The sequence below is a fragment of the Atractosteus spatula genome, chromosome 7 (assembly GCF_055471065.1).
Source record: "Atractosteus spatula isolate fAtrSpa1 chromosome 7, fAtrSpa1.hap1, whole genome shotgun sequence".
Classification (NCBI taxonomy): Eukaryota; Metazoa; Chordata; class Actinopteri; order Semionotiformes; family Lepisosteidae; genus Atractosteus; species Atractosteus spatula.
In genome coordinates this window covers 10,874,962-11,019,140 of record NC_142712.1, presented here as the reverse complement: position 1 = coordinate 11,019,140, position 144,179 = coordinate 10,874,962, and the positions used below count along the sequence as shown (strand labels likewise).

At 36.0% G+C, this 144,179-nt stretch overlaps 3 protein-coding genes across 4 annotated transcripts; 2 read left to right on the top strand and 1 right to left on the bottom strand.

Annotated features, from left to right (window-relative positions):
- The first annotated feature begins 39,556 nt into the window (after nucleotides 1-39,556).
- Nucleotides 39,557-124,999, top strand: LOC148830456 (glutamate receptor 4). The gene is made up of 16 exons (XM_088921302.1): nucleotides 39,557-39,659; nucleotides 40,674-40,832; nucleotides 77,091-77,330; nucleotides 83,932-84,116; nucleotides 85,900-85,953; nucleotides 87,015-87,173; nucleotides 92,239-92,406; nucleotides 93,311-93,415; nucleotides 95,120-95,230; nucleotides 100,788-100,994; nucleotides 101,894-102,267; nucleotides 114,397-114,595; nucleotides 115,532-115,779; nucleotides 120,081-120,195; nucleotides 121,903-122,037; nucleotides 123,120-124,999. The coding sequence occupies exons 1-16, from the start codon at nucleotides 39,572-39,574 to the stop codon at nucleotides 123,282-123,284; spliced, it is 2,712 nt and encodes a 903-aa protein (XP_088777428.1). The 5' UTR covers nucleotides 39,557-39,571; the 3' UTR covers nucleotides 123,285-124,999.
- A 4,524-nt stretch (nucleotides 125,000-129,523) lies between these two features.
- On the bottom strand, nucleotides 129,524-133,899 carry msantd4 (Myb/SANT-like DNA-binding domain containing 4 with coiled-coils). Its single transcript, XM_088921128.1, has 3 exons — nucleotides 133,849-133,899; nucleotides 132,074-132,681; nucleotides 129,524-131,412 (listed from the first exon to the last, which is right to left on the bottom strand). The coding sequence occupies exons 2-3, from the start codon at nucleotides 132,533-132,535 to the stop codon at nucleotides 130,762-130,764; spliced, it is 1,113 nt and encodes a 370-aa protein (XP_088777254.1). The 5' UTR covers nucleotides 132,536-132,681; nucleotides 133,849-133,899; the 3' UTR covers nucleotides 129,524-130,761.
- A 144-nt stretch (nucleotides 133,900-134,043) lies between these two features.
- On the top strand, nucleotides 134,044-141,926 carry aasdhppt (aminoadipate-semialdehyde dehydrogenase-phosphopantetheinyl transferase). Of its 2 annotated transcripts, XM_088921255.1 has the most exons (6): nucleotides 134,044-134,592; nucleotides 135,427-135,652; nucleotides 136,675-136,796; nucleotides 137,828-137,989; nucleotides 140,582-140,659; nucleotides 140,982-141,926. In XM_088921255.1, exons 1-6 carry the CDS (start codon nucleotides 134,359-134,361, stop codon nucleotides 141,147-141,149), a joined length of 990 nt encoding a protein of 329 aa, XP_088777381.1. In that variant the 5' UTR covers nucleotides 134,044-134,358; the 3' UTR covers nucleotides 141,150-141,926. The 2 variants fall into 2 exon arrangements, with proteins under 2 accessions (XP_088777381.1, XP_088777380.1); XM_088921254.1 differs by lacking the exon at nucleotides 140,582-140,659 and having other exon boundaries at nucleotides 134,064-134,592.
- Nucleotides 141,927-144,179: the final 2,253 nt, after the last annotated feature.

Genomic DNA, 144,179 nt, shown 5'->3' with positions numbered 1-144,179 from the left:
AATCCACTTGAAATGTGTGTCTTCAGCATTGTTTTCCTGTATTACTATACACCTTTCTAAAAGTTAAGCATCAGAAATGCTTGATAACAGTATATGAAATTGACAGATCAACTCATCCTGTGTGGTTTGTCTTATGGAGCAACCTAGTTAAATTATCTGTCACTGTTTTAGGGATTATTAGTTTCCATTATTCCTAAAAGATGTGAATTTTCCCTTTTTTGCAGATAAAACCTTGCGCTAATAAAATAATGCTTTTGCAATATATTGTTTTTAAAGTACAGCTAGCTATGACATACTATCATTTGTTTGAAATGAAACATTTACTGCTGTGCAGTGCTCAGCATTTTATTTGCAAAGATCAAATTACTACATAAAAATAGGTTTTTCAATTTAATGTCAAATGTAATAAAAAAAGTTATCTCATAAACAAAATACTTTTAGATATAGTTTACGTGTCATAAAAAATATCCCCAGTCTGTGAAGATACAGTTGCAATCTTAAACTTATCTAAATACAGAATGAGTAGAAAATAGTTTTTGTCTAATTACTATGTTGAAAAAAGCAACACTCAATTTATTTAATAGTGTATGATTGTTGAACCTTCTTCTCTTAAAAGAAAACATTTCAGTATTGCTTTGGATTTGTGCAATATGGAGTTTGTAAACAAATTCAAGGAGGAGGTTGAATTTGTAACTGTTCCCACTTTCCCTTTCCTAAATATAAATCTCCCATGCTTCTATCATGCATCCACTCTCCACCTTCTCTTCACCCTTGTAGCAGCTCCCTGGCTCATTCCTCATGAAGAGCATCGCGATAAGTTGGAATTGGATTTTGACTGAACTACTGTAATTCCTCATTATACAAGTTTGATTCATTTCTTGAAAACTGCTTACAAGGTGAAAATTTGTCTCATAGAACTTGAATTCCTATTACTTCTCATGTTCTAATGTCTAAGTTACAGAAGTCTAAAATGTTCCCTAAACCACCCACATGTCAGGTTAATACAACACAGAACAATACCTTAATATGAAGACAATAACATGTCTAGATAATTATTCAGGTAGCATGCTTAAAAACATTAACCATAATGTAAACTATGTAGGAAAACAATAACACTTCTGCTCATTTATGGTACAATACTGCATACTATAATGATACTACATCATTACAGTGATTAGCAAATGCATAGACATTAGGTAATATTCTGTACCATATGCACTTGTAACATATAATCCTTCATTATAAAAAGTTAAAATTGAATAAATAAAAAATACATTCTTTAATTTCTTGAAAAAAAACCTACAAAACTTAATGATTAATCTTCGCAATACTTTACAAGAGCTTAGGTTATAAAAGCAAAAACCTCCTTATTAAATGAAAAAAACTGAAAGGAATTAGACCATCTCGTATAAATGACAACACCTGTTTTCAAGAGTGTGCTGAAATACAGTTTAATTTAAAAAAAAGATTAGACTCTAACATTTGTATTAGGAGTCCTACACTGTTAGGAGAAGAATTTGGGACATAAAAATGCAATTAAAAAATAATCTGTGGAACACTAAATCAACTGGATTTAATAAGGCAGGTGGTTGTCTAATTTGTTTTAAACTTTAACTGTGTATACCTGTGTGTATGGTATGTTTTATGTATGGTGGAATAGGTGTGTGGGGTCATGTAATCAGCACTTGATCTGCAGTTCAGTTAATGAGAAACCAGAAAGGAAAGGGAGTACAGAATCTGGCTGTGTTCTTTCCATCATACTGGATATATACTGTATACTATACACTATACTACAGTATGTATACAGGAATGGCCACCCTTTTAGGTTGGTCACAATCCTACTGGAAAGCAAAGCCTTTTTTATATAGATCAAATTAAAATATATGTAACATATAGAGTACAGATGTATACACATTGTACTGTATAAAGTATATGCTAGATACTGTGTATTAGAAACTTACACAATCAAGTTAGTAATACATGCATTGGAAAACCCCTGTGACATTAAGCTACAAGTCAATTTTCATATTTACTCTCCCTTACAATTCAATTTTTAGTCTGAGTAAAGCCTTTCAGTAAATGTTTAGCCACCATATTTCAAGAAACCACAGGGAAAAGATTTTGTTTTGAAAGTAGCTTTTTACAAATGAATTATCATTTTCTTTGTGTTGAATGATAAATAAATGTAAAAGCCTTAACTAACCATATTAACACCCATGAGATTTGAGTTGTTGATTTTATCTGTTATCTGAACAAATTATCTGATGTTAATTCACACAATATCAAATGAATGTTAACACAAACCATTCAAATAGTAAGTCCTTTTCTTAATATTAGGATTTCCCAGAAAGAAACTCCATGATTTCTTTCAGTCAATACATTTCATGACTGATTATTGTGATTGAACTTATATTTATCCACGACGACTGATATATACTATCGAAATGAGATTTCATTAGGCTAAGTTTGACAATTTACTGTTATAACCTTCATAAAAATTATTACCCACTTCAAGTGAATGTTTATAAAAGCAACTGATCTATTTAAAGGCCTTAAATGTTAATTATTAGGCTCTGAAAATGAAAATGCTTGAACCTATACAGTTCTAATATAAAGACTGGAATACGGTATTTCTAGTGCCTAGCTGAACTTAGTTTTTCCAAAGTGCTTTCACTCACTGTCAGCCAAATGCAGCTGCTGCCCCCTGTATGCTATGACATGATGTCTATGGCACTTCTATAGGCCTTATAACTTTGACACTGTTTTAGGGACTACTTTCACAGTGCTTATTATTAAGACACACAGCATAGCAGAGAAGTTGCCTGCAGCTAATTCTTTGTCTCCTCTAACCTACAGTATAGGTTGTCCCCTGTTGACAATTGTGTCAGACCCATTGACAGTGAAACCAGCTGCTCTCTACAAAGACTGGGGAAAAGACTTTTACCCTGGTTTTAAACTTGCATTTAGCACATAATCATTACTGCTAAAGCTATGTACAGTATGTGTTCTGCAGTCTACAGCATAGAACTCTTTGTAGCCAGCCTGCATTAATGTTATGTGTCACTTGTAGTGAAATCAAAATCCATCCAAAGGACTCATTATTGAATTGCTCCACATTTAGTAGGAGACAGTCATGGAACGTTTTTACGCAAATGGTCCATTTTTCTACATGATTTTTCAATTAAAGAGAACATATTGTCAAGTGTTTCATTTTTCGGAATGCTGGATCCATCATCTTCTTTCCACTGATGGCATATGACAGAAGATGAATTTCACAATTCCTGAAAGTTTTTTTTTTGTTCCTGTCCATATACTTTATACTGTATGTATATCTGATGATTACATGCATGAATATTCTCCCGCATGTTGAATGTATGGTTGAGTGGCTCCACCTTCAAGCAATAAAATACATACGTACAGTACTATAGTATTGGAACGAGGCAGGAGTGACAGCGTAAGGAGTTTTGATAGTTAAAAGTCCATTTTGGATACCAAAATAATTGTAATTTTATTTTCCATTGGTTCAATATTCCTGCAATGCATAATTTTGAAAGCATATGCGGTTTCCTAGTTCATAGGATAATAGAACAATCCTAGTATCAATCCTGAGGTCTGGGCCATTGAATTCATTGGTGTCTACTGAGCTCCACAGCTCTTTAAGAGAGCTGAATGGTCACATGTTTTCTCTACTGCAGCAGCCCTTGTTATGTATCACTAGAGCTTTGCTTTCCTGAAGCAACATCCCATTCAGCTCTTACATGGCAGTGTAACATCACAAGAGAGCTCTTGCAGGAATGTCTGATAGTGCTGGAGAACCCCCCAGCTGTGAAGCGTACAGTATGTGCCCCCAGTGCTTTCGAAACATCCCTCAAACTCTAAGACGAGAATACAGTATGTCAAGGCATACTTTATGCAATGCAGCATTGACACTAAGACCTGCTTATCATTTCACATTCACTTAGGAATATCCCTGCTTACAGCTAGTAAGCTTTGAATGACAAAGTAATTCAGTACCTCCCTGTTCTAAAACACAATGTGCTTGCAAACACTGGTCCACTCAGCGTGGTCTTTAAATTTCCACGCTTTTTTCCATTCCATTGTCTTTTTCAGACTCTGATTTAGTGCGTTACGGTATCGATATTCATAAGTGATACTGGTTTTTACATTGTCTCGAATGGTAGTAATTCATTCACAATTATAATACTTGTACTTAATAATTGTTCACGTGTTATCTGTTAATGTTTTACAGTATTTGTGTCTTGCAAAAGCTGCAGTTCACTGCAATATTTGCTTTCCCTGGGAACTGCAGCAATTTATTATCTTGTTTTACATGATTTTTCTTGTTGTTTAGTACAAGGAACCCTATAATACTCTGTCTGCACAGACAAATGCATCTGTCAAATAAAAGTGGTGCAGTAGTCATAATCATGATAATGTAGACAGCCTGGTTCAATGTAACACATGTATTCTATCCACAAGGGCACTGGCATCACTAACATTTTACTCTTAGTTATTGTTCATTTGCTGATGAGATTTAACTCTCTCATAAAAGAGCCCAGTAGCAACAACAACCTGCAGTTCCCCTTGCGGAAAGGTGAAAAAAAATTCCACTGTGAAGGGAAGCTAACTTAATTTCATCACTTTTTTTATTGCAAAGGAACAGGAAAAGGTTCATTCCACGCTGAAAGGTAAAGAAAAGGAAAGAAACACTGCATTTTGCCTGTGTAGCCGCATTTAGGTGCAAGGTAGAGGGGGAAAGTAATTCCCAGTCTCACAATTGCATTTCATTGGTGCTTCCCTAACACACTTTCACTTCCCATCAATGACAACTTTCCCATCTTACACGATGACCCTTCCACTAGAACCATCATCCCTGACCACCTCCCATTATCTCATGTCGCCAACCACCTCATTTGCACAGTCTAATTGTCCGCAGCTCCATGACCCATCCACAACAAAGTACTGTATCCACACCAGGCACTTTCCCCCCGAGACAGAATCTGCTGCATCACCTGCAAATGTACACCCAACACAGTGCACATTCAACGGCCGATTCATGTCATGCAGCTTACAATATGCAGAAAAGACCCGGCCATTTACAGTACATTGGTGAGACGGGAAGAAGACTGGCAGACTGTTTCAGGGAACATGTAAAAGCAGTGAGGATCAAAGATCTCTCCAAACGGATAGTTCCCCATTTCACCTCTAAAGGCCAAGATCTTTCTGATCTCTCCTTTTTCATCCTCGCACAGGGGTTTCGGAACTCCTGTTGCAGAAAGGCATCCAAAACTACAATTATCCTTAAACTTAGATCTCACCTTCCCCCTTCTCTCATCGACAGACTCATATCCTTCTAAATCCTCTACATTCATTTCCAGATTTTGGCTTTTGGAACCTCTCCTCCTGTTCCCCCTCTGTTTGGAAACTCATTCACTGCTTTACGCCCATTTCCCACCTGCTCTCTTTTTTATTTTGCTACGTTCCCTCCCTTCCTTACACCTGAAAAAAGCTCCACAGTTGAAATGTATTTTTTTTCCTGATTCTTTACCTTTCAGCATGGAATGAACCTGTACTTCTATTTTTACATTTCTAAATTACATCACTGCTATGTAAAATCTGAAATTAAACCTTGGTAAAAAAGACATTAACCTGACCACATCAAAATAACCTCTGGATACAAAATAGCACTAAAATAAAATCTGGGGATTTTATATACAGTACTATGTTTAAATCAAATTATTACATAGAATATTTTTTTTTTATTATTCCTTGCAGGCATTTGAAATTTCAGGCTCATACATAAAGAACAGGTTTCATGTTCAAGTCTTTATTTATTTACATTTTTAATAGCTGACTAAAGGCATTGTATCTGTGAAGAAGTCAATTTGTGTATTAGCTGTGGGCTTTCTATTAATTTGGCTGACATTCAGAATCAATCTAACTAGAATGATGCATGGCTAATCAAGGTCTTAGAATCAGGATGTTTGACTGCTGATATAATGGAGATGGGGAAAAAATGGTTCTCCTTTCTTAGGAATTAGTGTGATTTTCATAGTACTTGGGCTCCTCTCTTTGTTGCAGAGCAAATTTTGTTGTCCTTTTTATATTGTTTAAGTGTAATTTAATTTATGGCAAATAAAAATTCTCCTGTATTCTAATGCTGAGCACCAAAATTGTACCAGGTCAATTATCAAATGGAGTCCTGCATTAGAGACTATAAAATATACAGTAGTATTGACAGGTTTAATAAAGAAAGGAGACAGTTCAGGATGTAATCAATCTGAAATAGACAAGCTTGTTGTCATGTTCTCATTTATGATTTTTTTTCTTTTAACAACTCCCAGTACATTATCAACTAAGTGCATGTCACACTATAATCCAGGAATATTATAATACAGAAATTACAATTGTATAAAAAAATATAACATACTTGGGTAAAGGGATTTCAAATATTAAATATTGGTTTTAATCCACTCTATTTAATAAGATGTGAAAAAGATTTTTTCTTTGATATAAATAGGTTTACTCTCTAGAGAACCCAATATGTTAATTTAATTTACTCTCTCCCCAAAGGGTTAAGCCCTGAAATGCAATTTTCAAGGCTGAAACATTTTGAATTAGTGCAGCCTGTGCTGTGATACCACAACGATGGCCGGAAAACATTATTAATTCTATGGGTTTCAAACACTTAGGCACTTCTGCTGTACCAATTACATTGTTCCATTTTTTTTCTTAATGATTTGTTTTTGACCTACAGCACGATAATATTTTCACTGTGTGAGTCACCCAATTGTCATATGAATTACAGAAGAGGCTCTCTGATTTGGTGATTATTTTTTCCCCAATATTGTTTTGTGGGTGAGGCAAACTTCTTTTTTTAAATTATTTTTGGCTAATGAGTTTCCGTATTTTGCCAACGTCTTCACAATAGATTTTTCACATACATCCAAACTTGTTAAAGTGCATTTTCCACCGTAAATAAGAAATGTGTTCTGTTCTTTTGTAACCATCCACGTGTACATTTAATGGCAGTTGACAACCTTAATTAAAGGGCTTCAAACTGCAACAATATCCACAGCCTTCAACAACCAAACAAAATAAAGATGCCTGGAATATGGTGATACTAGCTCTGGGATGATACTCTGGCAATACAAAACTGCCCTTAATCCTGCCCCAACACCGTTATCCAGCTTATCCATTCAAGCATGGAAAGAGCAAAATTAAAGTTGGGGGAAAAAAACTAGGAGAAATACCTTCAATTCAAAAGTACTTAAGTCTTTATTTCCCACTCCATGGTATTTCCAAATGGATTACACTGCACTCTGTAAAACTAATTAACACACAGAATTTCACAACTAGGACAGAAGGTTGATTGCTGAGTGACATACAGCTACAGTATTTTTAGTTGTTTGTTTTGTCTGTCTCTTTCTAGGGTGCTGTATCATTTTGTGTGATTTTTCTTGCTAAAACTCCCATGATGGGTTATCAATGACATTTATTTGTATTGCACATACTACAATTGGCTGTAAAAGGAAAAATGAACTGTGCTGGGTTTGTTTAGGAAGAGAATTTATCGGAGGCAGATAAGACTTACAGTATTTTGAATTGCACTGAGAGCATTGTTGGTTACTCCACTGATGTTCTGTAAAGTTAAACGAATATGGATAAAATGAACAAAAGAGGCATAATAACATTCATTTTTACAGTAACTTATTTTAGTTTATATGGACCAGGAAGTTGATTAATTTAGGCAAATTTGATTAAATAGAGGTAAAAGTGGCTAACTGATACAAATGTACAGGTATTAGTAAAAAGCTTTTCAATTTGATTCCATTGATAAAATTGCCACTGTGAATAGAATTTACCTTCTGGTATTTTGTCCTACAAATATTTCTCTTATGTGAATACCTCAAAACCTATGTATTGCTGAATTCACCCTATTCTGTGATGGCAGTTCCCATATTTACTTTATTTACTGTTTGAATTGTTTTTTTAATAAATTTGAAAAGTCTCTCAAGAAAGAGGAAGAAAATTTGGACTGTAGTGTTGTTCATCATATTGGATTGGAGGGTTAATTTTGAACATTTGTATTGAATCATATGGAAAACAAAGTATTTATTTCAAGTAAAATACAGTAAATACATTTATGGAACTGATCTGACAAAACCTTGGAAATAAATATTAATACAGATCAGATCTCTGAAAAAGAGTTTAAACCCAATAAGGTAAATGTATGTTTTTAATAGTAACATCATCTATTAAGTTGTAAGTAAAATTAACTCCGTAATTTCACGAGGAAAGGAGCAGAATGTTTAGGCTTGCGATGTAAAGAGTAGTGCCTTCCCAACACTAACAGCAAAAAAAGGTGAAACACATTCTTATTTCATTTTATTCACTTTCCCATGGTACATTCTTTTATTCTACAGCCCTGTTCCAGACTCCATTCTATCAGTGGACCTGACACTGATCTAAACAGGCTGCTGACCTACAGAGAATTGTGGAGAGGCACACGCTTCAGTATTCTACCACTCAGGCTCTCGATGCCCTGGATTTACTTGTGCCGCTGCAATGCAAAAGATGCAGCAGCACACCAGAGACTAAACTAGGGTTATGCAACTCCTTTACCTTGTGACATTTTAAGGATTCTGCTTGGCTTCACAAGAGATAAATGTTGGATCTTAAACCTGCCCGAGTCAGAGATAAACTTAAATTTCATGTTGGGGGGGAGATGAAAGGTGAGTACAAGAAGTAGAAGACTTTTTCTGTGTGGTCTGAATCTGTTTACAAGGCAAACTAGAAATAAATATGAAGTGACTGGAATCCAACCCTGCGCAATAGTACAGCGCACGTGCCCTTGCCTTTAATTTCTTGAGGTCTCCTCAGTTGTGAAAATGTTTTGCTTTTATCTTGTTCTCGGCTGAGAACAAAAAGAACAACAACATTTGGGCTGCAGAGGAACAATCCTTTCGAGCTAATGATCCAGATAAAGAGGGTTCTGAATTGTGCAAGGGAGAGATAAGGAATTTTCAACTTGAAAACCAAGGTGTAAGGCTCTGCGGTTCTGTCAGGAGCTGACAGTTCATAAGAGCAGACAGATTTGAGCAGTCATCAAACATCCATCCATTAAAGGAAAGCTTCTTTTTCCTGGCTGCAGCCCCAGTGCCAGTCCTGGAAGAACTGTATATTGAGTGAAGTTGTACTGTAATCTGTGCAGGTTGCCAGTTCATCCAGGTTGCCCACGCACAGTTTAGACACCAGTTAACCTACCCAGCATGTTTCTAGAAGGATGCAGAAAACTCGGAAACTTCAACAATAAACATGGAATAGATCCACCTCATCCTGGAACCAAAGTTCTTTACTAAAATCAAGATGATATCGAGTCGTTCCTGAGCTATAACATTTGTTTTGGAAGCAAGTGATTGTTAATAAATGATTTAGCATTTTCTTACTGAATTAAAAGCATAATGGGTATGGACTCATTCTTATTTTCCATTTTCCTTCATTCAATTCATTTTGAATGTCTCCTTAAACCAAATAGACTTTTTGTTGCTGAAAGACTCATAGAAGTCAGTGTCCTTTTCCAAAGAAAATTAATTATAGAATATAATTATCTATATCTGAAGAACAAAGCTGGCTAGAGTAGGTGTCAACAGTTGCATTTATGTAGTTCTCATAATTTCACATAATTATACTCTAAAGGTGTTACTGCAGTAATTTTTATAAACTATTTGTATCCACCAGATACATGACTTAGAGTGTGAAGTATATTTAATTGAAGAAGCAGGATCTAATGTGTCTGAACAGGCAAAGTGAGAAATACAACAAATTTGCAAATGTATTTTATGGAGAGTATCAGGCCAATGTGTGAGATTGTATCCAATGCAGCAAGAGAAAGCTTTTACATTTTTTGTACATATACAAAAAGACATAGATGTTGCCTTGCATTTTGCAGATTTTTGTGGTGCTAGAAAGTATGACTGATATTGACTGATATTGTTAAAAAATACCTGGGAGGAATGTCTCACATTATACAGTGTTCTGGCAATCTCTGCAGTACGTAGTCTTATTTACGTATTTTATCCATCGTCGGATAGCAGGTAAACTAGTGAGAGACCTGTTAAATGGTCTTTTTTGCAGAATGGCATCTTGCCTTTTCCTTCATTTTCAAGTCCGTGCGATTTCAGTGCCAACTATCATGAAAAGCACATTCTGACGATCACAGAACTACTTGACAGCTCATTTTTTATCATTTTGATCTAAACTGATTGAGTACATGTGATGATTTGTTTAACATTATGATAACTTGTAGTCAGCTATTTATTTTATAGCAGTGACATTCAATTCACACAATAGCATCAAACAAACACAAATGGGGGCAGTTACCAATCACATTTACTGGAAGAAAACAATGATTATATAATTATTCCTGTCAAAACACTTTTCCCTTTGCCATTGTGCTATATTGAGAGCAATGCATAGATGGAAAGAGATGAAAAAGGCATTAAAGCCTTTATTGTAACTTTGTTATTGTAATTGTCAAGTCTTTAACAGATTCCCTTCCATTTTAAGTGATATCTGACAAGGTAAAATATAGGTGGAATTAGTTGGAATTCTCTTTGAAGTAGCCTTTAAGAGCTGTCACAGTACACAACAAGCAGTGAAAAATATTGAAAGAAGATTTAAAGGAGTTACTGTATAAGTGACAAGCTTATATTTTTAATGGAAATGTTGTTTGTTGATTAACCTTTAATATGCATTTGCCATCATCGCATTTTCGAGAGTCAACTAACAGTATAAGAAGTAATTAAAAAGAATAGTTACCTGCTCTTTAACATTGTGAAATTTAACACTTCATATTTAATAAATTGTATTTGACAAGGAGATGTATTCAGTTGACATCAAGCTCTATTCATAGTTGAGTCGGGATTTGCATGTTATACTGTATGTACACGCTGAAATATGTGTGATAGAAAAGGAACACTTTGTCTAACGGACATTTTCATACTGTAGTATCTCTAAATATTATTGGACAAAATAAAGGAAGAGTGAAACAAAAATCAATTCAGGAAAGGGTAGAAACCAGCACATTACTCTTTTATGCTCTTAAATTTCATGTTTCCTGTTCATTTATTTGATTCGAATCAAAGAATCTTTGGCATACAGTTTATTTCCATTAACAGATTTAAGAAGAACAAAAATGCGTCACTAGATTGGAGTAAATCCCAGAGACATTTATATGTGAAACCTTTTTGACTTGTGGCTTATGGATTTAAGAGAGCTCAGTTTCAGTGTGTCTCTTGTGGGATTTGTAGTCATAACCGCTGTGCTACACAGTTGTGCAGGAAGTCAAGCAAGGAGAGCTCATTTAGGAAACAGAAAGGCCAAGCAAGAAAGTCTGAACCACACTGGGAAATAGGAAAAATCAAAAAGTATGACATAGCCTTGAGTGATCTGGACAGGAGAGCAAAATCATAACCAAGGCTCAGTCATACAGTAGATGGTGATTATGAAAAATGACCTCATAAGGATACTCTTAAGGCCAACATAGGTTATTATATTTTACCCATAGCACATCTGTACATCTGAGCTCAGTAGTGGTTTCAATTATATACTTGGCAGATTATGGTGTTTCAATCGAATTACTATAGTTGAGGTGATGATTATGTAATAAATTATCACTTCTACTATCATATTCTTGTATTTGATATAGAACGTCTCATCCCTAAAGGATCCCAAAATGCTTTACACTTATACTGTAGGAAGGGACTCACTTCATCCCACTGTTTGATGCAGCAGGGCCATTATACACCAGCAGCACCCCTTCACAGCAGGTCAGATGGAGAACGGAAAAGTGCACAAGGCCAGTTTGGAATTTGGCCAGGCCATTGGGGTAATACCCCTACTGTTACAAGCAGTGTCTTGGGATCTATAATGACCATATAGTTAGGACCTTGGACTAATGTCTCATCCAAAGGTCAGCACCTCCCACAGCAGTGTTTCAGAACAGCATATAGAGGCATTGGATTGGAAGTTGTGGTCCACTGGAAATAGCTCAACCTTTGCTTACCTTCTAAGAATGACCAAGATCAGGCAAGAGGTGGTAAGTAACTCTGTTTATGGAAAACTATGATGAACTAGATGTATGAACTAGATATAAATTTGTTCTGACCATTTCACAAAGTAGAAGCAGAGCTGAAATTTCATAATCATAGCGAAGCACTGAAAACTATATCCATATATAGATATCCATTTATGAAATGAAATCATAAACAAGATAATCACAGTGGAATCACAGTGATTTAAGCAGTGGAATTTAAGACACTGCTCTTATCATTGGGACAATTTTCAACTCCAGTGATTTTTTTCTGTCAATTGGCAGTAAAGAACATGTCACAGCTAAATTGATATTGCTGATAAATTGATATTGCTATTTTATGTTTCAGATTATTTCTAACACTTTGGATAGGCTGATCCTTCTTATTTTTAATAATTTATGCTAATAAGCTGTTGCTTTTCCCTTAATGTGTAAAATGTGTTTATAATCAAACATATGGGAGCTTCCAGAAAGCACTTTAGAAATACTTCTATTTAAAATTATATGAAAAATAAAAGGGGCCCCAATAAAACAGAAAATGAAATATTTTTCTTACTCTTTTTTCGAAGTATTTTTCACACTATTTAGAAAATGCATTCATAATGCTACAGTTACTAAGCAACCCTTAGTTTAGTGTAAAAAATAGAAGCAACATTTTAACTACTTGTTTGAATTGCTTTGATTAAAAATGCATGAATTACCAGCAGAGTTAAACAACATGACTAGCACATTACAGTTTCTATGGTTAGCCTCCCAGATTTCATTAATATTTATAGAACTCAAAATGTTTTTTTCATTCCGTGGGCACTGCATTGGTATTGTCAAAATACAGTATACATCTCTATACTATATTGGCTGACCATTTGAGTTCAAAGTATTTAGCTCACCAGATGTGAGTTTGTCTTCCATCGGTGTTCATTTCTTGTGGAGAACTAGAAATGCCTTTGCATGAATAGCTGCTTCGATCTAGGTGGTCTGGCAAATTTATCAAGAGTTTTCCATTTCGTGTGTTAAATCTGGCAGTTTTCCATTTGCAGTTTAGCATTATAAATACCTTATGAAATGTTGCTGTGATGATTTTCCCTTTGTTTTCCATTAGTGTGCTGTGGTCATACTTCATTGTATCTCTCTGTTTTATCATGACTTCACTGGGGTTTATTTGTCTGGTGTGTGTGTGTGGGGGGGGGGTGTTTCCATTACAGAATGGAGTCTAACTTGTTTAGAATCAGTTAAGTAAAAATGTTTCTCCTGTCCCATTAACACATCTTAATCAGACTACTTAAATTTTAGCAATAAACCTAAAAGTAAGGATGAACTGAAATGAAACACAAGGATCATTTGTGCCATGAGAGTGGACAGTTTGCAGGGGGTTGATGTTTATATGTTAGCATCATGTAATGCAATTTAATGTAATTAGTAAGTAGTGTGGCACTAACTCAGTGTCAGTGCCAGACAATAGTTGTAAATTAAAATTGAAATCTACCTGAGCAGGTTCCTCACTACATGTAGTTTATAGCAACTGCAAATGGATTTTCAGAAATAAGGCTAAATGCATTGCCATTGCAGAAAATATACTGTAAGATGCAAGAAATTCCTTAAGTAGGTACACTGTATTACATTTTGTCATCAATTTCTGCCATCTGACATCAAAAACGTCAGCAAATGCAGATCATGCAACTTAATATATCTTCAAAATACAAGCTATACAGCAGTACTTGTAAAGTATGTGTTTCTATTTAGTATGTATTGCTTTAGATCCTCTCTGGTTCTGAATAAATGATGATATATTGCATAAAAGCACCAAGGCCTACAGTTCTCAGGTGGAAAGATATTACAGTAGGAGCTCACAAAAAGACACTGCATCATAATACTATACATACATAGGCAGGCTTTTGCATAATCACCAGTAAAACAACTTTGAAAAAACAAAGAATAGTTAATGCTCAGAAATGCTAAGAAATACTTCACAGGAATGCAAATCCGTCCATTGAATTTGAAGTCAAAGTAAAATTTTAATTAGGATGGAATTTGTGCAGTGTTGTTACAATTTGTTATTGTATAAAAATGTATTCTATAAATAACATTTTCTTGTATTCTTTTTAATTTGCCCACATAAATGTATACAGAACCAATTTGAGGTGCTGATCTTAATATTTTTTTTAACATACAGCCTTATGCCGCCATTTGAGCATTTAGTAGATTTTCATTTTGTCCAGGGAAACTAAAGTACTAGAGGTCTTCTTGTCTTAAAAAGCCATAATGCAGAAATCGAAGTCAAGATGCATTCTGCTCGTATTTTGCTGAATCCTGGCTCTGCATGCTGATGATGTCATTTTCAGTTGTGAAGGTTACTAGGAAGTGCAGTGTTCAGCTATAGTGCGTGTCAGAGTCCTTGGGGATCAGAGAAAGGTCTTATTTGATGTCCAGTTAATTTACAGAGACTAGAAAGAAAGCAAATAACATCTATTGCAAAAAAAAATAAAGAATAGAAAATGCCTCTGTGTAAAATGTAGTCAAAGGCACAAAACACGGTTTTGAGTGTCCAGTACATCTCTCTGTCTAGTGCAAGGAGCAGTATTTCATTTAGGCTACATAATGACTCTGTGCTGTGCTAGTGATGTGTAACAATTTCTGTAGCAATCAATCCGAACAGCATGCCCCTAAAACCTGTAAATCTGTTAAAGTCTAGACAGCAGCTATCAGGGAATATATTTGTCTATAAATTTTCAGCTCAGATTCATAGAAATTAGACCTTATATATGTTACAATTTCTCACAAATGCTTATGTTTTGAGAGCCAGTTACCCTGTATTACATGAGTCAATGCCCTTTGAAATGATTTTGACCTTGAACAACAATATCTCTTATTTGGTGCAGGGAAACCCATGCTTTCAGATGTGTTTGCGTCGCAGCTCTTAGGAGCAGCTGTACACTACTGTATATTTTTTGTGGACTTCTTTTGATTGTCTCATCCTTGTAGCCCAATATATTTCTGCTACAGTTGTTAACCTACATTCTATGCTCCTGGGCTTTCTAAATAATGGACTGTCTAGTCCATTTAGTGTTACAACCTACTGTATGCCTCAATTATGTTACAGAATTAATTATTTGTCATATAATTAAAAAGCAGGTACTGTAGTACATAAAATGCTGTCATGGACTGAAAAGGAAAGATCTTTCCTTTATCAAGGAAGCTGGGCAGTATTTTCAAGTCAGGAGATTGCAAGTGGATTGAACTAAGACCTGAAGTGAGACATGCCAGATTTTTTTAGAAAGTAAATCATTGAAAACACAAATTACTTTGACGATTTTTGATAAGGGGTGCAAGCAGGATTCAGGCTGCAGTGAGGGTTTGGAACCAATGATCTAAACAGACTTCAAATTTCACTTATACCTAAAACATATAAAGTAACAGACAGACACAGACAGCTGTCTTGCTCCTCTTGGGGCTCATTATGATTTGAACTGCTTCTAGTTCTGCTTAGATTTATTTTACACTGATTCTTATAAAGACAAAAGAACAGTAAGTGACAGGAAGTAAGTTTGTAATGTTTAAGCAAAAACATGAAGGATGCACTAATTACAACAATAGGACAAACTACAAATACTGTATGTTCAGTACTTTTTAGCAATGTTGTTCTTCCCATCATACTCAATGATGTGATCGTGATAAGAAAGTCTAAGGGAATTTGTGTGTGGGCATACTGTAGGTGAAGTGTCAGATAGGGGCAAGCACTTTTTCACAAAAGTTTTTATTTTCAGTAAGCATAACATGGAAATTGACATTGACATTTAAAAATATTCATCATGTCTATAGTCCCACTATTTTGTCTATTTTCCTTCAGCAGAAATCATTTTCAAATCAATAAAAGTGAATACAATCTATGCCAATAAAAGTTTTGAGGGATGCTTTCAACTAAAGTCCTCTGCATAATGTTTTAAATTGAAAGTTAACAATAGATTTCAATTTAGTGCTAAAAATACAAAATAATAACTTTTTAGTATGTGAATTATGGGAAATTTGACTTAAAAAACAATTTTATTATGTTTTTACTCAGTCTATTTTTATTTTGCTACAGAAAATCATACAGAAATGTCTAGAAAAATAATACCATAGGATTAAGAGTATTTGGGGTACAAAATTAAACATCATTGTAAGCGCTGAAGATACTGTACAACCGCATTTCATTTTAGCAATCTCAGGAGGTGTGTCATTGCAGTGTAATTTGTGGAGGCACTGCAGTGCCTCCTGATTTTTCTTGTTTGTGCACAGTCTATTCTGAACATTTTGCTTGCGTTGCAATCTATACTCACCTGAGATAATAGCGTAAGTTTGTTAAAGAGGTGCGAGTTTTGGAACTGGACATGCAGTAAAATAATGAGACTACATAAGACAGAAATTCAATTGAGAATCCAATTAACGAACAAAAAGCCATTACGTTCAATAGAAAACTGGTTTCCACTAAATCTGAAACCAATCATGGACATCCCCTGTCCTTGAGGACCACTGGGCTCACTGGGTCTCAATCCACTTATAATTTTAATTACCAAATTAAACAAACTGTTTAGTCAAGTAACCTGTTTTTATTTAGATTTTAATCAGTTAATTGAAAAAATTGCTGAACTCTTCCTTTTAAGACTGGAGTTTCATATCCCTTGCTTAAACTATATGACAATGGATGGTCCTACAGTATATAGGTTTGTGTCTTCAGGTTTACTTCCCTGCATAGGAATTCCTGATTCTTGGTGCTCAGCTCAGCAGCTAATTACTTTGTGATTAAGTCACATTAGTGTAGCCTTTTATTGACAATTGTCCAAAAGAACAGCCAATAGGACCTGACACCATTTTCAGTTCAAAGATCAGATGATTCTCCTACCTGAAAATTAACTTGATAGTACAGTAGCACTGAAAGAAAGTAATGCTGTAGCTTCCCAGCTTACTGTAGTGTTGAAAATGCAAATGTTTAAGAGTTAGGTTCAATACAATTTGAAGTTAAGCTTGACAATGTTGGTTACTTCACTGCAGATTTGTCAGTAGCCATCATATTGTAGGAATGCCATTACTGAATCCCTCTAAATTGTAAAACCATTTACTGTTAAAAAAATCTTATTAGTGGATTAGTGGAACAGGATTTCCAAGTTGTGACCTTAAAACTTAATAGACCTGCACTAGTTTGATGTCACTTTGGCCATTCTAATATTACAATGTAAATTAGCAAAAGTTTTCTCTGCCTTTGGATTGAAAAGCTTTTGCATGCATTATCCCTTGGTACATTATGTACATATGGGAGGTTTGTCCCCTTAGATGTGCTTTAATCAGCTGTCTATCTGAGCTAGCAAATTCAACTTCTGAAGGCTGCAGCAGCATCTGATTAAGCATACACAGCAGGCTTGGCTGAGGTGTCCCACTATGTCCTATTAAAACTTGATTTAATTATTAATTTTGAAACCTAAACAAATTCTATAAAATATGCTAACTCTGCAGTGTTCCCAAAAACTCGGTGTAGACATTTATTCTATTTCTTTTAAACTTAGTTAACATTTCAGTCTTTCATCAGTTACTACACAGAAAATTAGTTGTCTGTAAACATGATAATTAGTTAACAGATAAACTAGTTCAATAAGTAAAAATACATGTACAAATCTGTTGTTTCATGATGCACTATGTAGACATTATGATGTTAGCAGAGGATACATAGAAATAAAAAAAAGTGTTCTCTAGCTCTTTACAACCAAAACATGGACAGGACATACTTATCTGAAATAATATTTCTGTTTTAATACTAAACACAGACTAAACATAACTAATATGCTTCCTACTTTGTTGGTGAATGTGCATAATGTTTCATAATCAAGCAAGGAATATGAATAGATATCTATTGAATACAAATGGAGCTGTATGTGTGTGTATAAATTATTGAGCAAACTTGGTTGCATGCAGTGATATCGCTCAAGTTTATGAGATCTCATCTCCATAGCACGTTGTATATAATATATATATATACTGTATAACAAAGAGATGTTATATGTATGTTGAAACTGTCACCCAGATTCTAAAATCTTCAACTTGCGCAAAAGTTTCCTAAACTTCATATCTGACTTAATCATAAAATGATATGAGAAAACCATGTATATTTATTTTCATGCAGTATTTTCCTTGTGAAACAATAAAGCATTGGTATTTGAAAGATGTATTTAATAAAATTGGATACAATTTAATTAAACTGGATGAAATTAAATACACTTTAATTGGTACTTCATCAAATCGTAATACATTATGAAATAGTGAACTGTGTCACCTACTTTTAATTTACAAGGCAAGCTATGTTTTCTTCTTAAGGATATGTGGCTGGATTACTGAATGGCCACTGATCAATCCAGTCACGACTCAGTTCAAAACAGACCAAAGAGCTGGAGCTCTGTGGTGGTGGTACAGCAGAAGGACATATACTGTACACGAAATACCCGTCTTGGAGATGGAGGTACTGTATGAATTGGCATTGACTTACTGTGTGCAAAAGATGTCTTTATATAGTAAGGGGGGATAAAAGGAATAGTCCGTCCAGACTCTAGTTCTTGGTAACAGAGATTTGACCATAATAATCCTCTGTCTTGACTCTTGACAACAAAATCAGCTTCACAATACGACCTAGTGCCAACTTTTACTGGCCAGACTTGCAGAGCTCTGGGCCTTTTCCTTGAAAGACAATATTGCCAGTCTATTGAGATGTTACCAAGAGGGAGTGTGGTCTTTAATTTGTGGAGGTGTTGATTTCTTTTTTGTTATCCACTAGGCAAAGGCAACCTCTTTTTGTGGTATTTTATTTGGCATGGGGATAAAGGTTCCCTCTGGTTTAGCCTCAGCTTAGAGACAGGTTTTGTCCTGTATAAGGCCTCTTATTTTATAAGAATGACTTTACAGTACCTTCCTAATGCTGACTTTACATGTTTTTTTGGATGTATGTTTTGCACTTTTAGAAATGGATGTTTATGTGAAGTTGTTGCGTGTTCTTTTACTAAACACTGTGCCAGAAACAAAGAAGCCACATGACCACTGTCATCATTCCCTACCTGGTGGGCTGTTTTATTATTTAAATTACATTAATTTGCTTGCAAACCAAGCTGGTGTCACCCTTAAACTCTTTATAATTTGCAATTGGGTGCTGAACATGACTGAAACTGCACCAGCGCTTTATACTCGTTTGCAATACTATCATTATTATGTCATTAGCACACAGCCTTATCCAGAGAGATTTAATATGCAAGCGATTTACAGTACAAATGATGTACCTGCAATATGGTAGCAAAATGAACATAAGGCCAGCATTATTTGGAAGTGCAGTGCAAGCTCTGGTACAAGCACTGCCCAGACAGAGTGGACATCGATCCAACATAGACAGCCCTGTGACATGCACTCCATGGCTGTAATGAGAAAAGGCAAAAAGCAAACTGCACAGCCAATACGCTGTTTAAAATACAGCAGGTACGAATTCCTCATACAACCATCTGGGCACTACTGCTTTACTTTCTTTGTTCCAGACTCCATGTCCTATCCTCATCACTGAACCCAGTGTGCTCTCCGATCAGTCCTAAGGTCAGATGTAATGGTACCACAAACTGCATGTCTAGTCACAACCTAAGCTATGCAGAAGGCACAAAAAATATCTTTTGTTGTAAATATTTATGAACCTCAAATTCCTATTGACGACAGTTAAACATTTAAAAAATGCACTGCTTTGTGGAGGGCAAAATATATTCTCGGATATTAAAAGATTTTCTCCTTTGTAATTAACATGCTTTGAACTAATTATTTAATTGTGTGTATCTAGCATGAAAGTAACACATAAATTACCATAATACCCTTTGTTGTTCAGAGATTGATTAAACAGACTCATGCAGGAACGATTTCACAGCAAAGAAAACCATATACTGTATTGATGTGAATACATTTTTGAAAATCAAAAGAGAAATCTGCATTAAATCAACATTTTTTTCTAGTTCAAAACCATAAACATCAAGAAAGATCAAGAATAACTACTTCACAGATCTTCTGTGTGAAGAATTATGATTCTCAGAGGTACAGTCAGCTTCCATGCTCAGTGACCTGGAATCCTTATCGGGCTTCTTTCCTGAGCTGAGTCTGAACACTCTACAAAGCTCAGACTAACAGTTTGACTATGGTTGTCTTTCTGAATGCATCTGAAAGAATTCAGATCGTCTTCACATGATTTTTTAAAATGTTTTATGATATTACATTTCCAAGATTAGATCTTTCAATTAAAGGTGAAATCTTTCAGCTTATAACAGCCTAGCTCTGTGTGATGAATCTATCAAGGGCAATGTACAAAAAGCACACATTCAAGACTCTAGTGCTTTTCTCTGTCTCTCTACAGGGTTTTTTTTTTTTGCCTGTATGCATGAGATGCTTTCATACTGATAGTTTCTACCATTTTAGAGGGTTAAATGCAGGCTAATGGATTAAGATTAAAAGAAGATGAAAAGAAATGCTTATTTCTTTTGTATTACTGTCAACGGTACCCTTTTTTTTCTAAAACACGTAATGCAAAGAGAATACTGAGACCAGAATTAAAAAAATAAGGATCCTGAATATTGATCTCTCTATTAACATTTTCAGGAGCTTGTTTGTTTCCTCCTTTCCTCTGTATTCTAACTTTTAGTGGCCATAACAGATGCTGCAGTGCTATCACTTTGATTGAATCTGTCCCTGAGGTAGGGGTTTTGTTGCGGTATGCTTCGTTGTAGTGGGTTTTTTTAAAGAAATGCACACATGCAGCTGTAAGATGAAGATGAAGCTAGCCTTTACCAGCTTCAGTGGTAACAAACACAGAGAGAGACAAACTGGCATGGTGTGTGACAAGGTGCTTCTCTTTCCCTATTTGGGATTTTAAGTATATGCTCAAAGGAAAGAAAGGAGCACGTCTACTGTATTGGTTATGTTGCATTTTTCTCTGCTCTTTATTTACTGTAGGGATTGAAGGGCAGCTCATTGGGGTGGTATGGAAGTCAGTGAGCACCAGATGTTTCTGTTCAATAAACGTTTCTTCCAGCTGTTCTGCCCTTTCTACAGTTTTTTTTAAATTAGAATCTTCATGCAAAGCTTCATCCTACTGACACCTGCTAAAAAAAGCTGGCTTTGCATTTTCTTCACTGCCTTGTCGGGCAGTTCTCATATGAGTTAACTGGTATGGATGATTGTGTTTTCATGCTGATAATTTGATGAAGCTTTGGTTTGCTTTTGCTCTAAGGATGATTTGGCATTCATGCTACATCGCAATAAAGTTTTCAATTACTGTACATTGCGTCTTTTGAATTACAGACTTTCATTATGTTGTTAAAAAACAATGTGATCCTTGAAGTATTTATTGTTTCTCTTTCAGGTTTTAAAAATATTTACAGTACTAACACTAAAATGTTCATTAATGAAAATGTTATATATGAGAATAGACAATGCTTTAATATAAGGCAAATTCATGTATAGTTTTGCTTTGTAATCTATAATACCCAAACAATGTACTGCTGATAACCTAGTGGAAAGTGTTGCTTAGAAATGATTAATTCCACAGGTAATGTATTAACTAAATGCAACCATGCTTGTTATACACTTCATTAAAAAGAATGAAACTATAAAAATCACAAACTAAAAACAGTACTTACTACAGTGCACAGTAGTAAGAAATGTATCAAAAACTATCTTGCTGAACAAAATAATTCAACACCTGTTAGAATCCTTTCATGCAATGTTTTTCTTCTTTATGTCCTTCAAAAATGACTCTGTGTCTATGGCTTACTGCGATTTTAGCCATTTTGTTTGAAGATGACTTAATCCATTTCGATCTGTAATAGTTTTGTACAGTAGTACAAAAATAGCCTTTTTATCTTTATGAATGTGTAGAGAGACAAATTATGCAAATGAGGAAGCATACCTGACAATGAGGTAACTAGATTGATTAGTAAATGTGATGGATTAGCTACTATGATACTTCATGTTGACTGCTCATGTATAGTTTACTTGTAATTCACATAAATCAGATTTTTAAAGACTGTGATCAATGAGAATTAAAGACTGATAAATGACAAATTTGATTCTTTCTTACCCAAGCTAAGCTATATTAATAACAATCAAAATATCATAACAGTAGCAAACACTAGTGCAGTACTAGATTAATATATACACTGTCTATAACATGCATGTAAGTATTGTAACACATATGTACTGTCTAAAGCTTTTGCACAGCAGTATATGTACAGAAGTTCCATAAAAGCAAACAAGTAAGAAAGGGATTTTAGCTCGAGACCGTAACTGCAGGGACGTTTTAAAGAGAGAAACAGACAAATCAAGCAAGATAAAAAATCTATTAGCAGGAAAATACAAATCTTTGCATGCTGGTGGAATGGTGATGCGTGAATGTTTTTGAAAAACCTTACCTCAGTTTAATGGAATATTAATGCAATACATTAACATTTCCTTTTTCAGCCCAAAATAAAGGAGGCATAAGTAAAAGAGTGTGTCACATTGTCTTGTATTTCAGAGTATCTACAGTCTCTTTGATTTGGAAGAGGCCCGAAATAGAAATGTGTTACGGTAAATCTTGACAGTGCAGTTTTTTCAAGCCATGGTCTTCCAAAGGTTGCATTATGCTTTATTACAACTTTCTATACTTTACTGTGTTTATAACTTAACTTCATAATGCCTTTCTGTGTTGTAATATGTTTACCGTGTTATACTACAGGTATAATAAACTTTCATTATGGCACAGTACATGAACCAAGTAGAATATGTGTGGCAGATTTGAGCTAGTCCAATATACCAAATAAGATATCCTTATTATGACTTAAAATAATTATTTTTATTTTATTTGCGTCTTGTAATTACAAAGTCCAGTGCGGTTGAATTTCGATGTACTGAAGTAAACATTTGTTCAAAATGTTTGTCAGGCACAAAACAACATCTTTCAAAAGCACACTCTCAGGGTACACATCCCAGTTACTCTTACACACATGAGGAAAAACTACTGACTCTAACCCAGCTTGATGTGAGCACCAAACTAGGAAATGTGTAGAGACAAAGACGGACTGTTTCTTTCACTGCTGGATGCATGCTGCACCACTCAAGGGCTGATTCCATCTAAAAATATAGTTCTTGAAGTGAGTCACCTAACCCCAGAAAAACATTCTGAGATGGTAGGTGTCCTGGAAGTGAAATGTTTTTCCAAGGAAATGTCAAATTGTGTACATAAAGGATAGTTGATCTGCATCATTCTGTCACTATTTAGGACATGAAAAGAGAGACAAAATAATTATTCTGTCTCAATAATAAACAAATCTGAGAGATTGTCACTATGGAATGCCCTTCCAATTGTATAATGTCATTTTTAATTATCTGACTAAATATGATGGTTTCCTGTAATTATATGTAATTAAAGAATATTTATAACGTTTCCGTAATACCCCCTACATAAGCTACAGTACATAGTGTATGCTGTGATTTAATTGTGCACACTCTAGAACAGTTTGTAATTAGCTCACCTCGGTGACTGATATGTCTTCAGTTGGGTCCGAGTCTCAGCTCAAACATTAATTGCAAAGAAATGCCCTGTCTAATATCATGGAGAGTTTCTATGTCAATAAAAAAATGACACCATTTCTTTACAGCTGTTCTGCTCTTAGTTCTGAAAACCTCTACAGATAAGGCTGTAAGTCATTTCTACACTCTCCCGATTTGGGTAGTTACAAATATTACTTAACTATATAAAGTATCTAACAAGGTGTTAAAATAATGTGCGTTTTCTGCAGTCGAGCTGTCATTTCCTTCTGAATTATTCAGAGCACATTCTGTCTGTACCTCCACCCCCTCTTCCAAGCCCCATGGCCTTGAGTGACAAACCTGTCTTTTACACTTGTGCTGCAGTCATCAAGACTGAAGCAGCAGCACTGTTTTTTTTTCCATAAGGACAAACTCCTTCAATAGTTTCTAGATGACGAAGAAAAGAGCTTCCTTTTGAAAATGCCCCGTTGTTCATTAGCAATCCAAATTAATTATTTTGCGGCTTAGTGTCCTGACCCTATCAGGGGTTAAAGTTATATAAAGCAAGGTTTTAAAAAATCAATTTAGTTTTCACTATAATTAGCTCCTAGCACCTTCATGTTGACCTCTTATTATCATTTTACTCCCAAGTGTTTATGGAAGGAGGTGTAGAAGTTTCAGGTGATCTCACTCTTTTCACCAAAACACACACACTTGCACACTATAAATGCTCAAATACAGAGGCGTCCTTTGCTCTGTGATCCACAATTTTTTTACCACTGGATACCCTCCCAACTAACAGCATTTGGTCTTCCAGAATGAGGAAGCTATTAAGCTACAGTAAAAAAAAAAGAGAAAGGCATCCGATTGTGTGTTCTTCCACTTGCTCACATCATCTGTTTGTTTAGCACTGTTAATCCCTTGGCCCCTAAGGAAAATATTGGCAACTCTCTGCTGATTTTAACTCAGCCTGACACCACCAGGTATTACTCTACTGATTTCATATTCCTCATAAAGAAAAAGAGAAAACTTGATGGATGAACTAGCCTGAGCTCACACACAGCACAGATTAATAGTGTGGTGTCTAATGAATACCTATGTTCTTCAGGTTCTGTGCAACATGCAAAAGACTTAATAATAATTCAACCTTAGGGTTTTTTTTTGTATCATGCATTTTAATGTGGATTGAATGACACAACACAGGGACAGTGGGAGCTCAGGGAATCTTACAATTTGCAAAGCTTTGTTTTTGTATTGTTTGGTATCAGCTTGTTAGAAAAGTTGTTGTTTTTCTGTAAAGCTCACAAAGATTACCACTTGATGTTCAGTATACAATGTTATTGAAGAAATTACCCAATAACTAATGCAGGAAAGCTTAGAAATCTTAGAAAGTGTAACACAGAAACAAAAATTCTTAACAAAGCTTGCTGTAAGCACGTATACTGTGGAAAAAATTTAAATGTATTTACTGTAGTTCTTGGTTGACTGGAGTGTACTGTGTCTTTAGAATATTAACTTTCTGTTTGCTTTTAATTCCGTACAAATCCAGAACCCATACGATCCCATTACGTACATTTTAACAACACTCTCTCTTAGGATCTTGAAGTTAACGGTATGGACATCAGGAGATCCCAGAGGGATGAAATAAGATACGCTGTGCATTATTTTCTAAATAATCAAACGGCACATTTGATATACGATTTTTTTCAAAAGTGACAACATAGATGCACATACAGTATTGACAACATAAGAACTGGAAAACAATTGCCCCTTTTTTTTTGGGGGGGGAAGACTTTTAGAATTTATTTCTGCACGTGTATTGGACTTTTCTTAGGCAAAAAATGTATATTTTGATTTGCAGTCTGCATTGTTTTCTAAAACACGGAAATGGAAGGGAAGCAAAAAGAAAAATGCTGAAAGTAAAAGTCTGACAAATGTGGCACAGGAAGCTCTCCCAAGTATCAGACTGCTGTATTATCCATCCTGTCACTTTAGAAGAGAAGAGCTTTTAAGGACAGTGACTAAATTGTTTTAAAAGCTGCCTACTGTGACAGTGATCACTTGCCTCTTGTTTTATTTGGAAAACATTGGCATTTACAAAGTCATAGAAATTAATTAGCCTTGGAATCAAAAACATTGAATAATAATAATAAACAACTTATTTCATAAAACTTGTCAGAATTTGTATTTATGGCACTATAGTAAAAAAAAGCCCTGAGGGTATTGATGCTTCTATTTTGGATAAAATAACACCTGTGAAATATTACCGTTTGTTTCGATTTTTTCTGCTCCTTTTTTTTGTCAGTGGAGCCTGAAGTACGTTGCAAACATATATCAGACATTAAGGATGTAAAGCTCAAAAAAAGTAAATGAGCAAAATCTATCCAAAAATGCCCATTGTGCCAATATTGAAAATGTCTGGAAAACTAGGAATATTATCCAATATTGTTACCTAAATATAAACACATTTTTGTAATTTGAATCTATAAGCGGCTCACCAGCTTTATTACAATACCTCAATGAGACACTGCTATGTAATGATTTCTTACACATCCTGTACAACTGTTACAAATTGCATGCTTAACTACTTCAAGAATTACTTAATTGACAAAACAGGGCCAATAATACTACAGGTGATGTTTGAGGCATTAGTAATATGAATTATACTATGCGTCCGATTTGCCCCTATAACCTCAAATCCACAGCACACAAGCTACAGGCCTTGTGAAATATGAAGTGTCCAGACACCTTATAGCTGAGAACAGGAAAGCAGATGATCTCCTTGCTCCATAGGAAAGCCATCTGTAACAAACCCAAGTCAGTTACACCAAATAGGAATCCTGGGTTTCCTTGTCTCGACTGAGTGGTATTAGCATGCAAAAGCAGGAGTACAACACTTGCTGTTCAGATTTCTTCTCGCGAAAGGGAGAGTAGCCAGTACCTAGGACACACTCCCCTCTGATAGAACCACAAAGAGATGAGAAGAGTCTTGGGTAGCAGGCATACTCTTCCGTCACAGCTGTATGTACTGGCACTTGCTGAAAAGCCACAACTCTTTCCGCCCTGGAAAGGATATCAACAGAAAGTGTTTGTTTTCATCTGTAGCTCCTCACTGCGATCACTCTTTTCTTTTGTTTGGGGTGGGGGACAGCTGGATATCTTGGCTATGCTGTGGCAGTTTATATAGTCCAATAATTCATTCTTGACTGAAACGGATATCATTCATCTTCCTTTTATAAACAAATGAGGATAATTATTGACTTTACTAAGGTGATGGAAGGACTTTTACTGGGGAAACCTGGATTCTAAAGTGCACAACTAAACACGCAGTTCTTTAAAGTCGAGTGAGGATATCATTTTGAACCTGGAAGGGATGAGTTTTATGTTCGTTTCAGAACCCCATCTTGATTATGCATACTTTTTTCAAACCACTTGCCCTGTTGAGGTTCTTGGCCCATCATCATTGAACAACTGTGCTGCCTTTGTATGAAGCTGGCCTTTGCTACTGTATGTTGTCAGTGGCCTAAAAGTAGTATAGGCTGTTCTTGTATTATTATCTAACCCTGCATTTGATCTAACCCCACAGTTTCTAGTCTTCTTATGTTGTTCTGACGACAATATAGTATGAAAACACGAAGATGGGCCCACTCAGCTTGTAACAGTTATTGCAAGACTGCTGTTTTTGCAGATTTTGCAGATTTGTCAGGCTTTGCATTCAATGTGAAAGCTGGAGAAATTTTAGTAAATTGAAAGGAAAAAAAAATAACAGGAAAAAGTTAACAGATTAATTCTGTGTTATTTTGCACCTCTGCTTATTTCATTCTTGTTAATTGCTGACTTGTTTATTTAGGTGTTAAAGGCCATCTTTATGAACATTATATTTTATTTTACTGTAGTTTGTGAAACATTTCATACGCCCATGAAGCAGCAAAGCGTCTAATATCTCTCTCTCTCTGTCCGGAAAATAGGTCATTTGTTGGCTATGGACTCTGAAAATTGAGTGACATTACATTGTTGTTGACATTGTTATTTTCGGTTTTAAACAAATTCTTTTCAAGCAATATTGGCAATGACACCATTGCTCTCTGGTGCTGCTAACTACAGTGCTACCACTACTGTACAATATTATTATGCTAGTTATTGAAAAACACAGATAAGGTACAAGTATGTGTCTATCTGGCTGCCTACATGGTTGTCTGTTAGTCACTCAGTCATGATTAGATCATGAGTTTCTTATGGGAAAAGTATTCACGCAAGATTTTCCTGGGTTGCATGTTTGTTTTGCAGCAGAAAACCTGAAAGGTTAGATCTTGTTTATATAGTACACACCACCTGGAAGGCACTTTCAGTCTCATTCATTATGTTTATTCTCTTTCCATTTACAAGCGCACAGGCTGGTGTGTGGAGCCTGGGGTTATTGTGTTCATTGTGGAATTTACACTAATTTTAAGTAACTGTGGAGTTATGTATGTTATATATTGGACAGGCTGTCAGCTTTCCTTCCAGACTAGGTACAGTGAATACCTGTCCACCGAGCACAATTATCTTTATTACAAAAAAGTTCACAAGGAGAGACCTCAAAGAGCAGCTACTGCCTTGAATATTAGACAGTAAATTAAAGATGCCCCCAGGAGACCTGTGAGAATTTAGTTTTAGACATGAGATGGCAGATAAGGGTCCTTTAGGACCATGCTTTTGATCCATTTTCCTTCTGAATGTCACTGCAAATTAGCAAAAAAGCAAACCAGCCCTTTTCCTGCATGTATATTAATGCTAAGCAACTGCATCAAATTCATTTGAACTTTAGCAGCTATGTATCACTGCATATTAAATCACTGCTCAGAATGTATAATGCAGGCTTTTAGTGTTGTTCTTTATTATGACTGATTATATATTTTTAATGTCAACATAGTCATTCTTTACTAAAAGCATATCATTTTCGCACACAATGCACTTAAGGTAGATATCCATTTTAAAAATAAATGTATAAAAATAAAATCGTTCATCAGTAGACAGGTTTCTTAATACCATTCAAATCTCCGTAATATAATCTAATCAATACTGTATGATAGTTTAACTTTAGAATTTCCCTGATACAGACTGATTATGAAACATGGTGATCATTCATGTATTAACATCTGCTTACCACATTTAACAGAGCTAAAAACCATTTTAAAAAACATAATGATATTGTGTTATTTTTTATCTATACTGTACAGTATATGTCTATTATAGAAACACGTGTGATGCTACATATTCTTCTAAATAGTCATTTAGGAAGGGGCAGAGAGTAGGAACACATGGACACTGGGCTATTTACAGTATGTCATGCTGAGTGTGCTCATTTTAGGAGAATGATTTGTCATACAGTACAGTAAGTTGTATGGTGATGTGTTACTGTTGGGTAGTCAGAAAGAATGACATTGCAAAATACAGTATTTCAGCTGGAGGACACTGTTTCAGTATAATCTGATGTTAATGTGATTAGATTTTGGCATTACCTTAAGCTAAACTCTTTAAAAAAAGATTGTTCTCTGTGCTGTGAATAATAACATTTTAATATCCCGTAATTATATTTCTTAATCAGAATCACTTATGATTTTTCGGTCTGTTTTGTTAGGTTTATGCTTTTAGAAAAAAGGTTATACTTCAGTATACCGTACTGTATGTGTATGTGTCTTTTTCATGTGTAAATATTTTTTTGTTTCATAAGAGAAGAAAAAACACAAATAAAGGACATACTGTACTGTATTTACATTTTCACATCTTTAACTTTCCAGGACAGCGCGTGTTAAAATGTATCAAGCCATACTCTTGTGAATAGTGTCAATTTACCATGAGAACTGTTTTCTTTTTCTGGACTGCAGGACTCTGTGCAAGCTGACCTACAGTAGTCTAATTCATGCACCGTCCTTGCCAAACTCAAGAGGGTTTGTATGGAGCATGAACAGTCCCTGAGGATATAAAGACATAGGTGAGTGAAAAGGTCAATAGTGTATAAAGCTCACATTGTGGGCAGTGCTGGACAGCCATAAGAGACCTACAGCTGCACATGAAAATCCTGGTATTTCTCATTGGAAAACTCAGATGTCACAAAACACACATTTGATTTCCATTTAACATTTGCTTCAGTCAGAAGATAATGCATATGAGTTAATTAATATACTATTTTGAAGTTGAAATGCTGAGCTATACAAATGTCAGAGGAAAGCATGGAGGAATTGCAAAGTTGTGCCTGAAAATGTAAATGAATCACATGATTAAATATTTAACAAATAAATTGGCCCTTTATCATTCCTAAATTACGTGTGGATAATTGGCTGAAACTTAAAATATTACTAGGAATTACAAAATTCTCATAGTACTCATTGTGAAATTGTCCATCAGCATGCTGACCGAGGCCTCTCTGATATTCCAGTTTTCTCATTTGTATGCCTGCAATAGCCTATGATTAGCACAACCTCACGCTTACTGACAAATTACAACAGGAAATTAGAGAACAACCAATAGGAACCACCAAAATGTATGAAATGAAGCTTGAATGGGTATTGCTTTAGGCTGTGAAAAGCAAAAATAGACTGGCTGTAATGGCTTAGTTTTCAGTTCAGAAAACATGACTGTGTGTGTTGGAGTGGGGGAGGTTAGTTGCCATTTATTCTATTTCAAACCATGTTTTCCTCATAGAAGGACAAACATTCATAGGAATAGTTTTGAAAACACTGACCCAGAGATGTAGCATGAAATAGCCTTGAAAAATAAATGTAACAACAATCATGTTTTAATGAGCCACCTCTTTTTCTATTAAGTGGATTACAATATGGTGTTATCAAGAAGGTGCATTTTAAAGAAGGAAACTTTTGAATTTGTTATCATTTGAAAAAAAAAATAGCCGTGAAAGTATGTTACATTTAAAATGGATTTAATTTAAAAAAATCATATTCTTTACCTGAAATCTGTATATACTGTAATTAATAAAGCAGTTACATGTAGAACGTGTATGGATGGATAATGATGACATATGCATGAAATTATAATATTTAGGTTTAGTGTGCAAATAATCATTAAGATGTCATAAAACAACTTCTATATGAAGATATTTTATTTGTTTTTGCAGTTGTTCAGTCACTGTTGTTTATACTTCTACCTCTCTTTAGATATCATCTTGTTATGCACAAATTTTATAATATGACTGCATTGCCTCCATACGAACCATTCTGTTTGACTACAACATAAGAACATAGAAAAAAGGTTACAAGGTTTGATTCATCTAGTCTGTTGGGTAGTAAGGGTTTGCTACTTAGTTTCCACTTGCAACTTCTAGTTTTTGTTTCACTGCTGATACTGAAGAGCTACTCTGGGTTGACTTTGTCAAAGCCTTTGATTGTCAGCTTTTGAACATAGAATACAGAGATGCAGTTTGCATAAAACATGTCATAACAACAGAATACTATATTATGCAAATTTTATTTCCAACTTTTTTCAAGCATGTGAGATTTGAAGTAGCAAACCACAGTGACTTACTATTATTTGTTTAAATGACTGCACGTATTTGAAGAACATTGTTTGCAAACGGGTTCCTGAATTGTTTGGAGGGGGTTGAGCCCAAACTCCGTTAATCAATAAATAAGTTACTCTTTTATTTCTGTACCTTTCGATGACAATATATGATAATACTGCTCAAAATATTCACCTCTCACAAGAACGCCCCGGTTAAGCTCAGAAGATGCTGCCAAGAAGACATAATTCACAAGACTTTCATTTAGTTTGAAATTCCCAGGGGCTGATTGCATGCTGGTCAGTGCTCCAAATGATTCACTCTTCTGGGAACCATTCTATAGCTTCAAGTGATGCTGCTGAGGACTTAGGCATTGCTAATGTAGCATTCATAATGAGAGTTTTCACTTTATCACATGTGCTTGAGTGGTGCCCTAAGGATTTTACCCCAATATTTTTTTTTCTCAGGGGAAATAGCTTTTCTGCAGTAATCTTTTCACAAATAATAGCTTTGATTAGCCCTCCAGCTGATAACACCGGTCTAACATACAGACTGATAGGTGCAATATTGAAGTGCTGTCAATTATGAGAAAGATCACCACAGCGTTGAGGGGAGATATGGTTTTGCCTGCATCTTAAACACGCTAACGTGTCTCCATTTAAATAACCAAGGATTTGAAACTGTTTTTGAGAAATTCTAAAAAAAAAAGTTGTGTTTTTTTAAATCTGTGATGACAAAAATGGTTTCTAATCCTTATCTCTAAGATTTAAGAAACTTAGTGAATGAGTTGTGTCCTTTATATCTCATGGTGTACTAAAATGAAGGAGATTCAGTGAGGAATTCATGACTGGGATATTTCTATAATTCGCCTGACCTCCTTCCTGGCCCTCTTGCTCTGTCATCTCCAGCATTAACATATCATTTAGAAACATCTGAATTCACAGATGTTGTATGTTTGTTTGGCAGCCTTGCAGCTATTCCACATTTTAGGATTCTTGCCCTCCCCTGATTGAGTTTTGGATAGTCATTAGCCCTCAAGAGAACATTTTTTCCTATGACATTATAGAATCTATTTTTCAGGATTAATGAATTAAAATTAAATATAGGTACCTATAATTGTAAAAAAAATCAGATCTGAATATTTTCATTGTGATAACAAGTAACTTTCCTCTACTGTTGTTGCACTACAGTATATACAATATACAGTAAATCTACAAATATTTGTTTTTGTCAAATTGTATTAAGTATATATGTAATAAAATACAATTTGTGACCCCCAATACCTCAGTATAAAGCTTAATTCTGGTGATGGATAATGACTTTTACCCACATGGAAAACACCATCTACTTAACTGATGGCCAACAATGTAGGAGTTGTCGAGCTGTCAATAAAAAAGGTTTTATGTTGTTTTATTTAATTTTCGCATGAATGAAGCTACACTGTCTGACATGATAATTTTATCAATTCTGATTTAATGTGCTGTTGTGTCAGGGAACAATTGTAGTGAAATCTGGCAGCAAATTTAATTTCGAATGGTAACGTTGGTGCTGTACAAATCAACTTGACTGATGCAGTGAAGTTTGTTGTCTTCTAAGATAAGGATTTATCAAATCTTGCAACCCAGTTTTGTCATCCCTCACCTTTCAATTCCAAAATCATTATTCCTCTGTTACTGGGCATGATGCAAGACAAAGGCTTCATCATAACAGACGAAACAACTTTAGAATGTTATCGAAAGCCGGACAGAGAAGCAAAGAGCTAAGCCTGGCGGAACATTCTTGCAGAATTGCCCTGTATTTCCTTCCTACTGGAACATAGCTTTAAAGTTTGGGATTGCATTCTGGGAGAAACCTGCCAAGTGTTGGCAATGCTTATAAGAGATTTTTCTTTTACATTGCTTTCAGTGATAGCAGTTGCCACCACAAATAAGGCTAAGTGTTACTGATACACAATTACTTTTGTGTTATGCTTTAGTTTCGTAAGCAGTTAGCAATAGGTGGATAGAAAGATGATCAGTTTCATAATATTGCCCATACAATACTTGTAACTAAAGGATATGTCTTTGATGACCCTTTCACGATAAGTCTCTAAAATTGTATGAGTCTGTTGTAAAATGATATTTCTTCTTTGTACTGTATACTGTTAGGCATTTTGGTGCCAGTTTATGGGTGACCTGTACCCGTCCTCTTTGTTTACCTCTAGATCAGACTCTCATGGTACTTTGTCTGATGGTGCCATACAGTCTGCTTCTGTGATTCATACCAGTTCATTTTTCTATTTCTATTTTGGGGTGAAAATATATATGGTTCCTATTAATGATCATTTCTGTCCAGACTTCATTTTAGCAGTTTTTTAAACATGAAAAGTTGTGGACATCTGAAACAAGCTACCTAGCTGTACCGCAGATGAGTCTGATATCCTGGCTTCTTTCAAGAAAGAACTGGATGAATTCCTGGGATCCATTACTTTCTTGTAACCAAATGATCAGAAAAAAACATACTAATTCAATTTTTTTCAGCACAATAAGACAATAGTAGACCTGAAGAGCACCTCTTCTTCTTTAATATGCAGTGATCATCATTAAGGCATAGCACTATATTACTGTAATGTACCGTTCCAGTAAGTACTTTCATTCACAGATTTTCCCTCTGTGAATGACCAGTTCAATATCTTAAAATATTCACAGTCTTGAGCTGATAATATTATCTTAGGGGGAGGAATAGAGTGTAACCACTTTGTAGCATGAATGGAATAAAAACAAATGTAAGTGAAACAGTTCTTGTACATATTTAATAGTGCTAGATTTTAAATATAGATGCTCAAATTCCTCAAGAACCCACACTCACGGACATACTGTCTGTTGGTAAAGAGAAAAATCAGACCTTTTCTAATACATTATAAGAAATAAATCTATATTTTTTTTAAAAAAGGGAAACTTTGAAAATGATTGAATAATGAGATCTCTGCAACCTACATGTTTGTGTTCCTAAGAGATTTCAGTTATACAACCACCATTGCTTCTATTTTGATGTGCAGTATCACAAACTGTGGATCTGTTTTTATCTCTGCTTTCTAAAGAGCGACATAAATAAAGAATGAGGGCCACAGACAAAAGACAGACTACCTTGTAAATTTTCAATAAGGGGCATTTAAATTTTAGTGGTTTAACATGTAGTAGAAGGTAGATTTTTTATTCCCTAAATGTGAATTGTCACTGTAGGTGAAAAGCAATATTATGTGCAGTCATTTAGTGTGTACTTCTTAATGAAGTACACACTGCTTAACTCTTTAACTTAATTCTGCTTAAATTTTTGCAAGTTACACCACCACTTCTGTATGGAAAACTTTATACTGTATGTTATTTTAACTCACTTGTAATTTCATTAAAAATGTGGTTTGTTGTTAGCTTAATGACATTTAGGAAATCTAGAAATAACATCATTGTTTTGTTTTTGTTAAAAATTATTGAGAAATAAAAAAATCAAACAAAAACAAATTGCATTATGAATAGCAAAGAGGTAACGTTTTTATATTTTATCTGTCTTACTAATTCTAAAAGTTTCATTCTTAGTTTGACTTTCCATTTGGACTTTTTTATCTTGACAAATACATTTAAAAAGGAATAAAATACACAAGAATCATGTTATCATCATGTGTTAAGCAAATAGTTAAATGCACTGCAATAAGGACTACAAAATTATTTTATAAGATAAACATCTTTATAAGTAAGAATGAGTTTCTGGTTATTTGTTTTAGACAAAGATCTAGACTTCTTTATCCTTTTATGAATTTATACAGTACTGTATGTGCACACATCATTACACATCTGGTTGTCAACAATGTACAGTATATACAGTACTGGGCATTAAAAAGGAACATCATTCTGTTCACACATTCAGTACCATGCATTTTTAATTTTTTATATTGATTAGATGATTTTGGAGTCATTTGGGTTAATTGATCATTTGTCATTGACTGTGATGTAGTCCAGTGACTTTTATTGTTGCATAAGCACTAGGGTATAACACCTTACTAGTGAGAAAGCTGATTGGGCACAGGTAATGAGGTGATTTAATCTGTTGAATGTCAGGCCTTCTAAAAGTTGTATATAATTACATTTATGAGATGAACCGGGATGATGTCTGGCATCTAGGGCTCATACACCAGTGAAATGGCATGAGGCTAACCTGGTTATATACTGTAAGAAGAAAGGGACAGAAGACACAAGACAGCATTGCAATCAAGTGCAAAACATGCACTACAGAAGCCCGTTTTGCTTCAAAAGGTGTTCACACATGTTACTATCCTGAAACATTCACAGTGGACTTCTTGTTGATCATAGTTTACCTGTCATGCCTGTGCAAAAATTAAATCCATCAGCTACTGTACAACATCAAAGCCCTGTAGTTTCATTTGATAATGACTTTGTGCTTTTGTTGCAGCTACAAATGATTAGTTTCTTTTGATGCTTGATATAGAGGAGGTGGACAAAATAATGGAACAAATATTTCTTAATAGAGTTGGGCTGCTCTTCACATTCGGAACAGCTTCAGTCCTTCTTGGAATACTGTTGTACAAGTTTTGAACTTTATGTACGGGAATGCTGGACTAGTCTTCAAGAAGGACAGCCTCCGGTTCTTAGAGAGATGAAAGAGGTGGAAATCTATTTTGCACTCTGCCATCCAGGACTTCTCATAAAGATTCAATGATGTTCATATATGAACCATATATAGACCATTGGAAGGTGTTTGAATTCATGAAACCTCTCTGGAATCTCTAGAGCATCTGGTTATTAGGGGTTTTTCATCTTGGAATATGGGAATATCTTGAAGAAACAATGTTTGTCCTGTCGGGTGCACCTAGTCACCTAAAACGGCTTTGTATTCCTTGGACATACAGTACTTTTACCATGTAGAGTAATAAACAAACCCAATGACTCCCATGAGATGGTTAACCATGCCATAACAGAACCACCATGATGTTTAGCAGTTGGAAAAAGGCAGTGTGAAACGTTTCATTTGGCTTCCTCCAAACATAAACCCGTCCAGACGGAGGAAAAAGAGTAAAAGATGACTCATTAGACAATATTACTTTCTTCCACTGCACAGGACTCCAGGTTTTGTGCTCATTACACCAAGTTATGTGTTGCTGCCAATTGGCCTTGGATACAAGTAGTTTCCGAATGGCAGCCCTACCATAAATATCAGCTTTGTGAAGCTCACGACATACAATTTTTGTTGAGACTGGGTCACAGAGGTGTCAATTCATTTGTGTGGGAATTTTTGAGGATGTTGTTGTGTGGTTTTTACCAGCTATCTTGTTAAGTGTCCATTACCGACAGCACCCCTGTCAGTAATCTTCAACATGCAACCGCAGTTTCTCTTTCCTGATGCTTTTTTCTTTTTATTTGACTTCCCCTTGACACATTAAATAGTTTTGCCATTTCTGTGACTGATGCACTTTCAAATCGGGCATCAGCAATTCAACCTCTTTTAAAACCTGTTTAGATCTCTAGAAACTCATGTTAACATCTTGATTTTAAAAAAAAGCATTTTACAGCAGAAACATGGATAATATGAAACAAAATTAAGAAAAACATGTATAATCTGTTTTAATTGTGAGTCAGTTATTTGTGAATCCTTTTTCATTAGGTGTTTCATTACTTTGTCCATCCCCTGCATATTGAATTGACAGAACTAATGCAGATAAGAAAATTGTGCAGTAAAGAGATTAGGAGGTCTCAAATCTAACAAATATCTGGGACCAGATGGGATTTACTGTAGTTAGCTCAGGGATATGAGGCACATTTTATAAAAAATATCCATAGAATGTCAAAGCTCAAGGAATCCCTTGAGATAGCAGAGGATCCCAAATGAAAACAGAGATATGAGATAATGAACCTAAATTTAAAGGATGACAAGACAGATGAAAGTAATAACACAACTATCAACCTTGGACTAATCATATGGAAAGACAATCTATATGGCATCATTGACATGAGTTATTCCACGTAGCTTTAAAAAGCTTTTTTTTTTTACTAATTAAAACTCAAAAACAAACTGTATTATGAGATACAGTAAATATACCAAATGAGACAAAATACTCTTTCCTGTGATTCCTCAGCATAGCATTTCAAATAAGCCTACTTCTAATTACTGGGTAAATGAAGGCTAATATCTCCAAATAGAGAAACATTTATCCCAAATTTATTTTTTTAACTGATGGTATTTGTTGTAGGGGGCGACTGTGTCTAGGGCACTGCTGGAATCAACTTTGAGACATCTGTTGTGCATCAGTGAGGATAATTTATGTCTTGAGGTTATGAGAAATATTGTAAAGGGGAAATGACAGCTGACACAGACTAAGCAGTCTAAATAATTCAAAGGTGCAGAAGCCTATAACCTTGCCAATGTGATTAGGTTACACTGCTATATCTGTATCTTCTAGTACAGACATAATCACAGAATGCCTTTTGTCTCTGCTACACATTTCGAAATCTGAATTCTGCATTGGCCTGCATTCCACTTTTAATGGTTGCAGTACAGTATATACTGTATTGTAATGCCTTATCTATATATTAATCTTTGAGGTGTATCATACCTTGTTTCATCTTGTAAACAACTGCAGTCATCTTAGTTATTTTATTATCAACCTAATAATCTTTCTTCACTGTTCTCTAAAAAGGTAGCATCTGTATTGAATCTTACAGTATATGATCTTCTTATTAAGCCCTGGATTTTACTTCCATTTGACCCATGTTTTTGTTCATGCCCCACTTGCACAGAGCTTTCCTATACAAAATAAATTAAAAATAAAAGTTTGTGCATTTCTTGAGACCAGTTCATAAATGGAGTTCTAGACTTTATGGTTGGTGAGTGCAAAGAGAAGTTAAACTTAGGCAATTTTTTCTTCCCACAAAAATATATTTTTCAAGTTGTCAAATTCAGAGATTTAAAGTCTTTTTCCAGAGACCAGTACCAAAAATAGTGCTTATTGTTTCTAATACCTATAGTCGATAGGCATGTGCGGACTGCTAAAGAAAGAATCGGATTCTTCAAGTCCAAATCTAATATGAATATCAGAGAACATGTGTACCACTAACAGATGATGTACAGTATGTAATATCTGGTGCATGACCAGTTTAAACTGTTATCTAGAAGTTCTGAACCTAGTGCTCACATGTATTTCAGCTGACAGTTGTTGGTCTAGATTTTTAGGACCTTGGACAGTGGTTGGACTACAGCTTTTTCTCCACCCACAGATCATTATTCCGCATATTTATCAGTTTAAAAAATGAAAATCTCTAAATGAGTGAAAAAGAGCACAAGTGATGCAAGACCATTGTGTCATGTGGGTTCCCAAAGATTATGTTGCTCATGTGCTTTGGAGCTACATGTGTGAAATTTCCATGCAGAGAGATGTGGGGAATTAGACTTAATTAGATTAATTGCATAATCATACTTTTCAATTTCGTTATACAGTACGTGAAACCGTACTGTATAGGTTATGGGAGTTGTTCAGTGTCTACTTAAAGAAAATATCATGCATGACTTTTGGTTATCGGGTGTCACAACTCATTAAAGACGATAAACCTTGTATTAAAATGAATGCCATTTAAATTGCCTGAATGTCTGTAATATGCTGTATATAAATGATAAACAATTGCAGGATCTCCTTAGAGGACAATAACTGTGGTTCGGGTTCATGAGACAGCACCGCAGATTATATTTCATGAGTTTTTTTTATTTAATATATTCAGCACTACAGCATCTTCAGGCTTTTTTACCAGCTACTGTAGCTTTGCTTCTATTGTAAAGGAACTGGAGCGTTTCGCATGCGTTAGTGTAGTTGCCGTACGGTACTTTCGGATGTGTTTGATTCGAGTCCTGGAGACCTCAGGCTGTACATGGTTGTTTTTAAGATGTACGAAATTGGATGGAGCACTCTATTAGATTGATAATTCCATCAGAGTGCAACCAAGCGAATTTAAGTAACATCGAACAGTACAGCTGTCACTACCACATCAGCGCTTGACGTTACTCGTCATTGTCGCAGCAAAGAGAAGATTCTTTTTGCGTGCGCTAAGCACCGTGGGTCCTGCTTAACAGCACTGAGCGAAGGCTACAGATGACTGCTGGAGTCTTAGAAGGGAGGTTCGGAAGAAAAAGCAAGAGAGAGATAGAGTCTGGAAGAGAGAGAGGGTCGAGAGAAAGCGCATGTCTCATCTTTCCATGCAGCCACTAGACGCTCCCCACCACTACCAGCGAGTCTCCCCCATCTTGCATGTGCAACATTTATTGCCGGACAGACCCTCTTGTAAGGCTGTGGACACTGCGGGGAAAAACACCCAGAATGGATTGCTAAAACTCGGTTTTCTTTTTTCTTCTTCCGTGTGTCATCATCCTCAATGTCTCTCAACAGTTTTTAACTAAACAAGATGAGGATTACTTGCAGACAGCTTCTCTTGCTATTTTCCAGCTTTTGGGGGCTAACAATGGGAGCATTCCCGAGCAGTGTTCAAATTGGTAAGTAATAATGGCAATAATACAATACGACAGCCGTACCTCACGTTTTGTGAAATGTTTCGTAACTGGAGGTGGGAAAAAAAAATTGGGGTAAATATTGAAAATAGATATAGAGTGCGTGCTGCATTTTCTAAAAAAATCTTGTTCTAATCATTTTATGTCGTGTTCACCCCAAAAATAAAAATGCAATTGGCAGAGGCTAATTATTCTTGAGTGAAAGTTAATGCTCCGTTGAACATTGATGTACGATGCACTTTCATCTCCCATTTTGTTTATTTTTTATTGGTGTCCTACACTCATAAATGTTTCAGTGTGCTTTGTTCTTTCCTGTTACAAAGCAGCACTGCAGCAATCACAGCCTCAGCCTGTGATGGGATGCTCTTCGTTTACGATACTATCTGATAATTGACTGGCTCTGTTAAAAGTTTCCCATTACACACGGTCGCTTCTATCTACTGCTTTAATTTACATTTTTTTTGTACTCTGTTTCCCCCCTCATTTTTTCTTCTTAACGGGAGGTGGTTTAATTTATTCCAGTACTGCATCATTTATTGTGAAGTACTGAAGACGTTTGCTAATAAGATGCTAGTAGCTGACTCTGCCTTTCATGTTTCACGGGGTTGCTGATAAACTTGATATGTCAAATGCTGTTTGCTGTATTTATACAAATCGTTTACTTGGTGTGAAATATTATTTGCGATTTACCGCAATGCACAAATTATGGAAAACATTTTTTTTCAGTTGTAACACATATGCAAAGTGAAGAAAAACAAGTGGACACGAAACGTTTGTCTGAAGATCATATACAGTATAACCTATCTGAGTTTTTAAGAATTGGCTTTGGTGCAGATTGTGAATTCTGTTTAATCCAATATATGAGAGTATTATGTTAGATAGCTAATATCAGGAATTAAGCTTTTATACAGATAATGCATATATAAATATATCTTCATGAACAATAAAGATGTAGAAAATAAGTCCCATTGTTCGTTACGTGTTTATGTTTCTTTACAGGAGGTCTCTTCATCAGAAACACAGATCAGGAATACACCGCATTTCGCTTAGCAATCTTTTTACACAACACCAGCCCCAACGCAACTGAAGCGCCTTTTAATCTGGTTCCTCATGTGGACAACATTGAAACAGCTAACAGCTTTGCTGTAACTAATGCCTGTAAGTAAATCTGGTGACTAATTTCAGTAATTTAATTAGTTGAATTAAAAAAAGAAGGGTACAGTGTGGGGTCACTATCCAGACATGTCCATCAAACTGCTGACTGTGGTGTTGAGTTGGAGCAGACAGGTCAAGAACTATGGCTATAAGGTTAGCCGGCTTTTATCCTTCTAAAGTTACTGCTTCATAAGGTACTCTTAGGGTCAGTCTTAACCAGTATTGGCTTCTGGTTGTGTCATTTAGTCACACTGGGTTGATGCATTGACTGGATTTTCCTACCTTCCTACTGTACAGTACATGCGTATTCATAGTGCTTGACAAAAACAAAAGATTATGTGTGTTATAGCCATCTGTCACAAACCACTGTGTGTTCCTGGCCAGGTTTCTAAGCGATACTGGTTAATTCATGCATTCCCATTGAAGCAATTGCCCATTGTTTTCTGTTTTGGCATTTGAAGTAAAAATAGTAGGCTGAGTGACAGAATGGAATTTAATCTGCTTAAGGCGGTCTTGATGTAACTCTAGTTTAATGACGCCACGATACGACTGCCCTCCTCTTGTGTTTGTGGTTTTGTCTGCTTCCATCACTTCATCAATGCACCTCTCTGAGGTCAGCAGTCTTCTGCATGTTTCATATTTCAATATGACAGGAGTTCACATCATGCAAAGGTTTATTTTAAATGCTTCCAAGGCTACAATAGTGTGCAGACCTATTTGTACTACAGCTTAACCTTACTTTGTACTTGCCATTGATGTTAACTGTATCTGCTTATCATTAATTTATCTGAGGTGTTTCATTCCTCATTAGAAGAAATACTGCAGTGGTTAGCTGATCCATGAACTCATTTGTTTGTTCCAATGGCTCTTCTTCCAGAGGCAATAAATAAGTTGCATAGCAATTGCTCAGAATTGTCTGGTGTGAAAATCAATAGAAAATTAAGAGCAGAAAGGATTTTTCAGAGACATTTCAAACATTTCAGGATACCGTGACCTTGAGGATTCCTTTGTAGGATGTGAATACCAAAGAATATCAAGATAATCAAATAACTGTATAACAGATTTTAAGAACAGTTATACATATTATTTTCATCGTTAGAGCTTTAATTTAGGAGTACAATTTGAAACACGGTGCTGATGCCCAGTAGATATGAAGCATTTTTGTTTTTTTATCTAAATATTTTTCTGTATATTCTATGCATAGACATGTATCTCAGCATTAAAATTATTTAGCCCCTTGGTTTATATTTCATTAACTTATATTAAATAATTAAACTGTTTTGTTGTTATTGACATGCGTTATATGTAATCCCTGCATGAATGATGCAGAGGAGCAGTGGGTCATTAACACCAGCACAGCCGTTTATTTCCCATACTATCTTCAGTGACAGTTTTCTGCTAATGTCTTTTGCGACTCAAGATGTAAGATGTGGAAGGAGAGCGATGATTCTGTGCTTCGTGACAGCATTTGAATATTCTGCTGTAAAATGATGCAAAGATATTTAATTCCTTTACCTAATTCTGGCATTTGCTAGCTGTTGATACCAGATTAAGCCAAATGGTATTACTGCTTGAGGTGATGTAATGTTCAGGATTCCTCCTGCAGTCGGGGCGTTTATGTTTAAAGCCATTTGCTTTAAAAGCACATGGTACATTTGCGAAACAAGCGGTTTGGTAAACGCTTTTCACACTTACTGTAGAATTAATTTGCTAAGGAAGAGACGCATTTTCTTTTGTGCTTCTCTGATTTATGATAGCATTTGAGTATTCTGCTGTTGAAGTGTTATGGAAAAAAGCAGACACACTCCCTAATGAAGCACAAGCAAAGTAAGTGACAAATGAATGAACATATTGCATGTCCCTTAAGCTAAATCAGAGCAGAATCCACGAAAATCAATTGTCTGATAGCTGGAGGACACCAGCAGCCATGTGATTGAATCTGATGTACTGACAGGAGCTCCCATAGCATGGATGTGTGCAAATTTCCACCCTAATTAAAGAACGAAAAAAATGTGATATACACCACCAACCTGAAAAGTAAAGTACTATATCTATCTGCCAGGTATAGATCTAGAATGAGCATCGGTGTCACATCCTTTTACTCACTACATTTACATACAGTGCACGTGCCACTGCATGGTTCATAGCTCCTGGAGGTGCTGGACTAAAATGAATATTCATGGGAGGTCAACTTTAAACATATAAGACGTGACCAGTAAGTCTCAACGCCAGATTTTTTTTCTGCTGCAGAGGTTATAGTTAGAACTGGAATAGTGCCCAATGACAGAGAACAGCTCCATGTTTAGTATGGTGTTACTGTATGTACATAATGTATCATGAAGGTAAACGTGATGTAACTAAAGTTCTTTTTATTGAAACTTACCCCTCATAATGTACTGAATATGTTCCAGTACACTTTTATTTCCCTCTTCTAATTTCAAGAAACACGCAGCCTGTCCTGTATCAGATCACGCGTCATACAATTGAAGAGCAAACACTATTGAGTCAGATCAGGTCATTCTGTTATTGCAGCCCTGCCATGGGTCAGCATTGTATCTTTCCGCTCAATAGGGGTTGGAAGTAAATGTAAAAGGAGTTCCAGATTTTTTTTTCATGTACCCATTATCAATTGAGAAACAAGATCTAGAGATTATAATTTGCATTTAAAAATGACCCCATTTTCTGGGCACTTCTTAAGGTTAGCAACTAAATAAAATATCATTTCCAGCAATTCTTCACATTTGTGATGGAGGTGAATAGCTACTGCTTTTAACACTCAATTGAATATACTGTATATATTTTACTGAAAGGTTTTTAGTTTGGATGTGGGAAATCATTTTGCACATACAGCATCTGTGTTTGTTGTTGTTGGTATCACCAGGGAGTGCATTATAGATTGATTTTGGATGGACTGCATCAGGACAAACCCAGTTTCCAAAGCTGCACCAGTTATTTAAAACAATTAACACCACAGAAACAGAGGCAGATATACAGATAGGCCAATTCTAACATCTACACTGAGAATTTGTTATCATATTACAGATAAATTATATATACGAGAAGATGTATAAGTAAATGATCAAAATAGCTTTTGGGGGGCTTAAAAATACAAACGTAATCTGAGCATGCAATTTCTCTTTACACTCTTTTCCGCAATAGAACAGCACAGTCCTTTCAGACCACTTCAGATAAATTCAGTTTACCAGTATATAACAGTGAGGTTCCATTCACAGTCTTGTATGAAAGCCCATTCTTTTAAACTGATTTGGCTATCTAGGCCAATTAAATAGAACTGCCTTTGCCGAATACATGCCCAGTGTTCATGTAGACAAGCTGGCAGGCAGTGCAGTCTGTCCGAGCCAGCACTTCATTCAGACCACGCTTTTGCCTTCCCCTGGCCACCGGTGCAACTTGGTTTCATTCCAGCTATGCCTTCCCTGTGGAAAAGGAGGGAAAAAAAACATCGGATAAGACCCCCATTTGTATGAGTAAATTAATTAACATTTTTTTTAGCTGTCATAAAACAAGGTTTATTTTTTATGCTTATAGCTCTCCGCATCTCTGCATCACCTACATGAGTGACAAAAAAAGAGCCTTTTAATGCGTAGCATAAGCAACTCAGGACTGCATGACTCTGAGTGTGTGCAGTGATAAATCATTTGTTATAGTTTACTGTGCAGTGCTTTCCATAGCATGTAGCACCTTTTAACCTGGAACGGTTCTGTGAAATGATTGTAACATTATAACACAGAAATTGGGCACAGTGAGGTTGGCTATGTGAGTACTACAAAGCAGATTAGGAAATGAGTTTTCTTTCGGTTGCAGAATATTCAGAAAGTGAAATGTATCTTTTCAATTTCAGCTCTCCATTACTTTATTCATTGAACTGAAATTGGCTAGTTTCTGCATCTCTCCCAAACCCCCCCACTAGCATTGTGAGATTTTTCCAGAGATAAATTGAAGATTGAAACACTGTGCATACAGCAGGGCATTTTCTGAGGCTCAGCTTAACTGTTTAACAGTTTCACTTGGCAGACAGTACCATGCATTTAAGACTGCTTCTGTATATTGAGCTTCTGAAGTTAATGAAAAGCCAGAGACACAGAATATCATTCGTACTAATAAAGGATTACAGCATTACTGCAGCCAAGAGAATTGGTAGTCAAAGGGTAGCAGTTTGTACTGGTGTTTTGAGAGAAGGTGATGTGAAGCTATTACTTCTGTTGGTTCAAGTTAAAACTTGGCTTTGTAGAACTGAACACAATGGAGTCTAAAAGGCATTTAGAATCCTAAAGGACTACAGATAGTAAACAAGAAAAAAAAAACTAATTGAAGGAGAGTTTAATGCACCAGCTGAACCTTCCAAATATGATTCTGAATTAAAGAAGAACTTGTGTATAAATGTGCCCCTCTTTGCAGATGTAATGTATGCTATTGTCTTTGTCATTTTGAAAACAGTCTGCAACATATTTTGGCTCTTCTCACGAGTCGAGTAGACTAACTGGAACATACAGTAATATGTCTATAGGACATAATAAGTCTATTGTAACTTATTGTGGTTAGGAGTTTACTAAACACATACTGTAACAAGAACCAGAGCTTGTTTGCTCATGTACTGGACGTGCTTTCAGATTATGTGAAAACATTTAAAATACAAATGTCTAATTTGAGGCCATGAAACAATTATCCATTTCCCTTATGATTTCAGATGACCTTACAAAAAATCTAAAAACATGGATGGGAAAGTAGAATGGCAATTAGTGTTTCTGGGCCCTTGGTTTGATGCTGGATTGGGGGCTTTTTCAGTACAGAATTTGCACTTTGGTTTGCTCATTGTTCCCATGTTCATGTACTGTAGGTTTGCATCATGTGCACTGATTACCTTTGATCTCTAAAGATGTGCTAGATTGGTCAGTTGTTGTGTTTAGATTGCCCCTGTGTGCTTGTGTATATGTGTGCCCTGCGTTAGACTGCCATCTCGCCTCATGTCCTGTGCTTCTGAGAAACGGTTGAGGTTGCTGTGTACTCTTCCAGGAATCTGTAGCGTTCTCATCACGGATGGAGAGAAAAACTCATGTTCTAGCCTTATAGACCATATTTGCTTTTCTAAGTGTTTTGAATTACTTTAACAGATGAAAAATCAATTACTATGCCTGTTATTAAATCTAAGCATTAAGGTTCATGTCAGAATACAGGTAAAATATATACAAATAAAATATGATTTGCAGAATATGCTGTGTCTGCTCTTCAAAATGTGAGACAAATATTTGTGCTGCCAAATAGTGGTGTGTGACAAATGCTATAAGCTTATGAAAGGGCAACACTGAAACAACTGATGTACAAGATGACGTTTGTCATCCATTTAGCACACATGTAATGATACGGTGTTTTGTCAATTCCTAACCATGCCATCTATTCACTGCCCCTGCAGGTGGTGTAGCTTTTTTATGCAAGGACATACAGATAACCTTAGTTAGTAAAAAGCACAAACTGCAGAGTACAGAAAAAATCCAAACCTAGCACATGCAACAGGATCTGTGACTGATAGCTCTTCAACTATGTTGTGTTGACCTTGTCATAAGCATGATGTGATTAGAAGGTTTCATTTTAAGGTTCTGTCCTGCATGTCTCCCAGAGTATTTTCTTGTCAACAGTTCTGGAACAAGGAGTTATTTGAATAGCATGCTATTCCTTTGATTTGCTTTATTCTAATAGCTTGGGCCACAGTTTGCATACAGTAAAAAGTGAGTTTTGCATATTGTAGCGTGTCTGCGTTTTTTTTAATTGAAAGCACAATGCCTTGTCCATGGTGCTGAATTTGCTGACACAAATGATACTGTTCCAAGACACATTAGGATAGGGAAAGGAGATAGGGAAAGCCTTTGTACAACTGAAGAACCAACTTGAAGTCCTTGCTTTCTATAAACAGTTCAGTTTTGTGTAATTGTTTTATTTTTTGTTTTGCGTATTAATCTCCAGTTGAAAAGTACAGTATAATGCGTTTTCATTCAAGGGATCTTCTGAAGCAGTGCATACAGAAACATCGAATGTTTTTATTCCGTCTTTGTCTAGAATTTAATAAATCTTTTTCTTCTTCTGGAAATGTGCGAACATTGATTAAATAATAAAAACCATCATTCAGTTTATATTTATGGCCTTAAAGGAAACAAAAAAATCTTTGAACAAATTTCATATCAAACATGGGAGCAAATACATTTCCAGCTAGGTGTTAAATTTCTTCCATTTTGTACTCATCAATGGCATCTTTCATTAATATTTGCATTATCCATTTGGTGAGAATTCTGTTTAATTTCCCGGTACAAGTGAAAACAACATTGCACACTAAAATAAATTCATTAATATATTGTATTATTGTAATTATTAAAGGATATAATTAAATGAATTATTGTCTTTTGTCCCAATCTATATATTACAAAAGTAAGTTCATGAGGGTAAATTTAATGAAAAAAGCAAAACTAGCTGTCATTAGACTGATGAGCGTATACAGTACGAATTTACTAATAGAATTATTGTTTTTTTTTCCATTCACAGTTTTGCTGTGTATATTTATAGTCTAAAGCATAGAATGGAATCAGGCTTTAAATGAGTCTTCTTCTCTAATCATATTTTGGTATTGTTTTGCAAAATTCAGTGTTTTCAAATTGATAAAAAACTTAAAGACAAATTATTCTTATTTTAAACTATCTCATTTCACTTAATTTTAATAATTTTTGAAACAGTAAGAAATGTATTTTATCTTTTTCCATTCAGGTTCCATTTTATTTTCTGCAGGGTAAAGGATTTCAGGTTTGTAGTGGTGTTTTGGGTCTATGCTACTATTTGTTAGTTTTCACGGCGCTGTCAGTAGTGTATAACACTTCTCTCTTAATAATATACTGTATATACAGTAGATAGACCTGGTTTTCTAGTCAAATGTCAAATGTCCAGGATTGTGCTGTACTATATAAGCTAAAATTAGCTGCTTTCCTTCACAAAAAATAATTGTGAAATGCAAAAAGGAATGACATACTCTCGCTGAAATGAATGATAATTTTTATAGCTGAATGTAATTAAACAAGAAGGTACTGCTAGTAGTGCAAAGAGGATTATTTTAAAAATGTAATACAAGTGAAAAAACAAGGGTTATTTCTGTAGCAAAACCTCTTTTATGGTTTCCCTCTTCAAAGCGAGTTTGTCATCATTATGGCCTTGTAAATTTAACTTTAAACCAAAGCCTCAGTTAATAATTATGGCCACTGATTCTGTGCATTTGTAAAAATCATGTAGACTCTGACCTTTTACAGTCCTGGCTCGTATCTCAGACCATAAATAATCTCTCAGAAATCCGCTGGGACCGTTCTTAGCTGTAAATATTCAGTTAAAAAAGAGCTTTTGTCCAGTGTGGCCACTGCTCAGCTTTGCCTTTCATTCCTCATAGTGGAATTGCTTGATTCATCTGCTTGTGCTGCATGTCTGCACCAATTCAGCAGCATGGTATAAAACAGCAGTGTACTTTGTGTTAACAACATGGCTGATATGAGAAATTTGTTCAGCTCTGTCTCAGCTCTGAATAGACAAAGTATTTACTATACTGTACCTTTCAATTCTCAAGTGCAGTTTATTTTTTAAATGTTGTTCCTTCATATTGTATTGATGTTTTGTGAGTTATATTCATATGGTACTGTATATCCAGAAATTATGAATACTTGTAATGAGGTCTTGTTAAAGCCTAGCAGTGTTACTGTACTTATAAGATACTGTAGTGGCCATAAAGAAATGTTATACTATTACAACATATTTGTCTCTAGCCAGCTAGATATTGTGTAAATATTGCACGTACAGCATGTCTTTTAAATAACCAGTGCTTTCTTGATGCTTATTGTAATGGCTCCTGTTAAGATGAGTCAATACTCACCAGGTGTTAGAACAATATTACTGTGCAAATATAAGAAATCACACGAGTGTCTGCATTCTTGAATTTATCTATTAGTGCTGCTTTTTATTAGTAAACCCCAATCTTCAATGTGTTGCCTAAACAAAATGCCTAAAAATAGCTACAGTACCAAAAACAAATATGTTGTTCTCTTGTTTTATTGAGGATACAAACTTTGATAGCAGGAAGACATTCCATTTCCATTTCATTATAAACATCTTTCAATGCAATTACTGTAACTCGTTTTGTCTTATAAGATGCTATTATTTCTCATTAGCACCCTGAGATCCCAGCTAGCAGTCCTTCACATGCCTTAAGAGATACTTTTACTGATTTGGACTCACAGATTAGCTAAAACTGCAGAAGGACATGAAAATGTGTAATGTCCATCAGTTCCTTTTCAGGCAAATAGAATTGCTTGAATATTTTGCCTTCTTTTCTAGTAACACTTATGACCTGCCTAGAAATTCTGGTATACTTCTGGTATATGGATGGTTCCACCTAATGAACCTGGTTGAACTGTTCAGGTTCTGTAGCTTTTTCAACTTTCAGGTTATGCTTTGAATTTCAAAGGTGCAAGTACTTTCCAGTCGTCAGTGTTCAGCATTATCTTTTGAGTCACCGTGTTAAGCGATTATAGGATAATGTCTGTCTTTTTAAGACCTCCTGTTCCACTCAATACAGAATCATGTCCTGGCACTGTCTTGGAGACTTATAGACATGATTTGCTAATGCATTATTACTGTTGCAAATATAAAATGGAATTTAATTTGAGGTTTTGGAGTGAGTTTTACAATGAATACCATAAGTATGTTTTGGTAACTCCCAGTCCCCTGAAATTGAGTTGCTAAGAAGCCTCTGGCGGGGGTGTTATTCTCTGATGTGATTACAATAGTGTTTTATTGAATTTACTAGATTATTTAGTACATATATTCATTAATTTTAGACAAAGGCATTTGTTTAACAAGATCTACTGTATGGTTGGTTATCATTAACAAGCACTTCATGTTAGATTTCACAATCCTTATGAAGCGCTGTTTCCATGGATGTTTTTTTTTTTTTGGGCACACAGTGCAAAACAATTCTGCTGTGACATTTTCCTGTTGTGACGCTGTTTGCAGTAACACAATGGAGCAGTAGAAGGGTGGTAAAAGTACTGAAAATATTCATTTTTTTTTCCTTTGGGGACTGGAGAGGTAAAAGAAATCTGTCATTTAAATTACCCTTTTGAGTTAAAGTGCTTTTTGGATGTTCGCATTTTAACAGTCTAACACCATTTGCATTGTCAGATTCTGGTAAGATTTGTTCCTCCCACCTACTTCAATCATCCATCTGTAGTGCAACCACAAGGTGTTTTTTTGTAATATATATGAAGGTAGTCTTTTTTGTGTATTCCTGGCAGTACCTATACTGTAGGTGTTTTTACTTTCTTTCATTCTGTAAGGTGAAAAACAAAGAGCACTTGAATTCTGACATCTAGGATTAATTTAGCCATTATGGGCCATGAATCAGACCTCAGCAGGACAGATACTGCCTGCAAGCCACCTGTTGGGTACCACTGATTTAGATGAAGCGTTCAAAGAAATACAGGTATAAAACTATTGATTCTATGTTGAACTCTCAAAAGGGCCTGCTATACTGTATGTGAGATATATCTGCATGAGTGAAAACTCTCCATAGCTTCTTTTTAAGCACCTCTTATGTTAAATAAAATCAGTCACTCCCAGTGAAACATAACAAAGAAGGCAATTTTAAACAGCTGCTTTTCAAAGAATAAAGTCAGGATGATGTTCTGACAAACCATGTATACATTTACTATCTATGATGTGTTAAGAGCTAGTATGCTAGCGTACTAATCATTCTAGTAAGAGAAGTATGTCATTAAGAAATGAAATAAAAAGAACTGACGATTTGCACTTTTAACTAGTTGTTAAAAATATGGCCTGTGTTACCAAATTAGAACATCTTTGACTTTGGCATCTTATAATCTTTAACTATAACTTCACATTACTAACATGAAGCTTGAATCTGAGCAATAAAAGAAAGTCAATTTAAAATTATGAAAGTGGTGAACAACTGTAGCATATAACGTAAGACATATATAAACTTTAATCATTTTAACACAAGCAGTACGAATAGACAAAGACTTTTCCTGAAAAATAAGAGCTTCAAATTAAAAAAGAACACTGCCTTCATGAAATTTCCCTGCAAGATACCAGAGTGGTCTGAACATCACCGAAGAAGCTCTGCACTGTCTCTTAAGGGATATCTGCAGGTTGGGTAATGAAGCATACATACCAGCTGATGGTTTCTGGCTAAGTGTTTTCAACTCTAGTGGTTATCCGGAGATCTGGCAGGCTGTTCCTTAGAAAAAGGCTGCAGATTTTGATCTAATTCGAGAAGTAAGAGCTAACAGTGCCCAGACAGTACTGGATTATCTGTGCCATTGTGATAGAAATAACTACTTTCCATGGTCACTAATTTACCGTAGCACCTTATTGTTGGAAATACATGAAAACATCAATGTGGAATGAAATGCTTTCTCTGAAAGCAGTAGTGCATGGCGGGTTATACACAATAGCTGCAGTTTTCCGCAGCTGTGTTGAATTTTACACTATAAGGTTAATACTCTGGTTAAACTTCGGTACATATCTTTATATAACTCATATTCAGCGCTATCTGGATAGTTATTCATGGTGAATCAAACTTTCTAAATGTTCAATAAACAACAAAAAAATAAAATTAACTCAGTACGGTGCACATATGGATTATACTTTTTAAATATTTATGCTTCTTGCTCAGAAATGCAGTAAACATTAAAAATAATATTTAATTTATTTAGAGAGTACAAAAACATGGTTAGTTGAAACCAAATTGGAGACTTTATTTGATTATAGATGCATAAAACGCACTATTTATCCTTTTTTTTATTAGGTTACATCTGAGAAAACATTTAATGTCTCTTCTGATGATTAAACTAAAAAATGGCCCATTAACTACAAGACATTATCAATTGCTTTTGCTTTGGATACTTAGCACTGGTAGAAGTCGACTGTTCTAAACACACTTTCAGTTTTTTTTAAGTTGTAGTAGCCATTTAAACCATTACGTTGTGTGGGAACTAAAAATAGTTAACAACAATGTATTTTAAACAAAAATAGTGGATTTAAAAAATATTCACATTTGAGGACTGTTCTACAGTTACTGTATGTATTCAGCATTTTATGTGCATAAAAAAAAATTTCTTACAATACTAAAGATCATAAACTTTTTGAAGATAATACCGTAGATTGATCCTAGTACACATTTCACCCATGTGCTCTCCTTTATCGGTCTGACATTCCCTGTACTTTAGATGTAGCTCAGAATGGTGAGCTAGAAATAGTGTACAGTCTTAAGGTATCTTAACATTATATGATAAAATCAATTGTGTGTTATAGCTGTATTAACTACAGTATAGTCATTTTTTCTTGAAGCATTTTACTTTAATAATGTTTCTGCAGGTTACTTGATTCTTAGAGATTAAATACTAATTTTTAAAAACAATGTTCAAACAGCACTAAAGTTAAGAGCAGATATTGAATAAAACAATGAATCGGATTATTCATCCCTCAGTTATTCTTCCTACATCACACATTACTCAGAAAGCTTGACTTTGGCTGCCCTTTGTTTGGCTATCTGTGAGACCAAGGGCTAAAACAGAGTGCATGTATTGTAACATGTGCATTTTAGCAGTGCTGTGTGAGTCATGTTCCTCTCAGATATTTGTGATATTTCATTTCTTCTTTGTCACATGAATGTTCTTCACTGCATCATTTACATTTTCTGTTGAACTACTGAAATTTCCATCTTCTAGCTCTGCCATCTTCAGCAATATAATGGGGGAAGTAGTTTGGATTGCAGAGTGTTAGATTGTCTATTTTCATGGGGGTTTGGATGCTTTTGAAATTTGATAGCCTATCAGGATGCTTATCCCAGGAAGCACAATTATAATGGCGAGGTAAATGGAGAAATAAACTATCACAACATAATTTAACTGTCGGTTGTGCTTTGGGCTAGCAGATTGTAATTCTAAATTGTTTTGTGTGTATTGGCTGTTTCCAAGGTGATGTGGTTGATAAATGACAGACTACCAAAGAGAATTGTTTTAGTTAGTCATCAGCCACAAGCGAGAAATGGGTATTTACCTGGGTGTTCATAAGGAAATTGGGTCATGTCTGTGGCAGGCATTTGAAAATGTAGCCTAGTTGCCTGAGGTGCAGTAGATCTCTGTGTGTGAGGGTATGAATGTGTTATTTTGTTGGCTGCTTTTACAGAAGATTCATTTTGCTAGTCCAGTTAGACAAGTCATGGTGGTTTCCTAACTGGATTTTCAGGTGGCGTAATACAGTGAGGGAGCATCTTCCAGTTTGACTGTCGTATGATTTAGACGGAAGCCATGTTATGGTGAGTTCAGTCAAGATAAAAAAGAGTTGGCAGGCTAGAAGTGAAGCAGGGTTTAATTAGCATTGGAAAGGATGCTAGCGCAGGCATTACTGGATCCAGGTTTGGACAGGTTGAAAAAGATAAGGACAAGAACTATGCTCCACTTTCATCCTGCATTGTCTCTGATGCTTATAATTCTTTAAAAGGTCCTTCTCCTAACAAAGCCTCATAGCTGTCTCCAGTGGGAGGGATCTGTCTTCCAATGGCTTCTGCTGGCCTGATTGATGTGTTGAACCAGGATGTGAGGGTCTTCTACAAGTATGGTACAGAAAGTCTGTCTGTAAATATTTCTTCTCATGCTGTTTTAGAGAAGTCGATCATTTCACTTTTATTCTGTGCTGATCCGATTGCTAATGAGATATTTTTATAATCTTTGAAGCTAAAGAGCAGATACATAAACAGGGTACCAGTGACTTTCTTTAGATCTTTATGGAATAGATGTTTATGGAAATGATTAATGAGACATCTTAAAGTCTGAAAAAATTTCACAAGCAACACTACTCTTTCAATTGTTGCTTTTAATTGTAAATATGTGTGCACGAAAGTAAGCAAATTGTTTCCAGTTTTAAATACTGTAGGTTATTGTTAGATGTATATGTCTCCGGCAAGCAAGGTAATAAAATCACTACCTAGAAAAAAGGGAGAAATTCCTACTGAATACATTGTGATTTACTTATTACATTATTCTTATTATATATTTTGCCTAAATTCTGCAGTAGCTCAAAACTGCGGATACTTTTGTTTCATATTTTGTGAGAGGCCGAACAAGTTTATTTTTTGCTAACTAAAAGTTAGTGAATTTAGCTGTTTTTTGGGTGAGAAATGGAAGGATGGATTAGTCCAATTGCCTGGCTCATTTAGCATGGCAGGTATACAGTACAGTGTCTTTTGAATGCTTGAGTTTATTGGAGCAGTTCCTTCTTACTTGCTGTATATAAAAAAACTTGTACTGTAGGTAATACTGTATGTCGACAGATCATTTTCCTCCTCTAGGCAGAATGTTAGGGTATAGAGTTAAAAGTATAGAATTTTAAGAGAGAGGCGATGTTAAAATTGCACAATGCATTAGTAAGACCTCTTTTAAAATATTTTCCGCAGTTTTAGTCCCCACATTACAAAACAGATATAACAGCTGGGGAATCAATCCAAAGGAGTGACGAGGTACATTCTCAGACGTACAGTAAAGGGAGTGTCCTAAATTGGAGAGTGTCTGGTACAGGGAGAGGTAGTCTAGATCTTGGAGGGAAGGGCTGCTGTGTCTGTGGGTTTTCATTCCAACTCAACACATAAATGACTTAAATCAGTGTATTAGTGGCTTCATGAAACCGAAGCCCCTTAAGTCTTTTCAGGTGCTGGTGCTTTTAAGAGACGTAGAAAACCTGCAGACACACTGTCCCCCCAGGACCCCAACTGCCCAAAGATCTGAATATTTTTGCCCTATACAGAGAAGGCCACAAGGCATTTCAGGTATTCAAAACCCTTAAGAGTCAAAGTCAAACCACGAGACACAAGTGGAAACAAGTATTTAACATTAAGAAAAACAGGCAGCATTTCTGGGAGTCTGAAACAAGTTAACCAGCTGATAGCCTGGCTTCTTTAAAGAAGCAGACACATGAGATCCTCAAAGCAATTAGCTAATGGCATCCAAATGAGCTAAATGGGACAAATGACCTCCTCATTTTTGCAAAGTCTGAGTTCTTATGTTCCAAGATGATTTGTCCCTTCGCATTAGCTCTGATTCAGTCTTCTTGTGCAGAATGCCATTTCTTTTGAAAGTGAGTCGAATACAAGGTTGGCCCCAAGTGTTCCCATGGTGATTTGAAGGTAGGCCAGCTGAGATATAGCACAACTTACAGCAAGTGAAGTCGTCCACACAGGATGTGGGCAGTTTGAAATCAGGCCAGCAATTCTTCATAATAACAGTTATGTAGAAACACCTGTCTGAAAACAGTTTAATACAGTAGTTTAGCTGAATTTTTCCTAGATTCAAAATCTGTACATGAACCTGAACAGCAAGGAATCTTGGCTTTTGTCATGTGAGATCAGGACTGTGCCCTCAGCTTTGTTTTTGATCTGATTAATTTAGAGATTACAATTATAACATTAATTTAGTAATTATCAGTGTTATTTTGGCACCAAATAAACTTTGATAGGAAATAAGACTTCAGATAAAAAATCTTAAAGTCTCAAAAGCAATTCTATATATTTTGGAATTATTGTCAATAGAAACAGTAATATACATACTGTATACTGTACTTATATGAAATACATGTATTAAATGTACAGGTATATTGTAGATGTACTGTAAGCCCTTATAATAAAATATCCATGTCCCCCTCTTCCCACATAGAAGAGATTCATGAAAAAAATTATATTTTAGTTATGTTACTGTATATCTAAGTATATACATTATATTTAATATTTTTCTATTCCTTATTGAACTACTGATCCCGATCAGTTTTTTGATCCATATGAAAATTAAAATATTTATTACGTCTGTGTTAGAAAGATGAATACAATTTATATTTTTACATTCGTGTGAATACAAATTACACTGAACTTCCCATATCCGATAAATGAGCTTTATAAATAATGTGAAACTTACCGCATAGGCAGGCAAAGCAAAGCCATATACATTACATAGTGCAACCTTTCTAAATATGGATACAAAGGAAATTGTCTGCGACTGATACAGTTCTCTAGGTTCTTCATATTTTGAAAAATAGCTCTTTTCCACTTTTAGATGGAGGCTAAAAAATATTTTGAATTGCATTTATCTCAAATGGGGTCCAATAGTAATGAAACATAATGTATCATTGGTAGGATGAACTTTTCAGGTAGTTTAGTTTCTTATCCGCCTTTAAATGTTCTTTGTCGTAGGGTGTGAACTCACAAGTGGGAATTCCTCATGAAAGAAATGGATATTGATGTACAGTAACTCCATCCATTAATAAGATGTGTATAGACACTCCTTTTTGAAACTTACCAATTAAAACAGTTTAGTAAATACTAAGTTCTAAAATTAAATAATTGTGGTAACCACATTACAAAAAAATAATCTGTAATAAGCCCAGATAAGAACAACAAGATATATTTTTGTGCTGAAAAGGATAGCCATTACTGATTAAAAGAGATACATGTTCTTAGTCTTAAACAGAGAAGGTTACAAGGTGACCTGATTCAAGTTCTAAATCCTAAAACGTATTAACAAAATCAACCTATCGAATTTCTTTAGAATCAATACTGAAGCAAGAACCAGAGAACAGAAATAGAAACAAATAGTAGGTTTATTTATAACTGAGAACTTAATACCAAGTTCTGTGGGAACCTGCAGCAAGCTGCCCAACGTTATGATGGATGTTTAAAGAAACTTTGTCCTGTAACAAAACTGAGGAGTGTACTGTATACCCACCAATGTCTGCTTTAAAATGTGCAAAATCTTTCAAATGGAGAGCAACCAGAACATTACCAAGAACTACAGAATGATTAAAGAAATGGTAGTGTGTTGACTATTGACCATTTTCCGTAGTATTCCAAACACTCATTAAGTAACCAGTGCAAGAGTCAGAGATGAAATAATATTTTCTATTAACCTTCAAGTCATCACCACAAGTACTTTGAAGAGGACTAAGAAAGACTTGCTGTTTTAGTCTAGCCAAGAGTTGTTGCTAGAATGAGTCACGTTGTGGAAATTTGTGAGCCATACAGAGTTATTTTTGTTGCATACTGGTCAGTTTTTTAAAAAGCAGGACTTTTTGTACTTTAGTAAGCATTGTAAGATTTGGACTATCTTAAGCCTAAAATAATCTGTACCATTTTACCTTACAGCTGTGAATATTCATTCTGTTTTAAACAGCTTTCTACGTGGACTACAAAACAATCTGAGCTATAGTTGGGTATGTACAGTAACTGGCCTAAGTTCCTGAAGCAGTGGTCATGTTAGAGGCAAGTTTGAGACTAGAGATCAGATGTAAAGGTTTTACTCTGGGGATGTGGTCTGTTAGCCTGGGTCTGATAGTTAAAATTCCAAAGCTAGCCTTCTCCCCTGCTCTGGAGAGGGGCAGAGACATTTCGTTCCTGTCAGTCACACGGTGGACTTACTGTAGTAATAAACTGGAGTTTCCTGAGGCCGTTGGGGAAGAAATAAAAACAGTGAGCCATGTATTACATCACTGGATCACTGTGTACAACAGATTTTAATAACCCCTTTTTATATCATGACAAGAGGTCTCCTGGGTGAAAGAAGATAATACTTGATACAATCAGTTTATTACTGTGATGTTTTCCTCATTGTACCACACTGGATAGCTTGGCCGCCTTCTTTTGGACTTATATTTATTTCACTTTTTATTCTAAATGAGATAAACACTCCTATTTCTAAGTTATACTCTTGGTCGGCTATCATTTTTCAGGTGTTTGTTTGAACATCCTTGTCAGTTATAGGTAAAAAGGCAAAGCTGGTTATTTTTTTGCCATTCCTATACTGTAAGACCATTTCTTGGTCCATATGGACCATAAAGGTCTGGTCTTATTCTATTGCTTGTTGTGAGAACTTTTCCTATAAGATTTTGTGGTATACCATATTTTAATAAATGCTGCACCTCTTCTGTCTTTTGTGGATCTTTCAAAACCGTTTTTCCACAAGTACCACAATCATTTGCTTTGTTTGCTTTGTACCACAGTCATTTGCTTTGCTTGCTTTGTTTATGTATTGAACAGAGACAATACTTGTGAGCTTCTTCTGTAGGCAAGAAGTGCTATACAGTACTGTCTGTGGACTATTTAGTGCCTAAATTCTCATTAGTCCACAATTTAATTCAAGCCCATGTTTACCTCTACTGAGAATTTTCTTTTTTTCCCCAGAAACTATTCCTTTTCGGATGGCCTTTCAATATCGATTTCATTTAAAGTCAATATGAAGCAGTGGTCCAAAACAATGCATGATGATTCATTTGTACAGTATGTACTGTGTTTTTAATATGTGCTATAAAACGTTTAATTTACTGTATAATGCTTCACTTATAATACTGTATTGAAAGGCTTGTTCCATTGGATTTTCATTTGTCTTTTAATGAAATGGTTATTGCATTAAAGAATTTGAGCATAGTTGACTAATTTTATTACTCTGTCAAGGTTTATTCATATCACGTTCCTTCACACATACTGTAGCTGTTGCTGTTTACCGTGATGATTAAATAGGATGAAACGTGCTCTGTTCCATTGTATGTAATTGATTTCCTGTAGTTTATCTAGTTGAACAGGTAGGAGGCATTTTTATAACTAAGTCGGAACAGTTTTTCCTGACCTGCATTATACCATTTTCCTAAATACAGAAGAGGTCATTATAGAAAAATGTTGCATTAAAATTAGAGAATAAAAGATAGAGTTTTCTAGGCTTTTATATGTTTTCTGCTCCCTCATTTACATTTCTGGTAACTATTTTTGAATAACCTTTATGATAGTAATCATAGTCCATTTATTGTACATTTTGTGTGATTAGTTAGATCTGGCACTGGTCACAATCTGTTGATTATCAATCTGTTGCCTGCAAAATATATATTGAGTACATATATTCATACTCATGTTTCAAATGTGCTATATAATACAATTCTTTCTAACCAGCTAAAAAAAATATTTTTGTCCAAAACTTCCAAAAGCAAATTATTTTTATAAAATAATTTAAAACTTGTGTACAATATAAAACATGTTTATCTTCTGCCAAAGTACAGACTGCCAAAGTAACATTGATTGAGGTCTCAGTGCTTGCCCTACTGCACCTAGAGATTCTCTTGAGCATTTTCTCTTCACACCTCACACCTCCAGTCCTCCCACAGTCTGGCTAATGGTCTTGCTAGCGTAAGAGCAGGAGGCTGTCTCCTGGAGTTGTAACTGACGAAGCCGGGAGGAGACTCATCCAAGTGTAGCTCCAGCTGAATGCATTCCTTAGGAGGGCAATGAGTAATGCTAATGATTCAGTACCATCTTGGAAAAAGCCTGCAGTTGGCTTTCCTGAAGAAGCTGAGTCTTTAATGAAAGTGATGCTGCTGCTGATGTTTTTTAAGGCCCAAGAGTTGAAGAAATGTGTGCCTCCTCTTCCCTGGGAAAAAGAAACATTCATATGGATATTGCTTTATAATACTGAAGGAAACTCTTCTGTGAGCTTGATATGATTAATGAATGAAAACATGTCGAGGTTTTAAAAGTGAATTTATAAACACTTTAAAGGCTTTTTCTGTGTTCCTGTTTGCCTGGGTTATCACACACACTGACTCAGATTAGCTGGATTTGGCAAAACCTTATTTTAAGTCTGCAGTGTTACTGTACATTCTATCTCAATTTAATAGCAGCAAAAATTAGGCTTAACAATCTTCATTCATGAATTATGAGCTATAAATTAAATGTGGGCCCAGGGGGTGGATTACAGAGAGCCAAGACAAGAAATGTGTGCTTTTCAAAGCAACATACAATAAAACTGTATCTACTTTTTGCGAGTGCCTGTGAGCTACAACTGAAGACTTATTATCTTTCTGCGTGCTGGAAAAATACATTAAAATGTTCAAAGTCTCCAGACTTTGAATGAGTCAACACTCATTTCACAGCATAGTGACCAAGTCACCTCCAAACCTTTTGAACAGCAGAGGTGAAACACTAAACTGGAATTCAAAAGGACTGAACAGAGCTGGGTGAATAATAGCTACCTGGCAGATATCCTTTACCCTCTGCAACTACTTCCATTAATTTAAAAGCATAGCATGCAAGGTCCTTCAGAGATGCTCTTTCTTGTTACAGTGAAACTGCAGTGCAAATCCCCAAATGTTGTGTTTTCATTTCTGCTATGTACTTGCTTTAACAACACCCCTTGGGTAAAACCATTTTTCAGTGAGACTTCTTTGCTTTCTCCTGAAAATCCATCAAAATTCAGTGACTCGTAGAGATCTGATTTCTCTCTAAAGCTATGGGCGTGCTGAGGTGATGAGTTTGTTGCTGTACCCTGGCCGCCACGTCCGCGACAAAGTTGTATCTTCAGGGCAACTGAGCTGGAAAATAGTAGAGATAAAAAATAATAAAAAGTAAGCACTTCTTCCTGTGATGTTTATCTGGTAAGTACGTCTGGTAGGTAAAAGAAATGCTATGGTTAATGATGCTTGTTAACATTCTCTCATGAACATTTAGCATAAATAAGGTGGTGTGGAATGGTTAAGTCAGTAAAAAAAAGATTTTCTGGAGGGAAAAACCTATCAGATGAAATCGGAATCTGGTAAACTAGGATTGAAGTTTTCATGAAAAGAATATCTTCAATAAAAAAAGTCATGACTTCAGGAAAGAAGTTAAAATCAGGTTATTTTTAGGCACTTCTATTTATTTGGAGTGGAATGTCCTTTAAATTCTAAAGAATAGTATTTGGAAGGGATTATTTATTACAGTTGCTTAATTAGAAGATTCCTGGACTGGACATCCCTGCCTTTCAGTAAATATTGTTGTAACAAATACTGCAGCAGAATATCAATTACCTGTATATATGTTATATATAATATGTTAATTCAAATTTAAAAAGCTGCTTTCTTTCCAGAAAATGCGACGAATCTGACAAGAAATACATTAATTCATATATCTCCAAAACCTATTGTGCTGTTAACGAAATGGACAGTTTGGACAGTGTTTTCCACATTATATAATTGCATTCAAATTTTGATTCAGTTACCTGACATCTGACAATAGAATTGCATGCTTTGAATAAAAGCCATACTTGTTTGTTACTTACAATATGTTAAATAAGCTACAGTACCTTTTGGTGGTTGTACATTACTATGCTTTTTGCTAATAATTAGAATGGAGAATTAATGGAGTTAATGGAGAGTTTTTCAAAACACCCTGAAGAATGTATTTTCGATGTTGCAGTCCAAGGCTTTTAGAGTTTTTCAGATGCGATACTTCATTTGTCATTGTTATTTGGCTTTAGAATTTAACCTCAGAGACGTACAGTATCCATTAAGAATAATTAAAGTATGCCAAGTTCATAAAGTTTTAACTCATTCTTCTGTTTTCAATACCAGCTTAGGCCATGGGAGGGTTGTGGGAAAATGCAGACTCGCCAGGCCGTAATCTACACAATCAAAGAATGCATTTATTAAAAAAAGGGTCTAAAAATGTAGTTTGTACTTTGGCCAATGAGAATTTAAAAAGACTGTCTCCTAAAGTTTGTGTAGGAAAATTAGATGAAGTTATATGCCATTTAAACTTAAAGTGAGTAATTCACAGATTAATATCTGGGTTAAATATAGATAGGCACACATAGCTTAATTTGGTGTGGTGTGTTGCTAGATCTTTCTGTGATATAACAACAATTTAGTATATTTCTGTGTGTAGACTGGCGTATCTAAAACTCTTCATCACAGTTACAAATATGATAGTTAATACACTAACAGCTCTTAAAAAGAAGATATACTGTAAGTCTGTCTATATGTGTTAACCCTTTTCAGTGGTAAGTTAGACATGCCCTTACCCCCTGTTATTTATTACTGATTGGCAGCTTCCTCGGGAAGCAGAAACAGAGTGGTTCTTCAGAAAATGTTCCTTCAGGCTTAAATGGAAACAAGATCTGAAGAGCATGCAAGGTGTTGGAACATAATCGTTTCTATTTTGAAAGAGTAATTTAACAATTTAATTTTCTTGTCATTTGGAATGGTTTTCAAGGAGTCATGTTTTTTTTTCATTAAGTAGTTACAGGAGGTACTATACCTTTTGGTGCTTAATTTAGTTTTTAAATGAAAATCTCTTTTAGCCCATACTGAAAAGAAAATTCACTCAAGCTAAGGCTCACTGGAAGCCTTTGGGATCTCTGTTAAGCTTAACATTTGCTTCCATGTTAGCATGCTTATCGTTCCACTGGGCTACTCTTAAAGCCAACCACCCATACAAGCACGTAAGTCTGGCCAGGGGCTTCTTGCATCCAAAATTTGGGAAAAGAAGTACCAAAATAAAAGGTGTGATAATCACAGTTTTGCTACCTTTGGTAGTGAGTGTTTCATTGTTTCAGGAAGGTTTTTATTTGGAAGGAAACCCAGGCAGGCACTCCTGCAGTTTCTGGAGGCTGGGATCACAAAAAAAAGAGTATATTTGGGTTCTTGCGTCAGCTATTTGCGTGTTCTTGCCATTTGCAATAGCCACAAGGTATTGTCTGGGTCAGACCTCCTGGAAGTGCCCTGCAGCACTGTGTGGTTAAAACATAATGAAGTAAGGAGAGAGCGTAGGAAGAGAGCAACATGTGTGCCGACGCTCATGATTTTTAGAGAAATCTTATAAATTGCAAATTTTGGGAGAATGAATGAAGGTTATGACTCAGAGGAGGCTTTTATTTTAGCAGAAAAGAAAATGACTGCTGAAATGCGTGCAGTACTCAGAGCAAAACCAGCAATAGCTATCCTTGAAAAGCATTGAAGAGGGTAAAACAAAAATGAATTTTGGAGACAATGTCATCGCAGCTCCTGGAATGCTGTTCGAAAATCTTGTATTTGCAAATGGCAAGACGCTTTTATTCAGGATTACTCAGATTTCTAATGTGTGAATACATAATAGCAGTAATACTATAATAATTTTAAATTACTGGGATTTTTCTCATTTTTCATGCAGTTTTGATTCCAATATTTCAAAATGAAAGTTTTAGAACTTTCAAAGCAGCATTAAAGTTTTAGTTGCAGAATAACTTTTATTTTGGGACATACAGTAGCTGACTAAGTCCTCAAAGGCTATGGTAGTACCTTGAGGATGAATGTCATGCCCTCCAAAGTCCATTATGATAACAGAGCTATCTCCTGAGTATGCATTGTAGTTAATTGTGTGATATTATTGAATCTTCAGCAAGCTGCCCAACCATATTGTTAAAGCTTATACCCTAGGTTCTTTCATGAAATAGCTAGATGAGATCCTTGTACAACTAGCTGTCATAAAATGAGCCAGATGGATTGAATGGCTTCCTCTTGTTTATATTCTTACTGTATGGTTTTTTCATCTTTCCAAATTATGTGGATAAATAATAACAAGACAATTAGGAATTCCAAATTAAAAAAGAAACAATCGGTCAGTTCGTCAGTGTTTCAGAACAAAATGAATTAAATGGATTCTAAAAGCTCATGTGGAGCGTGCAGTTGATTTAATCCTGAAGAAATTCAGGATTTTATGTCCTTAGAGCAGTAATGTACTTTGTAAAATTTTTGTTTCACAGCCAAAGGACAGCACTGCATAAAAATATGAAAGTGCCTACATTATCCTTCGTGCTACACAATGCACTAATGGTTATTGCTTATATTTTGTACTTGCCATATTCTTTCCATTAACTCTCTTTTAAGGACAAAATACATGCAGATTTTCCGTAGGGTAGTTCTAGATCTTATTTCTCAGATATACCCAGTTATTTATGTCATTCAACTGAAGCATTTTTAAAGACCCCAGTCTTCTTACACTGTAAATAGATAAAAGGAAAATTGTCAAAAAAAGATTATTTCAAACCAAGATAAAATAAGTTTATAAAACATATGTACTGTACATGGTATATTATTACTGTAGTATTATTACAGAAGCTTTAAGCAGTTTGTGTGTTTTATTTAGAACAATGAGCATTTATCTTTTTTTCTTCAAACTTAGAAGAAAAAGCTCGGCACTTAGTATTGAACAGTGAATATTGAATGAATGTTAAGTTTATTGTTAACTGGACAGTCAAAAGCAGCTATCCACTCAAGTGATAGAATTAATAGTATTGTGCAATCTGTACCAGTATACCAAAATGAAAATGCTTTTAGCTTCTGCACATTAGGAATAAGTTAAATAATTTATTAAGAAATAGTCTGTTTCCACAGTAGATATACAGTAACAATACCTTGATCCCATTAGGTTTCCACAAAACAGCTGTCACCAAACAGTAGTCACAATCAAGTGGCAAACCACAGGGATCTATCTAAGTCAGAGACAGATCAGTCCTGCTCCTGCAGCTGCCTTTGAACCAGTGTTTTCGCTTAGAGGGAGAAAAAGATGCTTTTTTTTCCAAATGAGAAGATGTTGCTTTTCAGAAAGGCGGCCTGACAAAATGTCCACACTTGCTACTACAGTTTGTTCCAAATCTGACATGTACTCTGATCTGAAATCTCATCCATGACGGAGGATAAAACTGCATTCAGACTTAGACTTTCACCTGAGCCCAGTCTTTGTCAGTGAATTGGTCTGTAATTATTTCAAAGCACTTCATCTCTTTGCACTTTAACTACTTGATTGTAGATAATAAAAGTCCATTAAAATATCATAGGGAGCTTTCTACTGCAGTATGAACATGTTGAACATAAATATAGAAATCATATTGATTTTTAAAATTTAATATGCAATGTCTTTTTATGGAGAATCTTTCTTACCATAAATGATTTTGAAAAGGGAAATATGGTTGCATGGTTGAGAAGGGAATTTCAGGAGGGAACTGTTTCAGATGAGTCTTCATTACTGAAGCCTATTTAAAATCACTCATCTACTGATGTATGTCCTTGTAGTTTCACTTAGTACTGGAGGAAAGTGCTGTGGGAGTAACCATCTTGTTTAATTTCCCAGTGGAGCCATACTGAATACAAGCACAGTATTAAAGTATTAAGGTTAGTGTTTTGAAACCTTTTCAGGAAGCTCCTACTATACACTACCATGTGCTTCATGCTAAAATACCTTTTTTCCCACATAATAATCTTATTAGGGTAAGTAATGGAAATGAGAAACTTGGTATATGGCACAAAGCCATACATTTGTGTTCCTAGTGGTTCCATGGAGACAGAATTATAGCCCAAGAGTCAAGCCTCCACTATCATCCCACAGAATATCTCTTCTCTCTGAACACTAATCATTTTTTGTGTTCCTGTGGGTAAAAACTGACACAAGAGAATTGTAGATTATTCTGATTTACATGTTGCATCACAGTGCGAGATGCTGATATTGACATTTTAAAATGTGATTTAATTCTTTTTATACTGTAGTGTATATACTGATGGAAAAAATGCAACATTTTCTGGAATGAGAATACTACAGTTATAGCCTATGTACTTTCACAAAAAGTTGTCAATTTGTTTTAAGCCCTCTGACCAGCAATACAGCTTGTGCAGTGAGGCATTGCAACTTGCCAATCACACAAAAGCTTGTGAGGTGCACTTTTACCCAACGAGCTCCAGGTGGAACAATGCCTGATTAGGTCACCTTTAAAAAGGCCTTAAGTTAAAACTTAGGTCACTGCAAGAAAAAGGCCACACATTCCATAATGCCTCGAATGTCGCCAGAAGCAAGGGAGAGGGCCATTGGCATGCTGCAGGCAGGCATGTCTGTGCCAGCATTGCCAGACACTATGGAGTAAGCCGTTCCACTGTGTCCTGACTGTAGAGAAGGTTTCAGCAGACTGGCAGGACAGATGACTGTCCAAGATCCAGTCACCCTCGAGTGACCACACCAGAGCAGGACCGACACATCAGACTGGTCCATCTGAAAAATCATTTCAGATCTGCCACCCATGCTGCTGCAGAAACTTCTGGGACCCTTGTTCACACCTCCTAGACATCACACCCGACTGGCTTGGGCCAGACAGAGGCTAGATGGACTTTTCAGCAGTGGCATCAGGTCCTTTTCACAGATGAGTCACTCTTCAGCCTGTTCCACATAGACAGGAGGGCCAGAGTGTGGAGCAGGAGGTGTTGTGTTTCTTTTTTCCATCAGTATACCTTTTTGGTTAATTAACTGTTTTTCATTAATATGTAGTTATTTATTTTGCTTTACCAGGTTTGTCATTCGATACTTGCATTAATGTCACTTTAAAGATATCAACTACTGAGCCTATTTCTTAAAAAGTTGAGTTTATCAAACAGGGGTAGTGCACAGCTCTTAGGCTGCACCAGAGTTAGCTAAACTGTTAGTTTACATCTCTTCTCCCTGGGCAGGACACACCCAACAAGGTACTGTACACAGACATATAAGAACATTATTGCTTATATGTGCATATATTTTAGTCATATAATGATTTTAATACCTTTACCACCTTGACTTGATCATATGAAAAATTGGGTCAGTTTTGCACTTCCTGAAACTTAGTTTGTATTGTGCAGAATGTTTGACCAATGAGCCACGAGCTGCTTGCTGCTTGAAATGGAAATGACATTACAGGCGATGACATTACTGACAGAACCAATACAGAGTATTTTGCATGTCTGTGGAAAGGAAGGGTTTGATTGAAATACAGAATCACTAGTTGACGAAATTCTTCATTTTTCAAAAATATTTGTGAGTACTGTTTGGAGTTCATAATATAGTTTGTTTTAGAAAACGGTGGCTACAAATTACACTTCAATTAGAATTATAAGATTGGTTTTAGAGTTCTTTAGTTATTTGCTGTTATTTATTTTTGAGCAAAGTATTTTCCGCTCTTCCTTAAAATCAGCAATGGCAGGTATAGTATATTTATTCTGATACAGTATATTTATTCTGATATTCTGAACATTTTGGACAATGAAAATAATCAAAATCAATGTTTAGCAATGTTTATGAATCAATCAGACTTTCTTTTTCAGTTTACAGTTAATCCTCCTTGGCTCCTCCTATAACCCACACTGTCCACTCCTGTCTTCCAGTCTTCTTATTCTGCTTTTTCTGGGGAACTACATACTGTATGAGGAAAAAAATAACATAAAAAGAAATTAATAATTGGTGAAGTATTGTACGTGGATTTTTTATATTACAGACATGTTTTTTTAATATTGTTCTTATTTAATCAAGTTGGTCTTGTGCAGTGGTGGCACACAAATATTGTAAACCCCATGTCCATATTTTCCCATTTTTAGTTTTTAGCATGGTATGAAAGCTGTACAAATTGAAAAACATATTTGTTATGGAAAGTAGGTCTAATGAAATATATACAGTAATTACCAGCCCACATCCTAAAAAGTAATTAATAAATTAAAAATATTTGCAAGATTCTTTTTTTAAGATTGCACTCAAATATTCATCTGTTTTGATGCTAGAAAAGCAAGGCTTTACATTAAGTGTCATTTATTCGAATGCAAATACAGTATAATCCCAAATGAGTGAGTCTTCTTCATTTTGGAAGTCTCCTGAAGTTATTATTCTTAGGAGGTCTGTAATGTTTTCCCTCCTGCCAAATAATTTAGTGGGGCTGAGTGATTTGACTATTGATGTTGGTCAGATTGTCCCAGTAGGGATTAACCGAGAGCATCGGTTAGACTGAAGTTCAGTAAATCTGCCTGGTGTCCTGATTGATGTAGAGCAGATGGAAGGACTTATTCTAGCAACAGTGGAAAGACCTTCCTAATAAGCTAATAATGAATATTTTCTCCAAACACTTTCTTCAGTTTTTTTTTATATGAGCTGATCATGACTATGACAAGTTGCAATAGTTTTATGTATCCACAGCATGCAGAAAACTGCAAACTGCCACAAAGTCACAAGCTGATAAATGAAATAAATGACATATATTTAATTCGCCTGTTTCCATTCCACCTTCTGCTGCTGCTGCTCTTATTTTGATGTAAACCTAGCTACGTTGAATCCATTGCTATGCATTCTGGTTAATCTGTGTAATTCCGTTGTGTAAAACAGCTAGGAGGGGAGTCAAAGCCAGTTTACATCATTAAACATTAGACAAAGTAAATGAGAAAGGGTCTTGGGAGTGCCATCACAAACGGGTGGTTTCTGACGTGAACACTGCCTGCTAGAGCTGGGCAGAGCCTGATTTACAAAGACCTATTGTAGATCTGTTCCTTTGAATGCATCACTGAAGACGTGAGGGGAAAGTAACACAGGTGTACATGAGATTATTGTTAACATCAAAACCATGTGTAATTAAAGCGGAGAATCAGAAAAACTCGCCAGTGACACACAAATAAAAACCAAACAAAAAAGGAGCTAGGATTCTCAAAAGCTCCTAGAGACAGCACATTCTTAGGAAGGGTTAGTAAAGAGCAGACTCGTGTGCTTTCTTTCAGTGTTGGCTTACTGCCCTTCACTTCATGTTGTGGGATTAAAGGATCCCTCCATGATGGGCATTCATGAAAGTAACCTCTTCCTTACACAATGATTTTGTTTTAAAAGAACGAATGGAAAAGGATATACAGTATATTAACAATACAGATTCAGATCAACCAGACATCCCTATTGAATAAAAAAGAACAAAAAGGTATGTGTTCATGAAACAGTTTGTTACTAATTAGCAGCTCATCCAGGATTAGCCAAGTTTAGAGACCGGTTGTAATGAAAAAGGGGTGGAAATATAAGAAATAAGGAAAATTGAAGTGATACTGTACATCAGGTCCTGACATCAGATAGCCTCAATAGCAAAGTTTTCAGATATACTGTAAAAGTGCTTCAATCTATAGTAAAGTAAAGTCAAGTGCGATCATACAGCTTTTTTGTTCCTAGCACAGCTTGGTTTCAGGCAAGCAAATGACAACATAAAACACAAGTAGCAATGTCAACCACAAGTATCTATTTACTTGTAGGTCTAACAAACTATACATGAAGCACTTGGATTGCTATCTATAAATATTTACTATGAGTGTGTACAGTAGGCCCAGCTTTGACAAAGGCCTCGTTCAATAGGAAAACTACTCTCTAAATTGGTACTAAGCCACAGGGAACCTTTCTGCCTGTGCCAAATAAATGCAACAAAATACCACAATGAGATTTTCTCCTCGAGAATTCTTCAAAAAGTAAATACATTTTTCTGAGGTTAAGGACAAAGTCCTTGTTTTAAATTTCAATTTACTCCGTTCAGACCCCAGTTGCCTGGGAAGGACGTTAACAAGAACATAGAGATTACAAATGAGAGGTCATTCAGCCCATCCTAACCCTTTTGGTAGCTGGCTACTAATTGATCCAAAGCCATTTCTGGAAAAAGGCCAGGGTATCTGCATTAACAACATGAATAGGTAGTTTGTTCCATATTCTTGTAACCCTTTAGGTAAAGAGTGCAACCTGTTCATGGTTTTAATTGCCCATCTGCGTAAATTAAACTTGTCTCCTGGTTCGTGTTTCAGTGTTCATTTTGAAGTAATCCACTAGGTTGACTTCGTCAGAGCCTGTGAAGAGTTTGAATGAGGTGACCTATTTTTTGAATGAAGTCTGATTTTGAACAAAGTCTGACCTCTAAAAAGTACACCCACTCACAGCTGTGTGTACTTTCGGCTTTGTGGTTAGAAAGTAAGAGAAAATGGCCGAATGTTCCCTGATATACTGAGCTGGTCTCGTTGACCAGTCGTTCACCTCTTAGCTTGTGATTTCTTTACTGTATTAGACATCTTTTACACAGTTCTCTGCCTACTTGTACAGTACCTCCCACTCAAATGGGTTTAGGTTAAGTGTACATGGCCTGCAGCACCTCTGCTTCACAGTTCAGTCTTTATTGAACTAAGTGGTGATTAGGATGTTCAGTGGCCATAGAATTACCCATATACTGTAGGTATCCTTAATACCCTTTTGGCACATAACAATATGATGTGGACAATTACCTAACAGTGCCATCTGCCACAAGAACAGTTTAACCCACCCAATACAATATATATGGAAATTTAGCAGTATCTAAGGAACCATCCTAGTGTACAGTCATTCTTTTCATCTGTACAGTATTTTACTTAGACTCACAAAACAAAACTTTATGTTTAAAGCTGATAGAACTGCTTTTTTCATCAGTAGGACAGTTACTCCTTTAGGAATGGCCATCTCTGGTACCCAGTATTGTTCTTGTGCCCAATTTCGAAATGACTTTTCAAGGATGAAGAAGCTATTCTATGCATCCCAGCATGATGTCGTCAAACTAAAAATGTTCTTTACAAAATAGAATTCTTTTCCAAGGGTGTTCTGCAGATGTTTGGAATATTGACAAACCATTGCTGAATCCCCTGAATCAGCAGCATGTAAGCTAAATGGAAGAGGTCCCTAACACTCAGAGCAACTGAGACATCATAAGATTTAAGACAATCAGGATTTACTAAATAGAAGCCAAACCAATGAATGAGAATACCACTAATCCCTAAATATTTGCTGTGTGATCTTATGAAGTGCCTCGATTGATTCAAGAACCACAAGTCAGAACTAATCAGCAGCTCATTAACTAATTTAACAAGGGTGGTTTCAGTATTATGCCATTGTCTAAACCCCAAATGGAAAGGATCAGACTTTAAAATTGAGCTGTAATTGTAAGCTCCAAATTAGAAATTTTAAAAAGAAAATAAGGTAGTATTTATTAAACATTTTAGGGTCCAGATCAGTTTTTTTGTTATCACAGGTGAGATATTGTAGCTGCAGGCTTTAGCCCCAGAGACCAGATTTCAAGGACTCATGGATGAGGTCAGCAATACAGCTAATGGACGAAAAGCAAAGAAAAGATCTGGGTAAAGACAAAAGGAATGAAGCCCAAAACACTGTTAGTAGGTCTCATTTTAGCTACTAACGCACAAAAAAGGAAAATGAGAGAAACCCAAAAATGGTCAAGCAAGAGTGGGTGTAGAAAACATGATTGCAGAAGATAAGCCAGCAACTGATTATTACTGAGTGTTTCAGTATGAAGAAATAGCTTGAAACTGTTACACTGTTCAGTACAGATCAAAAAACAGAATAATGAAGTGGTTTGAGCATTTATTCATAGTGGCAAAAAGGACTGCAATTATTGCAACCGTTTTCTTTAAAGTTGGGATAGCTAGAGGAGCTGACAACCTGAAGAAAAGGCCTGTAGAACAGCTGGTGTTAAAGGGACAGTCTCTCCCATCTTCATCTTCAAACACTCAGGTGTCATTGTACTGTACAGCCTTGCTCACATAGGTACAGCACATGTTGTATATGAGGGTTGGGAGAATTAAAAAAATAAATTGGATGAGTTTAAGTAGGAACTGTGGTATCAATAATTTGTTTCTCCATCAGAATGTACAGTATGTAAGGTCTTAGCCCCTTTATGTATATACAGTATTTACTGAATCATAAAGCTGACAAAAACATGTAATGGGTTTAAAAGAAAGTTAAGAATTTAAATATTGCTGTTTTTTTTTAAATGTGCTGGCCCATTTTTAGTTTTCATTGTATTTGTTATATTGAAGTGGTATTGCTTGTGTTACACTTTCCACCATTACAAAAATGATGAAAATGCACATTTATTTTCTTTTTCTTCATAATTGAACTAGAATAGGTTTCACAGCAAATTGTTGTGAGCTGAGAATGGTTGCTTGGGGGACAAAACAACAGTGTTCCCGGAACTTGTTTTTAAATCCTAGCACTAGCCTGTCTGTAGTTGCCAGAACGATCAGTGCTTTTCTATATAATTCACCAGAAATGGTCCCATGTGGCTAATTGAAAAGGTTTTATTCTCTGAGAGAAAAGTGAGACTACAAACAAATGTAGATTTAAGTGATTGTTCTCTCTTGTAAATGCATGAAAACAATCAGGCAATCAAGTGAAAGCAAAATGCAGTAACATACCCCATAAATTTCCATACCAAAGAACCATAGATGAATTCTTAAAATAAAGAAATAATTACTTTTCACAGTATTTCTGAGCTGGCCTGAAAACGGATTACCTTACAAGCAGTAGTGGGAGTTATCGCCATTGTTCCTTTCTTTCACTCTAAATTAGACATGTCAGACGTGTCTAAAAATATTAAATTGCATTTTCTTCCTTTCTCAAGAAAAGAGCATGTGCAAATATACAGTATTTTCATTTCAAAGAGCATTCAAATAAAATAATAATAATAATAATTGCTTACACTTATATAGCACCTTTCTGGACACTCCACTCAAAGCGCTTTACAGGTAATGGGGACTCCCCTTCTCCACCACCAATGTGCAGCATCCACCTGGATGATGCGACGGCAGCCATAGTGCGCCAGAACGCTCCCCACACATCAGCTATCAGTGGGGAGGAGAGCAGAGTAATGAAGCCAATTCATAGATGGGGATTATTAGGAGGCCATGATTGGTAAGGGCGAATGGGAAATTTGGCCAGGACGCCGGGGTAACACCCCTACTCTTTTCAAGAAACACCCTGGGATTTTTAATGACCACAGAGAGTCAGGACCTCGGTTTCATGTCTTATCCGAAGGACGGCGCCTGTTTACAGTATAGTGTCCCCGTCACTATACTGGGGCATTAGGACCCACACAGATCGCAGAGTGAGCGCCCCCTGCTGGCCCCACTAACACCTCTTCCAGCAGCAACCTTAGTTTTTCCCAGGAGGTCTCCCATCCAGGTACTGACCAGGCTCACACGTGCTTAGCTTCAGTGGGTTGCCAGTTGTGAGTTGCTGGGTGATATGGCTGCTGGCCATATTGACATAAAGTACTTTGTATTTACTGTATAAAGCCAACAAAATTCTGGGTGTGACTTTCTTTTGGTTCTCTAGATTCCTTTTGTTGAATAGAGAACATTGGGAGGCTGTGTCCTTTGCAAATTGTATCTGAAAAGATCTTAGATGAATCCTGTTTAATGGTTTGGGGAGCTTTTTCTCCTGTTTGTTTTTATAAAAGTAGAGCACAGCACATTGTCAAATTTTGGAAACAGATTTTAGCATGTTTCATTTCCAGCACTGTGCCCAAGGGCTTTGAATTCTCAACCTGTGCCCTCTAAGCTATCCATGGGATTGCTCCCCGCCAGAGTCAGTTTGGATTAAGAAGGGACTTGACTGAAAATTCATTCCTCAGTGTGGCATGTCATTCCTACTTTTATTTTACCAGAATGCATTATCTTGTGATCTTTGTTTTCAGCTTTATGAGTTACATGGGTGGCTGTCTTGCTGAACATAAAACATACAGTACCTTCATAGTGCAATACACTATGTGTACACTATGAAACAGTAATACATTTTCATTATACAGTATACTGTATCATTATTTTCTTTCATTACGCTGGTGGACAAATGAAATACAGGACTCTGTTATATACAGTATATAAAATATTATCACAGAAAACCTACACAAAAGTACAGCTCTCTAAGACATTTCCAGTGAGCAACATGACATTGTCAAATATTACAAAGTAGCCTCAGGTGTGATGTCCTTGAATATGATCAGAATCCTGGCAGTGGTGACACATAGACATGGCCAGCACTGGACAGACTGCTCCAGGATGTTCAATCGCTCTTTCTGAGCACCAGCAACCTCCAGACTAAAGGTGGACAGTTGCAGGTGTAGGCGAGTTGGTCTCACAGATTGTTTTCTACCATTGTAACTCTAGTATTGTGTGGTTTTACACTGCCCTGCTTTAAAATAAAAAATTCGGTATTGACCTGCAAGAACAAAAAAAACTTGGCTAAAAGAATGATCAATGTATCACTAAGCAGTAAGTTTTGTCTAGCTAGAGGAGTTTCTTCAAAATATAATCTCATTTTTTTTGCTCTACTAGTTGGTCTAAACAATGCAGTAATCAACATAATTTCCATCACAATGCCTACATACCGTGTGTTATCTTCCATCAGGTTTAGCAAGGACAAGACAACATCCATTGGTGAATTAAACACTCCACATTTCTCTCTGCTGCCAGGTCTAATGTTATTTGGCAATTTAATTCATCATCTGTGAGCATGATATCCCCTGAATGAATCCACATCTTTTTCACACATATGGCAAGTTCAGTCATTTGGCTGTGTCCACTACACTCTGAAAAACATGATACAGATAAATCAGATCACATGATAGTCCACTGACAGCAATCTCCACCACTTGTGCAGAGCATAGCTGTATCTTTCACTGCTCTTGCATTAATTAAAATCATGTCTTTTTCAAAGGCTATTTATTTAGATTCTTAATGAACTCGTTTTGGCAACTGTAACTAAACTTAAATACCAAACACTGATAACTGGGCATGTTAATGAAACCACATGACTCAAACTCAGCATTTTGCTGTCCCAAGGAACAACCCTACTGAAACAATCAACAAACCCATCTGCTCACTATTTAAATGTAAATAGTTTTACAAATATGCCCAGTGAGCTACAGGTACCAATGGGTACAGTGTGTGATAAGCAGGTGTACGCCCTGTACGTTAATAAAATACACTGTTGCTTTTAAATTGTGTATTTTGTTGTATCAGTAGGTAAATGGATCATTTTTTTTCCATTGTACAGTATACAGTATAACAGCATATTGATTTAAAGGGTTATTTTTAACTTGAAATAGCCTTTTCTCCATCAGATATTTAGATCAGTTTTCATACTTTACCACAGAAGCATGGAAACTGGACAAAAAACAATAGTAATGTCACAAACATAAATAAAATATATGTACAGAATAAAATAATATCTATATTTGATAGTATGAGAGTAGTTATACCAAGATTCATGTTTCCAAATAATTATGGAAGCAAGGTTTGTTTTTTTTCCTATTCCAAAACTGTTCACCTACAGTAAATGTACTTCATATCAATATCATGTGCACAGATTGTGCTCCTCAAAAATATAGCGTGTGTTAAGTAAACGTTTGTCAATCAAGAACATTGACTGCAAAAAACATTTAAAAATGAGAGTATTTTTTAGATATACAGTACACTCACAACTTTCACCTTGAAGCAGGCTGGGGAAATATTTAACATACTTTAGGTGTTTCAGGTACAGGTTTCAGGTACCTTCCTGGATACCTGTGTGTTCCGTGATTGTGGTCAAAAGTAGATAGTTAAGATATGGACCCCGAAAAATTTGATCTGACATCAACTTACGTCCAAACAATGACACTGTCTCATTTCAGTGGGACAAAGGATATACAGATGGAAGGATACTGCAGGGATTTCAATACACTCAAGGGAATGTTTTACATGGTTGAACGTCTTTTGTGGACAATTTACCTCTCGCCCTAAGATTACTGAAGAAACTAGGCTCCTGGTGCTGTATTATACTGTATATAGAAATATGTTTTGGAACATTTGTGAGAAATGCCTCAGTTAATGTTCTGTTTTCTGGATTCTTTTTACAGCATTTCATTGAAATTTCCATTCCCACTTGCTACAGAAGCTGATTTGCTAGTGACACTGGTATTAAGTGTAAAAGGGACCAAACATTTACAGAAACAATTGATAAAAAACAGATAATAAAACAATATTTACTAGGCAAAATTTTAATTAATGTTTCAGTTCTGCCAAATGCAGTTCAGGATAAATAACAAAATAATTTGCAAAAATATATCTGAGCGATATGCTTTAATTTATTTATTGTATGTTTATGTGCTCCAGGAAATAAAAGTGTATTTTCTGAAGGAATAATTTAATTCTACTTATATTTATATTTTTTATTATTTCAGTACTATATTATACATAATTGAGGGTCAGGTTGTTAAAACTGAAAGCTGAAAGGCTTGCAAGATTCTGAGGCAAAATCTCTGCCAGTAAAGCATGTTTTTTGTGTGGCTACAAATAATCTAAACTGCACTGCAGCTCTCATTATACAGAAGCCTGACTTAAGGTTGGATGTGAATAAATAGTGCAACTGCTCATTAAAATTTTTGACATGTTTTCTAAAAGGAGACAATTATCTATTAAAAGATACCAAGATATTTAAAGAGCTAGTCCCTAGAATGCTCATCTCAGACTGCTCTCTGATGTACTAGAACATGTTGTGGAATTGTATAGTATTTTACCTTGAGAGATTATTTGTGTTATAATGCATGTCTTCTGCATACAGTATATTTAAAGTTGCATTATTTTTCTCTGCTGTATATTTATGGATACAGGATATTTAATGTATCAGTGTTGGCCGAGTAAGAAACGTTGATGTTATCTCCTGTACAGTATGTGATGGACAAATGCACTGATACATTGCACACAACAAAGGCAGACCCCAAGTATAGCAAAGTTGGTTCTGTGTAACTCATTTATATACACACACCCAAAGGATTAGAACTGTTACAGTATTTCCAACCAGGGATTTACTGCACAGTTATGAGAGAAGCAAACTCTGAGGTGTTCTCGTTAATTTTCATGTTATCTACAGCTGCATTCCTGCTCCCTGTAATGAGTCTTAATCACTGTTAGGCCTGCTCTCCTCGTCACAGCATGTGGTGTGTAGCATAGGTATTATGTGTAAGTGATAGCACTTGTGAAGTTAAAAGCACTCGGTAGTACTTTGTTCTTGCTATCCTGCTCGATAGAACAACACAACTAAATAATATAACTGTTCAAATATTGTTTACAACTGGAAAGGAGTAAACCCTTCAGTAGTTCAGGTGGGTAGCTGCGTCAGCATGCGTAGGCTGAAAAGGAACAATAGGTTTATTCCATGCTGAAAAGAGAAGAAAGAAAACACAACGTTTCGGCCGTGGAGCCTTCTTCAGGTGTGAGAAAGACAGGGCAGTAGGCAAAGGTAATGTAATGGGAGAACAAAAGCTGGGAGAGAGGAGGAGCGAGGGGCAGGAGCAGGGGACAGAAAGAGAGGCCAGTCAGGAGAGGTGAAGAGAGGTGTGAAATGAAACCTACTGTACAATGAATAGAGAGAATTAGAAGAAAAGTAGTCTGTCGTTGAGAGAAGGGGAAAGGTGTGATCCTAGCTGCAGGATAATTTTCGTTTCTGTAGTCTTTCTGATGTTGGAGTTCGGAAAACCGTCTTTGAGAACACAGACGGAGAGATTAGTGTGATCATGTGATTCAGTAGGACCTCTTCTTTTAACAAGCTATAAAATTCCAAATAATTAAAATCAAAATGTATTGTGACTTCTTAAAGAAGTGTGTGCACTTTATATACAGTGGTCTGCTGTACAGCATTTGGTTATTTAGAATGCATGCACTTTTGTTGAAAATAGACAAAACCTGATACAGAGACTAGAGCCCCCCTTTTAATCCCCATTTCTCTTTCCACAGTTTGCTCGCAATATTCCCGGGGAGTTTTTGCGATCTTCGGCCTGTACGACAAGCGCTCGGTGCACACCCTGACCTCATTCTGCAGCGCCCTTCACATCTCGCTCATCACACCCAGCTTCCCCACGGAAGGCGAGAGCCAGTTTGTACTACAACTGCGGCCCTCTTTAAGAGGGGCCCTTCTCAGCCTCTTAGACCACTATGACTGGAACCGCTTTGTCTTTCTTTATGACACAGACCGGGGTGAGTATACAACCCAGTTCATTCTGTCACTGTGGCGGAGTCATGATGGAAGTGCTACATCCTGTCATGGTTGAAAAGGAATCAATGAGCAAGAGATTTCGAAATCTCTTCGTAGAAATATCTGCTGTATGCTTGAATGCACCAGCCAAGCTCCACTAGACAGCTGGGCCTTTGCAACGGCCTGAAAGAGCAAAGGAGCTAGAAACAGTATTTTATCTGCAAATTAATTAGAGAAGGAAGGTGGTGGGATTTAGCCTTGTCAGGTTTTATTAAATGGTATTGGAGTGAATCCAGTTGCAAGTTAATGTGTTAGAGTTATATACAATTAAGAAGGGGAGATTGGGAGATTGCTAAAAGCAGAGCACGTTTCCATTAGATAAAGGTGTTTTATGAACCTTATTATTGATAAAATAGCTTGAGAGCTTTTCTCAATGGACTCGGATGTTTTTAAACTAATGAGCACCTCTGGTTTGAAAACATTTATGATTGTGTTGCAGTGCACTCCCAAAATAATCGTCTGACCCCCCACCTTAATGTTATATAATATATCTCTTTTTTCCACTAACTGTCTGCTTTTCATTTTTTACTGGCACTTAAAATCTGTTTACTGAAGCAAGCAGCACTTTTTAAAAATTTTATTCTGTATAAAGACCTAAGAATATGAAAATATAACGTGAAAATATTTACATTCATCCAGTCTATACTATAATCTTTTCTCATACATTTTATATTTTTTATATTTAGATTTCATCTAGTATCATATTTGTTTTTATAAACGTTCTATTACAATATTGATGCAGTATATAGTCATTTATTATAATATTTATAGTAATATTTATCAGTTTCCTTTGAGTCATATGCAGTGCATTAAATAATACTGTATGTAGCCATGCATACATGACTTCAGCAACTCACAAATCTGAAAATATCCCATTTCTTTGTACTGATTTGTGTGTTAGAAACATCACTTCAGGGTATAAATAGCTTACTGCACAAGTGCAGGGTAAAATATTCAAATGGGTTTGTGTATGTTTCTTTTAAACTTTGTTAGAGCTTTACCAAAGTGTCACTTGCCTATATATATAAACTGTTTTTGTTTAAAGATACCATACATTTATGAAAATACAAAAATAATAATCTTGACCAGTTCAACCCACCACAGTCAACAAAACAGTAACTGAGTAAGTCTCGGAAATCTGATGGGAAAGGGTTTATCGAAGATTCTGTGGTTTGTGTACTGTATATGTGTGTATGAATTTCACAGTTCTCTACGTTTAAGTTTCTTATTAAATACTGCAATGCATTTAAATATTCGATCTGTTCATATTAATATCAGAATCTCCCAAAACTGTTCTCACAGAAGGGCTGAAAAAACTGTGGAGTTGTTAAAAGTCACTGAAATGTGAAACATCTACAGAAGAAAGCTCTGATGATGGATGGCCATATTCTACAGGCTAGGTGTTCTCTGTAAGGGAAATTCTGAGTTTATGAGGCTCTCCTCTCCATGTAATTCACTTGTAAGCAAACCCCTGTGGAACACTATTGCCACCTATTGGACATCCAGATATAAAATGACAGAATTATTTGATATTGGGATGGCCTCCACTCCTTCAAGTATCATTTACTGCAATTCAGTTTATTTTCCATTTCCATTAGTTTCCATTAGTTAGTCTACATTTTCAATCATTTATAACAGGATCTTTCATCATAATTCCATCATAACCCAAAACATATTACAAAGCTCTGAATGATAAACACTTCAGTTTAGCACTTGTACTGTATCTTGAATATTAGTCTGTCTAAATTAAGTTTGTAGTGTATATATGTCACATTTGTGGGAAGAAATTCCAAAATAATACACCGTTTATGGAACATATACTGTATATATAATGGTTTATATTGCCTAGAAAAGAAATGTAAGGCATATTCCTAAAATACAGGTAATAGGTTTATTCCGTGCTGAAAAGAGAAGAAAGAAAACACGACAATGTTTCGGAGGTGGAGCCTTCTTCGTATGTGTTCCTAAATACTTGCACTTAATACTTTTACTTTCATTAAGCTTTTTGGTTCTGGAAACCACATTGTATTAATGTACTATATACTGTATATATAAAAACAGCATTCTAAGAATATAAGATGACAACATATATATCTCTGAGCATTAAGCACTGCATTAGATAAATACAAGATTTTAAATATCTTCTATTTAATTCATACTAATCAGAGTTGCTTAGCATTTAGTGGAGTAATTTGTTAATTTCTCAGCAAAAATGCAATTGATATTTTTTGCAGTTAGAATCCTGAGTGTCAGTTCATGAAAAGCATGGCCCAGAATAACCTTGATCTTGATCGAGCCACACCAGGCAGGGCTCTGTATATTCATGCAACATTAGTGTTCAGTAAGCTTTAAGATCCACTGACAGGTTGCCTTTTTTGACCTTTTGAGGAGCAGAGCTGTGAGCAGATGTGCCTGTGGATTGGGAGACAACAGGCATGATCCAGAGTCACCCTTGTGTAAGCAATACACCAAACAGTCAGCAGGAGAAGAGGGGTTTTTTCATATCTGTGTGCCCTGTGTAGCAGAAGTGCCCACAGGTGATGCACACTAACACAAGCTGTCTCTCTGTTGAGCCCTAGACTATGAGGGGAGTAAGAGGATACAGTAGAAGAAGGAAGAAGTATTACTTCATAACATTTAGAGTGAATGGAAGTTAGGAAAAAATATATACAGTACACAGTATATGAGAATAAGAAAAAAAAAAGAAGTGCTAAGTGTGTTTTTGATACTGAGCAGTGAGACAGGCTTCAAACAGAAGCCGAAACAGTGCCGGTCTCAATTCAATTCAGTTCAACTTTATTTGTCATTATACTTACACAGTATCATGAAAAGTGTTTCTCATTAGTCTCTCAGTTGAGGTATAGAACCCAAAGCAACACTGTGATCAGCATCATTCAGAGAGAAAACCAAAGAGAATGTGATTTCCCCACTTTATTTAATCCTGTGTGAAGTCCTTTCCAGCCATATGACTTCTCCTCTAAGCTTTCGGGCTGTCATTGCAGTGCTGCAGGAGGTCTGTGATGTCAGCCTGAATGAACAGTCCACACAAAGCCTTATTTACCTGGAGGCAGGAATGCTGCAGGCTGGATACAGAAGGACCTGTTGGATAACCTCAAGTCATATTATGAAGATCACTTTTAAAAAACATACAGTATTTGCCTTGCACATTTATCATACATCTAATGTGCAACATTGGATAAATCCAGATTATTATGAAAGTGAGAAAAACACAATTTATTGCCTTTATTCCTACAGAAATAAGCATTATATGGAGGGCAGTTCGGATTATAGATGAGTACAAGTACAAGATAAGTATGTACTGTAGAAAGACATTGGAGCAGTGGTTTACAATCTTATAAGCTGACATAAACTTGTAGTTTTTCATTGTATTCCAGGTGGCTTCCAAAGCTGAATAATTTGATTTGCCTTTGGCAGATTGCCACTCTAAATAATTGAATCTGGAGTGGGCAGTTTACTCAGAGGGAAAAGAAGGAAGAATTATTTTATTTACAGTACTTTGCAACCGAACCTTTTTTACATGTCAGAATTCTTGATGTTGTGGGAAATCCAAGATATTCTGAGGAATAATCTGTGTAAATAAGTCACAACTACACGTTTGTCTTCCTGAACAGTTCAGTGTCATATCTGTTAAGTTTCTCTTGTTAAAAAAAAAACATTGCTTCCAAAAAAGGTACTGTAGGGCAAAGAAACTAAAATTCTAAAATTAAATTCCTCTTTTTGTAGAGAAAATGACAGTGCCAACACAATGCTTCCCAAGACAAAAAAGGAGAGAAATATGGACCAGAATACTAACATTTCCTATGCCTTTGCAGTTTTTAGAATTCCTAGCTTTTTAATCATCAAAAGAACACTTGATCTGGAGGATAGTATTTGCTATTTTTCTACTTTTCATTTATTATTCGTTTGTGTTCTTATATTAGACAAATCCCCGTATGCAAGTCCATGTGAATGGAGAACGGCACTCGCCAAATTTACATGGCAATCATAAAGTGCAGTTTAGAGGGCCATCTGTTATATTTGGCTAGAAATTTAAATGGTTTAAAATGCCTAAATATATTTGACAACAATCACTGAAATACAACACAAGCACTGAGTAAAGACTACAGTATGGGATTAAGAAATGTTTGTCACTCCCTAAAACAAATGAATTTGAATGAGTAGAAAATAATTCTTGGAAAATGAGAAAGAACTGGCATGGCTAATGGCTAGAGGTTGTAATTTTATAAATGGTGTTAATGTCAGCAACTAAAACATTGCACATTATTCTAGAAATGATGATCAGCATGTCTGTTTTTCAGTTAAAGTGTTTATCTTGGGAAAAGTCTATTTGTGCCTGCTGTGTTAGTCCTTGAGCTGCATTCATCCAGAAATGAAGTGTGTCTACAGGTCTTGCACAATAATGAGACTGTGATAATAAGAACACCTAATCTAATTTTCTTCCAAAAGACATTTTGTATGTTATTAATATAACATCATGAGTTGTTATTAGAAGAATGCAGTAATATACTTTAAGGTCAACCGTAATAATGGACAAGGAGACAGTTTATTGCTGATTGTCACCATTTGAGAAAAAAGAAACATTCTTGTGCTGTAGGGGATTTCATGCTGGAAGATAAGAGCATAGCAGCTGATGTACTGTATGTAATTTTCAAATGTACTGTATATTTGACATTCCATTGTTGGGCATAATACCTTAAACAAAAATTAATCAGTTAGATATTATAACTTAATATCAACAGCTGAATTAATCACATTAGTAACAGAAAACTGATCATCATTCTCAATTAGCCTACAGTATATAGAGACTATATTGATGAGTGATTACTATATTTCTATTCGATATACCGAGTCATAGTTAATGTCTTAATGATGTTAAGGCAATCTAGGTTTACCCAAAACAGAAAGCATTCTTGACAAAGCAGTTCATTTAAAGTCTGCAAGCTCAGTCTCATTAAATCTCTCTAGACTGCCCTTTCCCTCCACCTCTATTTGACTCTCAAAAAGATAAACATAAATTAAATTCCCCTCAATCACTTTAGAGATACATCAATGTGAATGCATCTATAACAAGAATATTAAGTACATAACCACAGTTTGAACCAGACAAATCATGTCGACTGCTGGAGACAGCTCTCTGTTGCAACCAACTGGGAGCATGCCAAGTGTGTGCACAGCATGAGAGTATTTGTGTACAGGGTATGCACATGGAATGATGTAGGCTGATCTATAGATGGATAGAGATACAGTAAGATAGTAATTGAAAGAGAGACAGATTTGCAAGAACCAAAAGACAGGTGATGATAAATTACAGCAGTGGCATAACAATCTGTGTGAACAGAAGTATGAAATACTCTCAACATCTGTCAGTTTTAGATTGCTAGAACCAACAACAGCAGGAAGCATATTGCATTGTGAGGGTGCTTCATCTACTAGCCTGGTATGTACAGTAAAACACGATTCTAATATTGTTTTAAAGTTGAAATCAAATCTAAACAGCCTTTGAGAAATAATATTTTATTTTCCATACCTTTACCTTTATTGCCAATAATTTACAATTATATTTTGAACCTTTAAATTTTTTAGGTTTTTCTCATCTCAAAAATACAAAAACATATTTGATATAAACAATGACAGCTTCAAGCATTAATGCTGATCTTGCTTCAAAGTGTTGCATTGTGGTTCTCTTCTGTAATGCCTGTTACATCTGTAAATGTCTCTCCAGCCTTCCAAACAACATAGAAAAGCATTTTAAAGAAAATGTAAGTGAAATCTAGGATTCCATCACTAGCTTCAAGCTTTTATTTGCATATGTTGTGAACTGTAGATATAAAATAAAGTCAGTTTTGACAAAGTGGCTTCAGTGTACTTTGATAAGATCATCCAAGTTATCGTTAAGTCCTTTGTTTTCACCTGACACACACAAAAAAAAGTTCCTTTTTGATTAAGAGTGGCAACGTGTTTGAATGTATAGAAGTTTACAAAAGATTTTACTTCTTTTCTGCAGCCCTGTCTGTGTTGGATTTTTGAGTGATTCTCTTTTATGTCCTGTGGCTTAGTTCCTGGCTGGATTGTGAAAATATGCATGCTCCAAGCACCCCTCAGGCAACTAGATATTAAAGAGCTCAGCTGAACCACTCATGGGCGAGAAGCACCTGTCTGCAACAGACTTAACATAAATGGACACTTGGCTTTACATTTCCTTTTATTAAAGCTGAAAGGTTATGCTGTCTCAACATTAGCTTTTGGGTTTTATCATATACTCCATCATAGCAATAGTATACAATAATAATTCATATTTTATTATTCAGTAGGTCAGGAAATAAACAGGGTTCACTTACTGTACATCTGAATGTCGTTATAAAATGGAGGATCTCAATGACAATGATGGATAGATCAGAGTATGTTATGGGGAAAACTATGAAATGAACAAAAGGGCATGGTTTTGTATCCCCGCACAGACATAATGTCAACGTTTTGGTTTAACAAGGTCACTCATAATTTGTGTTATTTTTTTTTTGTCAGGATACTCCATACTTCAAGCAATTATGGAAAAGGCAGGTCAAAATGGCTGGCAAGTCAGTGCCATCTGTGTGGAGAATTTTAATGATGCCAGTTACCGGCGGCTTTTAGAAGATCTTGATCGCAGGCAAGAAAAGAAATTTGTGATCGACTGTGAAGCCGAGAGACTTCAGAACATCTTAGAACAGGTAACCTAATTATTTTCAATTACTTAATTTTTTTTTTGTAGAGGTCAAAAAAGCTTGTACTATCATACTCTACACAAAAAATCATTGTCTTTGCTGAGATATATACTGTATATACTGTATACTGTATAATAAAGGCTTAATTCTTTCATCAACCTACTTGATAAAAGAACTCAATCTAAAAATCTCGATGCTTCTTCAAAATAAATTGCACTTTGGGGCTGACGTCTGATTCATCTGGGAGAGATCATTGAAAAACCTTCAGAACCATGCTTTAAGAGTTTTCACTTCTACTAAATCCCAGTTCAGCTTTTTAAACACATCTTGAGTCAAGTGCCATGATGTGACTGCACGCATTTCATATCATTTCATCCTTAAGCTTAAAGCCCTCGCATTGCATTGTCAGAAACGAACAGGAGTCAAAAAAAATAACGCAAAGGTCTTTTTTAACTTTGAAGCTTTTTTCCCTTATCCACTGATGTGTGCTGAATGTCAGACTCAAGTCTCTCTGTACTTCACTGCCTGGAGCATCTTAAACTAGAAATGCTTAATATCTACAGCCCATGCAGTGGGGAGTCCTTCATGTTTAAGCAGCATGGCTCTGACTAAACTCCTTATTAGAAAATAGATCAGAGCAGACTAAACTTGTGCCCGCTGTCTAAAGTTATCTGCCTTTTTGTCTGGATTTATTGTACTATAGCTGTGAAGTGTCACCAAGGAAGAAACCAATCAACCAGGTCAAGGCATCAAACATTTCCAGTCAGAATGGTAACAGCAGAGGTCCAGAAAAAAGGATCTTTTATTCACCTGCCTCACTGCTTTCATTTATTTTCATTTGTTTGGTATGCTGGTGTTTCACAGTGTTAAGTAATGGGGATGCCAGAGAATATTCCACCAGTAAAGGTTCACAGCCTTGCTCGGACCTTATTGTGCCGACAATTGTGGTTCATAATCTGGCCTTATGATTCTGCAGTGGGAACTCACCAAGTGGCGTCCCTTAGCCAGATGAGTGAGAATTAGCTTCATCGGCAACAACCAGTTTGCTGGCCGGACCTGGCGTGAAAGCTCTGTCTGTCTTCCATCTGTCATTGATGTTTTGGATTTGAGAGCAAAAGTTTCCAACTTCAAGTCTGTGCCTTCAACCCTATCAGACAAATAAAGGGGCTGTAGCACCAGGCTATATCATTACCAGCAGGCAGTTCCTAATTGGAGGATATCAGAAGAAAACCTAATTGTCACATCTAAAAATAAAATTAAAAAGATCAAGAGAAATCTTTTTGGATCTTTTGGGAAGTGAAAACCCTATGACATACTGTAGTTGTGTGTTTTTGTCCCCAGTCACATACATTGAGCTAGAAAGTAAGTCATTTGTGGAACTTATTTTTTGTTCTATGGCAATCAGACTGAATAATTACCAATTTGGTAAAAAATAAAATAAAATGAGGATCACACAAAGCATGACAAAACAACGAGAACCAAGGCAGAAAATATCTCCTTCTGCAGTTTTGTACCTTTAATGACAGTAATTATTATCTCTAGTGGTCATAAAGTAATCTCTGTCAAAAGTTTTGCTTCTGTCATTTTTTTCAGGCAATGGATGGGTAAGTTTGCCTGTTTGCACTTGATTACTGTACATTAATTCATTGTAAGGTACAGCTTCCAATTAATTTGATGTAAGAAAACTTGACAGAGTCGCATCCCCCCTGTTCGCAAATATTATTCTAATTTATTTACTGACAGCTGTGAGAAGCGATAAAGCATGGTAGTAATTCTCCCCTTTTTTCAGATTGTTAGTGTTGGAAAACATGTCAAAGGCTACCACTACATCATGGCAAACCTGGTAAGGGAAGTTTTATTTTACCTCTTCTAGTAATGAAAGGCTTACTGTGGTAGAAATGAAATTAGTGCTCAATGTGATTGGATTGCAAGCACAGGTGTTTAAAGACCAGGTGAGTAAATAAGAGTTTGATGGGCTACATTACTTTTGTTGACAAAGTCTGGCACAAGCCCTTAAGGGAAAGAGAATTTGTTTTGCCCGATTAATTTAATTGAATTATGGCATGAAACTCCTTTTCAAAAAGCACGTACACTATCGGAGAAACAAACTATGATTATTAGACTCATTCATATTAGTAAGGTGATTGAAAGAGACGCATTGTTGATTGTTGATTGTTTAAAGAGACACTGTTGATTGTACATTGTTGATCTGTGATTGAAACAACAACACGTTTCATGTCATAATGAGCTTATCTGTGTAAAGCAACATCTGGACATTGTGTCTGCCATATATTCAATGAATTTTGAAGATTATTGCCATTATATTTATATTCCATAGTCTTTATTTTGGTTAATACCATTCCAAGTTTTGTAATACTGTTATATGTATTGTTTAATCAAAGTGGCTAGGATTGGGTTTAAGTATTGTTTATAAAGGAATTCAAAAATGTGGACAATTGACGGTTGTGTTAGTCTCTCTATTAAGAACCACTAAAATGCCTGTCTGTGTCACTTTGTGCCACATGATAAAGCATTTTGACAAGGTGTTTTCTGTGAGAAGGTTCTGTGTGAAATAAAAATTGGCTCAAAGACTAAACATTATGAACTATTTGAATGACATGCATTTCTGTCTGCAACATAACCCATATTTATGCCTATTTAATAACATAATGTCGTGTTGCAGTTAAGGATTACTGTGGTGTACTAAGCTACTGTATAAGCACAGTAAAGTGTAGTGCAGCAGAGTAAATTAAGTCTTCTCTAAGCGTGGAGGAATGTAAAAGCAAGATGATAAAAGACTGGTTGACTTTCATAAGGGCTTGGCCATGGCAGTGTGTTCTGAGGTGTAGAGACCCAGGAGCTCAATGTCTTCGCTTGTTGAAGTGCGGCTACTCTGTCTTGCAGGGGTTTAAGGATATCTCCCTGGAGAGGTTCATGCACGGTGGGGCAAATGTAACAGGATTCCAGCTGGTGGATTTTAATACCCCCATGGTGATTAAACTCATGCAGCGCTGGAACAAGCTGGATCAGAGAGAGTACCCAGGGTCAGAGAGCCCCCCAAAGGTAGGGTGATAGCAATAAGCTGCTAAATACCTCAGTAACCACTAATGTCTTGTTGGTATTCACACTGACTGCCCGGGTTTTGACCACTAACCAGTTGAAAAGCCTGACTTTCGTCTATATGACAACAATATGGATTTCCTAAGAGATCTCCCATCTCAGTACTAGCCAGGCCCCGTCTAGCTTAGATATTGTTTTCATGGGATAAGGTTAGGAGGTAGTAATACTGCTGTCAATGACCCTTGTCAAACCTACTTGCAGACAGTTTTTTTTGTTATACCGGTTCACACAATGTATAGATCCAAAGAGAGACAATCACCGAAAAATCAAAATTTGAAATGTTTGCACACCACTTCTTTCCCATTTGTATGCTTTCATTATGAGAGTTGTTTTTTTTTTCTTCAGAGGTATTGTGTGGAGGGCTTCTCTATGGTTAGTCAAATGTTTTAAAGCTGATGCTTGAGAGTTCAGTGGGTTAAGAACCTCTTGTGCCCTCAAAAGATTAGGATCATGAATCACTGCTTTCTTTTATTCAGTGCAATGAATTCAGTTCTTGCTGTACCCACACCATGGGAAAGGAAATCAGACATCCTTGTTTGTGCTTCAGTTTAACGCAGTGTCCTTCACTCATTACAGTAATCATTCTGACAGGGTGACCTAATTTATTTTCAGAGATGCTTATTAAAACTGTCACCAGAAAATAACAAATTTGTTTAAAGGCCTTAATACTTGTCAATCATATAAATGTGTACAGTGCATATGCAAACATTTGTATAGATTATGTGTTCATATTTTTTATTGTTTTATATATCAGTTTTAAAAAATATATCAAATATAATTAATGTACAGTAAATAACATAATTCAAAGTAGGATTTGTATTTTCATTAATGTTTTTTATTACAATTAATGTATTCTTTATTCATGTACTGTAAATGTATTACTCTTTCTGAATTTGCCTTTAGATGACGTACCAGCCCACTTAGCATACTGTGTTTCCCCCTTTCTTGGTTTTCACTTTTGAGAAACTCTGCATTCCTGTTCAAAGTCACTGATATTCCAGAGTCAGGGAATATGATATTACCTCTAACATCCCCTGTGGTAGACTTTCATAAGAGCCTGGCCATGTGCAGAATAATGTGTTGGTAACCTTTTGGACTGTGATGCACCCAGTCCCAGAACCCAGGGATTAACCAAGTCTGTGCTAAAACAGCTTCAGGCTTTAAGAGTGAATTGCAATTTGCTGTATAGTAGCCTCTTCTGAAAATTCTGACTGCAGAAAGGTGAGCCAAGGTTAAAAGATCCCAGCAGACTAATTTGTACAGAGAGGAGGCCATTAAGGAAGGAGAAAAGAGCTTTGAAATTATAAGCTTTATTAGTGTTGATGAGTTTGCACGGATCAACAGGTGTGCACATACCATCTAGACTGGCTTCTTGTACTCACCATAAACTGAGCACAGAGGCTCCTGTTATGGATTCCTGACATTTCTGTAAGAAAATGAAACTAATGGCTTAGTCATGCACAAAAGTGTCACACACATATAAAATGGCACTGTTGCATGCAAATATACAGTATATATTATTAGACTGTATTTTTTCTCCTCTGGGCACAGAAACTTCTTCAGACATAGAGAGGTTTGCCATCTGGTACTCATGTACGTACAAGAAACTTGAAGGATTGCAAAGAGGTTTATTTTTAATTGATATACTTTTCATGTCATTAGATACAAGAGAGAAAGCTAAATGTAAATTAATAATGGTGAGAGAGCTACTTCCAAGTATGAGAATACTCAAGGCAATACCAAGAAAGCTTATGGAATTGAGACACATTTTTAACAATTGTCATGAGCAGTCTTTGTTAATGTATGTTATATTAAGCAATACTTGCTGTGGTTTACTAATTTTATTTTTTAATATTTTTGTTTGAAAAAAGATTTAGTATGTAGTATACCACATTGGTCCATTTGAAATAGAATATTGGTGCTTATTTTTAACCGCATAATATTTTTTTAAAAAAGGTTTCTTTTCTTTGTCAGAGAGACATCTCAGAGACGCAGTGGAAATGAGTCATGCCTTATTTTGTCATTTTCAACTTTTTTTTAGTAAATGGCCAGACAGCAGGCCAAGTGTTATTGTGTTTTTTTCAAAGGGTTATTAAACAGTATCCTTTGGAAATATTTATCCCACTAATTAGTTCAATCAGAAGACAATGTTTGGCATGCATGTTATCTGTTCAGTGCTAGTTGGAGGCCTTTCAGAATGGCATAAGGACAGAAAGTCAGCATCAGGGCCTGTTTAACTTACGATAAGGAATCAAATGAGAGTTAAGCAAAACATTGAAAACAATACAAAATTCTCTGGGTAGCAAAACAAATGGTTTCCTAGAACAATGGATCTAGGTGTTTGTCTCCGTTGTTGTTGTCTTAAATATAATTTTTCTAGCCTTACATTGCATGGATCTTGTAAAGTAGTAGGATTTGTATTTCTATTGATGATTGTTTTTTTACAATTCATGCATTCTTTATACATGTTAATGCATTACTCTTTCTGAATTTGCCTTAAGATGAAATACCGGCCTTATTTTATATTTTGTTTTTCTTCTTTGCTGCTGACACCCTGTTTATGTATCTATCCTTTGCTGAACTCAATGAGGAAGAGATGATAATAGCATCCAACCATCCATTTTCTAACCGCATTATCCAATACAATACAGGGTCGCAGGGGAAGCCGTAGACAAACAGGCACACACAGACACAAACATGCACACACTCAAGCCAATTAACCTGCCGTGTGTTTACACTGTGGGAGGAAACCGGAGCATTCAGAGGAAACCCACATACACATACATACGAGGAGAATGTACAAACTCCAAGCAACCTTTTTCAAATTTCAAAATGGCAATACCCAAGAGATTCACTTACTGTGTTTTGTATGCGTGTGCTCAGGAATGTGAGACAAGTCTCATTAGCCCACAACAAATGTTACCTGAGTATTGCTCTGTGTGTGATAGTGGTGGGAAATGGCTGACAGGACCCTTGTGTTAAAATACAGTAGCAATATGCTCAAGGATTAGCCTGTTCACACAGGGTGGTCATTATTTAATACAGAGATATTTTAAATGTCACATGTAATTTGTTAAATTTATGTAGTGGAATAATACATGAGATGCCTTGGCCCTAAATCGGTATCCAGATTTTCTTCTCATTAATCTCCTTGATGTGGTCCTTCTGTGATCCTTCAGTGCTTTTATGGAATTGTGTTATAGGAGAGATATGCCAGAACTAAAAGAGAAAGCCTATGCTTTTCTCTACAATCAGCTCTTATGTACAGCATGTGCTCAGAATGCACAGGGACAAAATTAGACTTGTGGTTTGAGTGTTCAGTGTTTCTTTTGTTTGTCATTCATGTGCATAACTCATGAATGTGTCTTAATTGTTTAGGATATCATCATTTCAGCTTTCTCTTGACTTCAGCTTGATTTGGATATTTTCCCCATTGATTCTCCTTGAGCTATATTTAAAGTGTGGTACTTCCAGTAGCCTTTACATTGAAGGTACCTACAGTATCATGCTTTCTCAAGCAAAGATGTACAGTATAATAGATAACTTCCAGGACACTCTTTTGCACCAAGGTATTAATTATGTATTTTGGCAGCCACTGTAATTTAAACTGTTGGATTTTGTGATTACTGTGCAGTATATGTGGATTGGGAAGATTAATAAATGACATTCAACGTTATCGCTTTGAACAACTTTTAGCTAGACTTACAGTATGTATTCACAACACTTGTCAGAACTCAATGCATTGAGAAACCTAACATAGGGATGAATGAGCATTCTATAAACTTCTGATTGATTTCTTTGATGAATTAGCAATAGCTTAACAAAGTAAATGTGACCCTATATTTCAATAATGGCTCTTCATCAGTTTTCTCTCTTACAGTATGTCAGATTGCTTATTATACAATTCCCTTTAAAACTACTGCACTCCATTCTTTTTATTGCTGAGATGAAACTTGCTTGAATTTTAAAATGTAAATTACACAATCAAATCAGATCACTATGGACTGATTTCGACAACAAATAATGAACCAAAAATAAACATTAAGCCCTAAGCAGCATATGCAGTATGTGCTGCAGTTGGTACCAAAATCTCATTAATTCTGTGACTGTAAAGCTTGGGTCCACATTCCTGGTCCTTGAGGAAATTTGTGTGCCGGCTTTCCAGGCTTCCGTAAAGTTGTAGCACCTAAAGCCCTGGGGAAAACTGTTAAACTGATCCAGTTATGCCATAAATTAGCTGATATTGTCACGGTTGTCATCCCTCCTCTAGAGGGCGCTCCTACCTTTTTCTGTATTGTTCATAGTCTAGTAGTTTCACCTGTGTCTCATCCCCTTTGTCTTATTTAAGCCCGGCGTCTCCGCAGTTCTGGGCTCAGCTTTGGAAGACGGATACCCGAAAGCCCACCTATCACCGGGCTTAGGAGTAGCCCGAGGGCATAGGCTTTATCTTGGAGTCCTGACCTCTGAGTCCGGGGCTCGGAGCACCTTGCCCCATCATGGTTTTAAACTTCCATGTTCCTAGTTCCCCGTTTCCTGTTTTTTATTGTTTTCGTCTCGAAAGGACCTCCCAGCATTGGACATTGGACTATACTCTAACAACCCCTTTGGACTTTATTGGATTTGTCGCCTTGGCCTTTCTCTGTGCGTCGGATCACCACTGTCACCACCCCCTGTCTGTCGACTCGACCCAACCTTGCTGTGTCTTCCATGATGTGCTTCTCCAGACACTTCTGGATTATACCGTCATGCATAGGGCCTTCAACAACACACTCCACAGGAGTGGGATTCGGCTTCTATGACAGATATTGCTTATTAACTGCCAGGTTATGATGATAACCTATAGAAACACTGTCCTTCTGGGACTAAGACTGGGGACACCTTTAAAACGTCTTAAATTTAAATGAGCTCTTTAACATGTCACATACAGTAGTCTGTCTTCCCTGTAATTTAATACACTGTATTATGAGATTGATTGCATAAAGCAAGGACTTTAATTTTCTATTGCCAGTACACATCTGCTTTGACATACGATGGAGTGCTTGTGATGGCAGAAGCATTTCGCAACCTTCGGAGACAGAAGATTGACATCTCCAGGAGAGGGAATGCAGGAGATTGTCTTGCAAACCCGGCAGCTCCCTGGAATCAGGGGATTGACATGGAGAGAACACTGAAGCAGGTAAGAGGTCCCAGCGTTTTCAGGTTTGATGTATCATAGGCTGGAGACTCTTTCAATGAATACAGTATGTACTGTAGGTGGTCCATGTCCGAGTCTTCACAGAAGGGTTTGCCGCCAGTGCAAAACCTGAAGAGATGGCATTGCCGCTAGTAAGAGTGCCCGATTCACTACATTTTCCAGCTCTTCACAGCATTATTCAGTGTGCAACTTTGAGAAATGTGAATTTGCAGTCCCAGACAGTATGCAAAACGTGTTTCACACTTGTTGTATGTATTTTCTCTTTTTTTTTTATTTCCGTCTGCATTGAGACCTGAACACATAAAGTTGCAATACTGTATGTCACAGTTTCTCTTTCCTTTGCCCTGATAAAACAGCAGAAATGAAAATGTTCACAAACCTAGACAATTTAGATTTGTGCAAGGTCAACTTTCTCTCGCGAGTCCCTTGTTGATGGTAATTTGACAGGCGAGATCCTGGGGCACAGGTCTAACCACCCTGCTAGGAATTTAAAATTCGTGTGTGTTAACTTCTGTATGATTACCAGGGGAAAGCTACACTGCTCTCCTTCAAAAATTAAGTTGGTTAAATCCATCTAAACTCACATATATTTTTGAAATTTTACAGTTTTAGTTTAAAATCAAAATAGAATTCTGTGCTCCTGCGTGTCTTATGACCAATCATTAACAGCAGAAGCCCATGTCTTACAAATTGTCCTTCTGTTATCATTCAGCCCTGATCACCCTGTCTGTAATATATTGCTTAATTAATGTTGGTTGTTGTCATTTTCTTTTTATCATCTTACTTCCAGCTTTGGTACTGAAGGGGACGAAGAAACACATTCATATTAACTTTGAAAGTATAGCAAATAGTGTCCCTAATGTTTTATACTGATTTTGTTTTTAAGGTTCGTATCCAAGGTTTAACGGGAAATGTTCAGTTTGACCACTATGGACGGAGAGTAAACTACACTATGGATGTATTTGAGTTGAAAAGTAATGGACCTCGAAGGGTATGATCATTAAAATTTTTTACAGTTTTCCACTTTCTTTTGCTGTGTACTTTCTAGCTTTTGTCCTTAGAATAAGAAAGCTTAGCTCCTTTTCCTACACTTTTCTGTTTAGACAATCGTACTGTATTTATTTTGTATTACAGATGTGAAATTAATACATTTTTGGAAGCAGGAGATTTTATGGGGCTTATAAAAATGTCATTTAGGCTTATGAGGAAGGCTTGTCCAATTAGTCATCAACAAAAACTCTGGTTTTAATACATAATTTCAAATGGAATTCTAACTTGTTTTTAATACTTTTTATATAAAGCTTACACTGAGCGTGGATGAGTAGCGTTACTTTCATGTGAATTTTTAATGATGTTTTCCATGAAGCGAATAAGTTTCTCCAAATCATTTTCCATTGCAAAGCTGCGAATCATAATTTCTGCAGACTGCAGATTTTCTTTGATCCAGAAAATTGTTTCCATGGTTACCAAGAGCATTTCTTGAGCTTCTGCAGTTTTAGATCTTGAGTGTGGTTTCAAATCTGTGCTTAGATATTGCTTTAAATAACAATAGCAGCTGCACATTTAAATTATTAGTATTTATACTGGCTAAATAGAGGAAATGGAGAGGAATTCAACAGATGTTATACGCCAAATGTTATTATGGTCTTTTTCTCTGTTGAATATTGTAAAAACAAACCTTACAATTTCAAAACTGGAAATGAATCACAAAATAAATGTATCAGCTTTTCTCATTGTCATTTTTTAAGTCAGTGATTAAAAGTATAAGGCGTTTTCCCTTCCCACTTAAATATGAGTCTCAAGAAAATTATTGATAATTCTTATACTGGTGACAACATTGTATGTTGTAAAATAGTGTGGTATAATTAATAAGATGATAGAATACAATGCAAACCAGTGTTATCTGATAGAAAGTAAAAATGCTGATGACTGTTAAAGCACAGATCAAATTTAATAGGTCTAAGTTTCATCTGTTTAATACTGGTTGTCAGTCTGTACTGTGCACTCCCTAGTAACCAAATAGAAAGGAAAAGCAGCACAGGAAGTAGAGTAGTACAGGCAAGGAAGGGAAGCCCACATTAGTCAGCTAGGAAAATCTGCCTGTTTTGCTCTCATGCAGAGCTCTTAGCAGGAACTCAGTTCAAGACAGAGGTTTTTTCCCGCAACATATGAATTGTTGACTGCTACAAAAAAATGTGCTTTCAGTTATTGTGCATCCTTTCCTGTCTAGTGTATCATGCCTCAGAAGATGATATCACTGCCTCAGTTTTGTCTTTTGCGTTGGCAAAGTAATATGCACATTACATTTTTCTAGTCCAAGTATATCTGTTGTGCATCAAATTGGCCGAACTAGTTTAGTAATATCTATGTTACTTTTTTCTACTTTCTTATGGTTTCCTAGAAATGTGTTTAGCTCTGTTCCTTAAAACTTCAGCTGCACTTTAGTTGTACAGTATGTACAGTACTACAGTATACGTAAGAAAAGGGATATGGCTGCGTACAGTATATGTAAAAGGTTATTTCCAAGTACATGGGAATATTATGTAGAATACTGTTTGAAAGTGAATTGACATTCCGCAGTATTATCACTGAAGCCTACATAAAAAGGAAGGTACAGTTGCTTCTCATATCCAAAATATAAAAATAAAACAGCTTTGAGAGTTCAGTAACTCTGTGACTGTGTTGTGATTTACAGATTGGTTACTGGAATGACAATGACAAACTGGTTTTGATCCAGAATGAAATCTTGCTCCCCAATGAGACTGCTGCCATGGAGAACAGAACTGTTGTTGTGACTACAATAATGGTAAGATCTTACACAGTCTCTACTATCTTTAAAACACAATTAGAATTTGGTTTTCTTTGTATACCCTAGTATATAAATGGGTTTAAAAGTTGATTTTGGCATCCTGTTTTTTTTTGTCCCAAAAGAAAAAAACAGTGCAGAAGGAAAAAGGTCAATTGGTGTTTCTGATCTGTGACTTGTTACAGTAAAAATGTAGCTTCCAGACTTGCAACTGAGAATCTTAATTAGGTGATGGATACTAAAAATGGGATAAATCAAAGGCTGTTTTGACATATCATGTAGACGTTTCAAGATGCTCACAAATGCTCATAGCATGTAATCTGTTGAACATTGCAAAAAATGTACCTTGCAAATATGATTATCAATATTACCTTATATGAACATCTGTGCTACTAAGGTACAAGAAGAATGCTGTGCTCACTCTGTATCATGAAGCATTTCTAACACGGTATTTTTCATTTTATTTTTTAACTGAAAAATAGTTTTTCTTAATGGAGATTCTTATGTGTGCATGGAATTCAAAATGTCCCATTTCCTTTTTTATACAAAAAAAATATAACAAGGTAATCGAGAATTATACTTCAGCAGCATCCTCCTCTTTTCAGCCTCTGATGAAGAATCCAATATTAAGAAATTGATCCAGAAAAGGACAGAGTAACCAAGATGCTGGAAAAGTTCCTTTCTAAAGGCTTTCAAGTATTTCAAGTATAATGGTTATTATACACCTCATTTTGTATGGACTGTTGCTGCTTTAAAGACGAACTGGACAATCCATCTCTTTTCCACAAACAAAGTGAGACATTTTACAAGAAGCCCTTCTAAGATTGATGTCTGTGATGAAGACTGGTGACACATCACACTTATAATTTAATCAAAAATATTTTTTCAGGATTCACCTTTGGTTTGGTTATTTCCTGGACAAAACCTCAGACATAATTTGCTTGGACATTGAGTATGCAGTCTCCCCAGAGGCATGTCGTATTTTTCAATCTTTGTACCCTGCCCTGTGGTGAATGGAAATGGTTCTACATTTGAAGTCACATGTTTACCAGACAGGCTACACCATTGTGTTTCCATCACAAATAGCAGTATGGCTATCTAAACTATACTTGTAAGCTTAGAAGTGCTATCATGAACTTACATTCAGACATTGGTTCTATTTTTGAGTGCCCAGGCAATGCTGCATGAGGTAATTCCTGAAGTCAGTTAAAGATGTTATGTGTATGTGCTTGCATCTCTTTCCACTCTCATGAGGTGGAATCACTTGTTGTTGACCTTTTTAAGCACTTATTTTGGTGAGCATAAAATATTTTGTTTGTTTTCTGGCAATGTTATGGGTGTAATGTAGATAACATCACCCTACTGTGCTATAAATTGTGTACAGGGAACAGTTCATTGATGGTTAACAGTATAGTAGTCCTCCATGAGATACAATCCAAAAGCAGTTACATGCAGTACAACTTTGCCCAAAGTCATTCTTTTAGCTCTACAGCTATAGCTCCTCAGTTTGAAGGTTTCTTTTGTGTAGAACAGCCAAGTAAGGCTATTCTGTACCTTGTCTTTTATTTCATGTTCATACTGTGAAGAAATACCTGAAATACTGTAAGCTTGTGTTAAATATCAACCAATAATATTGCATTGCCAAGGACAAGCTAGTGAATGCAGCTTTATCCAAATATAGCAAAATGCATTTGATTGACGGCCAAGATGTCATACAAATGAAATACCTTTTCATTCATGCTTGAGAAATATTCAGCATGTCATGAAGCCAGTGAAGAAATAAAATTGTTTTGTGCCATGTATCCTCTGTGCTGTATTTTTTAATAAAACTTACATAAGAGAATGTAGATGAATTTAAACAAATAGCTTTAAATACCATATGTTTTTCAAATCTTATGCAGCTCCTTTTGGGAAACAATTCCTATACTGATAATACAGAAACACCAAGTCTGTTGTTTTTGTTAAATTAAATTTGTTGCTTAAAACTTTGAGCCAGAACACATACAATATGTTAACAGTAAGGAGTTTGCATGTACATACAGTAGGATTACACATGTCCAGCATTTCTGGATTTTCTGCATGGAAATACCACAGTATTTATTTTTATATAGGAAAGCTTCACAAGTCTTTTGCAAGAGGCTTTGTTAACATGCATATCTGCAGGAAAAAAGACACTGATAGATGTACTGTATAAAAATTCCAGAAAAGGACAAAATGTTTGCAATTGTGTCACAAGTAGAATAGCTAAAGTCTAGAAAATGCATGAGTAATAATAAAAAGTATAATTTCAAAGTATTAACGCATAGATTGTTCAAATTTCATGGTGTAATTGGAGTAATTAGCTTGCCTTATTGCTGTGAGGAATGTCTGTTCTTGGTTTTTTAATCATTAAGACAAAGCCCTAGGATGCAGCAGTAATTATTATGGTCAATAACTCTGTATACTGAGGACGTTGTGCCATACTATTTACACATTCTCAAAATAACATTCTTCAGCAAGAATTACTGTACAGGTTTTGTGTGTTAGCTGGAACTGGAACAATGCCTGGTAATTAACATTGATCATCTCAACTGCAAAGTCAAAAAAGTGCTGTTTCAGAAGATTCAGTACAGCAAAATAAACCTTTTTCATCCTGTTTACCAACAGATAAGCAATAAATCAAATATCAAGAATAATTATACATACCTAAACATATGCTCACAAACATGTAGCCTGATATTACTCAGAACACTTCCTTAATCTCTAAATATACACCTCTTGCAATACCTGTCTTGCTATTTACAGATTAGAATTCTGTCTCCATTTTGCCATTCTTTAACTATTGAAATTTTCTCACACAGTTTTCTAAAACATTTGATGGTTTTCTTGCCACTCATATAATAAAAAGCAGTGTTTACGATCAGATGTACTTGGTTAAAACATATCTGTATATGTACAGAAAATGGAACCGGTTGTGGTGTTTATTTCATTTTAATTTATTGTTTTCAGAAAACATATGACATGATTTTAAAGTCTTCTTTGAATGTTAAGTAATAGCGTCCAATGATGTTTGACAGCTGCATTTACGCAAAGGAAGGGGGCAATCAGAAGTGCTGGTGAAACATACTTCAGAATGTAAAAGGACAATTTTGTATGTATAAGACAATATCCTGTGCCATTTATGATCATACATCTCTGGCTTGCACCCTTGTTTCATGTTACGAATGTAAACCATTTGTTTCAGCAAATCCTGTTACTTCTGTGCTTTGCAGTATGTCCAGCACTTAACCTCCATCTGAGGAACTGTCACTCTTTCAAAGACGTTGTTAGAATTCTACCATGGAGTGCTTGTGCCCAGTATTAAGCACAATTCATCAATATGATATTTGAAGAAATGTAAATGTACAATACTTGAATAATTTCACAAATTCAATTGGCAGGACCAAAAAATAAGCTCCTATATATAATAATGTAAATTTAGTATGTCATAATTACTATATTTAGTATACGATATGGTTTTCATTGAAGTATTACAGCTTTGACATTACAGTTTACCAACGTAATACTTCACTCTTTAATTTGAAGTATTCTGATGACCTTTCTATCTTTTTTTTGTGAATTAGCTTCTTTTTTTTTCTCTGGGATATAAAAGCTTTGTAACAGGTAAAAAATCCTAAAATCCTTGGTAGCACTGACACCTGTATGCCATGGTAAAAAAAAAACATTAGAATTTCATACTCCATAGCCACAACTTAGAAATAGTTAAGCTAGTCCAAGTACAGTAGTTTACTAAATTGTCCTGCATATCGACCATGGTAAATGTCTGAAGCATCTGAAGAAAAACAATTTAAGGTGCTCTCTTATCCAAGATAAATAACCTGCAGTTGTTGGTTAATAGTTAAGATCCACATTCCTTAATTCAGATGATTGTTATTTAATTTGTTTTGTTTAGCATCTGTAATTATTTACAAAATGTAGGACTACAAGTGAACCTTTGTAGAACCTGCAAAGATCTTTTCCAAGGAGTGCCAAGATCTTTTTTTTTTTAATGGTCAGGAGTAATTTTACATATGGAGATTTCTAGACATTTCTATTTTCTTACATCATTCATATTTTAATGCTTTTCTTTGCAAACGTGTCCAAATGATCACCTCCTGTCCCAGCTTTAACTTTATTCAATGTGTAAAATGTTTGTGTGGAAAGAGGGAAATGTGACACATTGTCTAATGTTACAGGCAGTATGATATGATCAGTGATTATGTCCTGGACATTGGTGCAAACCTTTATCATAAAATAGTGAAGTACTTCTTGCGTGTAAAGAAGTACCAATAGTAGCAATATGTCACTGCCCTCTTTCTCTATTATTATTTTACCAGAGAGCACTTTTAAATGTTTTTATAAAATATTTCTATTATATTTAAGAAGGTTGTTACACAGATTGATCATTCTGAAAAATCAGGAAATATCAGCCTGTACAACTGAACAATATTTTAGCAGTCTAACATTTGCTATGTAGGCAAAATGAAAGTGTAGTCAGATTTAACAAAATAATAACTTCATAGTCTGATCATGAAAGCATTGAAGATCCTAGATTCTAAGGAGGTTAAAACAGATTCAAGCAGAGAAATGCTTTTGTCATCTTTAAAGTAACTCATAATTGATTTTGTTTTATTCAGCTCACAATGTGAAATATGATGTATTTTTTAGCTCTGCTTATTGAACATTAATTGAAGAGCTTCAAAGCGGATAAAACATTGATGCTGGTGTTCAGATATTCTGCACTCAATCAAGACCTGAGTGTTCAGTTTGATTTTTCTCACACCAAATCATCTTAACTAATTAATGTGACACTGGGAAAGGGCAGGAGAAAGCAGCTCACCCAATGGCAATGGGTCTCTGCATTGAGAATGGAACTCCTTCGAGACAAATCATTTAAGAACACTGTGCTAAGAATTTGGAAAGCTAGCAAGATGGCAAGCTTTGATGGCAGTTTTCCATTGGGAAACTATGATTGTATCACTAATAGCTAACAACGTTGTGTTGTTTGCATGATCCCACATAGTAAATATCCTTAACTGTAGCCTCAATAAATAGGAGTCATTTTGTTATACATTTTTATAACATATACTTTAAGTAATAGTAAATTGATTCATCCTCTAGCTTTAAAACCCCAGACACTTTCAGATTTAGGCTGAAATGATGTGTTGTAAGTTTTTGAATTTGAGTGACTTTTTTGAAAAAAAAAAGATGCAGAATGGAAATCACTCCACAATTGTTAATTTATGTTTCTTTAGCTTGTTACCTCGAAAAAGATCTTTTTTTCAAATTTATTATTGATAGAAACATTGATTTATTATTGGCAATAACTTCCTAGTGAAGCTTCTGAGACAGGAAAGTAACCTTCTTGATTATATTAGAACTATTTTTTCTATACAATATGGGGACACTCAACCTGCAATATGTCTGTACAAGTTTATTGTATGTTGTGTATTTTCAGCACTGGTTCACATTTTGTCTCTTCTGTAAATGGTAAGGTGTTCATTGGTCAGTTTTATCTCCTTGTCATTTGTTGTTTTAGGAAGGCCCTTATGTCATGCTGAAAAAAAACTGGGAGATGTTTGAAGGGAATGATCAGTATGAAGGCTACTGCGTGGACCTGGCATCAGAGATTGCCAAGCACATTGGCATCAAGTACAAGATATCTATTGTGCCTGATGGGAAATATGGAGCCAGAGACCCAGAAACCAAAATATGGAATGGGATGGTTGGAGAACTGGTGTATGGGGTAAGGAGAAATTCTTGGTATGCATGTCTTTTCATGCATCCTTTCAGCCCATACTCACCCTCACAGCAGCCTCCCTGGTTCATTCCTAATAAGTGAGGGGATTTGTCCCCTTGATCTTACAGCCAAAGCTATAATACCATACACTAAAATATTAAGTATGCAGTCCATTTCTATTGATCATCTGGTCACATAAATTAGAATTTGACCGCCTTACTGAAATGAAAATAGGCACATACTGTACATACTAAATGTATTCCTTGTGGCCTCTGAAGGAATGTCCCTGCAAAACCCCAAAGGAGTAACCTACCTTCTACAGTATAACCATCTTGTATACTGTACTAGTTATTTTGATTTCCAGAAAACTGTGCTTGTAAATCACTAACACAGTCTGTTCCATGGAACTATCAAATTGTAGGACATGTTTTTAGACTTCAGCTCTATCCAATTTCCTTCTTGAGCTATAAGCATTTATCGTTTTGAGTTCCGTAATTGTACCACATATTAAACTTTGCATTAAAGATTTTTTTGCCATAAATTTTCTGAATAAATGCAAAGGCCAAGTATGCTAGGACTTTGAAAAGACAATAAGATGCCATGAGAGGAATCTGAAGGCAGGGATATTTGTAATAAAACCACGTTCATTTTGAAATTGTATGCCTTTGTCAGAGGACCATGTATGGTATATATTTTAATAAGCTACAATTTCCTATACAGTGTACTTTAAAAATTAGTTTTAAGACGTTTCTGTGGTAATATGCAGATAACCTTGTCTCAAGACGGAGCTCTCGCAAACAAGTTAAGGAATTAAATAAGATTATTATTGGCTGCGATACCAGATCGTTCAATTTTATCTTTAAAACGGGAAAAGCATTAATAAGGTTTTGTTGTTTTATCCACAGAAAGCAGAGATCGCCGTTGCACCCCTCACCATCACCTTGGTACGAGAAGAGGTTATTGACTTTTCCAAACCTTTCATGAGCTTGGGGATTTCCATCATGATCAAGAAACCTCAGAAATCAAAACCTGGAGTCTTTTCCTTCTTGGACCCCTTGGCTTATGAAATCTGGATGTGTATAGTCTTTGCCTACATTGGGGTCAGTGTGGTGCTGTTCCTTGTCAGCCGGTTTAGCCCGTACGAATGGCACACTGAAGAACCAGAAGATGGGAATGAAGGGCCGCCAAGCGATCAGCCTCCCAATGAGTTCGGTATTTTTAACAGCCTCTGGTTTTCCCTGGGTGCTTTTATGCAGCAAGGATGCGATATCTCACCAAGGTGGGTCACACAGCTTTTATCTCTTGGCATTTTATGGTCAAAACACGGATGCCATGGTGCATATATGTTACGACCATTTTTCTTTGCGTTCTAAAAATCTAGGAAAGAATCTTTTTCTTGGTAGAGCTTTAAAATAAGTGGCTTGTACAGACATCTATCTCTGAAACAAAAGTAATAGATGGGAGAAATCAAAGTTCAAATAAAGGAAACAAATGTTGATTTGCCAGTCCTTGTGACATTACAAACATTTATCATATCTCTAATAGCTTACCCAAAGGAAAAAATGGAGATCTCTCAACTGTATTTATACAATAATAAGTCATCCTCTTATTTCAAAGCATACCTCTTGTTAAATCTTTAACAGTCATGGTAAGGTTTATCAAACAAATTGTTGCTGATTTGATTTGAAAAGTCTCTCACCGTGTGTATAGTAACTTATATACACCATGCCCAGACTGTAAAATGCATGAGTTAAAGCTGTATTTTCTATCCTGCTTGGAGGACTACCGTGTTTTTGCTGCATATTGCATTTTACGGTCAATGGTTTTGGTGTATATAAATTTTTAATGCACCAAGTGGAAAAATCAAGCTTTATTTTTAGAACATTTGTAAGAAGTTAGCTTTCATAATTAATAACTTCAGAATGCAGCTTAGTAAAAAAAAAAAGCATTACAGGGTATCCAGTAGGGTGTGGAATAAAATTGATCAGAAGTTTCTGAAGAAAAGGACTTTAACTAAGTTGTATGCAAATGGACAGGCTCTTCCATTGTAGTGGTGAAAGACTTTGAGTGCCTTGCGATTCATAACTAAAGAAACAATAGTTTTGTAATGAACAGTAAAAACTACTATGTCTGCACTGTGTCAATAACTACCATTTCTTTTGCGCTATGGAGATATCCATATCCTGTCTGTGAAATTCACTGTTGACCGTCCAAATTGTAGCAATGTTGTTCTGCTTCTTCATGCTTCTTTGTGTAAATCTGTGATGCTTCAATGTAAAATCCTTTGATCTCGTCTCTCTGTTCAATTCATGTCATCATTCTGTAATGTCTTCTATAAAATTGTGTGCAGTCTTGTCTGTTGCTTCTCTGAACTGATGTTTCTCTGGGGCTGAGGTGGCTTGGGTTGAGACTTAAGTAAAGGAGCCATCCAATCATCCCACAGGCAGTAGCTTGTTGTATACATTTACACCTGTCCTACTTCTCAGGTACATAAATAATGCATTCTGTTGTGCGAGAATCTGCCATACCCTTCAGTCATTATGGCTAGGTTTCATTGCTTACTACCAAATCGATGTTAGACGTCGTTCTGTAACATGCTTTCACCATTTTGGTAACATGCATGTCCTGTTAGAGGTCTAACTTCTGAATTCTTTGAAAAGGAGAATATATTTTCCAGCCACCCAGATAAAATGGGCATTCATGAGAAAGAACAAGAAGCACTCAGAAGCAAAAATCAGCCACCCAGGACTTAAAGGTACCAAGAATGCAATCAAAATAATAGTGCCATTACATCATGTCTATAGCATCACAAAGGCTATAGAGGAGCTATAATTTTGATTTAATCCAAGTAGAAGTTTGAATTTAGGATTTCTATGTGCACAGATCATACCTGTAAAAAATAAAGTTTAATGTCAAATTCAGTTTTGTAAGTAGGTTCTGTAAATCCTGTCCTATTTACTGAGAAATTGGCTATTATCACAAATATTTAACCCTTAATCTTCCAATTAAAATGCCTGACATCTGACCTGCTTTGTCGTTCTGTTAATAAAATATAATTGTCTTTGACATGCCTTTACTTACAGAAAAATTATCTAGGCCACTATCAAATGATCTCTTTCGATTTTTTTTCTGTCCTGCATTTTTTGCTGTATTAACAAGACATGCTTTATGATAACAGCTTGAATATTTTGTGTTGATTTGTATTGGTGATTTCTCAGTATATATACGACAGAAATTTGCATTATCTACAGCATGGGTTTACTGCAGCTATAATTAACTGTATCTTCTTTATGTATGGTCTTGTCAATATTCAGTATACACTGTAGGTTCCCATCTGTCAGTAACTCTTCTCCTTTTAATATAAGGTACCATTTTTTACTGATGCATGAGTCTTTACAAGATTCATAATATTTGTTTCTGTTTTCTATTACTTTTAGATATTAAGGTGCCTCAATATTGCAATGTCTTAAAGACATTCTGAGTTGCACGTGTACCAACATTGTGACTATCATATCATTGGTATAACAGTTTTTGTTCCTGGGCTTTAATTTTATTGAGACTCAGATTAAGTCAAGTCCCTTCCACAAAAAGATTAAAATCTTTCATTTTTCTGTCCCTCTTTAGATTATTTATTTAGCTTTTACATAATGTGAGCTGTTTTTTTGTCTTTCTGGGTCATATAAAAGAAATAATTTAGGTGAGTTCAACTTACTGTAGTTTATTCAAAGCAGGATACATCTCTGACCAAGCAAGGTGAATGACCAAGGGAAAATGATGACACAACTAAGAAATGGGAAAAGAAGAAAAATGTGATTTTTTATTTTTATGACTTTTTTGCCAGAATTAATAGATTTTAATAAATAGTTAATGTAATTGTTTGCCTTGAACATTGCATTAAATTTATGGACTAACTCTGTAAAAAGCATTAAAGTGCCTTGAATCAGAGTTATAGCCTGAACAAAACTCTTTCAGCAGCTTATAACCAATGTCTCTCAAGGCAGGAGTTTTAAACATGCTGTAGAGTACTGAAATGTGACGGCTCAATTTTCTTAGCCCAGAACTGCACACTGCCCAGATGTTAATTCTGTAATGGAAATACCAGAGGTTATTTTCCACTTGTGATATGCAACCTGAGTACCATTCAACACTTTGTTGGATTGGCTGGTTTGTTTGTTTTTTTCCCCTCTAACATTAAAATCCTTTTCATTTGAAAAGCTGAGTTCAATAACTCGCTTTTAGAGAAAAGGTTTGTGGTGACTGTATTTCTAGATTTAAGGGTAAGGTATAATATGGCTGGGAAAATGCCATTGTGATTGAGCAATGTTACTGTTATCTACAGCTCATTTCAGGAGGGAGATTACAGCACATAATTTGAGTGACTGTGAGTATTGAGATATTTTGACAGCTGCCGGGCACCAGTTTGCTCTTATTAGAAACAGAAGTTTCTTGCTTGGTGCGTCTTTGAAAATGCAGGAGACAGTTTTCGTGCTAAGGGTTACCTCTTTTCTAGTTTCTGTTCTAATGCGGAGGCTTTGTTTCTTTAATTCAGAAGGGATTCAGAGGTCTTTGGGAAATTAATTGCTTTTTACAGTTCTGTTCATACCCTGCTAGCATTATACAGTAGTACAGTATGTGCCTTTATATGTTTCACTGAGTCACAGCCAATTTGCACTAGTGTTAGGTTTCCTCATTGGTGCCTTTTATAATTAGCACTGTAGGAACAGAATTCTGTGTGAACTCTTAATTCTTTAGATGACAGGAACAGGACTGAAAAGTGATTTCCAAATTACTGAGTTCAAATTGAAGTTGAATTACAGAGTTCAAATTTGTTCAGATAGCAGCATGCTGAAAGTGGGAACATAGAGGCCTGTCCTGTTTTAAAAGTCCTGTTTTAAAAGACTATTGCCCATTTTTCAAATTGAAATTCGGAGGAGTCATTGGTTTTACTCTTGCATTACGTAAACTCAAATCAGTGAATCATTTCCATTCGGTCGAGGATCATTAATTAGCAGGAGATTATTGGCTTTGTGGGGAGTGTGTTTCCATCTCTGGGCATGAATGCACCATGCTATCCAGCCATAAACAAGGAGCAACATGTTCCTGACTTTGTTTTCTTTCTTAATTATTAACTTTACTTTTCAGAAATATTTATTTCTCACAACACACCAAAAGTAAAGTGATTAATTAGTTACATAAAATACAGTTGCAATATTTCAGATCAATTGTTACTGCAGGTATTTTATTAGTGTTTAAGTTCTTCCTGCAGAACAAAATACAGTTTATTTCTGGGGTAATTTACTGTAGTAGATCTAGCCCTCATAATCAGTGGTGTTGTTTGTAGATTGCCTAGAGAGAGTAAAGCAATGCAGGAGTTCATTGTGATGTGAAATTAAAATATTTTGGTTAACTGCAGGTTAATTACTTTATAGTCTAGTTCTGGGGTTTGCTACTGCACCCCTCGACGGGATAGGATACCTTCCAGCAATTATACCACTTTGTAAAGCGATTAATAGTATTAGGACTTACAGGATCTGCTACAGTACATCATTATGTCTCCTTGGTAACCAGGAATTGGGAAGAGGATGACAAATGGAGATGTTAGTTAAACTGCTGACAAGCCGTGAAGTGGTTCTCTTCACTAAAAGAAATATTGGGGAACAAATACGGATTTACTGTTTTAAAATTAGATCATAGGTTTTCTCTACCTTTTACAGAATATAATGAGTTTTTAGTTTTCTGAAAATTTGCACTAAATCTTAAATTTTGCGGTATCGAATGCCATCTCAAAAGGGGCTGAGTGGTTTAAACATGTGGTGAGTAATGGGCTGAGTACCACTTTGTTTTCAGTGTTGTTCTTAAGTCCCTGAGTTACAGATGCTGAAAGGCAAGAACTTATTACATCTCTTAAACACATAATATTCCAAATTCTACTGAACAAGGTGGTTTCTGAAATGCTGCTTATATATATTACAAGTATTATATATATTTCTAAGAAGATGCACTGCTTTAGACATCTAAGACACCATAAGGAAGTACAATATAGTATGTGTACAGTATGAACCCATTCATAATCACCTATTTATTCAAAGCCTCCACTCTAGTTTTTTCACTATTAAACAACTTTGATTTATTAATATAAGTTAGTGTTAGAAAAAGCCAAGGCTGTCATTTAGCAATCTTAAATGTCCTGATCAAAATCTTCATAAACAGGATCACAACATATTGGAGTAAAATATACACAAGAATCCAACATCAAGTGTTGTAGGAGCTAATTTGTCACATTTACCATTGAAATCTAATTGACTGCTCATGATCATCATTAGTTCCTCTCTACACATCTCTTAAGCACTTTAGGGCTGTTCTTTGTACTACAAAATACTGATCTAGCAGGGTTAACTTTTATCTTAAAATAAAACGGCAACATTTTTAGTAGGAATTGTCATAGAATTAGGTTTCTGTATGAGGAAACAAAAATACAATGAAAAGATCAAAACAATGCAAACTACAGTACGTTTCTTGCACATCAGTGTAGATCTCTGTTTTGAGTGAACATGTATTGCTTCCTTATACTATACATTGGATCTCAAATACATGTTCAAAATGCATGCTTTCAGCTCCATTAAAATATTCTGCAAAAGCTTTACCTTTCAGTACTTTAGTGATGCGATGTTTAGGCTTTAAAATGTAATACAGTAGATGCTATAGATTTGGTTGAACTGGACTGTATGACAACACCATTGTGGTGACAACTGGTAAAAGATGTTATTACTAACTGCAAATTCAAGATAGATGTAATACAATACATAGCCTTTGTTGATTTGTGGTACTAAAGCAGGTGCCACGTAAACTCTTGGCACTGTAGTATGCAGAAGAAATGCTGTGTGTGTTCTATTGCCAAAGTGACCTTGAATTACAATAATATTGACTCCCTTATTGTGGTTTTCCCCTCAATATCAATGATGGCCTCGACTCCCTTCAGACCTAGAGTACAAGCTCTCTTTTATTAGATGCAAATTTGAAATCAATTCTAATTGTTGTATTATTCATGGCTATGCAAGACAGAGAAGGAACAATTCCAGTAATGCTTTATCAGATTTTATGAATCTGTTGGCTAACATATTTCATTTTTAAAATGTATGACCTCTTTCAGACATTAATTCCATATCGTTATCCCTGATGTCCAAAAGAGACAGTGTACAAAATATTCTCCCAGCCTTAATAAAAAAAAAAAATACAAGATTATTTCATATAATATTTTTGTTTCAGATCTGGAAAAGGGACTTTTTATTATTCGGTTTCCTAGCAGAGCATTAATGATAATATTGTTCCTTAGCCACTAATCACATGAAAATGAAAGTTTAAAATTACCCCAGGATGAATCAGCGCTTGAATATGGTTTTACCCACATGCATGGCAAAATTGATTTCCAGGTATCAAATTCTTAAACAGAGCAATTTGAATACATGCTTTCAATGACAAAGCCCTGTGGCTTTGCACTTGATATCAAGTCTGACCTGCTCGTTAATTTGTGTTTCAAGGTCAGAAATGAGTAAGACTGCTGTTATTCTTTCACTTTCTGAGAGATGAAACACTTCTACAGGTCAAATCCAGAGAGCACAGTCCCTCTGTGCCATCATGTAGCAAATCTAAACAACCTTCCTGTATTTCAAACCAAACATGAAAGACTTTGATATAATGAGGAAACCTCTTTCCACTTCAAATGATAGGAATTTGATACCAGGTATTTAAGAAGGCAGTTCACTTTTTTTTAAATGAGAGACCTTTACTTCCCCTGACAGCAATATACAGTATTAGACTGTTATCATTGTGGCATTCAAAATTTCCATGACAATGATTAAATTCACCATTGGGCCACTTTCACGGTGGAAGCTGTAATCTACTAACATCATCATTTCTCGTGGCCTGAAAGAATGCAGTGACATTTGAAACAGCTGCAGAAGGTCTGTGTGGCAAAATAATAGTGGTTTTGCAGTAAATTGCACCCTCTGCATGAGGGTTCATTCTCCCCATAAGGTGTGGGAAAAGGAAAGGGATAACTTCAAAATGAGGAGGTTTGTTTCAAGGCCACCCATCTGTAGGGTTTTGTGTCATTCAGTCTGCGTCTTTCTAAATCATCCTTCCCATTAAAATAATCCAACTGGGAAAATTGGAACTAACAGAATTAGATTAATCAGTATCCACTGTGTCAATTTCAAGTTGGTTTGTTTCATATAAACAGGACATCTCCCTGAAGATTTGGCACGAAAGAAATATAAAGTGAAGAAAAATTGTAAATAATATTGCCAAAATCCTCCAGACTTTGTCTATTAAGCTAAAAATCTACTAAACAAACAAAATTCTACTTTTTGGTCTTTTGTATTGCTAGGGCAGAACTCTCTATTGTTATTCAGCTCTCTGAAGTGCGGAAACTCTGTTCATTAAAATTATATAACAAGAACAAACCATTGGATGCAAAGGAACAAGTAATAGGTTTATTCCATGCTGAAAAAAAGAAGAAAGAGAACACAACGTTTTGGCCGTGGAGCCTTCTTCAGGTGTCCGACATCTGTAAAGGAATAGAAGGTGGTTAGAAAGCCTGGTCTTGGAACAGATAGCTGTGAAGAGACAGAATGCTGGTTTAATGAGAGAAGCAGGCAAGTGGCCCAGGGAGGAAGAGAAGGTATGACGAAGAGATCTAGAAAAAGATTTGGAGGAAGGCATAGTGGGTCGCAGCAGGTGTAGGCTGTAGTAGTTCTGGTGTGACACCTGAAGAAGACTCCACGGCCTAAACGTTGTGTTCTCTTTCTTCTTTTTTTCAGCGTGGAATAAACCTATTACTTGTTCCTTTGCAGCCTACGCATGCTGACGCAGCTACCCACCTGAACTACTACAAACCATTGGATATTGCCTATTTGTGTGCACCTTCCAGCCAAGTTGCACACTGATTAAATAAAGAATATTAATTTGCATAGTAATAGTCCATAGCACTCCCACTCCCAATACCATGAACAAGCTGACTCTGGGTTTATCAGTATGCTTTCAGTTTAGAGTGCACTGTTTTAAAATGTTTCTGCAAAGAGAAAAAATGCTTTTATTATCTTGAGGACTTGAACTGAGCTGTACCCCCAATTTGTAATTGTATATTTCATTACTTCAAGATCAAATGGAAAACCTGAGCCCCATTTAACACAGTATTGTTATTTGTTGTTGTTGTTGTTGTTGTTGTTAATAATAATAATAGCCTTCCTTCTGAAATTTAGTCAGAATATTTTGTTTAAAGTTTTCAAGAAACTTATACCACTGTGAAAGAAGAGACACACAAGCTTAAAAATGAATTATACATTGAAAGCTGAACTGAAAGGATAGGCCTTTCAGAGGGTATTAAAAATTATCAGTAATCACAAAGTCTCTAATGGATCAGTGCTATGAGGTCCACAGACATTGTTCTTCCAAAGAGAAGGCTCTGTTGTCCATTATGTGGAATTTTGTCTTTGTCTGAATCAGCAGATCACAGATAAGAGCTGAATTATACTCATGGAATTAATCATTAGGATAAACTGGAGCTAAGCCATTGTCTTATATGTGAGCTTTCACAGGAAGACAATGCAATTTGAATTGGATGGGAGTTGTGCAGTTTAGTTTTAGATGGGCACATGAGCCACCGAATTCTGAGCATAATGTACTGTTCCTAACTGACAGATATACTGTAGAACCTGACTTTGCTGATTGCAACACCCCTCAGGGGCAGAGGCAGATACATACTGTAGGTTACGCATGGTCCTTAAAGTTTTCCAGGCTCAGCTAGTTCTCAGAAATGGCAATTTTCTGAAAGAGAGAAATGAAAAAAAAACTTAAGCATTCTCTTCAGGAGAATGCTTCTGTTGGCAGCTTATGACAAGTTCTTTGGTGATATGGTCTCTATGACCAGTTTAGAAGTTAAAATGTTATTTGCTTTCCAAGGCGGTGCAGAATACCCATGATGGCTGATGTTTTCTGGTGTGATATGACAGCTGTCAAGTGTCCAAACCTTTGGTGCAGTACATAGATGCCCCAGCAATCAGCCGTCTTCTGGCCTTACTTAGAGGATAGAGGCTTGAGAAATGTCTAGGATTTTTTTTATTTACGGGGTGAATTATGAATTCTACAGTACGTTCTTTGCCATAACAGTGAGAAATGCTGGAATCACAATACAGTAGGAGTGTATGTGCGTTTCAGTGACAGCTGGAAAAAAAAAGACAGAACTCAACAGACTTTTCCCAAGGTTACAGAGAGCTGTAAGTATGAAAACAATTCCAGTCTTCTGTTTCTAAGTCATGGCTTCAAATGCAGATAATTACCAAATAAACATTTTACTGGCTCAGATAAAAGTTGAAGAGCAGTCGTTACATACTGGAGCAAGAAAAGTGAAGACCGTGCCTTGGTAGTATGCTCTCTGCCATCAGGCAAGCCAATTAAAAACCCCAAAGGCAGAATAAATATTATTGAGACCAAATATATCAACTGGTTTTTATTGAATAAATTCCAACTGTTACAAACATTTAATTAATTGTATGTGTTTCTCTTCATGGAGTTCTATTAAGGTCATATTAAAATAGACAGACTGTTATTCAAGATAGCAGGTTTACAGTATGTCTCAATATTTAGAGATACCCAAGTAACATGAATATGAGCATACATTTTTATGCTTAACTGTGAAGATCTGCCTTGCCACCTATTTGGTGTCAATGTGACATGGAATTCTCTGACCTTAAAGAACATAATAAATCCCTACACAATATTGAATAATTTCAACAAAGTTTTTTGTTTATGTCAGATTGTCCATACAATACTGATTGACTATTTTCACAGAGAAATGAAAGATTGCAGTGATAGATGTGTTAGTTCATCTATTCATAATCAGCAAAGGCTGAGGAACCCTCAAAATAATGGTAAACCTGGCGGACACATTACTGCATAAAAAAATACTGCATCTTTTTGTAAAGGCTTTGAGCTGAGATCTGGAGATCTGGAGAATCGTGCTTACTGCTGCAGGTATGATAATTTTATGTTACTCAGATTATGTCTTTCTATCGTGACCATTAATGGGAATTTATATTAATGCATATCTCTTTAAATTTGTCTGTTAAGAAGGACGGGTTTCTTCTAGGACAGGTGAATCTAGTGAATTTTTGTAAGGAGCCACGAACCTGTTCACAAAGTAACCTAAGCCATCTGGATTCTGCAGACACAGTCCAGTGAGCTGGAGCATACTCCTTGCTTGGTTTTAACAGCCTCTTTGATTTCCCTCTCCCACAAGAAATGAAACACTTTCCACTACACTGGCTATTCTCCCTCATTTGTTTCAAAATAGTAGTTTTATAGCTAAAATAGAGAACTGTCATGATCCATTTAAGGAGAATACATATATATGTATATAAGTCTTGCTCTTCAGAGTATAACATATTTATACATTTATACTGTACATATTATATATGTACAGTATTTAGCTTAATAATCATGTGGATCATTATAATTCTTCTTTAGTCAAGTGACAAGTGGCTTGGTCTTCCCTGTATGGATTTATATTCATTTGATTGTGCCATGGATATTTTTGTTTCTTCCTGTTTAAGTCATTAGATAAGTTAAAGTGTGGCTTTAAGTTAAAGTCTGTGATATTCAGTGTTAACAAATATTAGTTATCGAGTTCGTATCATCTTTTGGACTGTCGCTTCAACATGTTTTAAAGTAGATTTCAGTATTACACTTTAAAAAGACACTGCAAAGTGTCTGAAGAAACCACAATGTTCCCCCAAGTTCATGTTTATGTGATGTACTGTGGCAATTTGAATTGGAGTACAATAGTATAACTCTACAGCATGTTATAATTCACCTGATCAGGTGAAATATTACACTGCAAGAAGAAAGAGATGGGACAGGATTTGTCAGGAGTTTCGCATTTGTTGTCATTCAATCATTGTTTTCAATTAACAATGATTAACAAACAATTAAGTTACTTTCTGTTGCTATTTCCTTATACATGCCCTCATTTTTAAAAGATGATTTTGGCAAAGAAGTTAATATTAATGTGCCTGCCAGTCTCTCAGGCTGTAACAGAGAAGTTCCTTTACTGAACGAGAATACGTCACGTGTTCCACATGATCTGAACCACGCTCATCTCTTTCTTCAGAGATATTAAGCATTTTAAAATAAAATTAATGTCACCCTATTCATGGATTCAAATCAAAGGACTTATTATTTTCTTTGTATCACCACTGAAGAGAATAGTCACAGAGTTCCTGGATCTTCATGTTCCCCTGACTCAAAGGTTCTGTTCTTAACATCACCAACAAAGGTGTTAAGTTACACAACGGTCTACCTACTGCACAAACAAATACGGGTAATGTGTGCAATGATATTGCCGGACATTGTTTTTTGTGAATGAATGTAAAGTTGCCAATCATTTTTTCTGAATGTCAAGTTGTTAACTTCTTTAAAAACAAAGGGTACACACCACAGATTTTGTGTTTCTTATTTGTTCACTTGGGGGCGAGCATTATCTGGTTCCTGTTCAGAACTGAAGGTTTTTTTGCTGAAACCAAATTAAAAGACAACAAACAAATGGGGCTCATCCTGTTGTTCCTGGCCTGTGCTTATTCATCTTATACAAAGGAACTGACCACCCAAGCCAAGTTCAAACGCTGTGAGCCTTATTAATGCTCAACAGGTAATTTTTTTTTTTTCATGAGTTCTTAGAATAATTCTCAGCGGTCTCAGTGGTGACTCATATCTTTTCCAAGAAAGAGCTTGTGGTATTTGAGTTTTTATTGCTTCCCATCCATCTGAGACTCGTATAATAGAACATTGATTTAAAGGTAGCGCACAAATAAGCAATTCCAGCTTCAAATAAATGCATGCACGAGTATGTTTAACAGTCCCAATTAGCACTTTTCTTAGACTAAGGTAAACCTTTATGAGGTAGTCCAAGATAAACAATCAATCAGTCTGTGAAATGAGCACACAGATGTGGAAGGGGAACATGCAATGTGAATGTGGGAAATGCACCATTCACAGACATTTTAATTAAATTCTGCTTTTATTGAAATTATACCAATATTCTTTTGTCATTATGAACATTTTTCGTAGAAAAGCCTTTAAAGATCAATTATTCTCGTGACTCTCATTCGTGCATATTGAGGAAACAAACAAGCACCCAGCTTTGACGTCCACAGTGGGGAAAAGCCTTTTTACTTCTTTCTCCGTGGTCTAAAGTCTTTTACTCCTTTATCTCTTTAAGAGTGGGTTCATTGTTTGTGTTTCATTCTGTTTCCTTTGTTTTTTTCCGTCTTTTTCGTTCCACACAGCAGATGCAAGAACTCAGCCTTTTCTTTTTTTTCCTCCCCCTCCCCCCCCCCCCCCCCGCTACATTTAGGTCTCTCTCAGGTCGCATCGTTGGAGGTGTGTGGTGGTTCTTCACATTGATTATTATTTCCTCTTATACGGCTAACCTTGCTGCCTTCCTTACCGTTGAGAGAATGGTCTCTCCCATTGAGAGTGCGGAGGACCTTGCCAAGCAGACTGAGATTGCTTATGGAACACTGGATTCTGGATCAACTAAAGAGTTTTTTAGAGTAAGTACAGTTCCTGTGCACTGGTAGACATGTACCTCTTCCACGTTGCCCAGTAGAAACCACCTTGGGTGTCAGAAAATATCAGCACAGTCCACCAGGTATCTCTGGCTCTGAGTAGTTTCCTGTCTGCTGTTATGCATTTAATGTTTCTGCTTCTTCCACTGAAATGAATACAGTTCTGCCAGGAGTTTGTTAAAACCCAGCGAGTTTTAAAACCTGAAAGTGGTATAAAAGTAATATTTTATGTTTAGGAACTACGCTTCTGGTCCTGCCATCTTTGTTTGCTGAGTAAAAGAAACTACTTTATGGTTTTTATCTTAACAGTGATGGTAGAACAGCTTTCGTATCCAACAATGTCTAGTTTTAATGTAGAGTAGGATTAAAAAATACATTTCAAATTCAAAGTTATTAAAAAAAGGTCATCAGCTGCATATTCATAATATATATCACATGTATTTTCCATGCTAAAAACTACATTCCAAAGGCCTCTTATCCAAGAAATTCAATTACTCCAGTTATATTTATGAAAGCCATCACATTTCAATGTGTGTGTGATATCTCTAAGCTATGAAGCAGAAGGACTTTGCAAGGATTAAATAACTATACCCTGTTTTTCCAATCTAGTCCTCTTTAGTCCAATTTTGAATTCATTTCGCAATGAGTTCTGGAGAGTTACTGGGTTTTATTTTTGTGCAGTGGTTTTTCAGCTCAGGATCACCTGAGATTTCGACTGGCTCCTATTTTCATTCAATGTAATATATAGACGAAGTGCTCCTGATGTTAAAAAAAAAATGGCCAAAAGAAAATAATAAAAAGTAATGTTGATAGGAGCAACACGGACAGTAGTGTTAAAATGAGGTTTTGCTGGGGCTGAGCACAAAGACGGGTTTTGTGGCATGGATAAAGATAAAATCATATGCTTTTTTTTTCCTGCAGAGATCAAAAATAGCAGTATATGAAAAGATGTGGACTTACATGAAATCAGCAGAACCATCAGTTTTTACCAAAACCACAGCAGAGGGAGTTGCGCGTGTGCGGAAGTCCAAGGGAAAGTTTGCTTTCCTATTGGAATCGACCATGAATGAATATATCGAACAGAGGAAACCCTGCGACACCATGAAAGTGGGAGGCAACCTGGATTCCAAAGGCTATGGAGTGGCTACACCCAAGGGTTCTCAATTAAGGTAGGTGGAATAGTATAACAATATATCACATGTTGTTATAGTGTTCCACCTTCCCTGATGTGCCTTTTACTGCTCTTTTGTGTTGTGAGTTTTAAAACATGGTATGTGCCTTGTTTATTACTTCTTTTAGATTCACAGAAAGCAGGTAACCATCTTTTCACTAAAATGAATTATAAACATCAAAAATTGCGTTCTGCATTGAGTATCTCATGGCCTTGTAAAAAAACAGCATAGTGTAACACTGCAAGATGTGTTTTCTGACAAATTAGGTCTTATTTCCTCGGCAATTTACAGACATCAAGGAGTGGCGTCTAAAGGTTGTTTGTTTTTTTTTTAATGAGCATAGAAATCTGAAATAAAAGCGGTAAATCTCATCTAAAATAGATGAAAAAAGGAATAAAAGTGGGGACAAAGTGCTTTGGAGGCTGACATTCTGTATCTAGTGGTCATTTCAGCATCTGTCTGGCACATTTTAGCTTCCCTTTACCTCCCATGAGTAGCATTTTTAGAGTTTCCTACATTTTCTACTGGAGTTTTTTGCACAGTGATGATGTTACAACCAAATAATGTAGTCTCTTAACTTGCCAATCAAGTTAGAAAATAGAGATTATACATGTCTTTCCTTAAAATTCCTTAAAACTCTAAATTGTAAAACTCATATTTAAAACATTTGTGTGTGTCCTGTGATGGACTGGCATCCTGTCCAGAGTGCATCCTGCCTTCTGTCTGTTGTTTGCCAGGATGGGCTCTGGCTACTCTGTGACCCTGTATCGGAAGAAGCAGTGGATGGAGGGATGTACAGTAATAATAAAGTCAACAACAAAGCTTGTTAGGCATCTAACCAAATCATATGGAGGGATATTTAAAGCAATACTACATTCTTAAACACCATTAAATTCATAAATTATGGTGCCCTACAAACTGACTTGATTAGGGAAATAATTTGATTAGAGACAGAATGTTACAGAATCGTAATGCTAATGTGTCATGTAATGTACAGTAAATACTGTATAAGATATAAAGGCTTCTTGGTTTTTAAAGTAAAAATATGGCAGTCGAGATTATAGGATTCAATACAGAGCAATGGTGCCTTTCAGTGCATTAAAATGGTTTCTGTTAGTCATATCAGTGGGATATCAATATACATTACACTTTGTAAAAAGAACAGTTCTTGATCTGAAATTGACAGGTCCCATAGAGATTAAAGAAAATTTCCTGTATCATTTCTAGCAATTTGGTCTTCTGTGTCTTTAATCGGCTGTAACATACAGTAGTGAGTCATGAAAAGCCTCCTATTTATAAATTTCTTCTTCACTCTTTGAAAGGACAAGCAGCATTATAATTCAATGAAGGTCTGCCTTGCAAATTTTACCATGAAAAGGATTTTTCTCTTTTAGAAGAAAAGTAACTGACAGTGGACAATAGTTTCCTGAAGCCTTCAATTTCTGGAATTATAGTCTCCTGTCAATCACTTCTCTTAATCACGGGAAAATCATTTTTGAGGACTTAAGTCTTAGGTGTTATACTGGGCTGTTATGTTACATAGCCAGGCATCACTGCTGAAATTTAGTGATTTGGAAAGTTTTTTTTTTTCAGCTTTAGGGTGGTGTTCCTTTTTTTCTGTTTTTGATGTTGTTGCAAAATTAATTTTGACATGGCTTGCAATTCACTCTAAATAACCCTCTCTTGAACCCAGTGTATGAAAGTACTGAGCAGTGATTTGGAGCAAAATTTGAAACGTTTTTAAAAAACAGATAGTCTTCTTGTGGTTTGTGTTTCTTTTTCTTGTGTATACCTTTACTGGAATCTATGAATCCTTACTGTATAAGTTCTCAAGTATTTCAAAAGTGCAGAGTTACAGTATGTCTCAGAGCAGATTTTTGCCTTTTATTAATTGCAATGGAATGTTTTCTGATTATTATTCTCAATGATTTCCTTTTGTATAAAGAGTACCTGAAAACCACTATATATTTTAGGGTGAATTGCAATTAATTTAATTTTTCTTTTTTCATCTTCGTGTAAATATACAGAGACTAGATATTAATAAATACATGTTTGAGTTTAGTAAGAACACCAGTTAATATTGGCTTAGCACTCATTATAAATGAGGTTAATACTTTATGGTGCTGCCATTTGCTTAATGGAACACAGTAAAGCACTTTCTGTGGTTTCAGAAAAAAAGGGTAATCTTTCTGGACTTGGGCATCTATTCCATTATGCCGTGTCCCTGTTTGTATATTTACATACATATATGCAATTTTCATTTAATTAGAAAAAACACAATAGCAGTTGTCCTGTAGTACTGCCAGAAACGCTTATCTAATTGCACTAAGCCGTTTTTGTGAGTACTACATTCTGCACTTTTGTTTTACTGGGGTATTCCTACTATTATTATTTAAATCAATAACTTAATGTTTTTCAATTCGATGTGCATCAGATAGACAAATGAGGCATTAAGGATATTTGTATGTAATCTTACGCTTAAAGTGAATTCTTTTTTACTAATTCTGTCATTCCATCAGATTATAAGTAGCCTTCTTTGTCTGTGGTCTCCTCCAGTTAAGCCATCTATACATTGATCAGCTTGTGGCTGGAGCCAATGGATCCATAGGTTTTGTTTTCTTGTGACTGTCAGAGTATGTAATTTACTGACTAAGCGGTAATTCTAATTGCGTGTTATCTGCCCGTAATTATTGAGGCCTGTGTGTTCAATATTGCTGCACACTGTTAAAGAGTAAAATATTATTCTATAGCAAATTAACAGAGAGGTACAAAAATACACTGAAAAGCAGACATACCATGTCTTCTGACAAGAAATAAGAGTAACAGGTACAATAAGATTATGGCCTTGTGTCAAGCAAACATTGTTGGTAGCCATTTTTTGTTGGGTACATTTTATTTTAGAAGTGTAGTTGAAAAGTATAAAAGGAAAGGCTCTAACTTTGATTTTTCAGTTCAGAACCAGTGATGTCATGATATCACAGAGCTAACTGTTTGTGTTTATACTTTCTTGACACAGGTTGGCGAAGGCCTTGTATTAAAGAAGGATATCTGTCTCCTGGTGTTTCTGGAGATGACTAATATACAGCTCCTGCTTAACACCCAAAGAGAGTAGAACATTGGTTTATACTAAAACAGGCTCACTGTTTCTTTCATGCAGATAAGGCATTGGAAAACAAGCTGTATTGTTTTTTTAGGGAAATATTACACTATACATATTGTTTCTAAAAAAGAACAATATTCAGTAATTGAATTAGTGATGTTAACATTTACTGTATAATTTGGACTTTGTTATTTTGCTGTATGTAAGAGTATTTATTAAGAAGAGCTGTACGATTCACTACGGTCTTCCTTGATATACAGTAATGTGCTTTATTAAGAGGCTTCATTAAGGCTAGTCTTCAGCTGCAATACTTTATGCTGTTTTTCCTCTTACCCCCAACTGTGTGGGTAAAGGCAAATAAGATTTGCAGAAATGCATAATAGATTTTGATATTTTGATTTTGTCTTAAACTTTCTGTAATACTATGCAGTATATTCTAGCCATTGGCTTTAGTTCCTTACCTGCACTTTAACTTAAAGATTTGAGTCAGCTATATCTTCTGAGGCTCTCTAGTAATTCAGTTTCAGTAAAAGTTTCACTATTTTATAACAAAGCTAATGCTTAAAATAGATCAGAGTGTTTAAGAGTTTTATTTATTTTTTTATATTTTATTATAATTAATTTTTTATTTTCATAATTATAAAACTATTCAGCAATTTACTGTATCATCTTTGCAATCCTGACATACTGTGGCTATTCTTCAGTTTGCCAGTCCTGATATATTGTTTTTTTCTAGATGAATATCTTTCTCATACACTGCCTCAATTGAATTCTCTACAAATAATAATCCTCTTCTTGTGCATTTCTCTTGGATGCATTCCAGAATATCATCAGATTTAAGATTTCCCAATTATCTGTAAGAAGTCCATAGTATTAGAGCTGTACAGATCGTGTTGTGAATTTCTATGAAATTTAAAGCACACTTCCAAGAACAAAAAAAAGCAGCTTCTGATTATTTGACTGTTTTCGTCTTGAAACAAGGGCTGGACAACTGCAGATGAACCTTGGATGTCTTGTTTAGAGAGCAGAAACAAAAGTAAACAGTTGACCAAATGTAAAAAAAAAAAATCAGTCAAGACTTGAGCACAAAAGAGGGGTTTATTTCGAGTGAGGCAGACTAACAGAGCTTTCCACCCATGTCCTTTCTATATCCTTAATGGCTGTTCATTTTCTGACAAATATGTTTTATCGTTTCAAGAAATGCTGTTAACCTCGCAGTATTAAAACTGAATGAACAAGGCCTGTTGGACAAATTGAAAAACAAATGGTGGTACGACAAAGGAGAATGTGGCAGCGGAGGAGGTGACTCCAAGGTTAGCCTCAATGTCACCAAGTGCGGGTAAACAGTATCTAGAGTAATTGGTGCATCTGCTGTGGCGCCACACAAGAACCAGTCTCACGGTGTTAGACCCCAAGACTTTCAGACCATAAAGTAGAGCAATTACTGTCAAAGCAAAAGTATTCGCCGTAATTGTTGCCACTTTCCTCGGCACTATGGAGTTTTAAAAGCTGAATAAATACCTTTATTTTAGGGAGGGGGGTGAAATGTAATCAGTTTTGCTTTCAAATAGCCTACTCCTGAGGGTATTCATCAAAATGAGGTAAGCATTAAAACCTTTATTTAACTATTCAGTTATGTGTTTGTCATTGAATGCCTTGCGAATAATTTTGGGTTCACAGTAATTGCCTACATTTCTTCCAAAATAGGCCACAGCAGTATGTGCCCGTTACCTAAAGCGATGGAGCAGGTCCCATTCATGTGTCTGTAAATATAACCTAGGCCCGTCTGCATACAGACATGTACTCTGTGGGGCCTCTGCTCTGTCACTTTGCAGTACTATTCTATGTAGTTTTAATTGAATAACATAAAATAACATATATGATGTTATTTATGTTATTTTCCACGTGAAGAACTCCCGTAAACCTTGCCGTTTTGAAACTCAGTGAATCAGGAGTCTTAGACAAGCTGAAAAACAAATGGTGGTACGATAAAGGGGAATGTGGACCCAAGGACTCTGGAAGTAAGGTCAGTCGCTGCAGTTTGGGACCTACTGTTGTAATGCACAAACCAGTTAAGGGAATACATACAGTAGGTGCAGTTTTGAGAGATTAAGATATACAGCAGGGATATCACAAGGCATGCACCATTTCCACATAAATCGTATATACAGAGTAGGTATAAAGTACAATTAATGCTTTCACTTACTGTAATTCCTTACACTCATGAAAATAAAATTTGAGACCTCTTACACTGTTATCATCACATTTTTTTCACCTCAGGTATGTAAAACAGGCCATTATTAAGTGAATGATAATCTAGCAGCACAATTACTTTAAAAGCCAGACTCACCAAGCAGACACGTTACACAGTTAAAGTATTTTTTAAGTACAGTGTTTCGAAATAGTTATCTGCAGTGATAGAGTACATATGGAGTATATACTGTACTAGTAGTGTTGTTAATTTCTTGTAATATCTCATACATTTCTCATAATATTTGATATAAAATGTGTCCTATTTGTAGAATAAATCATGCTTTTAAGTTTTATTATGTAAGTAAATGTAAATGTACATTGGTAAATGGGTATATGTAAAATTATTATACTTGACTAAACTTCTACAGTATTGATTCAATAGGTAGATTAATTTCTAAAGTTATGTAAAGAGTGGTTATTTTACTGTCTAAACACAGAGGGCTAGTACACTGACAATCTTAACAAAGCCCACAAAAAACTGTAATTATATTACTCTCTCTTTAATCAGTGTTAATACAGTAAGTGCAGGTATTGTACTAAGTAGAAGTTATAATAATGGTTACATCATTCAGGGTTGTAAATAGTTTTTGTTTTGTTTATAGAAGTATTATAGTCATGGTAGCAGACAGGGCCAATTGTTAAATGATAAGCTTTTTCTCAGTTTTACTGTAAACTAGCACAGGCTGTATATCATGGTCTTTGTTTTTATCATGCTCTCACTGAACTATTGCTGGCACTACTAATTGGTTGCATCCCTGTTTCTATAGGACAAGACAAGTGCTCTAAGCCTCAGTAACGTGGCTGGCGTCTTCTACATTCTGGTTGGAGGTCTGGGCTTGGCCATGCTGGTGGCTCTGATAGAGTTCTGTTACAAGTCCAGAGCAGAAGCCAAGAGAATGAAGGTGGAACCGAATGCACAGAATTTTAGTCCCAGTCCTTCGCAGAGTACCCAGAATTTAGCCACTTATAGAGAAGGTTACAACGTATACGGAACCGAGAGTGTTAAAATATAGGGGTAGGATTTAGGGTCTCCTATAGTAAGTGGGGTGATGCATTTATCGTAATGCATAGTGTTGTGACCTTGTGAGTAGTGGTAAAAGCTTCTTATTTTTTAAGTTTTAGATTTTTTTTTGTTTTAAATTGCTTTCCTCCAGAGCTCTCTGGAGGAGACTTGCAGAATGCAACTTTGGTTCCGTTGTCTGGCTGCAGATGATGTGTATGCTCTTTACTATTACTAATAGGCACCTGCATTGCATAGTTTTTATATTTCCATTTAAAAAAAAAGTGGCTCACTGATTTCTGGAGAAAATAAATAAAAGAGCAAAAAATAATCAAATCAATAGATACATCTGATGTCATCGGTTTCAAACAGCTTCTTCAATTTATACTAAGATTTCTTCATAAATACCAGAGTGATACATGTAATAATGTAGCAAAAAATAATAAGTTTTTTTTTAAGTCTGAGGTTGTTGTAAGAATTAGAATTTCTGTCTTCAGCCTGAATTGCATGCTATGTCTATTGTCATAATAAACATTCAGTAAAATTTGAGCTCCACTACTATTGTAGTTACAGAACCTCTTCAGGTAAGCGTAATATATCCCACAAACAGTAAAAAGTTAATAACATCTATCAGTTCTAGGGCATATTGATAAATACAGTATGAAAGCCTCAGGTTTGGTGAGGTAAATTATAACCTTTCTTGAGGAAACACCTGTCAAATAAATGTCATGTTTTGTGTCGTTATTTTTGTTTTAACAGAATGGCATGAACTTTAGGAATGCAGATGTCTAAAATATATGTTTTTTTGTTTGTTTTTGGTGTTTGTTGTTGCCTGCCTTCTCTTATTTATGTTAATTGTTTCTTTCCAGGAGATCGTATGAAAACTAATTTGATTTTTTTTTTGCTCTGTCTACCCCCACCCATCCCTGTCCTCTCCTGTCCCCCCCTGTCCCCCCTCCACCCCTGACTTCCCTTCCACCCTAGCTAACCTTCACTGAAGCCATGCGAAATAAGGCCAGGCTATCTATCACCGGGAGCGTGGGAGAAAATGGCCGAGTGCTGACCCCGGACTGCCCCAAGGCTGTTCACACAGGACCCTCCCAAAGACAAAGTTCAGGACTGGCTGTGGTTTCCTCGGAGTATCAATGAAAACCAAAAATAATCTAGTGCCTTATCACAGAACAAAAAAAAAACAATAAATGAACGTATAAATACAAATTAGGAGGAAGAAAAACGATGCAATGTGGGTGGCTAATGGGAACACAGCACAGACCGACAACAGCAGAAAAATCGACGTTGAGTTCACCGCTGTATTCCAGCCAGGAGAAGCACTTCACCACAGATGACACTCTCGGGAACTCAATGCATGAGCTCCGCTCAGGACGCCAAGATTCAGACCTTATATCAGGACAAAACCATTAACTGGCGGAAGGAAGAGAAACACAACGACCAGAAAACTGTACTCGAAACACAAACTGTGCTAATAAGCATTTTGCCATTAACTGTGTGGAAAAAAAATGAACATGCTTGTTAAAACAGCTGGCTTTAGTCTTGACAAAACAACGCAGAGGTTCAATGAACATATTAGCCTACAACTCACCGAATATCCATAACTTGACATGGGTACTGATGCCCGGTTGTGCTGGGATTAAAATAATATTAATATTAATAATAAAGAAATAATCACTATACTGTGATGTGAGGAAAAATAAATATGTACATTCTGTGAAAAAAAAACTAAAGAAATTATTTACATTGTCTTTTAAAAAGAGCGAAGATACTGTAAAACATGCTTGCTTTTTAACTGATGTAAATAACTCAGTAGTGAACACATTTCTCTTTTATAACCATCTTAGGAAATAATTCATTGCAATAATGGATATAAGATGAGGTCACTGTAATTAAAAATATGAGAGAATCTTTTTTTATATATATCTATATATAAAAGAACATGGACACCATCATGTTTGCTGTGTCATTTCCTCTGTTACATTTAATGTTCCACAGCTTACATCTGTCTCACTCCACACTGAATGTTAATGCAAACAACACACATCTTCACCACACAGCCAAGCACAGGTTGCAAGCTGGACATGTTACAGATATTAATTATCTAGTTCTGTGTATTACTAAGTTGTGGTTTTTGTACCCACCAATTGAGAATAAAACTAAACCATTCTTACAATAGTCACAGTTCTTGCTGTCTGTAGTCTGCTAACTACTGTATATGTTGATTGTACGTTTCTATTTTAAAGCCTATTAACATTTAAGCTGATTTAAAAAAAAGAAAGTTTTATTTTTTCATTAAAGCAACTGTATTAGAGTTTAAGACTGAAATAATTTTTAATAAAAGTAGGCACTGTTGTAGTTTTTGCAGCCATGGCTGAAGTGAAGCTTGCTGCTTTAGCCCACAACTTTAAACACTGTGTATTTCTTTTTTTTTTCTTTTAAATATTTTTAACACCTGCACAAGGGACGTCCTAAAAATAGAATACTGTAGAAAACATTACTCTCCCCTGTTTATATTGTGGTCTAGTAGGAATTTCAGTGTATCCGAATGGGTTATCAGCTGCCACTCTCTGTACTCTCATCTTTCCCCATATTCTCTTTCCTTTCACCTGGAATTTGAAAGAACTTTAAATCATGTTGGTGTCAAATGAGTTCCAATGTTTTATTTTCTGAGCTAACTCTAACCCTCAGACAGGAGGAGTGTTTTGTTTCGTCAGTAATTATGAAGGCTAAGGCCAGATCTGAGATTACCCAGACCAAGCTCTGTGACTTTGACACACGTCTGTGTAAACTAACCTGCTTGGCATCTTACTTTGGCTTTGACTGGATTTTTTTTTTCAGTAAACTATAAAATCTCATTGTATGGTCTTTGTGTCTCTTTGACTGCTTCATTTGGAAGAAGAACTAAGAATACACGCAACTGAGTTAATGTGTGTTTTTTTTTGTTGTTGTTTCTGGATTTGCTGTTTAAATCCCTAGCTGATCTAACCCAGTTCTGTAAACTGTTGTTAACTGTGTAATTGATTTTTTTAAGAATGTGCCAACGTGTGCCTCCAATACACAGATTTGCTGGACTGAGGAGCACTAACCATATTACACTGCAATCAGTGCTCTCAGGACTTAATCAGGAACGTGATTGGTTTGCCTTTGTCTTCCACTGTGTGTAAAGGTCCCTGTGATTGAGTGTAGTCTTTGGAGTCTCTTGACAACTTCATAGATTCACCAGGCAGAAACAGAATGCTTCTAAGCATGCCGATCTGAGGAAGTTTCATTTTCCCATTAGTTTCTATGTGCGCTGCAGAGATTAAACAAACTTAATACGGGAAAGCAAAACCTTGGTTTTAAAAATGTACATAAATTTGGCTTCTAGGATTGGTGACACAGTACAATTTAATGTCTGTTTCCAATCGTTGGACCAGTTAGCTATTAAAAATTAAATGGCCTCTTCTCATCTTATCAACTTTCTATGGTTCTTAGAATGGAAACTTTCAACATCTTCTTTAGTTTTACACTAAAGCACCTTGCTTGAAAATCTTTAGAAAATGAATCAATTTGTTTGCTCAATATTCTGACAACACTTTATGCATTATTGCTTGTGGTACACTAGGTGTTGTGTTGATGTGTTTCTGAAAATTTACGAAGATGAAGGGACATTACAGTTTTTCTGAACTTCGCAAATAGTACTTTGTTTTAAGTTATCTGTGAGATGTTAGTATTGTGATGTATAAATACAGTTGTGTATGTTTCTTAATAATAGCTGCATATTTCAAAATTTGACCATTTTTAAAGCAGTTCTCCTAATATGCAAATACACATTTGTGAATTAATACCGGCATTTTACACAGCATATTTGATTTAGTTAAGAATTAAAAATTAATATAAAATTAATAAGGGACCGTATTATGTACAAAATCGAAGAGCACAGGTGTTTACCTTTTTAACAATGTATCTCCATTTTACTTTGTAACATTTATAAAGCCATACTGTATATGAAGGAAGGTATTGTTTTCTTTGTTGTTGAATTATAGAGTATTCTATAATTCTAAATCACAGGATTTAATGAGTATGATGTGAATGCTTTTTAATGTATAGTTATAACTTAACTCTGACCATGTTCCTGCCACGTTCAGAATACAATCCTAAAAGCCTCTTGCCTATCTATATGTGCTATTTTAGAGACACTGGGACTAGAATGGGCGCATTATAGCAGGTTTTCCATTGTTTGGAGTTATCAAAATGGAGGATAAGTGATTAAAATCAAAGTGGAAGATTAAAGAGTATAGAAGGTACTGAAAATAGTCAAATTACCTTTTAGTTGAATGTAAATATAACCATGTCAAAAGCAACTCATGTTCTGACAAAAATAGTAAGAAACTGGTTTTGTTAGACATATTACTTATTTTAGTTGTGGTATATTTCTTGTTCAAATTATTTCAAACATTATTGAATTTAGACTAGTATTGAACCTTCACTTCCACCTTTGTTTTACAGCTTACTGCATAATAAAGGTACAAATATTGTGAATCACATTGGCAGCAAACATGAGAAACAAGAATCAGGAAAAGGTAAGACTTGCAGTGTTTTTTAACATCTGTTTGTTCTGATACAAATTTAAATAGCTCATGTGATTTGAAACATCCTTCAATTATGAGCAAGTTTGCACATAATTATTTTGCTCCATTTTTCTTTTTCAATCTGGTCAACCTCTCTTGTAGTTTACAATTTGTTTAAGACTGAAGGGATAGTGGGATTAAAATTTAGGAATGTTTCTTTTTTTGAGAGAAAGAAGACAGGCAAGTATGCACCTAAACCGGCACTTTTAAAATAGCAAAATGAAATAAATTTTTGTGTTCTGCATTAAAACTTGAATTACAAAGTGTTAAGGCTTTTGTTCCAATCCATTCCACCTTGGACAAACTTCCCAATTCAATTGTGTTCCTGAATACATTGAAAGCTAATCACATACTATAACACTACCACTTAGAACATTACAGTACCCAAGAAATATATTGAACCAAAACACATTCATATCAGCATGATAGATAGTTCTTTTAGAGAAATAAATAGCAAACCGATTTGCAGCCTAAACATTTTATTGTTCAGTGACATTTTAATAATTGTTTCTACAGCTGTACTTAAAATGAATAATGGAGGCATGCTTACAGAGCTATTCAGAAAATGATGCACAACAATATCTGCAATGAAAACTTAAAGGCAATGAAATGTGGAGATGAGCTCAGATAAACATTTAGCTAATAAGGGGTTACCATGAGCTGGTCTCAAAGTCTTCTTCTATAAATTATGATTCATATTTCCATCACTTCATTTAGAAAAATGCTAAAAAACATTTTGTTATTTTTGACAATGATTTTATTAATGTTTGAAAACTTCATGCACAAAATTATTTTGTGTCACATAAATAAAAGCAACTTGGACATTTTCTCTCTCTGCCTGATGCTGTAGTCATCCAGTTTTTTAATGGCCTGCACCAGCTAAGTGCACCTATTTTTTATTCATGAATTTATTGAAGACCAGGTAGGAAATAACCTAATAAGATGTTTAAAACATATTCATAGATTGAATATATATTGAGCATCAAAAGAATCTTGTAACCACAACAATAACAAATGTAGTAAATTAATCAGAAAAATAAAATTGTTTTTGTAGCAAGTGCACTGCCATATTAAAGAGGCATAGCATTTTGCGGATCCACATTTGTCATTAAACACGTTGAAGAAAAAGGGAGTCTGCTGTGAATGTCACAGGCTAGTAGCATGTGTCTCCACTATTGGTCACAATGTAAGCTGTACATATGGACACGTTCTGCACCAGATTGCAGATATTATCTAATGGGTTTCTGTCCCATTCTTCTGACATAGACTGGGTACACATGTGTCTGTTCACTGGTCTCTGAGCCCTACATGTAAGATTTGACCCTGGTTCAGCTCATAAATATTTAGGGGGGCTCAGGTCTGGTATAAGAGGCATTACTGTCACATTCTCATCTTGCAAGAAAAACATTGTTACACAGGCACTTGTTGTTCTGCTGGAATATTGTTTTGTCACGATAAGAACACAAGAATATGAAGCAGGACTTGATCAATGTTGAACAGTCAGTGTCCACACGCACGATGCTCCTGGATCTTGGTATGGGGCTGTGATTCCTGGTCTCCTTGATTGTGTCATTTTCAGACTATGTTTTGTTGCAACATCTTGCCAGGCTAGAAATTGTCGTGCTTGAACTCCCCAGTGTCCTAACTCCCTCCAGCCTGAAGCATACTGATGGCATGAAGACATTTTCTTCCCTTTCTTTTTTTCTTTATCACCAAGTTTCACATTCAACGGGTAAAAAACATCTCATTACTCGTGACAACTCTCTCACCACATAATCACTTGAAGGTGATTCTGTGGTTATGCCACAAAGTGTAACTCTAGTGTACAATGGTCAGTCATGAATAAATAAATCAAAATGATGCAACAAAATAATCAGTACTAATATACTAATAATAGTGTAGTTGCATGGGCATTTTTTGACTGTACTGTAGTATTGCACAAACTAATTTCCCAAGAATACATGATAGGGGGGCAGGGATGATGACATGGGCAGGAGTGTCAATTTGCTCCAGACTTCACCTGTATTGATGGGTGACAATCTGATTGCATGATGCTACATTGATCAGGCCCTGGGCCTTCACCTGCTGCCCCCTGACATGAACACACTCCAATACAACAATACACACCTCCATCCATTGGCTTCGTAGCAGGATGGGAACGTCTTAGTTTTACCATAAATGCCCTGCTTATCCGATTTGATCCCTTGAACATTTCTTAAATGAGATGGGTTGACATACAGTATGGTATCTAATGAATGCAGACCAGAAAAAAGGCACATGACTGTCAAGACTTGACACTAATGGAACAGAATCCCACAAGTACAGTATCTACAACCTTGTGCACATGATGCAGTGTACGGCTTGTATTGCTTTCAACAGTAGCCACACACCCTACTAGTGAATTTCATGTTAATGTTAATGTGCATTGCAAATTTTAACTGCTGCGTGTCATGTCTGTTTAAAAAATATCAGTGCATAGACTCATTAAAAGTTTGACATTTTCCTCATTTTTGTTCCATTGTTGCTGGCATAAGCGATACTTCTTGTGATTATATAAATTATGAAAAAGTAGCATACAAAACCATCCAAACTGATCAATAACAGTTCACTCCTTGTTTTGTTTTTTTAATCATGTTACAAAAAACATGTTTTAAAGAAAATCAATGCACGTTTTTTATAATCTAATTTGGTAAAAGTTCAAGGCTACAACACTGGCTTTGAGGACAGTTATTTAACTCGGATAACATTTGACTCACTCAAGTTGGCTTGTTCTCAGTATACTTTTTATTCTCTTTTTGATAAAAGAAGTGGCAAATGGACATACACACAGTACTCTTATAACATTAAATGTTTTTCTTACTCTACAAAGGAAGAAATGGTAGCTCCAGGATACCACAAGGTGAATAAAAATATGAATCTTTAGGCTGTACAACTGTATTCACAAAAGGACTTAGAAATGCTCTTGAGCCTCAAGCATCCTTTTCACTGCCACATTGTGCTTCTTAAAAATGTAAAGGAGTTGACGGATTCTTCTACATATCACATACAGTACTAAACTTCTGAAATGATAACCCCCCAGATGCATACAGGACATTTACACAAATAGCTATAAAATGTATCTTTATTTGTAGATAAAAACGATGGACACATCCTAAATGCATCTTCCGCTGACTGTTTTGGGAACTCCAAGCTAATAAAACATTTTTTGTATGTATGCTGTTGCATTTATTTGGGAACTAATCTGACATTACAGTGTTGCCAAAACAGTGTTCCATAAAGGACTAGACACTGTGTAATTCTTTCATACAGTCATACCCCGGTATACATTGGTGATGCGTTCTTGAAAGGATTTTCCCCACAAGGATTAAAGTAAAAGAATATGGTCAGTACTGGGACTAAGAAATACAGTATACACTCTTCCCTAAAAAGCATCATGGTTTAACTAGTCTTTTCCTTAATACAGTAAAAATGCACAAAATTATTTTTTCCCCCATATTGAAAGTTTCCATTGCTGTTTCACATAAAATATTTAACACATTACACTCTGTAACTGTTTACACTTCTGCATATGCACTGTACATTGTACATTCATAAATACAGTATGACAATTGTCCCCCCGGGACTAGACTACTGAATATAGTCTTTTGAATTGAATTAATACACATACACAGTGCATTAAAGTAGTAAAATTAAGATAAAACGCTACGTTTCGATTCGACATGTAGTTCAGTAAGGTTATGTTATATGATTCGATCATCGGTACGACGTACTGCATTTTGAAGTATCGGGCAATGGAATCGTTGGTATAAAATAACAGCAGTAAATCTGCAAATGAACAGATAAACAATGTATAGAGGGGTGGTACTGTATTTAACACAGCAGTTAGGAAACAAAAGCCTCACTGCACAGCGCAACTTGAAAAAATATGCCTGTAAAAATCCAGAAAATGTTTTCTTGAACGAAACACATAAAAAAACCAGGACCTTTATTTAAATCGCATCTGTCTAGTGGGCCTGGTGAAGAGACAGCTGCTGTCCGTCTTTCTGCAACTGCAGCCTCTCCTTCTCCACCTGAAAACGCTCCTTTTCGATTTGCAGCCTCCCCGATTCGAACTTGAAGAACTGCAGTCGCTCTTTTTCCAGCTGCAGGCGCTCCTTCTCCAGCTTCAGTCTCTCGGACTCCAGGTCCACGGGCTGCCACGGCTTCCTGTCTGTCGGTGGGAGCTCACAGTCCTTGGCGGGCCTCTCGGCCTGGAACATGAGGAGCCTGAGCCTCTCCCTCTCGATCTGCAGCCGCTCCTTCTCCATCTGCAGGCGCTCGTGCTCGATGTCGACCCGCCGCAGCTTGTCCTTCTCGATCTGCAGCCGTTCCTTCTCGATCTGGAGCCGCTCAGACTCCACGTTGAGGCGGTGCCTCTCCAGCTCGAGGCGCTGCTTCTCCAGGGCGATGAGCAGGTTGGTGCCGTCGGCGGCTCCTGCTGCGCCGACCCCTACCCCCAGTTCCCGGGTCGCGCCCTTGGTGGCGCTCAGCATCCCAAACTCGTCGATGTGAGCAAAAACCTCGGGCACCCTGCCTTCCCTGTCCACATCTGGCAGGAGGGAAGGGAAACCATCTTCATCCTCCTCCTCCTCTCCCTCTTCACCTTCCCCTTCCAGCTGCGAAAACAAAAAACGTCCTCGTGAAACCGTTGAGATATGCGGCTTAAAGATGCTCCAAGCGGACAGCTTTGTAAACCACAACGCGAACGACGCGAACGTCGTCTCTCAGAGAGACAACTGAAAGACACAATGGTAGGAAAACAAAGTTTCTAAAACTGCAAAGACCTTACAGTCAAAGATACCCAATCACCACTTAGGGATTGTTGGTATTCAGATTTTTGTATGTTACTGCTACAAGAGAAAATTGGTAGCATTTGTACACTGCTTTTTATTGAAAAGGATCTCAAAGCACAAGAAAGGATCCACATCATCCACTACTAAACTGCCCCAGGACCCACTTGGGTGATATTATACTGCACACCCATCAGGACTGTCATTTAACATCACCAAATAATGACATCTTCTACAGCACAGTGTCCCTGATTACCTTCTACTCTAATCTCTTTCAAATGTAATCACCATACACTTACAACAACACAAAAACCACTATACCCCAGGCAACCAGTAAAGGCACTCAGTAGAGTGCAGGCTTAGCTCAGTGATCCAAGTATCCTGGGTTCAAGCCTGGGTCAAGTCACTAGCCGTCTGTAACCTGAATTCCCCAAGCGTGACAAACACAAAGTAACCGTCGATTCTAAACCAAAAAAACACACTTTACCCTATAATTGCTGGGGTCATCATCTTCCATCTTGATTCCTGAAGAAGGGTGGCTGCTGGGCTCTCCCAGGTCAGAGAGGTCTTGCCAATCGCAACTGGAATCCTTGGGAAAACCACCCAGATCCACACCCTGGTCGCCGCTCAGAGAGTTCTCGACGTCCGGGGAGGAAGGGTTGAACTCATTTTTGATGTCAGCCAGCTCTGCTCTGATCTGCTTCCTTTTCATCAGCGCTCTCCAGTCCAGGTACCTCCTCTTGACCTCCACGGCAGTCCTCAGCTCGCCCTCTCCCAGAGCGTTCACGCAATCCGCCACCTCATCCCATGCCCTCCTCTTCAGCTCGTTAATGGCTGTGTTCTGCTGCTTGGAGAAGAGTATGTCCTTGCGCTTTCGGATTTCCCTGATTAAGGTCTGCGTTTCCTTCACACTGTAGTTGCTCTTCCTTTTGCGTTTCAGCTGCTTCATCTGAAGGAAATCCAGCTTGGCGTTTGGAAGCGCTATCTGGCCAGTATTGTCTGGTGCGACGAGCACAGGCCTGACTCAGAAGATGACAGAACTGGGAGTGGAGTGGAGACAAAATTTTCACTTGCGGCTGCTGATAGTCCAGGTGTCTTAAATAAAAAAGAAACATAACAATAGAATCAGACAGAGATGATATACAAATATACATGTTCTGTTTAACCACTCAAACAAGCTGTAATTACAGTATAATGTCCATCTTTCCGATTAAAGATCAGATTAGACTCTAGCTAGAGCATTTGCAATAGAACAATAATAGAATTTCTCTCCTTTTATAATCCCTACAATTTCAGTAATCACTTTCCCTGACAGCTAAACAGGTCAAAGTGAAGAAAAATAAGCATTTATCAGCAGTTTAAGGTAGGGTGATTACATTTCTTATTTTCTTTATCACTGTGAAATAAATACTGTCCCATACTTCTTCAACATTAAATTAATGAGTCAATAAGAAAATATAACAGTAATTCCACCCCTTTTTCTTTAATAATTTTGGTTGTATCAGAAGTAAATATATGTACAGTACTGCAAAGATCTGATAAACAATGACGAATATCCTTAGAATACTATTTTACTCTATCACAAAATGAAAGATCGTCCTTAAGGATCTGAGATTCTCGACTCCTACAGGTGATACAGTTTGGAGTAATCTACAACATGCTCATCGTCGTTTTGGAAAAAAAAAGTTTTCTGTAATTTACTGTGCAGCACTGAGAGCTTGCTTTCAGGTTGTGTCCTTGACTACCATTCATACAATAAAGAAATCACTGAAATATTGCTGCAACTGCGATCCCTGCAGCATTGCACATTAATTTTCCCAATCACAATGTACTGTAGAACATGGTGTTTCAAGTGTGCAACTGCTCGCACTGACGGAATGAAACAGTATTCAAACGAAAAAATAGATCATTTGTCATTTTGCACGTCCAGAGGCATACAATCAAGTTCTAACATGATAAAAGATTTTTCTTGTTCCTTGATTTTAATAATAATTACTGGTATCGTTTATCGTTCAGTTATTTGACGTGAACCAACACATTTCTTTAAAAAAAAAGGGCACTGACGTGATATGAAATAATTTTTATGGTTGCTAATTAACTGCAGGGTAATTTATGGAATAGGCATGTGCCGTAATCCCAGTTTCAAATTCTGTTTTGACAGCGTCTATGGGAAATGCTCAAATGCAGCGGACTGCAATGCTGCAACTAAATTAAATAGGCTGCATAAACCCTTGTCGTTACTTTGCCAAATTAATAACTTACCGGAACGTTATGTAGACACAACCTCATCCACACATCATCCGTCAAGATTTCAGCGGAGGGACCTCCGGTTGCACGCAGGCAGGTAAACAGTCTGTCTTTCTTCGCCATTCGCCCCAGCGGATGTCGCTCAGTACTTTGACGACTTAACGTCATTTCTGCTCGGCCTTTACCGGTACAGTGAAGGAGTGCTTCCGGACACAGAAATGGCGATTTGTTGTAGTTTGCTGCTGGTTTTTACGTGGTTCAGCCTAAATTGTATATAGTAGTTATAATATTTTGATTGCGAGAGACAAATATCACTTTGGAATGTAAGATATTATTAGGCCGCAGAAATAGAGGTGGCTGACACCGTACCTGTAGTAAGGTTTGCGGTTGTACTTTGTGCAAAGTAGTAATTGAATATAGAATTTTGTGTGAAATGTGTATTTACCTAAATACCATTTTTAGACGAATTGAAGTGATGGCTGACGTTCGTCGTTAGCCATTGCTGTTACTTTGCACAATGCATGCATGTGTCGTGGCGTACTCCAGATCGGCGTGTTAGCATTTAACGCAGTCAAACCTTTTAATTTCCACTCTCGTTTATTCCCTTTAACTGCTATGGAAAGTGTTCGGTGGGCATTTCGGTGCGGTTCGTGGTCTCCGAGCCGCTCCGAGTGGTTGTTTGCTGCTCGCTGTGTGCAGCTGGAGGAGAAAGAGCGAATCGGGCAGTTTGTCTTTGCCAAAGACGCCAAATCTGCGATGGTAATGTTTACCTACAGTACCTCAGAAAGATTCATGCAAAAGGGGGTTTTGTGCCAATTCCACTAGTACAATTTAATATCCCCTAAAGCTGCTGTATCTCCTGCAGTATAATTTTAGTCGCTAGTATCTTTTGTTCTTGGGTGGTAGGCATCTGGGAATTTCAGTGGTTTAAATCTAGAACCTAAGAGATTTGGCCTCCACTTGCATGCAATGTTGGAAATTTCAGTTTACTGATTCATCTGTATTTTTTTTTTCATTTTACTGGAACCCAGAAGTCTTTCCAGTCATTTCCTATTAATGTGAAAAGCAGCTTTGTCCAAGCCCTTGACAGTATTTATATGCAAAGAATTGGTTGGGGGCTACTCAAGAATTATCCCACAGTGCTCGTGATACATTTTGTTATGCTCTTCTACCTAATGCACCTGTTGTGGTGCGAGATCACAATCAAGATATGGCATTACTGTTTAACCTCAAATAATCTTGGCTACTCATGTAGTAGCCGTGTTTCTTATGCTTTGGGCTCCACACACAGCATGAGACCTGCTAACTTGGTAATCAGAGCTTAATCAGTTTAGACAGAGCAGCACTGGTGGGTGGTCTAAGGTTTTCTACACTGAATAATCAGGGAAAATTTGTTGGGCAGTGTGTGTTGCTCTCTGAAATTACAGTTAATCAGTTTATTAATGCTCTGGAGTTGGATTGTGAAGGCAAAGATCTGAATGACCTGAACTGTAGAGTATATTTTTATCATGTATTACGTTAGATGCCTGTTTCCCTTGGATACACAGACGAAGTTACACAACCTGACTGTGGCTGTCTGAACATCTCTTCTAGGCTGGGCGCTTGCTGATTAGAAAACTAATTAGTGAGAAGATGGGGATTGTGTGGAATGAAATTAATCTACAGAGAACAGCCAAGGGAAAACCTTTTTTGGCCAATCCAGCTCCCAGCTCCTGTATGAAGTACAGCTTTAATATCTCACATCAAGGAGATTATGCAGTTCTTGCTGCTGAGTCAGGTCTTCAGGTTGGCATTGATGTCATGAAGACCACACTGCCAGGTGAAACTATGTCATCTATAATGCTTATGAAGATTACAGGGGTTTAGAAGCCTGTATTTGGTCACGCACTGCTGGCATTGACGCAAGAAACCAACTTTGTGATAAAAAGTGTCCTGAATTAAAATTGCAGTTCATTACAAGAATTTTAAGAGGCTGTTCAAAAGCTTCCCAATAGTCTTTCATACTGTGTGGTGGAAGTACTATATATGTGCTGGCTTGGTTTGTTTTGAGTATGTTCTTTGTATTATTTTGAAGTGTGAATTTAAGTGTGTCTATGCTAAAAACCCATACTGTACATTTACTGTAAGTATTTGTAATTTTATGTTCCAATGACAAAACGAGAGCTTGGAACACACCATGTAGATGTCATGCTTTATTTTGTGTTTACTGTTGTGTCATAGCAAATTTGTACACACCTGCTTTCTAGTGTGCGGATAATGAGGTTTGTCGCCACTCATATAAAACTCGAGCAGATCATTAAGTTGCAGTTGGGGTCAACTTTTTAGATTTAGCCAAAGCTGCTTTGCTTTGATTTAGCTTTTCGTCAACGTAACCCCTAGACAGTGATCTCTAAATCTGTCGACACTAACGTGATTGATTGTTGGAGTGGTACAACGTGAGAGAGGGGACTGTGGAAAAACCTGGTTAAGTTTTAAAGCCTTTAGAAAATGCTAAATGTGTTCCTTTCTTAAGCTTGAAGCTGCTATCAAATTCTGTTTTATATATAACCCTCTACAGCTGAAAGCCTGTATTTGAAACCGTTTCAATAAATTAAAAACAAAACGTGATTCAAGGAAATAGAGCTATTGTTCTCTAGAGTACCACAAGGTGGGGCTGTTGCTCTATTGTTCTGTAAATATTTGAAAATAATTAACCTGCTATTTTAATTAGTACAATAAGAGGAACGGTTTCTTGAGAAAGATTATGTTAATTGACTTAATTTTAATCTCTTACATCTCTTATCTTTACATCTCTTATGTTCAGAACTTTTTTTATTTTTACATTTTTTGCATCTGTTGCAGGCAGCAGTACAATTGCCGATTTCTTCCGGATTATGACCAGGCAGTTCACTGAACATGAATGGAAGGTGATTAAATCAGCAGGAAATGAGTGGGATCAGCTTCATATGTTTTACAGACACTGGGTATGTCTATTAACTTATAAACAGTTTACTCATTACTGAGTACACAAATTAGAGTTTCTCTCTCTATTCATTTACTGTATGTGAGAGTAGACATGATAGAAGCTCCTTATTTTGCTTGACTAAGGTGCCTAGAGAAGTTCATACTGTATCTAGAATGTGGAAATGCTTGGTTGACACCCCAGGTAGGGTTAGGGTTAGTATTCATACTATAATTAGACAATTTTTAAGCTCAGCTCTGGATATTGGGACCCAATTCAGGTTTAGGACAAGTGGTTTCATGCTATTATCTGAATTTTTTTTCTGAAACTCTGTGGGGCCTGGATGACGAGGTGCACCACGCAGTAATTGTATCCTGAAATTGTATCCTGAGCCGGTCGGATCTACAGTTGTAACCAAGCATTTTTGAATCTCATTCCCTTGCATGAGCTTTTATCAATGGCCTTGATTGTTTCCCAATCATTCTTTTTGGTTTGGGGAACATGTCAAAATCTGATGCCTAGAGATGCTCATATATACAATGTGGAAATGCTCGGTTGACACCCCAGGTAGGGTTAGGGTTAGCGTTCAATTAGAGAATTAGTGAAGTCTAATTAGAGGGTTATTAAGCTCAGGGCTTAATAACCCAATTCAGGTTTAGGACAAGTGGTTTCAGGTTTCAGGTCAAAATGGTGTGAAAAGAACACAAAAAGAAAAATACCCAGCAAGCTCACAGTTACTCAGCCAAATTCCCTATTCCACATATTCCATTGCTCTTCCCAGTTCATTTATGTACTTGTTGACAATTCTGGGTCGGTGAAGAAGATGCAGGATGTCTGATTAGCTGATTATTGTTTTCTCCAAGGATCTGATCCATCCATTTCTTGAAAGAAGCCAGGGTATCTGCTTTCCCAGCATAGTTGGGTAGCTTATTCCATACACCCCCAACCCATTGGGTAATGAAATGCCGCCTGTTTTCAGTCTGAAATGAAAAGTAGGGCGGAATGGAAAGAACAGGACAAACCTGCTGAGGATTTCTGTTCACCTTTCTGCAGGCCTTAAAAGAGAGTTTTATAAAAGCCATTGGGACTGGAGTGGGATTCAATCTGCAGAGAGTGGAGTTTCACGTGGCGCCTTTGCAGCTGAGGGTGGGCGAAGTATATAAAGGGACGAGAATGTGCCTGGATTCAGAAGAAGACGATGCCTGGGTTTTTGAGGTGAGGAGGTGAAATTGTGCTGCGTGTGACTGGCAGTCTCTAGACAAAAGCACATTAAAATATCTGCAGGCTTCTGCCTTATGTTCTTATCCAGCACACGTAAAGGTTAGAAACCTCTGCTAATTTTAATTACCCTCGAGATACATATTCAAGGTTTTTGGAAAAGTCACATTGAAGTGAAGCAGGTAAGAATACAGAGAGGAAATGCAGAATTTGGTCAGGTCTAGTTAGTATTGGTGGGGAGACTCAATAACCATATGCATTCCAGTGAGTAAAAGGATCATATGGAACAGCACTGAATAGTGCGATATTGAAATAGTATCAGATTAGTGGGTGAAATTAAGCAGGTGTTAAGTGAAGGGCGTTGGGAGTGTTTTTGGGCACAGTTTGATGGTTTGAAATCTTCCTTTGTCGCCCCCACTCCCCCAGACTTTCAACACAAACTCATTATCAACAGCCGAATGTTTTCAGTAGTTTACAGAAACAAAGATAATCAGGCACAATGAAACACCTTCCTTACCCTAAATTTCAATAACCTCTTGTTATTGTTGAGTTGTAAATGCCCTACTCTTCAGACACGAGCCCTGCTCCACTTCTGTGGGCAGATCTGTTGTAGTGTGCGAAATCTAGGGCTCAGAGACCGGTGAAGAGGTACTACAGTATACATGCTTTTCCCAGGTGTGAGAGTAAAATAAGAAAAATCCCACCAGATGACATCTGATACTCGGTTCAAAAATCAGCAGTGGCCACAAATGCTGCTGCCCTGAGACGTTCAGCTCACACCCCTGTTCGTGACACACAAATCAGAATAATACATTTATCCGTCAAGTCTGTTCAATTAAACGTCACTGGTGTTGTTATATCAGACATCCTGATAAAATGAAAGCACTCTTTTCATTCAAAGAGACTGTATGAAGTCAGGAACTGACTGCAATATCCCTCTGATTATCATGTTTTACTATCAATTGGGATGTTTTATTTACTGTTGTTAAGAATTTGTCTCTTTGTAGTCTTTCCATTCTAGATTTTAACTTCTGTTTTGTATAGTTGCAATATATTCGTCAATTTCATCTTTTATTTCCAAAGAAACCATATAATTTGATACTGCCGTAAGTCCTTTTTTTTTCCTCCAAGAGCATCTTTAAGAGTTATTATGATCGCGTAAAGGAAATTCTTTTTCACCTTTTTCAAATTAAGCTGCAGCTATGCAATTGAATAATTGTCTTTATATTTAAGAACTTATATGCTATCAAATTGAGGAATTCGGCAGGCCCATTAAAAATTAATGAATAAATAAAGGAATGATAGATCTCAAATGTTGCATATGTATCAATACTGTAAAGTAAAACCTCTTCTTGAAAGGATTGCCACAGGGCTCGCTGGTGGAGTCCTGGAGGAAATTATTTGCAATTACATCACATGGTCATTTTGCTAAAAATGTTCAGAATTAATAATGGGGGGACACAGGGGCCACCTATAGTCACATTCATAAATGACAGCATCCACAGCATGTCCTTCAGATTTCATAGCAGGTTTGGCCAGTGGAGTGAGCATGTCAGCGGACCACACAGATACGCAAAACTAAAGAATTTCTCTAAGCAGAACTGTTTTCAAAGAATGAAATATGTTGCACAATTAGAAGGTTTTGTTGACGTAATATAGTGTTTAATCAGTTTGTTTCATGTAGCAGTTAAGACAGCACAGTTTACTAATTGAATGTCTGAAGAATTTTGTTAAAATATTGTAATGGAAAAGTCCATTTAAATTTGACAAATGATGTCTTTCTAATGTAAGCTTCTCCAAACATGATAACCTTCTGGAGCATACTGTAAGTTTTATATATCATGTGGAGTGGATGGTGTTAAAATAATTTAAAATTAGTTCCTTTCATTAATTTTCAGTAGATAAATGACCTGCCAGCACTATTTTGTGTACGAAGAATTGCTTTCACACCAGCTATACGTCAAAGAAAATTATCTTCATTAATTATGAAATTCAGGATAAAAACAAGGATAAGGGCTCAGTTCAGAAATACGTTTTTTTCTGTTACATGTCACCTTTTTAAATGTGATGGTCTGTAATTATTAAGCTGTACTAAGTCCCTTAACTCATCTTAATTAACTTATCAGCATACTAATCATTTATGAACACGAACCTCTGAAAAATTGTTTCCTCCAAGGAATTGGTGAGATCCAGTAGTTTTATCAAGCAGTGTATGTATAAAATAAAAAACTTGTTTCTAAGGAAGTCTCACAGTCCAAGTGCATTTAATGTGCTTTCAGATTTAAATTACAGAGAAATAGATAATAGGAACCTACAAATTCTTTGGAAACAGGCCAGCATAATCCTGTTCACAACACAGGAAGTAAACATAGGGGATGATTGAAAAATAAAATGCACAGGCAATCAAGCATGAGGTCATTGGTGTGTTAACACCCTATTAAGGACAAAGGAAATTTAGAGGATTCATGCATTGTCTGCTTTTAGCTCAAGGGAAAGTTAGCCTGAGGCAGATTTGTGATTTGTGGGGTTTTTTCTTCTCTTGAATGAGCCAGGCCTTAACTGGAAAATAAGAACATGTTTTCTTAATAGGAGAGCTTGTTAGACACTGAACATCATGTGGCAGTTGCACTGGGGAAACCGGATACAACAGGGACTACACTGAATGTTGTAAGATACCTTTACATTTACCTAATAATGTTCAATATAATTAAATAAGATTCATTTTTTTTAATTTGAAAGGAATCATCTTGGTTCAGGATAGTTTTAATCCAAGTAAGACCCAATCTTGAGCAAAAGACCCATTTGCAATGGTGACTTTTCCTGTGGAGATCCGACTCCATTTAGAGATGTGCATGTCTTACAGTTCCTGCTCGTTGTCTGCATGCACTCATTCATGATGTGAATATAAAAATTCAGTAGTGCTGTATTTGTGATGGTTCATGCTGAGCTGCGTTCCGAGTTCAAATAAAACTGGTTGTCTTTTTCTCAGGATTGTTCCTCAACATTTTCCACTCCAGTGCCCCCACAGTTGACCATGTTGACCTTCAGTGAGCTCGTGTCTGGAGCGATTCCTTTAACTGAGGAGGATCACTCATACTGGGATACGTTCCAGAAAAAGCCAGCAGCCCCTGGCCGTCAGAGCGAATCTTCCAGGTGACAATGTGGACAGGGAAAGACTTGGGCTGCAATGTCATTCAAGCCGTTAAATTGTAGGAAAAAAATAGACAGTATTGATTTTCATGTAAATAAGTTAGTTCAAACAAGAGAAAACAAAATGCCTAGGCATGAATATATTAATGGAATTTTGCTGTCTTAAAGAATACTGATTCCTTCATGAGAATGTGCTCGGCACTAAATAACACAGGTACAGTATGTGTGATGTCCTGGCAATTTAAATGTTTTGATTCTTAAGTTAACCATAGGTTCACATCAGGATGTTTTATTTATATCAGTCAATGACCTTCATAAGAACATAAGAAAGGTTAGAGGTGAGACAACTTGATTTATCCTAAATTAAAAAGAAAATTAAGAAATCAGACAAATCATGTGTTTTTTATTATTTTGAACATGGCAGTGATTCTTCATTCGAAATGGAGAACATGAAGATTTAATTTCATATGGTCAGCTACAGTATATAACTGCTGTACAGTACAGAAAACATACCAATAATGGCATGGATGAATGAAAGGGAGGGGAAAATGACACAAGTGACCTCTTATTACAATGGAATTATTTGCAACTTAATGTGGTACATCCAAGAGGTCTGTTAATATTGTAACCTATCCACTTCAGAACAAAAAATGCTGATATCAAGAATCCAACACAATACTGTGTGTTTTAAAAAAGTTACACTAGTTTGTGTATCCATTTCAGTTTTAACTATGTCTTGGTAGAACTTTGTCATTTTGAAAAAGAAAATAAAATCACCCATAAATTGACCTTCCATCTCCTCCAAAGTTTGTGTTCTTTTCGTGCTCCATCTACAGAAGTCTATTTTTATCCTTAAACATTTAAGAAACCATTAGAGAGCTTGTCTTGGATAAAAAGCTTTTAGAACTCCAGCCCAGTAGCTTTCCAGAGTGGCCTTCCAAAACAGCTTTTGTAGCTTTTTGTAAAGTTTGGTTTTTCTCTGCCAGCAAGTGTGAAATGAGTATCAGATTAAATAAATATCCAATTATCTCCCCTTAGCAGCAACATGGCACAACAATATTGATGAAATACATCTTATCACTGAATATGAGTCATCATTTCCATTGCAGTAGCTGAAATTTACACCCCTTTAAAACTCCTCAAAATACAGTTACTGTATAAAGCCTGACAAAGCCCTTTGCAACAAATTGACAAAGAACATTTTTAATAATATGTAAAGATTATTTTAGAATATCTAGTTGTTATGAGCAACGTAATCTTTAAAATTAGTCATGATTTATAGCTGCCAGAAATGTTACATACATAACTGGCATGTGCAAAGTGGAAAATAGACTAACTGAAATGATGATTTTGATGTTTCTTCTGTACAATTAGAAAGAAAAAACATTTTCAGTCTGAAAAACTGTACCCCCCCAAAAATACAGGCAGTAATAATTTGCTGCCAGTGTTTCTTGATATTGTGATTGTTACCGGTGGGTAATATTGTTGTCTATACAGAGGAAGGAAATAATACATGGTTCTTTTGATCTGTAATAATCTGCTGTTTCTGGATATTACTTTAAGCCGAAAGGACAGACTACTATTATGTGCAGAAAGCCTTGTCTGATCACTCTTGTAACCACTGATACAAATAACTTATGTCAGGCCTCACATTCTGTACTTCATTTTATCTGCTTTAAACCATAAACCTGTTAGGATACATGAATACTGTGAGTTATGAGCTTCCACTATCATATGCATTTGTTTATACAGTGCTTATTATTATGTTAAGTGTACAAAATTGTAGAAAATGTCTGAAATTATAGAAATTAAATTTAGTTGCACTTAAGCATAGTACAGTATGTGGTTTCATACAAAGAAATCACCATAAATGTAGCATTTCTTATGTATGTAATGCAAGTTATTTTTTTTACTTTCAGTTTTTTTTCCTCTTTGGTTTTTATGTAAAGTTTCATCTTTATATATTGTTTATTGGCGTAATATGGAATGTGATTCATCTGTAGTTCAGGTCACTTTTTTCACGGCTTAACTTGATGCCAGAATGCAAAACATTAGTTTCCTTTGATGTCAGACGGTGATTCTCATTCAACAATTTTTACTACAGTAAGTACAGTATAAAAGTTAATCAGTACATGTTCATCGATTCCTAGAAAAAAGACGTCGGACACTTCATATACTGTAGGTAAAGTAAGGTTAAGACACACCTGTAGGGGCAGAGAAACCAGGTCAAAGGAAACGAGTAAATAATCTTTAGCCATCTGTCTCAAAATCCCCAAAGAAGTATTTACAGTGAAGGACTATAGTTTCATACTGCTTTCATTTAACAATCTGGCAATGCTGTGGTTCCTTTTTGTTTTTATGTTAGAATGTCATAAAAATGGAGACTGTTGTTTCTTAAACAGTTAATAGGGACTTTTAGTCTGCGGAAATATTTTTATGGCAGCAGGAACAATATGAAATGGACGTCAAGATGTCTTCAGTTATTAGGGGAAAAAGGTTTTGCCGGAAAGATTGACTCTATACACAGAGATGCAGTCAAATAAACTACTTGATGTTCTTTGAATCCAAGCTTTCATTAAAATGAATGACCTTCAAATGTTAAAAGGGTTTCCCAAGCTTCACAAGCTCTCAGTGCTGAGTGTGCCTCCAGCCTTGTCAAAACCAGTGTGCACGAAGTCGGGCACTTGAAGTTCAGGACATTGTGGTCAGCCGTAATGCGAAATCCGATGAGCTGCATCTGAGAAATCATCCTCCTTTCTATTGATTAGACAGGTTTTACATATAAAGTCTTTCAAAATAATATAGTTTTTTAAATCAAAATAGCAATATACATGTACTGTATAGTAACATGATTGCAAAGTAACTACTGTTTTTTACAGTAATAAATGTAGTTTTTGTTGTTGTAGCTTGCATATTACAGTTTTCCTTATTTTTCCTTTCCTTTTTTAAACTTGGGAAACTACCTTGACTCATGGTTTCATCAATTTCCCTTCGGGATCAATAAAGTCTTATGAGAACTTTCACATAGAATCTGTAT

Excerpts from the sequence above, each read along its gene's own strand:
- msantd4 (XM_088921128.1), bottom strand. The coding sequence starts at position 132,535 with ATGAAGCAGCTGAAACGCAAAAGGAAGAGCAACTACAGTGTGAAGGAA. Across the intron at positions 131,413-132,073 it reads ATGACCCCAGCAATTATAGG|CTGGAAGGGGAAGGTGAAGA; the intron begins GTAAAGTGTGTT and ends TTGTTTTCGCAG.
- aasdhppt (XM_088921255.1), top strand. The coding sequence starts at position 134,359 with ATGTGTCGTGGCGTACTCCAGATCGGCGTGTTAGCATTTAACGCAGTC. Across the intron at positions 137,990-140,581 it reads ACGATGCCTGGGTTTTTGAG|GAGAGCTTGTTAGACACTGA; the intron begins GTGAGGAGGTGA and ends TTTTCTTAATAG. Across the intron at positions 140,660-140,981 it reads CAGGGACTACACTGAATGTT|GATTGTTCCTCAACATTTTC; the intron begins GTAAGATACCTT and ends TCTTTTTCTCAG.
- LOC148830456 (XM_088921302.1), top strand. The coding sequence starts at position 39,572 with ATGAGGATTACTTGCAGACAGCTTCTCTTGCTATTTTCCAGCTTTTGG. Across the intron at positions 40,833-77,090 it reads CTTTGCTGTAACTAATGCCT|TTTGCTCGCAATATTCCCGG; the intron begins GTAAGTAAATCT and ends CTCTTTCCACAG. Across the intron at positions 85,954-87,014 it reads ACTACATCATGGCAAACCTG|GGGTTTAAGGATATCTCCCT; the intron begins GTAAGGGAAGTT and ends TCTGTCTTGCAG.